Consider the following 144,179-nt stretch of genomic DNA (forward strand, 5'->3'; position numbering starts at 1 on the left):
GGGATCCGAGGACTCTACAGGTTCAGGAAAGCAGAGGGACCCGAGGACTCTACAGGCTCAGGAAGGATCTCGCTGCTTGGCACAGGATTCTAACTGGGCTCTTCAGCTACGGATTCTGCTGCAGGCCCCACATGCTTGTAACTGCAGCTGTTGCCATGGGCATTCAAGATGCTGGGACTGTACTGACCTGCTCTGCAGCACTGGGGAACCAGCATGCGGAAGCCGAGGCCTAGCACTGCATCCTGACCACCCATGGAAAGCAGGGTGCTCCACTCGTGCACCAACGGGAAATGCTCTGCTGCATTCTTAGCAAATTCCTCTTTGCTGGCAATGAGTGTGAGGCACAAAGGACTGGGTGTTTTATGGAAATATAAAAGGGGCAGGAGACCTCTCAAGAGCGGAGGAGACGAGGACAGAACAGAATAAGCTCTACCAGCATCCCATGTGAATAGCAAAATATTTATTACCAAAGACAGAAAGATTGGGGAAAGATACACCGGACTACTGCAAAGTTTTGGACTGGCATCATGGTGTGCTGTGTCACTCTTCAGGGCGCGTCTAAGTGAGACCAGTAGGGACCGTGGTCACACAACTCAAAGGCTCTGAGCTCTGGGAGGTGGAGTCCATCTGCTTTCCTCCATGATCCTGGCAGGTCCCTGGAAGCAGCTTTTGGTCAACCCAAAGACGCTGTAAGAACACTGTCCAAACTTGGGGGTAAAAGACCCCTCGGTATGTGCTGTAGCTGATTCACTGGACACACACTGTCTCGGGATAGAGCTTGTTCTAAGAGAAAAGAAAACAGCCTGAGAACTTGCCTTTCCCGGGTAACTCAGTACTCTGGGGGTACACCTGGACTTTTGGAGCCTTTGACTCCAGTGTAATCTTCAGAAGCTTTGTTTCTCGGATGCGCAGACTCTGTGCTACCACAGGGTACCACGGCCCATTACACAGGCAATCTGAGTCTGCCTCCTCCAGGGTTCTTTCAGGTTCCTAATGTTTTTATATTCAAGGTTTCCAACTAAGCCAAGCTATCAGTCACTGGACAAACGGGCCTTTCTAGGTGGACAGAGACAGCCTCTTTCTCCTCACACAACACACAAACATGTAGTCGCCCCAAACCCAGTTTTGTAGTGCATATGATTAGAAAAAAGTGGGAATAAATTACCTGGAATAGTAACCTTAATCTATGATTTCAATTTGGTACTTTGGCCTAGCATTGGATATAAATACAATAAATAAATTATAATAGTTGTTCTTTTCTGATAGGCAACACTAGCTGGCCCAGATATAAAGTCCCCTGCTGCATGAACAGGGCATGTCTCACTTAGGATTTCTTTGCAAACTCATGCATTTGAGTTTAAGCCCAGAGTGCATGAAACGTTATATATATATATGTATATAGGAAATCAAGGATTTTGTATTTGATCCAGGAATGATGCTTTCACTGCACTGGGGCTGGAATGCAGTGGAAAATCTTTAATAGAAAGACAATCTATTGCAGCATAGTGGGGCAGCTATAAAAAGTTGCCTGCCCAAGGTTTTCTGGAATGTTAACAGACAACAGGATTCTCTATTTGGCAGTCGGTTCTCTGGCAGGTTTCAGATTGGTCATGGGCCAGGGATCTAGCCTCAGATCTTCATAGAATTAAAGCAGAAAGCCGAGACATTAAAAACAGTGTACAGAACCTGCAATCCTAGACTTTTTAAAAAATGTGTGGCTTTCTTCCCATGATAAGCATCAGAAATGCCTTTAGATATAGATAGCTGGATAAAAACTACTAGACATTCAATCTGTAAACAAAAATTCTAAATTACTTAACAAATGAACACAAGCATGAACCTAATACCAAGATGAAAGTGCTTTGGAAGCATCATTTTGGAGTCTTTTTATGGTTTCTGCTGATCTCGCTTTAACCTGCGTCCCATGATAAATCACCATATCAAATAATTAAATTAAATCACCCAGATGAGCCTCTAACTGATCCTTCTATTAACTCAAGCCAACTGATATGCGGCCTTTTCTTCATTTTAATTATTCTGTCCACTTCCTGCAATAAAGGGGAAGAAAAAGGCTTATTATACAGTATCAGGCAGCTGTGAAGCTCCAAGAAACATCGTGATCTAATAGTCTTTTGGTCGTAGCAGGACCAATCTTTGCACTGCAGGTCCAAACTTTGCCCCAACGATACTACATCTCTGGGCCAATTGCATCCCTGCTGGGAGCCCACATTGGGGTCCCACAGAGGCACCCATCGCCTGGATGGAGCTGCTTCTCCCCTGCAGCCCTGGCCCTCCCTGGCCTCCTTTTGCTTTACGTGGATTCCCTGTGCACAGCTCAGGCCATTCACACAGAATGGAATAAAACTTTATTCTTTTTAGATTCCACACAGAAACAAGATGCTGAGAAAGCTCTTGCCATCTCTGACAGAGAAGCAGAGCTACTGTTTCATGAATGACAACACAATTAAAGCTAAAATAATATAAAAATAATTTGAAAAATCCCTTTTACTGTACACTCCCAAAATAAAGCAAGAAAGATAAAAGTTTCTGCTAGCCAGAAAATGTATTCCTATTCATTTAGGCTTTAGGGTTCACTGAACTCCACCTGTGTGTGTGTATGTGTGGTTACTCGTGTGTAATCTATGCAGTGTAGTAGCCCCTAATCTTTTCACCTAGTTGCCTAATCATTAAGCTACTTAACCAATTATAATACTATTATATCACATTGAACAACTTTACATAATTGCTTCTTTGAAATACTAGTAACATTGACACATTTATTTGGCTTGTAGAGGCCTGAAATATTATAGATAATATAATCTAGCATTTTTTTAAAAGAATATGGCTCTTAATAAATTGATTTTCTGAGTTCCAGAGCAAAAGTCCCTTTTAAAAATTTTTCTTGACGCTCACTTGAAGCAGGAAAGATGTCTTCATATTTGGCCAAAGATAGGATGGATGTTTGATAGCGTTTAAAACTTGAAGGATTCATCTATGGTCGACAGGGACGTAGGTGGGTTGCAGTCTCCCCCCCGAAGCCACCAGAGGGCGCTCTGGACACCGCAGCATTGTGTGGGGAGTCCAGGCAGATGTTGGGGAAACGGTGTCTTTACCGACCCTGGCAGAGCTCCTAACCCCCCCCCCCCCCCCCGCAAGCTTTTAAACTCGGACCACAAAGCTTCATCCGGAGGCGGAACCCTGTTTGAAGTGACGGAAGGGCACAAAATGCCCCAGCTGTGTCCTGGAGGTCTCCGTCCTCTTGCAGCCAGAGCACGGCGAGCTTGCAGCAGGGAGTGGGGCTCCACGGCAGGCCACTGAGGTGCTCTCACCTTCTCCTTTCTGCAGTTGCTCTTGCATTCGAGTCTGGGGCGAGGAAATGCCTCCTGCCTCTTCAGAGTGGAGACCGTGGGCATACCCTGGCATGGGTCTGGGCGCCCCAGAAAAGCACTGAACCCTTGTGGTTTTGGCAAACTCACCAGCCCGCGGCTGTGCAGTGAAGGGGGAAGCATCCATCTCTTTTCTAGTGGAAATAAAAAATGATTAAGACATCTTTCATGGAGCTACAGTAGCTAACCTTTCTGCAAAAGGCATGAATTTCTGCAAAAGCATTATTGTTCTAGATACAGACCCTGTGTCTCTCGTGTTACTACCTTTTCTGGCTCCAGTTTTGTGTTGGAAAGGGTTAGAAAGGATTGTGTGTGTGTGCGCGCGTGCATATGTGTGCACGCTCAAGGGTGCTCGCAGAGCTAGGAATGCGACACAGGTACCTTTTCCCGCCAGCGAGCCCTAACTGCCTGCGCCTGCTCTCTCTGCATCTCTGGGCCGAGGATCACTGTGTCATCATTGAGTGGGCAGGTGAGGGACGGGGTGGGGTCTTCCAGCAGTGGAGCTTTGAGATGGAGATGCACGCAGCAAGTCCTCACCCGTGAAGGATCATAAACTTAGTGGGTAAGTCAGCCTAACTATCCTAAGCTGCCTGGGGTTCGTGTCTGCTCGTGTGTTGCTGTGTGGTGTGGTGTTGTAGCTGCACCATGTGGGATTCCTTGTGCCATTTTCTTTTGTCTGTTAGTTTTCGTGGTGACCCTGAGCTGTGGCTTGCTCCTCAGTTCCGACACTATTCGGCCTTGGCCGTCTTCCTCATTTTGCCAATGTAGGCCTCGAAGAAGAAACGGCAGAAGAGCACAAGGTAGCTGAGGTACATGAGCGAGGACCAGAAGATGTTCTGGAAGTGAGAGTGACATTGGTCCTGCTGCATCCAGTAGAAGACCAGGTAGTTGATGACACAGCCCATCAGCATCTGTGTGATCTGGGAGAGCGTGATGAACATGGCGCACTTGCGGGACACGCGGAAGCCCGCGGCCCGCAGCGCGTAGTAGGAGTACATGACCGCGTGCACGCCGTAGTTCATGGTCATGAACCAGCCGCCCCCGGCCACCATGTCCTTGTAGGAGTACCAGGAGTACAGCAGCACAGTGATGTGGTGGTACCAGTGCAGGAAGATCAGCTTCTGCTTCCGCAGGATGATGAAGATCGTGTCTCCTGCAAGACAGGGACGGGAGAAGGCAGGTGAGTCCCGGCCACCTGGCTGGGGCTGAGAGCACACGGAGGCCATGTACTGCTGTCTCCCGCTCTCCGACCTCAGGCCTGCTGCCTGTCCTCGTAACGCTCTAGGTGTCTCAGCTACAAAATGGGGATGATTAACAGTGGCGTGGGCGGCCGAGGGGTCATCAGGCTCATCAGTGTGCAATGGTCACCCTCGTTAAGCCAGCAGGACACACTACTTTTGAGATACTTTCAACTCAGCTGTACACCCCAGGGAGTATCACGGGAAGGGGACAGGGGACATGTCTCAGGTCACTGACCAGTCGAGAGAAACAGACTAAGCTAATGGGAACCTCATGCCTATAACCCCAGTTACTCAGAAGGCTGAAGCAGGAAGATCACAAATCTAAGGCTAGCTTGGGCAATGCAGGGAGAACCTGTCCCCAAATAAAATGAAATCAAATAAACTAGCCTGGGAAATTAGCTAAGCACCCAGTATCAAATGAAAACAAGTTTGAAAAACAAGTTGGAACATAAACTCCAGCAAAAGGATTTTAAGACTTTTCTTGAGTTTAGAACCATAATTTTCCTTCGGCCCGTGACAAAGTGTACCCCTCATATCACAGTCTGTGCAACATCCATAAAAGTTGAAGCTCTTAAAGTTAGGGAACAAGCAAGTGAAATACAAACAGAAGATGGGTGGAGGGACAAGACCGGACGGGACGGGCTGGGACAAATGATCCTGGACACGCATTTGCTGAGAAGAGAGGAATCAAGTGAGGAGAAACAGAAAATGTCAAAGTGTAAAAATGCTCTCCAGGATCTACCAAAAATTTTCCTAACAATTAACAGTTTGTGAGGAACCCGACTGGTGCATCTGAGGTCGGGAATTTTTTTTTTTTTTTTTTTTGGTCTTTTTCTTTTTTAATCGGTACCGGGGATCGAACTCATGACCACCCACTTGCAAGGCAAGGTGCTTATGACGCTGAGCTAAATCCCCAGCCCTCCTGAGGTTGGGAATTTACAGACTAAAAACAAGCATTATGCTCAGGCAGGACGAGGTCCACACCTCAAGGATTTTTCTATTCCTTGATTCTGAAAAATACATAATGCAGCACATTTATGTAAAAATGGATGTAGAGCAAACCCAGGAACCAGCTCACCCAAGTCCATGAATGAGGAAGACAGACAGGGCTGAGATGCTGCTCCGTGGTCCGGAAAGGGCTTTACACCACAGGTCAGGGCTGCTTTCTTGCTATCGACTGTTATCAGACATGGGCAAAGTCCATGGGTGCTTCCCGTGAACTCATGCTTGATCTCCACTTGTGTAAGAAAACCAGAAGGTCCTTATTCTTACTCTGATGTTTGTTTAAGCTCAAAGGGAGTGGCACTTATTTCCATCTCACTTCGAGGAGGGCCTCAAATGCTTGACCCTAGGAACGCTCAGATCCTACTGGGTCCTGGAAAGATCACCGAGGTTCCGATGCCAAGCACAGAATGACTCCTGGCCTCCCTTTCTGTTCATTATTATTGGTTTAGTTCCCTATTGTATTATTAAACATTATTACTTGATATTTGTTTAGAACTGAATAGCAATAGGTGTTATAGTTCTGTATCTATTCTAAAACTTACACTGAAATCCTCTTGTCTGGCACGGAGTGCCTGGTTTTTATCTGTCTGTGACTCAGCAGGCTGATGAGGATGCTGATGGTCACCTTTGCTGTACGTCATGGCCCCCCAATTGCTATCAGGAGGCCTGGGGTACACTTCTCAGTGTCAAACTGTGCTACTTAGGTCTTGCCTAGCAGAGACCCACTGTTCTCAAGTAATTACTGCTCAGGGGCTCCCTTCTCTTTATAAGCTATCATCTTGGACAACTTGGACAATCATCCCAGCCTAACTATGTTCACAGTGGAAAGAAGTGGACATCAAACACATTTTATGTTACAATCAACTGCAGTCATTCACAATTGAAAAGATCTGAGTCTCTGAGTATCAACTAAAACATAAACCCAATACAACATTTGAACACGGTGCAACAAAAGTTATTTGCTGTACAGTAATAAGCACTTCATCCTAACTCTTTAGATTTAATTTAACTCCATCACCACTCTTATAGTTAAAATTTCACAGTCTGCAGAGTGATGAAGAAAGCTTTTGTGGACTAGGCAGGGAACCCAGGATTCTGGAGCTGAGGACTGCTTTGTGCTCCTCCTGCCTGGGTGTGGAACTGGCATGTCCCGGCCTGGACCCAAAACATCCGAGGTGATTCTATGGCTCTGTGGAGTGCCGTGGACTGGAAGGAAAGGATGATCTGTGAAATCCTGAAGACAGGACTGACCTGAATCCACTTAGTGTTTCTCACAACACCATGCTGGCTGGTAACTAGGAGAAGGAAGACACTCAGCAGCCCCACTCCAAAGCCATGCGAAGGTCACTATCCTCAAGGCTGTGGGCCCAGAGAAACTTCTAGAAGGCCAGCCAAGAGTGCTCATGGTCTCTGCCCTGCAGCTGAGCGCATCAGTTCCCACCAGCTACACATTAGATTTCCTCTGCAGACACCACGTAACATCGCACTGTCCTGAGCCACAGCAGGCAACACTTGGCATTTATTTACTGGCTTGCCAGAAGCTAGAGGCCCAGAAACGCAAACGATCCAGAGGACTGTGTATCTGATGTTGGTCAACCAATCCTGCCAGGCCGAGTGGCCAGCCGGCCCTGGGGAACACATTCCAGCCAAGCACAAAGCATAAGGCTCTGGACTTTCAAAGGTCTGGCCATGGCACCTGGCTTAGCTTTCCCTCCTCCTGGTTCAGGATCTCTTCGTCACGCTCACTCTGGTCTGGCTCCTGTCCATCCAGGGTCAAGTGTGGCGTCTTCACATGACAGTGCCCCTCCTGAGGGCCACCTGCTGTGGTATGTGGGCCGATTAGCATCTGCAGGGCGTCCTCTGGCCCAGGGCACTCATAGCCACCATGAGCCACGAAGGGCCTACGCTGAGTGTGTGGCTTATCACAGACAGCTGCCCCTGCATGGTCAGCTGAGTGCTGCTGAGTCGGTTTCAGAAACAATGACAGGGCTCCCCCGAGCAAGGACCTAGCTCTGAGCTCACAAACGCAAATCTCAGCAGCTTTAAATGTCACCGTGGCAGCAGCCACCAAGGACCTGACACACAGAGCACAGCAGCTGGGCTCTTCTCTCCCTGGTTCCAGGAGAAAGTGACCCTAAAATTCACTGAAACAAGCTTGCTGTTTTCTGCGGAAATAGAGAATGCTTTTTGCTATCAGTAAGAGCTTAGTAAAGGAAAAAAGCGGGGAGCTGACAGGTTGAGATGCATAGTTTCTTTTGGGGGAGATGTAGAAGTCCTGCAGACGGACAGTGTGATGGTCACACAGCAACGTAAATACGTGTACTTGACTGCTGTTTAAAGAAGAAGAGTTTAGTGTGACTGTAGCTGTGATTCTGGCAGGGAATGGCACAGTTTCATCACTAACTCTGTGTAGGAGGATTTGTTCCCTTTGTCTTGTAAAATCTTTTCTTTCTGGTATTCTATAAGGGAGTCCAGCATCTCAAAATATTGAAAGGCAGAACCTGGGACTTAAAATTAAGCTCTAAGTAATTCAAATGGTTAAGAGTTTGTAAAATTAAATGGCAGGAACTGGGAAGGAATTTAACCCCCAAATGCACACGAGGGCACCTGGGGACAGGTGTGAGGGACGGGGCCCAGTGGCCGCCTCAGAGACCCCCTTCCCTGGACCTCACAGCAGTCAGCTCAGTGGGTCCTTGGCAAGGCTGCTGTTGATCAAGCTCCCAAGTTACCTTAAATTAAAAGAAGGTATAAGACACAAAACCACCTCTGTAAAGAATCCAGAAGTGTATGAAGACAATGTCAAGGTCAGGGCATTTCCCCTGCAGTCTTCCAGCCCCAGTGCCAGGACTGGGAAAGCACAGGATGCAGGATCAATGCATGGACTTCTCCTGGGAGGGAAGTTTGTGCCCACTCAGGCCATGAGTGGCTGCGAGCCACAGACTGGGGCTCAGGGAGGAGACAGCCCGGTCCGCTGTCTGCAGAGGGAGTGCGACCTGCTGATTGGCGTGGTGGGGCCAAGCTGCTCCAGGGCGAGGCGGATGCCAGTTCCCAGGAATTCCAGCTCTGTGTGCCCTTCTATTGTGCCTCTGAGAGGATTTGCGCTGGAAATCAGAAGAGCAGAGGGCAGAGGTGTGGCCATGGGGCTGAAGGACCTGACCTCTGTGGATAGCACAGGTGGCTCTCGGATAGAAGGGACCACTTTTAATCTCAAGTCGCCCAAAAAGAACTGGGCAAACACAGGGCACAGAATTCATTCAGAGAAAAGTCCTCGCCAGGACCAAAGGCTGTGGTGGGTGCTTTCCCAGGGGCTTAAGAGGAAGAAGTGAGATGCTGCATCTGACTTTGCACAAACTCTGCTGAAAGCAGTAAGAGGCAGACAAACCAGGACTCGCATGCCTTCAGGAAGCCGCAGCCAGTCCAGGATTACAGAGATGTGTGTGTTTTGGTGGGGTGGCGGTGGCGGTCCTGTCTGTATAAGGCTCTTATTATACAGCATAAAAGAAAACCAGGGGACATAGTTCTAAACTTGAAGCCTCAATTTTAGTAATGCAGGAACTTAATGAAAGTGTCACAAAACCCCAGGAATAAAGTATATAAAAGCTCATATTCTCTTAGACAAACTTTGAGAATGAGTGCTTTGCTTCAGAAACCTCATATACCTAGGTTTCTTTTAAAAGGTCACTATAGAGGAAATATACCTGGCAAGACAATCTCTTACTTTATCTACAAGTGACAAAACAGTTATGACAATATCCTCAGAGAATGGAATAATCCCTAAAAGCTTCCAGGGACTGTGCATGGAGGTCCAAGTTTGAAAATTATTTCTCTAGCCTAAGACTTTGCCCTTACTCATCTCAAAAACAAATATAAAAATCAGCTTCCAGAAGCCTGTTTCAACATATTCACATCAGAAAATGCTTTCAGGTAAGGGAGCCATTCTATTCTAGCTCTGTTAACTGTCTGGCCGATGGCAGATGCTTAACAGAAATATATAAATTTACTGAGTAAATGAATGAATCTACATTAATGCCTTTTTATATTAATGTGTTCAAAGATGGCATGTATGATGCCCACACACAATAGTCACCTAGCTACTGTGGACAGTACAAAGGGTTTCTCTCTGGACCTCTTCCCTTCTTAAGAAAGGCTTAGAGGCTGGGGATACGGCTCAGTGGGATAGTGCCTGCCTGGCAAGCATAAGGTCCTGAGTTTGATTCCTGGCACAAAAAAAAAAAAAAAAAAATCAAACAAAAAGCAAAGCAAAACAAAACAAAAAAAGGGGGCTTATATCTCTGAATGTACAGGCTAGCCTTGAACCCATGATGATCCTCCTGCTTCAGCTTCTCAAGTTCTGGGATTATAGGTCTGTGCCACAGTGCTCAGCCTGGAAAGGCTTAAGGTCAAGTTTTCTACTGCTGTCCTGCTCTTGCCTTTGACCTGGGTGACAACTGCCAGCTACTAGTAGACAGGCAGGCCACTGAGCCACACGCCGGTGGATTCCTGTGATGACACAGGAATATGAAAAACCCTAGAAATCTACACATATGTTCAGTTAGAATTTCCTGTTGGGCCAGGGATTTAGCTCGGTGGCTTAAGTGCTTGCCTGTCAAGTGCTAGGACATGAGTTCAATCCCTGGTACCAAAAACAAAAAAACAAAAAGCTAACAACAACAAAAAAAGAATTTCCTGTTCAACTTTTAGAAGGTGAACTACATTCCCTTTCCCTGGGGCCAGCATCATCCATGATTAAAATCAGACAGCACAGAGACTCACAATTAGCATTTGATAAGGAGAACACATGGACACCCAAATGGAAGTTCAATTTGCTAATCGGAACCTCAACTCGAAAGATGAAAGCACACTGAACTGTGGGCTGAAGTAGCAGGGCCGCTCACCAACATCAGCTCAGCAGTTAGAGAAGCTGAGAGCCTGCTGTGCGTGTTTCCTAGCTCCCCACCCCCACCCGTTGCATGTGGAGCAGTGCTTGGAAGCCGGCCGTCCTGTGTAAGCTCATCAGCTGTTAATTAATACACACAATGCAGTTGCATGAAAGGGCGGGAGATAGAAAGAGAAAGGACAAATTCGAAGTCTGCTCATTCGGACTAATCTTCCTTCGACCAACAGAGGGAGACTTTCAGACTGATGCCTTGCATAGGTTTAAATAAACACCGCAGATGTGAGGGTGTAAGAGAGGCTGGCTGGGGGCTGGGGGACACTCACCTAGTTCTGGCGCTTTGCTTAGCACAAATGCGTAAGCCCAGAATTTGCTGACGGGCCCGTTGTAAAAACTCTGGTCACAGACCGACTGCTTCAGGCCTTTGGTCATCAGAATGTACAACATGTAAGCACCAGTTCGAAGAGCACCGAATATACTTCATGTGAAAAAAGAAGATAACAATGGTTAGGGAAATCATTTCACTTCTGACACTCACCATACTTTGAGAAGCAGCTAGAAATCGACGCACAACAATCACAGTGATTTGCGTTTAGCTGACAGCATCTTTGCATGCTGGGTAAACGAGAGGAAACCCAGCTATCCGTGCCTGGTTCTGAAGACCATGCAGGACCCACTCACTCTTCACGGAGCATGACACAGCCGGAGCAGGATCCTCCAGGAGCTATGACCTTCATGGTCCCCTGAATGGCTCTTCCTCGGGGAGCTCCATGCAGTCAGGCAAGCTCTGAGCCCCAGGGGCTCCCCTCCCTGGCAATCCGTTACCTTCCATAAGCCCGCTGTTACTTTGCATCTGGATTGGTCACTTGGGCCCTGCAGCTGGACCCAAGCTACTATTCCAGGTGGCCCCTCTCAACGGCTGTGCCCTGTCTGGAAGAAGCCAGCAGGAGGGTCCCCCAGGCTGAGCTATGTGCCCTCTCCCAAAGGGACCCCCTTGAGGAAGCCCTAAGCTCCCCAGAACCACAGGCCACCACCTCCCAATGCTGCCCTTCAGTACACTGGCCTCCACGGAGGCCGGGGGTGCACAGAGGGTGCCCACAAGGGGCAAGACTATCGGAAGTATGAGGAACTCCTCCGGAAGCAAATTTTACACTGCATATGATTTTTCTCCCCAGTCTCCTGTTAGACAATAAGAACATTCTGGAATGCACTGGCTCAGTAATACAAAGAAAGGGAGAAATGACTCAGTGACTGGCACAAGCAGATTCCATCACAGAGAGGACCCCAGAAGTGTGAACCCCAAGAACGCAGGCCACAGTCAGCCCTGGAAGGGGAGTGCCCCAGCCTGGCCTCCGCCTGTCATTTCTAGGCGTGATTTTAGGAATCAATTGAGTAAACCACTGTGGAACTAAGTGACAGCCTTACCCCACTGGGAAATGGAGCTTTCTTTTGCTATCCCATGAGGAAACACAGACGCATTCGTTTACTTAAAATATCTTACGAGTTTCTCTGGAATAAATCACTGCACTAGCTTGACCTGTCCACGAAATGTGTCCACCACTAGAACAACTGGGCAACTTGGCACAGAATCGAAGTGATGAAGTTCAGTGCTTGCTACCGTCAGTCGAACCAAGTCTTTACCCACAGCTTCTCTAAAACCGTCAAGTCTGCAGTTTTAGAAATAGTGTTGCTCTGCTCTACACACAAGACTATTGTTACCTTACGGTGGGTCCTTTAATACTTCAGTGGTTCACCCCACCCTGCAGAATGGAACCCCTAACTCCTTAACTCAACCTGAGAGGCTCTGGAGAACCTATAAATTCACCTCATGTCCACAGTCACTTGTGGCCTTCTGCTGGCTGTGGGCCAGTCATTTCAGACCTTTCAGATATTTTCAGGTTTCTTCCTCAGGGCCTTCGAAATGCAATTTTCTGTGAGTGGGGAGCTTTCTTTGTTCTACAATTCACTCCAAGGCTGGCTCCTTTTCACTTTCTTATCTAAAATAAACATCTTCTCCTAGAGGACTGCTATGGTTCAGCTCTTGAGTGGGCCCCACAGGCCATGTGATGAAGGCTTAGTCACCAGGCCTCAGATGCTCCTGGGAAGTGGTGGAACCTTTGAGGAGCGGGTCTGCTGGAGGCGGGATCACCGAGGGAACTGTTGCGTGCTGGGACTGTTTCCTTCTTTCTCTGCTTCCCAGCCACTGTGATGAGGATGAATGGAGCATCTCCATGTACACCATGCATGACGTTCTGGGCCACGACGGGCCCAAAGAAACAAGGCCAAGAAGCTATGAGCCAAAATAAATAGTTCTTCCTTGTAAGTTGATTTACCACAGGTATTTGTCACAGAGACACAAATCTGGCTAACCTGTGGAATGACCTAAGCCTCTGCAATCCCTCAGTGGTTCTAACTTGGGGACAGGGGCTGGGATTTCACTGGGAAAGCAGAATAATGGAGATCACTGATTCCTCCTCAAAGTTTTCTGTTCTGTCTTTTCCTGTTGGGATGATGGTTAAATTTTAATGTGGAAAGTTGTCCAAATCACCAAACCAAGCAGAGTTGGTTGCCTGTCTAAGAGCTGAGGGCCTCTCCCATTCTTTACACTGACAGAGTCCTAAGGTTCTTACAACTTGATTCCATGGAAAGCCATCGTACCTCTAGTTCATGAGTAAATCTTAACTATCTAGGCCAGTTTAGTATCCTATTCTCCTTAGCAGTTACTTCTTAGGGTGGGCACATGACCAATTCTGGCTAATGTGATATGTGAGGGCTGCTGGGGTTGTTTTGAAGTCCTGTATTGCTTTCACTGGTTTTTTTTGATTGGTTTTATTCTGTTCTGTTTTGTTTGATTTTATCATGTCTGATGTTATGGGCACCTATATTGAAAATAACAAAAGGCATTATGGTAGCCATTGTTGATTTTCTATCATTTTGGTTTGAAGTCCTGTATTGCTTTCACTCTTTTGATTGGTTTTTTTCTCTTAAAAAACAAAACAAAATTTTTAGACCTTAAAGAAATAAAAGATGACCAACAGCGTCCGAGCTGATGAGTGAACCCATCTCCAGTCACCTCACCTCAACCCCATTTGCTTCGGAGGTAATAAATCCTCTTCACTACATGAGCTGATTGGAATTTTGCTTTCCATTATGTGTAGACACATAAAGCATCCTGGCAGACATAACACAGGAGATCTAATTTTCAGTAGAAGTCAGGTGAACGCTAGTTAAGATTTTGTGCCAGAATTCACTGCATCGGGTCCTAGACTGAGCCAGTGGATGACTTGACCCCAGTTAGATGCTTTTCATATACAGCAGGGACAACGTTAGTGACTCATGAAAGCCAAAAATAAGTAAAGCTGCAAATGAAACACCTTCAGAGCACACTGACCTCTGCTCACTAGCCCCAGATCTCTGATTTTCCTCACTTATCACGTATACCTTCGGAAGCCCCTTCTCCATTGGTGCCAGCTCACCACATCCAGAAACAGCTGCGCCCAGGCTCCTCACTAGCCCCGGCGCCAGCCTGCAAGCTCTGCCTGCAGTGACTCTGAAGACCGTTCCCTTGCAATAGTCCTTTCCCTTCCATCCTCTGGGCCTCAACAGCCACTGTAGCTTACCCAGTTTCCAATCTATTCACAAGGCATTTTACCTTTTCAACTGTTACTTGTCTGTTGGCATTTTTTAAGTGCCAACTGACAAAAGTCAATATCCTACTTCTAACCAATGCAATGGTCCTGGATGGTATCCGAGGAAATAGCCTTCAAATAAGGAGGAATTCGGGATCCACCAGTTGGAGGGTGAGGGAGGCCCGCTCAGAGCACTGTGGCACTGAAGGTCTTGAGGTCAGGGTCCCCACGACAGTGCTAGCAGCAAGTACACAGCATATATTACTACTGTCCCGTATCTGGACACAGCTCATCCCCTGGGCCCAGAACAATAAGGCTGACTCAGCAGCAGGACAGTGGCACTTTTCAGGGGTCCTGTCAGTGCCAGCCGTCGGGCCCATGTGTTTGCGGCCAAAGGCGCATTGTTGTGGTGTCACAGTGCGACTGCAGGGGCAGGGGATGACCGTGATCTGTGGGAAGCCACTGTGTCTGCCCCTGGCACATGGCAGCCACTGCACAGCTTGGAACCAGGCGGCTTAGATTATAGCAAAATCACTATGACATATTACCGAAATATATAGGGTGTAATCAACATATACAGCTGAATATTTAAAAAAGATTTTTTAAAAGGCTTTTGAGACAGGATTTCGCTACAGAATTCAGGCTGGCTTTGAATTCACTTTGTAGCCCAGCCTGACCTCAAACACAGCCATCCTCCTGCCTCATCCTCCTGAGTGCTGGAATATGGGCATGCATCACCATACCCACCTGAATATATTTAAATTTTAAAAAAACTACTGCAGTAGAGAGACACAGTGCTGTAATTTCCCTCAAAATATTTCTCATGGAGTCACACACACTTATCATCCTTGTCACTTTCTGCAGCAGCTCTGGAAATCCCCTTCCTGAGTGTCTTTAGGAGATGAAATCAAAACCACAGTCCATGCTGCTGCCCGTGCCATCCAGACATTGGAAGACATGGAGCTGGGTCCTCATGCACCGTGCTCACGGGATCTGACACCATGTGACTTCTGGCTGTTCCCCAAAGTCAAAATAACCACAGAAAGCCAGTGTTTTGAATGGACTCAGGACATCAAGGAAGTCACAACGGGGCAACTAGATATTCATGAAAGAGGACCCCAAAGCTACTATAGAAAGCAGCAAGAGGGATGCGATGATCGAGTTCAAACTGGGGGAGGTATTTTGAAGGAGATTAATGCAGCGTGTCTTCTCCAGTAATCAGTTTCTTAAAATTTGAATACTTACCATTATCTTTTAATTATATCTCATATATCAAGACGAAGAAGCTTCTCTTCCCTGAGTCACCTTTTGAGGCTGTAAGCAGCCAGCAAGTACGCAGCTCCCCCTGGACCCCAGTGATGATCCTGGAAGACACTGCTCTTCCATCTCAACACGCCTTCTGGGCCAAGTTCTCAACCGCCCAGGCCACTTCTGCGGGGTCAGAGCTGCCAAGGGAGGCCTCTGTGTGTGGGGGTGCCAACTCCTGGCTCAGTCACTTATGAGTTTTATCATTGGGCAAGGCAAGTCTTTTTCTCATCTGAAATAAGGGTAACATCTAACTTGCAAATCAGTTCCATGACTTTTATAAGCAAGATGAGCACGGCATTTAGTTAGTGGCAAGCCTCTGGTACACAGGTGCTCACAGATGTTTTTATTGTATTATTTTTACTCTTTAGTACCATTTGTTCCTGTTGTTACTTATTTGGTCTGTCCTTTAATGGGGAAAGTCACTTTTGCCTCCACTCATTCATTCTGGGAGGCAACAGACAGAGGCTGATTATCCCCAGAGGAGAGCACTTCCTCACTTCCAGATGGTGGTTTATTCCCAGGGGGCAGACAGAGCCAGTGCGGCTGGGAGGCACAGCCGCACCTACACCATCCTCTCACGCACTCGGGAGCATCGCTGGTCTTTCTAGAAGGCCACATGCATGGACACTGTGGTCGAGGTCAAGGACTGGTCCCTGAGTCCTGTGGAAGCCTCTGCACACCTGGCTGGCTCTGCACAGGTCCTATGTCCCCATCCCAGCTTCTGGCTATGCAATGTGAGCTTGCCAGAGAGTCTCTGGAACCAGTACATCCCACAGCATTACTTGCAGAGCAGCTGCTGGCGTAGAAAAGCAACTGACTCACCAGTCTGGCCTCTCCTGATCAGATAGCAAAGCTCTTTCCAGTTCTACAGCCTCAGACTAGCTGGGCTGCCGCATTTAGAATGGGCAGGTGCCCACTGCGGCAAACACGCCTTTTTTTAGCTGTGTGGTCGCACTCGTGTACTTTGTTGTTCTGAAGACATGCACCACTTCCCTTGCCTGGGTTCCATCTGGGCGGAAACAGCCACACAACAGCAGGTGCTCTGTGGACAGGGCAGCTGTTTCTGTTCTCCTTGGTCACACAGGTCTCACGCAGCTTGGAGGTGGGGAGCTGGAGCCTCAGTGAGCCATGTGTTGCTGTTTGGGGCTAGAAACTGGGAGAACCCTGCTTCCTGCCATTGGCCGTGGATGGGAGGGCCCCAGGAGTGCCAGGGATATGTGCTGGACAGCTTGTGGGGAGGGCAGAAAACCTCCTGTTGTGTTCTACAGATACACACCTCTCTATACTGACTGTTTTCAAATGAGTCTGCATGAGGCTGATAATTTTTTAACAAATATTTCAGTAGGTGTCTGGCCAAGGATACTCTGAGCACTCATGATGGTCCCAAGTACATGGCTTTCCTAGCAATGCTTTAAAGCGAAGCTAAGACACAGCACTAAACCCTGAGCAGCTCTTGGATGACAAACCGGCACCAGGACTGGGGAAGAAAAGACCGGTTCATTTACCAAATCAAAACCCATTTCAGAGACACCCACTGTGTGCCAGATGCTACCAGTATCACTTGGGAGGGCATCTGCAGCCTACTGCAGGTGACGAGGAACCTGAAAGGCCACAACCAGACAGTGTAACAGCCATGATCAGCGGTGCGGACCAGGCTGAGGGTGCATGTGGGCGGGGTTCTCCTTCAGTACATGCATAAGGAGACGGTGGAACCTTCAGGATAAAAATGTAGAAGGCGCGTTTGTATCTTCAGGATGTATTTCATTTTTTTCTTTCATAGCTGTTAAGTGCAGGGATCCTTTTTAAAGACAGGAAACACTTGGCTAAGTATTGTTAACCTGAGCTCTAACGACAGGCCTGGCCATTTATCTGTTGGAGAAAAGACCGAACCGCTTATCTCCTAGCCTTCCAATTTTACTGAGAACTGCAGAATTCTGCTCTAAGGAGAATTCTGCTTTAATCATCAGTAGGTCCAATTCCATCCACATGAACACTAGGAGTCGATCAAATCCACTTCTACGTCACCCCGCCCTGGCCCTCGGCATAAATGTGAGATGCGCTGGAATCCGAACAAGGCTCCGGAGAACCTCTGACCCTGAGATACCAACCGTGCTCACCCTGCTAACGCCACAGCCCAACATGCATCTCACTTCTAGGACAGGGGAATGAAAATGTTTTATGTCGCTTCTACCTACAATCGCAAGAAAAAAAAGGGCGTGAGAGGCTGTTAGCTGTCAACACGGGGCAACCGCTGAGCCTACAGCAGCAGTGCCAACACATGCAGTGGAGGAGGCTGGAAGCTCGTACCCGGCTGCAAGTGATGCCTGTGGACTTGGCCAGCAACGCGGGGTCGCAGCACCTTCCCATCTGCACCGGTCTCCACTGATGACGCGCAAGCCCTCTCCATCCCATGCTGACGTCCTCCGCAGGGAACGTGCACTTAGCTTGGTCTCGTGTTTGGACTCAACAACACACCAAGTCACCAAAGTATGGTATTTTTTGGTTCAATAAGACAATAGTCAAGTCAGTCAGATAATACACTTCCTTACTTCTCCACTCAGTTCCTGCACTACAGTTTGGCACTGCCTTTTCCTAATCACCTAGTTAAAAATACACACAGCTGGGTATGTAGTCCATGCCTGTAACTGCAGCATTCAGGAGGCTGAGGCAGGAGGACCACTGCAAGGTCAAGACCAGCCTGGCCCAAAGTCAGCCTGTACTGCATGGTAAGACCCTGTCTCAAAAAACAAACAAACAAACAAACAAACAAACAAACGCAACACCACACACACACACACACACACACACGGATCTAGTAATTCTACTGGTGGAACATAACAACCCTATTTGCAGAACTACTAAGCTGTGCTGTTTGTAGTACCAAGAAGATGGTACTACACTCAGTGCCCACTGACATGACAGAAGGTAAATAAATAACAAATACAGTACAGTGTACTCGGTAGATGCGCAGTAGCCGTTTACATAGCAAAACTCCAAGAGATATGATTAAGCAAAAAGTACATGCAGCAGACAATCCAGGTGTCGTGGTTTATGTGTGTGGCCCCCAGGCCTCATGAGTTTGCAAGGTGTATTTGTGATGGTTCATTGTTGATGGTGTCAGTGCTCCACCCACCTAGGGGTGGAGCCAGGATGTGATGTAATGGCAGGAAGAAGGTGTGTTTTTCTTTTTGCTGGTTCGAGCTTGCTGCTTGCAGCCGCCATGAATGGTGGTCCAGCCATGCCCGCCTGTCTTGGAGCCAACTAAGTGTGGACTGAAACCTCCAAAAACTGTAAGAAATAAACCTTTCCTTTCTCAACTTGGGCATCAGGTATTTTGTCTCAGCGACAATCATAAAGTAACTAAGACACCAGGTGATATGGTCCAATTTATACACATTTTAAAAAGATTTGTATATGTACACTACAACTGTTATAAACTATTCATGAAAATGGAAGATTTTATCGATTGTTATTTTGTTTTGGCATAGTAATGTATTTTTCTAGCAACTGTCAGGAAAATAATTTAAAACCCTCATTTCTAGTATTTATAACATCTCATATTTTAAGTAATTGATAGCAAATCATCTTCAGAATTCTTTATTAAAAAAAATTTAAAGATTGGTGTCTTAGATTGTGCTGTTGGAGCTGCCTCAGATTCCTTAATAGATTCCAAATGTTTCCTTTCTCGGAAGCTGCACAGTGCAGGGCAGTGAACAAGGTCGGGGACAGACACTTTCCATAGACAGCACAGGGCAGCAGATCACCTAATTTTTCATCACGTCTTGTGAAGACACAGAAGAGGATTTCCAGAACTGCTTCAGAAAGTGGCAAGAAATATGGCTTGAATGTGTTGGAAGCGAGGGAGAGAATTTTGACAGGGATTAAGGGCCATGCGTCGTTTAGTGTAATACTTTTTAAAAATTTAAATATTCACTATGTGCCTCCTTCACTCAACTAACGATGAATTGCCATTTAACACACTCCCCGGGAGGCTGGCCCAGGCCCCAGGAAACTCAACTTCCAACTTCATACGCCAAGAACAATGTGTCGACTTCTGTACTTTCATAATGGGAACAAAGAGATAAAGAACAGCCATTAGCGACTCTAATTAAGTAGGGCAGAAAATTGAAATGAGAATTCTATGAACTAAAAAGAACCCGAGATAAATGTAGACATAGTAAAGATTAACACGGAAACCAAAATACTCACTAGGATCACAGAAGTGGTTAGTCATCCTGTTTCTACAGAAACCGCTGCTCCTCCACCAAGACCTTAACTCCTCGGGAGTTCTGCCGGGAATTACGGGGACAGTAACAATCCCAGTGCCCGCAGTAAGAGCTTTGCTCCATTACCTCCACATCCCGGGCCTGACCCACCTTCAAAGCTGCACGAGGAAATCAAACTCCTCCCCGTCCCCAGGGATGATTAATGACAATTTCATCAGTAGAGTACTTGCATCATGATATATAACATTATGTATATAAATGTATCCTGCAACCTAATTCAACCAACCAGGGGAATGTAAAACGGGAGGAAGAAAAAAATTCTGCCCCATTCTACAGCCTTAAATGTGGGGACTAAATGTCTTTCATGAACCCAGCTCTAAACTTCTGTGAGGTCGTCTTATGATACAAGAGGGGAAAGAAGAATAAATCATTAAATTTCTGCTAAGTGTAAATGCTACTTGGAAATAAGGCCCATGTGATGTTGTGAGTCAACTTTTTGTCACTGTGATCACATACTTGAGAAAACACCTTAAAGGCACAGGGCTTTACTTTGGGGCTCACATTCCAGGTTTCAGCCCGTGGTTGGCTGGCCCTATTGCTCTGAGGCCGATGGCGAGGCAGGACCCTGGAGGAAGGGCAGATCGGAGGAAAGGTGCTCACATCCTGGCAGCCAGGAAGCGGAGAGACAAGGGGGAAAGAGCCACAAAGAAATGGGCCAGGGACGAGACACGGTCCCCAGAGCCATTCCCCATGACTCACCCCCTTCGGCTAGGCCTCACCTCCCAATAGCCTGCTTAGTTATGAACTCATCATGCACTAATCCACTGATGAGGTTAGCACCCCAATGATCCCCTCACTTCCCCCAAACCCACCAGGTGGCCTCTGGGGGAGGGTACTTTAGATCCAAACTGTACCACATAACTTATTGCTCAATGAGCTAGGTTTGCTCCCCAATCCATGTTGTTATTTTAACAGGCACCTGTGTACTATGGTCTGTAACTCAGTGCACTTGCTGGCACGCATGGTGGGGTGCCTGTCTCCTACTCCATCTCCCCATACACGGCTCCCTCCTGGGGCAGCTGTGAAATGCCTCCATATGGGGCACTGCCCCGCCACAGCAGGTGCTAAGCTCATCTACCTCATGACCATGGCAGACAGGGCTTACATTGTGACTGTCACACCTTTTACTCTTAGCTTTCTCTCCTAGGATCTTGTCCAGTGTCTTCTGTCACTGCAAAGTCCTTGAGACACGTGGTGTCCCCAGAAGGCTGGTTACCCAAGTACCACTCTGTAATCCCACAGAGATAAGATTCCTTTCTAAGACTTCTTTCTAAATCTTATCTCCTTGTTGATTTTTTCATAAAGATGGGAAGTTACAGGAATGTACACAGGGGTGTTTTCAAAAGGACTCTTGGGCCTGAAACACTTAACAAACTTGTTGGCAACTGCTGGATCCTGCACATCAGAAACACAGCAGCTCTCAGGTGAGACAGATTCACCATCATAGACTGGACAGATGCATGGACAAGCTTGGCTGAGGCCTGAGTGCTGACAGCTATGACCAGCTGGCATGCCGGGCTCAGCAGCTGCCCGGCATCCCTCATGGCTGCTGTGCCCAGGATCCAAGCAACCTTCTCCAGCAGCTCCTAGCCTCCCTTTCCGGATTTTCTTAGACTTGGAAGCAGCCTGATTATTTTCACTCTATTAAACCTCAAAATCCCAATCACAGCCTTCCTTGCACCATCCCGTGGAATGATGGACTCATGGCTCCACTTTAATTACAAAACAATTTTGAAAATTCCAACACAGATGAGCTCATTTTATTGTATGTGTACATGATGAATCTAACTGAAGGAGAACTCACTCTGTGTGCTGTGTACTTGTAAGATCCAGGAACACATTGCCCTGTTACCCACTCAGCCTATTTTGCTGCTTAGACTTCAGTGACACGGTCTGGGTAATTCTGCAGGTGAGACATTTACACATACCAGCTCTCTTGGTAAGGAACCAGGCATCTCTCACACCAATCCCTCAGACTGCAGCTTGGTATATGCCTCATGCTAGAAGTAGGCAAATTTTTTCCCATGAAGATGTGTTTTTTAACCTTCAGGTAGAAAAAGCTTCCACTGTCATTAGGTGAGCTTGCACAAATTGTCTGGAGTGTCTCTGGGAAAAGTGAATTGTTCCTGTGGCATACCCTGGGAGAAGACCCACCCAGTGCTCCTGAGCTGTGACGAACAGTCAGCAGGAGAACAGAAAGGTTCCCATACCCAGGGAGCCACTTGCTCCATGGACCCCGAGAATTATCCAAATGGCCTCGTCACACACAGCACACTCTCCAGACTTTAAGAAGTTTTCCCAGGTAGTGTCATCTGCCACTTCCTTAGAAGACAGGCACATGAGGAAATCGTGAATTCTTTCCACCTCTCAATGACTTCCCAGGCCTCCCAGCTAGGAGGACAGGCTCGTGGCCAGGCACCCCTCTGTTTTGGAGAGGAGCCACCTTCTGCTGGACGTTTGAGAGGGGAGCGGAGACACGCCACCCCCAGTGGTGGCCGGTTTGTGTACCTTGCTTTTTAGCCTTACCCTTTTCCCTTGCCTTGTTCTTGGCTCAAAAGTCAGACTTTCATCTCCAGCTCTGCAGAAAATTTCTCTAATTCCTCAACTGGATGTTTAAGCCTAGACAAATTCAACTGGAAAAGGAAATGATTATAATCTGTTCTTCAGATCACGTGTTTTAAGTTATTCACTAATTCAGCCAATATCTCAGAAAGTTTTACATATGCTGGGCAGCACTTTAGGTGAAGAAGGAGAAACCTGAAATCCTGGGACCTGGAAAGGTCTAGAAAGGACGTGGGTAGGACGTTAAGCACTGGGCATCAGCAGTAAGCTTGACAGGAGTGGCTTTCTCGGAGTAACATTTCTAAGTAGAGACACACAGCATGTCAAGGCATGCAGTATACCAGATGGTGATAAGGGCGACAGGCACCTGTGGGTGACATGTGGCAGGCTGTTTTGTTAAGACAGTAGATAGATGCACATTTATTTTATGCATACAGAGACAGAAAGGACACAGTTACATGGTGATATTGCATTTCCTCTCCACAGCTGGCCCTGGCTTTCCCTTGGCTCCCTAGGTGAAACTGGGGCTGAAGTGGCGGCCTGTCTACTAAAAGACCTCGGTCCCCTGTGTCATCTAACATTTTTTAGCCACAAGTTTTGTGCACCAAAGGATGCAATCAGCCTTGGAATGGGAGAAGATATTCACAAATCATCTATCTGACAAGAGTTAACAGCCAGACCATATAAAGAATGCTCACAGCATAAAAAAAACCAAACCAAACCAAAACAAAACAAAAACCAACAACTGACTAAAAATAAGCAATGGACTTGAGTACACGCTTCTCTAGAAATGATATCTAAGTGATCAAAAAGCATGTGAAAAGATGCCCAACTGTAATCATCATTGGAGAAATGCAAATGACAATAATGAAATATTCCTAGAATGTTTACCACTAAAGAAACAGAAAACAAGCAGTGATGGTTGAGATGTGCAGAATCTGGACTCCTTTGCACTGCCAGTGGGAGAGTAAGGTGCTACAGGGGCTACAGAAAGCCGTCCAACAATGCTAATTAAAATTAACAGAAAGATCACTCTGTGATTCAGCAATCAATTCCACTTATGGGTGTGCAGTTTATCCAAAAGAACCAAACACAGGCTTGTGGAGGAGTCTGCACTCTGTCCCAGCAGCACCACTCACGACAGCCAGGGGTAGAAGCAACCCAAAGGCTCGTTCACGGATGAATGAACGGATCAAACGCGGTGCACACACATGGCAGGACGTTATTCAGCCTTGAAAAGGAAGTTCTGACACACGGAAGCACAGATGGACCCTGAGGACATTACCTTAAGTGAAACAAGCCAGTAGCAGAAGGACAAAGATGCATGAATTAGTCATTGCGTTATGGAGAAGAGTCAGGCTCACAGGTACGCAGCGTGGACCAGCGGTTGTCAGCAGTGACAAGGTGTAGAGAGCTGTCCTAATGGGCATGGAGTGCGAGCCTGGCAGGATGTGAGAGCTCTTAACACTGTTTACCACAGAATGTAAATACACTTCACACGGCTGGACTGTGCACACAAAGGGGCCGGGACGGAGCCAGGGACCTTCACACTCAATTACATCCCCAATCCTTTTTGTTTTGAGACTGGGTCTTACTAATTCACTAAGTTGCCCAAGCTTGTAGTTCTCCTGCCTCGGCCTGCTAAGGTGCTGGGATTACAAGTGTGCATCATGACACCTGCTGAGACGGTGCATTTTATGTATCTATTTTTTACTGTCACCATAAACATCACCGGAAGTGGATCCAAGATGTGCCCAAGCCCAAATCGCTGTGCTCTGAAGAGTCACTTTTACAATGCCCATTAAGTGGGCTTCCAGAGTTAATGACTTTTTAAAATTATTTTTTAAAAATTTTATATTAAAGAGAAGAAAACCAAACAAAATAAAACAGAATAAAGTCAATGAGAACAGAACAATGAAAGTGATACAAGACTTCAAAACAAGATAAAAGGAAATCAACAATGGCTACCAAATGCCTGTTATCTTCAAAATAGCCGCCATCAGACACAATAAAATCAAACAAAACAAAACAGAATAATACCAAGCCAAACAAAATAACAAAAGTGTTACAGGTCTTCAAAACCAGGTTAATGACTTTTAAGACACTTGAAACACAGACAAATCAAAAGAGTCCAAATATAGGTGACAGGAGCCTTTGCTAAACATCTAAAATGACTTCTGGAAATAAATCAAATGATGAGCTACCACAATGAAGATACCAAAATACAATCCAGTCACAACTGTAACAGGTTAGAGGTGTGGCCCAGAAGTGCTGTCAGAGATGGTGCCATACGTCAAGCAGGTTACCAGCATCACATGCGTACAGCCAGCACCCTGGTTGGACATCTCTGGAGAAAGCCCCGACAGTGACTTGACTCTATGAAGTGGATCAACAGATCCACTTCATGGATGGATAAGCAACGATGCATTGTCAGGTGTGATGGCACACACCGCTCAGGATGCTGAGGCAGGAAGATCACTGAGTTTGAGGCCAGCTACAAAGTGAGTTCCAGGGCAACCTCAACTGTGTAATGAAACCCTGTCTCAACAAGACAAAAACAAAAAAACAAAAGAAAAAAAAAAACCAGAAATGAATTCCAAGCTCCTCCCTAGCAAGTGCAAGATTAGGAGTCTGATCCACATTGTCCCCCCTAAAAAAGGAATGAATTTATAGAGTGCTATTGAAGACAAAGAAACATTCATGTAAATATCCTGGGGAAGAAAAATGCACGACCATCCCAAGAGCATGCAAATGAGACCGGACCTGTCCTGCAGGATTTACTGTCTGTAATGTACTGCATGGGATAAGCTGTACCGAGCTTTTATTATGAGTATAGGTTCAGCCATTATCCACAAATGCTTTCAATAACATCGCACAATCTCCAAGGACCCCATGAGGCGCTCACCGGGTAAATAAGTATCTAGTCCAGCTCCTCTTACCTGAAACACTGACAAGAATCAAGCGTCCAAGAGGAACAACCTTCTAGAAAATTCTCATTCCCTTAGATCGTCTCTATCTGGATTTATTCTATTAGAGAAGCTTACTCCATGCCTGCTCTTCAGTATTAATGACTAAGAAAAGAGACTCTTTCCGCCACGCTGTTCAGGGAGGAGGCTCACAGGAACTGGACAGTGCAGGCAGCAGCTAGGGCCATGATGCTACCGCATCAGCTGCCAGGGGCTGGGCAGGGAGGCCAGCTCAGAAGAGGGGGCGGTGACGATTGGCGAGAGCCCATGACTGGTAAGTGAGCAGCTGGCAGACCTGCCACGACCCAGACAAGAGCTGGCAGTGCTGGGCAGAAGCAGATGCAGCTTAACTGGGCCACAGCCAGGGTCGCAGAGCCTCGATGGCTTGCAGGGCTACAAAGCGGTGACAACCGTGCAGAGACTCCTCTCCACCTAACACAGAAACCCCACTCCACCCAGCTGGTCTGCTACGCACATCTCCCCCAGGGAGCTAAAGTCATCACACGTGGTGACTCGGCCCCTCCCGCAGAGGCGTGGGTGGAGACTCGCGTGAACCACGCACACGCAACACTGCTCCGCCAGGCTTTTAAAACAAACAGCAAACTCCCAAGAAAAATAGTAATATTAATAGTGAACACCAATGTGATCCAGCCATGGGTGGGGCACTGTCAGCACTTTGTGAGGCTGAGGCAGGAGGATCACAAGATTGAGTACTGCCTGGGCAACTTAGCAAAATGCTGTCTCAAAGAATTTTTGTTTAAAAAAGTATGTGTGTGAATGTGTGTGTGTGGTGGGGGCTGGAAATATAATTCTGTGATAAAGTACTGATGGGAACAATATCCCCCAATTCCTTTTATTCTAACGGTGCTATCCAGGCAGTGGTGGTATTTAGGCACTGATATGATTTCAGTGGTAATGACGAATGAACTGCCATATAAGACAAAATGTCAGTAATTAATATATACAATTATGGGCAATATAAAGAACATCTATTCTTGTTATTACATAAGTAGATAGTTTTATTTGGTTGTTATTTTGGTGTTGCTGCAGGAACTCAGGGTCTTTGCACAGGGCTTCATTCATTCATTCATTCATTCAAAAAAAGGTATTGCTAAATTTAAATTGCTTGGGCTCAAACTTGCAATTCTTCTGCCTCAGCCTCCTGCCATGCTGGGATTATAGGTGTGTGCCACACTACACCAGTCTCTGAGAGGACAAACCCATCTCAAAGAGAACATTTTGTCTGTTTTGGGAGACAGGGTCTCACTAGGCATTCCAAGGTGGGCTTAAACTCCCAGCGATCCACCTGCCTCAGCCTCCTGTGTGCTGAGTCAAATAGGAGCGCACCAAGACTTCCTGAAACTGCTATGGGGGTGTGAACAGCAAAGAGGAGAGGGAATAAAGGTCACCAGCCTTGGCCTCATGGGTGGACCCTGTCCTCAGGTGCTAAGATAAAGAGCATTTAATTATTAACTTCTTTTTGAGGCAGGGTTTCACTATGCAGTTCAGTCTGGCCTTAACGCACTTTGTAGCCCAGGTTGATAAACTTGCACGATTTTCCTGCCTCAGCCTTCAAGTGCTGGGATTCCAGGTGTGCGCCACCACGCTGGGCCCCAGTTTATTTTCTCCTGATTAACTGATCTGCAGTGAGGAGTTGGCTAAGCCATTTCACTTCAGACCTTTCCGAGGGGGTCTGGCCCAAGGCTGATGGGAGACAGGGCCTCGGGCACAGGGCACCCGTGTATCAGGGAGGCAGACGAGGAAACAGGCTGGGCTGGGCCCTCCAGCAGGCAAGGGGGAGGGGCAGGCACAGACCAGGAAGCAAACCTGGAGCCAGCTTCCTCCTGCAGGAGATGTTATCTCAGGTGAGCCATCCAGGTGAGAGGTCGGAGTGCAGGACGCCAAGCAGGCACCCTGAGGACCTTGGTCCCAGGTTCCACCACCGTAGTTTGAAGGGGAATCCTGACCTGGGGCAGAAAGCACAGCTTGGGAAATCCACAAGGTTTCCCTTCCTTTCAAAACCATAAAAACTGGTCTATTCCAAGCTACGCACAAAGTCCTCTGGACTAGCCTGGTTCGAGGCAGCAGGGCCTGGGTCCCTAGGCCACCTGCTCATACCTCCAAGAGCCTGCCCTTCCATCTGTAAAATGGGCCCACAGAAGCATTTACAATGAGCTTGAATCTTGACATTTTGAAATGCCACCGCGTATGGTGTCATAAGGCTGTCCTTGCATGTAAAAGTTAAAAGAATATGAACAGCCTGACTCTGAGCATTACAGAGGAACCACAAGACCTCAGAGCTAGCATCCTAACTGCTCTGTGACTGCCACCCAGAGCCACATGCTCGTGAGAAACAGTACCCACCATGAGTATGGCAGCCTTCCATTCTGGGACACGGTTTGGGGACTTGGGTAGCAGTGGGGCTGTTCTTTGCTCAGTGATCAGCTTGTCATGAGCCACACACACAGGGCGCGTGCGGACTGGGTGACAGGGTGGCAGGGCAGAGACGGCTACTGTCAGAATGAAGCACTTTAAAGTGGAAAAGCACATACAAGACCTGAAAAAAGTGGGTGTCCACGTGTTGGGCTCAAAATAACGTTTGAAAAGACAAAACACAGATAAAGATGACAGGTCTTGCAAGCACAGATCTACTTGACATCTACTCCCTCAGGAAAGCCGAAGAGCGTGTTACACATGTTCTGAATTATGTGGTTATTTTGAAACATTCAAGGAATTGGTCCCTGTAATAAAAGATGACCATTCTACCCTGGGATTTTCTTTGTAGAACCGCCTTTCAAATGGTGAGAGAACCAGGTAAAGGCCTGGTGGACCAGCCACCTATACTAGGTGTGGACATTCAGAAGAAAACCTAAACTATTTCTCTCCCGAAGAGAAGGCTGGCATTTGGGACAGGAAGTGTGTCCCCTGCATGTGGAGGGCTTCATCCTGTCTCTGCTCCTGCCACAGGCTTGGATAAGTGACCCACACACCTCTGGGTCCATGGGTCCAATCTTTCTTTTCCTTTATTTTGTGGGGCTTTGAGCAGACTGCTTCTAAGCAGATTTCCCTGGACTCTGCATTCCACTCATGAAAGCAAAGCCGCCTCTTGGGAGACCATGAACTCTTGTTTAGAAAGCTCTGCATCAAATCGCTGCTCATGCACCTTGACTGGGCTGTGTCCTGACACAGTGACCTGAAAGGCCTTGGCCGCTTCTCGAGGTAATGATGCTCCCTTCTGGACCCGCTCCAAGGCAGGGAACAATAAAAGGCCTCGGGAAAGTTTCTAGGCCGAGGCTCCCACACAGCCAGCCATGAGAACCCAACCTGAGCCTCCTAGGCCACCTGTCCCGTGCCCACAAAGCGACTGAGGCCGTGTTTGTGTTTTTAGGTTAAAATGCAACAACTTAAAGCTTCTAGTGGATGAGGGAGATCTTAAAAAAAAATAGCCCTTATTTTCTGACTGGTTCTCAGTACCAAGTATTCACAATCAAAGGGATTTCTGGTAGCTTTGTTTCATCAAAAAAGTGCTCATTTCATTCTTAACAATTAGAGTCAATTTGTTTTGTTTTCCTTTTTTCATATAACCTGCCCTTTGGAAGAAAGTTTGTGAATAAGTACATGACTTTATGAACTCTTGAATCTGCTTTAAATTTTAAACCCACTTAGGAATTCTAGACTATCTCCTTGGGCACACCATGCTGTGAGTTCCCCACCATGGTCCCTGGGTGTGGCCCAGCCAAGGAAACAAGATGACAGATGGCCAGGATGCGGAAACTCTGACCTTGGGACTGGAAATCTCCAGGTCTCGAGGGTATTCCCAGCAAAAGCTTCCGGTGGAAATGCAAAGGCACTCAGAGGGTTCTGTGGGGTGTGAATTTTAGGGGTCAGAATGAGGAGCACTGCCTCCATCAGAGCGCTGGGAAAAGCACTCTCATGGGCCTGCCAGGAGTTTAACATCAATCCTCACCACTGAAGTTAGCTAAACCTTGGCTAACAGCTTCTTTTCCCACTAAAAAGATCTGAAGTATTTTTCATTTGGGTTTTTCACTATTTACCTCCCTTCTAGCAAATGTTGGTTTGATAACTATCTCAGGTGACTGCCATACATTTAATTCAATATAAAATGCAGAAACTGGCAAATTTAACCGGGAATAGAAGTCTCCTTCCCATGGGTAAGTATGGAATGGTGGTTTACGAAAACACACATTTAGCTGGCTACAACTGTATGTTGACTGCTTATGAACCCCAAAGTGAAACGCAGTTTCAGAAATGTGGACTGCAGCCAGACTTCTGAATTTTCTAATTGAAATTCACCTATTGATCTCATTCTTTTTTAGAGATGCAAGTAGAAAACAAGACATGCGCCATGAGCACTGTGGATTGAATATATGAGATCTTTATCCAATGAGAACTTTTGAACAGGTGGGCCAATTTCCTTCTTTATCAAAGTAGCTCATTATTTTAAACATATCACTGTCAAATCCCACAGCAAGATAAACCAGGCATGGTTGGGCATGCCTATATTTCTGGCAGTTTGCATGACTGAGGCAAGAGGATTATAAATTCAAACCTATCCACTGTGAGAGTGTCTAAAATAAATAAATAGTTAAATAAATACAATGACTAGGACTGCAGCTCATTACAAAGACTCTTGGTCCAATCCCCAGTACTGCCACTACCCACATCCCAGCAAGCCCCACAAGTTATTATAAATGTCAACGAAGCAATGTTCCTATCCAGAAAGACCTCAGGGCTCCCTGATTAGCACAGCAGGATGGAGATGAAGATGAACACGACGAGGAAGAGGATGGTACTATTAACAGTGGTAATATGGAAAGGTATTCAGGTATTTAGAGAGCATGCAGTTAAGCTCTGCAGTTAAGGTTATCAACCTTGGGGTACAGAACAGGCTTTAGGGGTTATTGCCTGGATTTTATTGTAAAGAAGTTTCTAGAACTTCTCTAAGCCTAGAGTTTCTCATTTCTAACAGGAGAGCAAAGTGCATACCTTAAGTCAGCTTTTAAAGTTATATAAGACAAAATACTTAAGCGCTTACGATGTCCCAGGCACCTGTGAACAATGTGCATTTCTGGTGCGAGCTTTCTAAGGTTAAATGCAAGGATTCTGCCCGAAGCCCTGCCCTTGTCTTGTGCGTTGAGGTGGGAGTTTAGACAGCACGAGAAGTGACATTTTCCCTGCAGCCTCCTTTTGCACAGGAAGGGTTACCATCACTGGAGTACTATTTCTCAACTACCTAGCAACCTTCGACAGAGCAGAAATGGAGTCAAGAGTAGAGCATCTTCTGCTCTCACTCCTGCTGACCGTAACTCTTAAAAGATGCAATGTGAGCTCACCACCAGCAGCACCCCACATGTATGGTGCCACATGCAGCTTCTGAGGTGTATTGTCTACCCAGTCACTCACTGAACAGGGCGTCGCTACGGGTCACATTTGGAGCTGCGCTGACACGCAAGACGTTGACAAGGGTCCTCCCCACAGAGCCAGCAGGACTGGCTGGCCCTTTCAGAAACTCTAAAGAAAAGCTGACTTTCATATGTCAGAACTGACTTCAGATCAGTCTTCATTTGCAGGCTTATCTTGTGTGCAGAAATGTGAAGGAAGAAATCCTGAGCATCTCACAAAGGGAGAATAGGAAAATAAAACATTCAGTGGGTCAGGCAAGGCTGGGAAGAAAGATGTAGCTACTGCACGTCTGTCTCTACTGTTAATGCTTCACACCGAGTCCTATTCCATGAGTTGAAGGACCTGTGTCTTTAGGACGCAACACAAACACAAACACACACAGGTGTAACTCCGCTGGCTGAAGAACACTCAGGAGCAACCTCTTCCCGCTCGGGCATGATGGAAAATGGGCTTGGAATCTCAGCAGAAAGGTGCACAGTGAAGTTACGATGAGGCCTCTGCAGCCAGGCTGCCACGAGACTCAAAAAGTCCTCGTGCAGTGGTGCCAAACCTGTGGCACACGTGCCACAGTGTGCTGTCTATGTCACCGAAAGCCCTAAAAATTTTGCCATCACTGCACTAGAGTTTCTGGCCTATTAAAGGTCGAAATTAGGGTTTTTTCTCAGTTTTTCTTTCCTAAACTCTATAACCTTGTCCTGGACAGTTACGTATCTATTTATTTTTAGTTCATTAGGCTAGCATAAACTCCAACTAGAAGCTGTCCCCTGGAAGAAGTCACATCCTTAGCTCTAGCCCGACAGGACTCTGCATAGCTAATGATTCCTTACGTTTTCAAATCCTAAGCAAGTCTGTTAAGCTGTATTAAAGATTTCTCTTCCAGCTCTGGGTTAGCACAAATACCTGGAATCAATGAGCATTCTCTTTCAGCTTCTTTAATCACCTTGTACATCCACTGTTAAACTGCTAATACCTACTTCTCAGGACAAACAGACAAAATGAAAACAAAGAAACCACAAAACAACCACCCCAAAAACACAAAAGCCATTTTTCTATCGACCGCCGTAGAAATGAAATGAAAGGAATAAGAGAAAATCATGACTTTATTACACTGTTAGGAAACTGCAGTGTACACACAACAATCTAGTATTACGCTTCCCATCAATCATGTTAATTACACAGCTTTGATTCTAAATCCCAGGATTCTGAAATCTACAAGCACATCTCCACCAACAAGGAATGCGATGGTGAGTGTTTGGACAGGCAGCCTTTGGCAAGCACATTTTGGGTGTAAGTCATAATCAGAAGGGATCCAGCAGCCTGCACCACTCTGTCTTTTGCACAAGTGGTAGGGAGTCCCCAAGACAGCCGGCTGCAAGCAAATTCAACAAATCCACCTCCCAGTGGCACTGCTGAAAGAGGTGCAGGTTTCAAAAGGAGAAAACCCAGAGATCCCAAGGTCACCCAGGAAACTCAATATCCAGACCACCTGCCAATGCCCAGCATCAACAGCAACAGACACAGAGAGTGGAGCCTTTCACTGAAATGGTGGACAGTAAAAACGGAAAGCTTTCCCGGAGGAGCGATCAGTAATTTCAAGACGGGGTTGTAAAGGCCCGCAGGCATTTCCTCTCAGGGTATCTAGGGCGAGTCTCACTGTTAGATCAGCAGCAGGTAACCACCGTGTGGGCGGCCAGTACGCTGATGGTGACCCCCATCCCTCTCTCTTCCGCTGCCTTCCCCCTACAACAACCCCTAGATTCGAGGAAGCGCCTCTCACGTCCAGGTGCTTTTCTGCTCTCTAAAGGGAATCTCTGGGTCACAGCCTTCTTGTCCCTGTCTCTCCTGACAAGCTGCTGCTGTGGCTACCCGAGCTCAGCAGTGTAAGTTAGCATCTCTCATGCAATCAGAAAAACGATGGACTTAAGGACTCAAATTCTAGCAGTGAAACACATCCACCATACCACAGTGAACTCTACCAATCAGAACAATCCTTAAGGATTTATGAGGTAATGCAGAATCTGCGTAAACACTACAATCTGTAACTAAACCTTAATTCAAAATAACCATTCAATGCTGAAGGTGTTACTGCACGTATATTCTACATTTCCGTGCAGTATCTTCTAGGAGCCTCTCGTTTACTTTTCAACCAACGGTATGCCAGCTACCTCAATACTAATTTATTTAGGTAAAGTGATTCAAATCATCTTATATGTCAGTGGTTCAAGTTGTTTTAGCATTTGTAATACAAAGGTATTGTAGTAGAAGGCATGTCTTTGTCCAACCTTAAGTGAATTAACTGCATGACTGAAAATTATAATAAAGTTTAAGTTACTGGGAGGGGCACACACCAAAAAAATTAAAAAATATCTACGGATAATGACAATAATAACTTCTTGTATATGCTTCACAAAAAATCTGCACTTTTATAACTAGAGAGGAAATTCTATGGCTTGAAAACCTAGCTACCAAGTAGCATTTGCAGTGGTCAATCAGACAGCTTTTGCAATGCTCCCAGCAGCCGGGCAGATAATGAGCTCTCAGGAGAGGCACCTAGGTTCCCAGACAGGCCAGGACACGATGATAGCCAGCACGGGGAGGCCACACACCCACAGCCCACAGCCCACAGCCCACGGCCATTCTGGCAAAGCAGGCTGTGGCTCCCTTTCTCTGTCTGCAAACCCTTTCACAGCAGCCTCAGGTCCTGGCTCATCCCGGGACATCTTGATGAAAAGCAGAAACATTGTCTGTATTTCCTCTTTGAGAAAGAAATACACACAGTTGTTAGTAAGTGTCTGCTTTTTTCTTTGTGCTTCCTCCTGTTTTAAAAGAGAAATATGTGCTGACTTGGACTCCCGACACAGCAGGAAATCAGACATGAACATCCCTGCCCTGGTGGGGCTCAGAGTCCAAGGGAGGGGACAGAACAGGGACAAGATAAGATAGCACATTGGGTGGCTCGGGAAGCCAAGGCTGATGAAGATCTGAGGAGGCTGGGGCTGGGCAGGGCCACAGTGAGCTGAGAAAGATAGGCACAAAGGTCCTGGGAGACTCATGGTAGCAAGTTTAAGGGACAGCAAGGAGGTCAGAGTGACTCAGGGAGGTCAAGCAGGAGCGAAGGCCAGGCCGTGTGGCCCCGCAGCTGCTGGAAAGCTCCTGACCTTACCTGGCATTCATCCCTTCCTGATGCATCTCTGTACCCACAGAGAAAGCCTGACAGTACCAGATGAAGGGTGGGCTCAGCTGTGTCAGGGGCGGCTGACACAAGAAATGCAGAGCAAGTAAGTGAAATGATGCATGCCTGTCATCCAGCACCATGGGAGGATGAGGCAGGAGGACTGCAGGTTTGAGTCCAGTCTGGCAAATTATTGTGATTATCTCAAAATAAAGCATTAAAAAATAAAAAGGTTTGGAGGTGTGGCTTTGGAGGTGAACCTGAGTTCAAACCCTAGTATGCCCCTTATGGTGCTGGGTGGTGGTGGCAAATCTACCGCCCGTGGGCCGCAGCGGCTGTTTGTAATAATGAAACCTCTGATGGCCTCACCAGCACTGCTCCAGGGTCTGGTCAGTGGGGAGCAGGAGGATGTTTGTGGGAAGACAAGCCCTGGGCTGCAGTGATCAGAGAAGCCGCTACAGAGGAATTCTGTGAGGTCTAAGGTGTGAAAGGGAAAACATGGAAAAGATCAGAGACACAGACAGGAAACGAGGAAGGGGCTTCTCCTGCTGGGTCAGAAGGACAGGCCATGTGGAAGGTGGGTCAGGAGAGATGCTGGGCTTCGACGGCTATGCTGAGCTCTTCGCTACTGGCAGAGTTCTGATGAATGCTTAAGCAGGGAAACTCATGGGATAGAGGTGGCGTGCAGGTATGATATACTGTTCATTCGCCTTGGTTACGTTAACTTGGTGGGGAGGAACACGGGCGTCTCACAGTGAGTGCCTGGAGTGTCCACAGAAGTGGAGAGGCACTGACCACACTCTAAGAGGCCACGGAGGAAGTGACCCAGCCTGGGAACTGGTGGGAAGTGTTACTCGCATATCCAGAATGACTTCAAAGACACTCTCTAGGATGTGATGAATTTTGGTAAAAGGATCTTGACTTTAAAGGATCCCACTTGGTCGTCTTAAGTCTGAGTGTACCCTGTTGGAAATGGGGCAAGCAGGAAAGCAAATTTCGTGCAAGCCCAACAGTATAGATAAAGACTGGTCGGGGCTGGGGATTTAGCTCAGCGGCATAAGCGCCTGCCTTGCAAGCAGGCAGTCGGTGAGTTCAATCCCCGGTACCGATAAAAAAGGAAAAAGACAAAAAAAAAAAAAAAAAAAACCAAAACACTGGTCATTGGTAAGTTGGCAAATGATCTTGACAGTCTTTCTTTTCTGTCCCAAACAGAATGCCACACTAGCATTTAAACCAAGACATTGGTGAGTATGAATGTGGAGTGACTGCTAGTTACCCAGAGACCCCGAGCAGGATTGAGGCTGTCCTTTGGTCAGCAGGGACAGACATGTTCCTAAGCTCCAGGTTTTACTCCCAAAGCATGGAAAGCTGCAGCTTCTTATTTCTGCTGTTGCTTTGGCTTTTCAAGAGCAGTGAAGTGGTTATGGTTTTAGAGCAGGTGGATGAAGTCCAGGCAAAGATCCATGTTTAGACATCTCACAAACAAAGAGAATGCTGTTTGGAGAAACGGCCGATCCAGTTCTGGACAAAGAACAGCCAATGTGTTTGGCCGGCAATATCTTATCAGACAACAAAGCAAATCAAGCTGCCGGGGGAAAGACAACAGCAAAGGACTAAAAATACATTGAAACCAAATGCATCTCAAAACCACTGACACATTAAAAAATAAATGTGTGAATTCATAAAATTTAAGAAAACATACCTTACAGTTCACACAAAAACTATACTGAGCAATAGTGAGCAAATAGATGTTTCTGCTACAGGGCTCCCAGGTAATGGAAATGCACAGATCCTAGGAGTTTCAGGAAAAATCCTTTTTCTCCTTGACCATTTTAACAAACCTTAATGAACAACAAGCCTATAACAATACATCCATTTGCGCTTAGTGGTAGTAGAGTAGAATAGAAACAAATAGAAATGGATGCTCATAAATGCTAAAACAAGGGGTATTTCTGACTCCACCCACCACCCAGCTCTGGGTGTCAACCTGCCACTTTGATAAGCAAATCACAAACAGGACAGGTGCCTCTGCTGTGCTGTAGGTAAATTCCGGCACCCGCTTGGATGCCAGCTGTGTGCTGATCAGTGTTGTGATAGCCTGCATCACCAAATATGGCAAGCCCAGAAATGCTCCATGAAGAGCCCAGAGGACCGAGTCTGCACGCTGGGGACACGCCCCCTGCAGACACCAGCCTTCTCCCGACAGCCTCTGTGCGGCGTGTCTGCAGAGGCCAAGCTAGAAATGGCCACACCGCATGCCCGCAGGGCAGTTTGGGAAAAGGACAGAAGATGCTTCGGATGCGGAGCAAAGCTCTTAGGTCCAGCAAGGTTGATGTGAGCAGACGGCTGGTTGTGTCTGAACGCCATCTTCAGACTGAGCACGGGACAGAGCTGGCCCAGGGCATCTGAACCCCACTCTCCACGCACATCAGTGGTTCTCATTCAGCCCTGCACTTATATTCATGCGACACAAATGGAGGAGTTGGTGCACTGCTTCCAGCCCTAAAGGTGGGATCCGACCCCCCAAGTGAACAGATTGGCCAGGAACAGAGGCGGCCAAGAACTCTGGAGACAGGAGACTGTGTGCATCCGGGCCAAGGGACTCGGTGAAGGCTTTCTCTCTGGACATAACTTTATGTCCACAATACATTCAATAATCAACACAGAAAATAAATGCTCACGTACACGCTCTTTCAGCAAGTAGGATGGATGGACGGATTTTTGCTGAGAAAATAATCGGAACCTACCTGAAGACTGCGAGGGTCAGAGACCAGAGCACTAGCGGCTTCCTCAGTTCAAACTTCGCCCGTTTGTTCATTAGGTGCCGACCACCAAATATAAAGGCAGCATACAGAGCGGAAAACAGGAACGACTTCTTCCTAGGAACAGACAAGCAAGCAACACCTCATGAAGCAGGAGCCCTTCAGCAGCCTGTTTTTATTCTCGAGGAACTTTTCTATCAGCTCCCTTCTTTGTAAGCAGTGGAAATACGTTCTGGGGCCTCTCCCTCTTATGAGAGCAACTTTGGTCCTCCCAGCGACATGGAGCATGGAGTTTGGATGGAGTCCCTTGGGTCTCGGGTTAGGGTTGGGGGCAGGGGGCAGGGTTGGTCACTTGAGCCACTGGCCAACGCAGGAAGTCAAATGTGCGCAGAGAGAGATTTTTCTCATTAAAATCTGCAACAATACAGCATGGAGATCATGGAATTCACTATTTCACTGGAAGAATTAATTTCTTAATAAAAGTTGTCATTGTCAGCTACACAATAGGAAAAACACAGAACCATCTGCAGTCCGCTTGCCTGGAAACTAACTTGAATTTATCCAAATCTCTGTCCTACCTGCCTGTCTACAGAAAGCGCAGGGGATAAAGTAAGCTGTGGGCCATTCAGCAGGCCAGGAACCATGTTCAGTCAGTACTACAGACACCGCTGTGAGGCTATGATACACGGAGACCAGTGTGAAGCCAGGAATGCTAGGCACATCTGCAGTCCCAGCACTCTGGGAGGCTGAGGCAGGAGGATAAAACTTCAAGCCCAATTGGGCCACTTAGCAACACCCGGTCTCAAGATAAAAACTAAAAAAGGGCTACGGGTGTAGTTCAATGCTAAGGCCCTGGGTTTGACTCTTATCTGCAAAAAACAAGTTACTGACACATACTGAAATACTTGTGAGCGAAACCGTATCTTAAGAGTTGCTTTGAAATACTGTAGGAAACAAAACTACTAAAGTATTACAGGTGGAGAGATGAAACAAGATTGACGAGAGATGAGGAAACAGAGGCTAATTATTCTGTCTTGTACACCCATGCACACCCTTAAAAACATTCCACCAGGCATGATGACGATCCCCTGTAACACCAGCACTCAGGAGGCTGAAGCAGGAAGATGCCACAAGTTCAAGGTCAGCCTGGGCTACACAGTGAGCTCAAGGCCAGCCTGCACTGCATAGTGAGACCCTGTCAAAAAAATAAAAAAATAGAAAACCAACCCCACAGTGTTTTATGGATGAATTCACTGCACAAGATAACATCATAACGAGTGATGATTCAAACCAGTGACTGAGGCAACATCTTAGATGCCCATGGATAGGATCACCATGTTCTGACTCGCAGAGCTGGGCTGTTAGGCTTTGATGGGACCAGTAAGTCAGGAATAGATAAGCCAGACAGTGAGGCTCCTCGATCCCCATGAACCTGCTGATTTATACGGCATCACATAAAATTCAGCAATGGTACTGGAAATGCCAAGGAGAAAAACAAAAGAACACATTTCTACAGAAATGTAGCTCAGCAGCCATGGAGATCTTGCAAATAACTGAAACATTTGTAAAGACTTCCTGAGATGGCAATGCTTCGCTTAAAATGGGTTTTTCCCTACTCAGGTAGATCAGCAGGGGATGGGTTGCAGAGCAAGTCAAGAGACTTAACACCAAGCGCAAGAGTTACTAACTTAAAGAGTAGTACTTGTAAAGTGATGTGTGTTTTATTTCTCTAGCCACAGCATGTGTTCTGGAGTCACAAGGGACCTTATTGTCCATACAAGCGACATTCCTGCTTAAACAAATGCAAGCGACCTACTTAAACCCCGACCTACTTAAACCTCACCTAGCGAGGGGACCCTCCCAGGACTCAACTGATCAACAAAAGTCGCCGAGGCTGGCCAACGCTCCTCCCGGACACGCAGGGCCAGGCACACAGTGGGTGTTTAACAACCTGTGGAACAAGCAGTGGCTCCTGCTATCAAATTATCAAATGAGGGAAAATAATTTTGCGCCTGGGACTGTAGATGCCTAACAAGCCCAGAGAAGGGGCAGTTAGTGACACGGACCGCACTCACAGTGACTAAGACATTTTGGAAAATATTAAGGTACATTTTCTTCCTCCAAAAGAAGTAAACTATTTCGACACTTCAGAGAGACGTGGAAATGTGAGCAGGCTTTATGAGAACGCTATTGAACATCTCAGGAAGAAACTATGTTGGGCTCTAAATATATTATTCACTGCTTTTATGTCTCTTCTAGAATCTGCAAGGGCATGGCATTAAATTACTAATGCCTGGGCTCGTGCAGTGTAATATATGAAACACAGCTGTTACATGCGCATACACAAAAAGCTCACGGTCAGTAGGGACCTACTGAAACAACCTACGAAGTTAATGTAGGCAGTAGTCATAGGAAATAGCGTAACTTTTCCCCAGCAGTAAAAGTAGTTAAGTGACCACAATCACAGGGCTCTACTTACTGAGTAATTTCTGTAGGTGAACATCCCACTAAAAGGCTTTGTTGTTTAATCCTCCTAATACTTCGCCATGCAGGTCAAGTATTATCTTTTATTTCACAGATAAAGGACCAGGCTTTGTGGCTGAGGGCCCCAGATGGTCCAGCTCGCTAGCGGCAGCCTCCAGGTGGGTGTGTCGCTTTAGGAGCATATGCACTCCCGCGCCCTGTGTGCCAGCATCCCTGTCCCCTGTGAGCGAGAAAGGCCTCCACCTTCCTGCTTCAACCGCTCATGTTTTCTAGGCCTGGGACACTTGTGTTCAAACCCATCATCTCTTTGAGAACACTAACAACACTTCCTCATCATCCTTCTCTTATTCGGTATAATTCAGACGTGGGTTACATTGCTTGAGTTGCATTACTTGAAGATCTGCAGCAATGTAGTGAAATGAACATCCTCATACCATCTCATCATTGTGACATATACCAAAAAAATGTCAAAAATGTGTCTCTAGACCACAAAAACTTTTCCTGTGTTTTTTCTCCAATTTCCTCATTTGTAGAGTAACAACTGGTCATCACATAACCGCTAACTTTCCTCTGAGGAGCGTTCTTTCCTACGTGTTCTTAAAGCTCTCTTTAAAAAACTATCAATTCCACAACAAAGACAACTAAGATAAATGATGGCCCTGAATTTGAGAATTATAAGGGACCTTGGAGGAGAGCTTAAACTCTCAGCTTTGTAGGGACAGAATGAGGAGCATGGTGACATTAGTGGTCACCACTGGTCACACAGCTATATGTGGACACTGCTCATGACCCTGACATCCTGGCTAGGACTCAGCAGATAAACTCATTCATGACCCAGCCCAAGCCTAGTCCCAGGGAGCCAGTAAAGAGGGTGATGGACATTTATTAAAGTTGTTCTTCGTATACTGCGTAAATCTTCCACTGGGGCAAAATCCAAATAATTCTCTGGATTAGTTTAGAATTAAATTCAGGCTTTCTCTCTAAGAGTGGTCACCTAACAAAGCATTGGCTCTTATCTCTTCAACTGAGTAATTAAAAATGTACTGAGACTGGGCGGCAGCTCAGTGGGACTAAGCAGCTTCTCATGGTGTGGTCCTGGGTTCCATCCCCGATACCACAGAAACATCAAGTACGTCTATGGTCCAAATGCATGATTATTTTTCCATTTTGCTTAGATGATACGATTTTCTTCAGCAAACTGGACAATTTAAATGAGTTAAAACTGCCTTCCCTTCCGATAAAGGTTCAATTACAGTCAAGATGAGTAATGACTAGAGCTCACTTATTTAGTATTTAATGTGAACAGATTTTTTCCTTACTGCTTCCACGTTCATCTAATAATACTCTGTCCTCTGGCTGGCACCCAGAGCTGGGAATGATGGTGATACTACAGTTTTATTACCAGATGATCAGTAATTTCTATCTGGCAAGGATTCATCTTGCTTAATAAACCTTAAATGTACGATACATAGCACAATCTTTAACTATGTGTATGTAACGAGCACTTATCAGGATGGTGATTGTGGAGTTGATTACTAGTAACCAACCAAATAAAGAGAACACAAATGAAATGCTAATGTGTTTTGAGTTTGTTGTGCCTGTATTTTTTTTTCCTTCTTTGATTTGTGTCGTTGGCAAGGAACATGGGAGAATCTGTAAATCAGCCTATGAATAATAAATAAATAATGGTTTTGTCCACAGAGATCTGATTTCTCTATTATACTGCTTTGTTTCAAAACATTCCTGGGAGGTTTTTTTTTTTTTTTTTTTTTTTTTTTAAAACAAGAAGAACTGAACAAGCCCCTGTTTATGGTTTGTATTTATAGCTCTACCAAGGATACTTCTGAAAGATCCTCAATTTGTGGGAGGTCCTCGGAAACCAGCACTTGCATCAAGATCTTGACAGCTGTCTTGCACGTCAAGATCTTTTTCTTCAAGAGGCAAATCAGTTCCTTTGCTGAGGAAGAAACTGTGTGGGCAGTGTTTCAACACAGGACGGTGGCTAATGGAAATCCGCCAAGACACCGCATTCCCCGCTTGCTTGTTCAGCGGCCTTGCGCCCATCCGTGGCATGCGGCCGGGAGATCACCCAGCAGCCAGGGAGCAGAGCAAAGAGGCCTCCTCGGGCCCTGCTCCAGCTGCTCTGCATTGCTGAGGTTGCCTCTTTCTAGATTTTAAGTCTGGCAACAACTCAAAGTTAGGAGTCTGAGAGAAGCCGTCCACAGCTTCTCGTCTGTGTGACATTCAACGGAGGTCCGTGGTGGTTCTCATTTTTAAACATCCAGAGGAAGGGTTTGTGTTTTCTTTTACTTTTGTGGTCTGAGGCATTTATAAATCCAGGGGCTGGAGATGCCAGGTGAGTGTCCTGCGAGTGACCCAGAGCCCAGTGACCTCCTCCTCTTAATTCACATTTATTTTGAGACTGGACCTCGCTAAGATGACCAGGCTGGCCTTGAACTTGCTGTCCTCCTGCAGCAGCTTCCTGAGTAGCTGGGATTACAGATGTGTACATCCATCCATCCATCCATCCATCCAGCTAGAGGGTGAAATTTTCCTTCTTCTTCCTCCTCCTCTCCCTCCCTCCCACTGTTCCTCTTTCTTTAGGAAACAGGGTCTTGCTATGTAGCTCAGGTTGGCCTGCAATTCTCAGTTCTCCTGCCTCAACCCCCTAAAAACTGCAATTTACAAGCACGGCCCGCACCCTGTTGAAGTAACGTTTTCTTGAGAGGGACCCTGAGGTTGTGCTCTTGGGTTTCCAGACAGAGCTGGATTCTGTCACCTTCTGGAAGATTTCTCAAACTTTCAAAACCCGGCATTTTCCCACATAAAAAGTAATGAGAAAGTTCAGCAGATTTTATTTATAACTTATCCCTAAAAATGAACTTTATAAAGCCCAGAAATTGTGACAAAAAACAATGGAAATATGTCCCTAATTAACATAAATGAATAGGGACTTTAAAATTGTGAGACAAAGCCATAAATGAAGAAAAGCATGTTATCTTTAATCTGTTCTTAGACCAGGAACCTAGAAGTGTGATTTCTGAGCTTCTCTGAGTTGCAAACACCTCTCTCATTCACTTCCCCCTCAGACGCTAATTCAGAGATCACAGGTTCTCCTGAGCTATTTTTAAGAAAAGGTGAGAACTGTTCTTCTGTAATCCCATTTTTCTCTCCCTGAAGTAGGCCAGGGCAAAGGAGAGCTGTGCTGACTGAGAAACAGGGCCACAGACCTTCCCACTGACCCCTCTCCTCCTTGGTTACAGCAGCTGCTCCGTACCTGTGAACCCCCATTTTTTGTACCTGGCCACCTCTTAAAAACCTTTACCAACATTTTTCATCAACTATTGAACATCTAACGAAACAAAGACAATTAACTGCATACCTCCCAATTTAAGTATTAAAGAGATGGCTTAAATTTTTAGATGTGAGGTTTTCGTTACTGTTTTTTCTTTTTAAAAGTTTTTGAGAGCATTTTCTCCACTTTGCCCAAAGATCCTTTCAGTTATGACGAGAAAGCTGAATTCATTGAGGTTTTTCTGTCTCTGCTCAACTAGAGTGATGGGAAAGCTTACGTGATAAAAACCCCAGCTACGGGGAGAGTAAGAGCAGATGAGGGGATAGATAACGACGGATCAAAACTCACAGGCAGGACAGAATGCTGCCAGGAGAACACACTCTGCAGAAGAGCAGACTTGCAGGCGGACTCCAAGGCTGTGGACGGCTGGACAGACAGCTGGACAGACGCAAGTGTGAGTGAGCAAGGCAGAAAGCAGAGAGAAGCAGCTTCAGACTGGGTGTGGCAGAAACTGCAGGTGTAGGCTGGGGCAGCCGCCGGCTGTATCTGTGTCTGGGGACCAGTAATCAGTCCCGACTAATAATTAAAATGCAGTGCTGAAATGTATGCCTTAATTTGCTTTGCCTTTTCCTCCTCTTTCTCCTCCTCCTTAACGATGAGTCTGCAACGACACTGGCGTGTGCTTCTGAGGAGCAAGAATTACTGCAGTGCCTCCGAAAACACAGACCCACAGGAATCGCAGGGTGCGGGGGAGGTTTTTGAGGAGGGGAGAATAGCAGAACGGAAACAGAACACGTCTCAGGAGGAGCCTGGCCTGTGTTATTTCTTCTCTAAAGGGCGGACGTGGCTGAGTCGGACTCCAGATCTCTGAGCAGCCTGGGCCACCAGCATCTGCTGCTGGACAAAGCCGTTCGGGATGACCCTACCTCTCCCAGAAATCCTGCTCCTTCTGGAGAACAGCCAGCAACCTGGTGGGCCAAGCATGGCCATTGGGTCAGTGACCCCAGGAGCCTTGACACAGAAACAACCATCCTGGTCCTTGAGCCCTGCATTTTTGTTTCCGTAGATATGGTTTAGTAAAAGGAACCAGGAAGAGATCTTCTAAGTCAGAACCAAAGACTTTACAGGCTTCCAAATCAAAGAAAGAACTGTATTCCCTTCTTCCTCTCATGAAGCTCGTGGTGCAACATCTCCCGAGGATGAGCAAAGCTCGGCACGCTACCATCCCTGCGTTAAAAACTCAGCAAGAAACGAAACCCAACCGAAAACCTCACCTGTTGTCTTAGATAGACAAATTTCCCACCTGAAAGCTAACTAACCACGAGCTCTGCGCTGAGAAAAATAACTTATGATCTCTGTTTTCTCCGTAGTCTCAAGTGCTGGTTGCCAGTGCGGGTTAGAATTCCCAAGGGTCCCCTAGAACGTACCAAATAAAACTTGCCAGACTAAAGCATTAAACTCCGGTGCCTATTTAAAACAGAAAGTTCTGAATAAGATAGGCAGCAGGCAGAAACAAAAGCCAGAAAGTATTGCAGCGGCAACGCACTCCCATGGCGTTAATTTCCTTACATAAATGCCCTTTGTTCCAGAAATAGAAAGCTATCATCTGAATTTCTAGTGTGATAATCCTCACTTGTTAAGATTTTTAAAAAATACTATACCAGTGTGTCATACAAAGAGTCTTTTATTTAAGGGCAGTTGAATGACTCTTGTCTCTAGGTAAAAATTTACCTTTCACAGTCTTAAAATCTATTACATAATATAAACCAGGCATTAGTGATTTATTGTCCTAAAATTGAAATTCTGGGGCCTGAAGTCGCACAAAATGCAACTATGGGTTTGCAGCACAGCTGCAGGCTAGTTGACTTCTTTTTTTAAATCTTTGTATCCGTATCACCAGCCTGCAGATAATTTAAGTACCAAATTACGCGATTAGGGGTGGACGTTAGAGATCTTTCAAATCAATTTTGAACTTTTTAAACCTTTTCTGGGCTGATGCTCACCTAGTTTCTGCTGAATGCAGAAATAATGCTGAAATAAGACCTGGAACCCCCTAGGTCACAGTAGTGTCATGAATGAGGCTTCTTCAAAAGACTTGAATTCTGAAGCCATTCATCTTTCCCCTACGGATAAACAACAGCCCTTAACAGACAGGCCCTACCCTAGGGTCCAATGTAAGTTCTCTCCTTATCCTCACGCTAAGGAAGCCTCCAATGTTTTATAGACACACAGATAACAGATTTATTTCAAGCTGGAGACTAAACCCAGAAAAAAGAGAAGACTATATAAGGAAATGATATTCGTGATGGAATAGAATCTGGATTTCAGGTTTACAGGATTAAGTACAATTCAGACACCAACTTTCCTTTGATTTAAATAAAAACCAAGAAAAAATACCAGTCGCACAGGTAACTATGTAAACAAGCATAAATATACCCATACTAGTTCTAAGCTCGAGGGCAAAACATTTAATTTGAAAGATGACCCAATTCTGCTACAATTTATGACCACTTTGTATTTATGCAGGGTTTTCCTTTACACTTACTGCCTCGTAGACAATAGTAAATAGATAATGGTAAAGACCTCAGAGGACAGAGAAACACACCATTTTCTATTTTCCTATTAAGTATTACATGAGTAAACATATACTCGTCACTTTTGTTCAGTTCTTCTGAACTTGCTGAGTCATCAGAACATTAAACCCAGTAACAACTTCCTGACGCTAAGTACTCACTCGACTACTGCTATGGCTTATTATCAAGAAAAACATTTTTGAAAATAGAACCATATGCAAAACAAAACTAATTGTGCCTTTATGGTCCGAGACATTTCAAATCCTACTGGGTCACTGTAAAGGTGTCAGTGATACTAGATTGCTTATGATTCTGATACTGGCCTTTTGTGAGCTCACAAATTTAAAACTGCAGTAAACAAAACAATGTTGCCCCAATGTGTAGTAAACAAGACTTTTCCTGAAAGCAAATTATTTTGATATTTCAACTTGAAAATGGAGAGCAGTGATGTTGAAACAATAACCTGAACAATTTTACAGAAATCGTGAGTGGAGCATGCAGGTCATAAGTTTCTCAAGTCACACAAATCACTCTTGAACTGTGCGGAGGTCCTGGTGTCCCCCAAAGCAGCATGCAAACAGTAACAGTACCAAGTGGCCCTGTGCATGCCTTCTAAATGAGATTTCTAAAAGAAAATGAAACAAAAAAATGCACTGGGTAGATGGCTCTTTTTCCTCCCTGACTTATTTATGGCAACAAGAAAGGGACTCTTTATATTTTATATGTTTATTATTAGACGGCAGTAAGAAAAAGTTAATCGTGTCCATTTGGTGACTTTTTGCACTAACACTCTTGGTAGTCATGACACTGCTACTGTGTGCGGTTCGCTCCTTCCACAAAATGCCATCTCCTCACAATCACCAGTGTTTATTGTAGATCAGTTTTCAAGTGAGTGAGGATGACCTGAGCCCAGCCCCACCCACCCTGAGGGAGACACTTGGCCTGCAAGCTCTGCCTTGGTGGTGACATGTGACAACAAACCTTATCACCAGGCTAATGCCGGACCTATCTTAGATTTGGGAAACTGGCATCATTTCTCAGACATCAGCAGATGAATTCAAAGTGCTCTTATGAGTTGGATGAGGACATGGCATGATCATCAGCTCACCCGGAGGAGTTGTGTGCCAGGAGCCCGCCCTCAGCCCTACGCCTGCCTTGGCACTGGCAAACTCCGCTGTCCCCAGGCAAGTGCTCTGGCCACCTAACCTGAAGCAACGCCTTCAACCCTGGACTGCCAACAGCAGGTACCCTTAGGTAACTCGGACGCTTTGCCTCTGACCTCCCATAGGTCTGTGCAGGGTGGGGCGGGAGGGCGCTGCCAAAGGAATCCGGGCCACAAGTCCAGAGCAGCTGAGATTGTGAAAGGATTTCTATTGGTCACTACTCCTGGCAATGTCCTCGTGGAACTCCCTTTGGCTGCTGGGGCAGAGGACAGAGCACGATCTAAGCCCAGCGTTTCAGCCAGCCTGGCACTCTACCCACCCAGCCGTGGGGGACATGGCAGAGTGGGATTAGCAGCTCCAGTGGGGAGTTTTAATGCCAAGAGCAGCCTATGAACCCCCAAAGGTTAACTTCCACTTGGACAGTAAAGTCTTTCCCTTACACACATTTTTAGTTTGATCCATTTTGAGATGTAGCTACAGAATTCTCTGCCAGTATTTGGCATGGGCAAAACTAGGAGCAAAAGCATATCTGCCTGAATGCTTAGAGGGCTCGGGGTTAAGAATTCATATCTGAAACTGTGTGACAAGGACACAAAAGCAGAACTTTATCATACGGCACCCAAATAACATGACCCTATGTCGGACTCTATGGATGAATTATCCTGGGCAAATTCACAGAAGCCGGTTGTCTTCATCCTGGGTTCACTGAAGCTTGCATGACACACAGTGCATCAAGGAAGTACCTGGTCTGCCCCCCAGAAAGAAACTGCACACAGCTGACAGCACAGACAGAAAAATAATCCTATATTCTTTTTCAATTCCAACAATCCTTTGCTTCTCTAAGACATTTTATTTTCAAAGACTAAGAAATGAGGTAAATTCTAGGTATTTTGAAAAAAAATTTTTTTCACCCTGGGGTTTTGAGTCTTGAAACACTACTTACTCAGCAAGTATAATCTGAGCACTTACTGTATGTCAGCTGTGGTCCAGGCTCTGGGAATAAATACATCGATGAGTGAAAAACAAAAGCCTGTCCTTGTGGAGGTTCCACGCTCAAAACAGGAAATTAGGGCCCCAATTAGGAAATTAAACAATGCTATAAGATTATAAATGAGTACTATGGAAAAGAAGAAAAAAATGAGGCAGCGCAGGGAGAAAGTGGAGTGGAGTGTTAAGGAAGGGCAGACGGTAATTCTAAACAAGGGGCACATCGAGAAGGAGGACTTGAGCAAGGCTGGAAGAAGAGAGGGACATTGTGTGAGAGAGACAGAAAGGGCCAGGACAAGAACTATCTTCAAAGGCAAAATCACCAAGCTCTGCAGATTTTGTCTTTGGAAAATTCAATCTGCTGACAATCACTTGAGCATGTGTCCATGTGTATTTGGGTAGTAATTCAGCAACTCCTCATGGAAATGTAGCTATGTCTGCACGGTCAGAGAGGTCATCCCGGAATGGGTGTGAAAGAGGTCAGGCTACAGTAAAGACTTGTAATTTTTTATAAGTAAACAAAACCTTTTTAAAGGTAGAATTATAAATCTGAGATATCATTAAATCTCAGAACTTAGAATCTGATCTTACCTCTTGTGAATTAAGTGTGACAGTCTGTGTACAGACAATGAGGAGACAGTACAGTATGGTCTTGGTTTAAAATGCATTTACCGCAGCTTGACACTGGCGATGAATTTATTTAACCTGCCTTCCTAAAGAATAAGTGTATTGTTCTTTCAGAACTTTTCTTCCTGCAAACTCAGGCCTGAACATACAAAATCAATGGCGGACTCTTCCAGAAATGGCCAGGATTATTTCTCAATTAGACAAAGGTTCAATTTTGTACATTCACATTAATTCAGCTTCACTGGAAATCTGTTTTTAGGTACAAGCTGAAAGGAAGCATAATGATTCCTGACAAGGGCAAAGAAATAAGTCTTCAGTTTCTTCATGTGTCAGCAGGGGAGTACAGGACACAAGTGACCTCTGAATGTATATTCCAGAAATGTGCATGTTTGGGGCAAAGCCTAATGCTACACCAGAGATCAGGACTTTTGAAAAGCAGCATATGAAAATAAATGAATAAAACATGTATTTTAATCTCAATAAGTGACTTTTGAGAAACATATACACTTCAGCAACTGCCTGCTTTCTTTTTTGAAAAATAAAGCCTGTTACTTTAGGGCTTAAGATAAAGTTTTTAATTTTCAGCTGAGTAATAACATGATGCAAATTATTACATGGCCCCAAGTTTTAAGAACCACCAAGTAGTTATATAAACTTTCCAAGACAAGGAATAGTTATTTTTTAAATGCTTTGGGTCTTCAAAAACTCAAAGCATTTAACAAACTCTGTATGTCCTCACATGTTATAAAAATATCTTCACATCCTTATAGAACTCAAAGGGACCACATGCTCTCCAACTGAAAGGTCAAGATTATATTAATATATAAAAGGATGAATAAATTAATTTTTTATTCATCTGGTAAAAAGATACACTGGGTGGTTGGTTTCTGGATGCTTTTTAATTTTTATTACTGTTTACATGGGTTATGAATTTTAAAAGAGGATATTTCTATTACTTTTATAATTCAAAAAGTATCTATAAGTCTTAATCAGAGTGAGAGAAAGCAGAGAGAGAGATTAAGAGTTAATGGTTAGAGACTGAGACAAATACATCTGGGCGCAATGAGTCCAAAAAAGGTGGACCCCAGACGGAAGGGTTAGGTGACTCAGACAGCAAAGTTTGGAACTCTCAGACAGGAATCTTCCCCTATTCATGGGAGGAAAGGGTCAACCAAAACCAAAGTGTACTGAACGTATATCGTGTTTTTTTCCTAGAATGGATACTTACGATAAAGTTTAATTCATAAATTAGGCACAGTATGTGATTAAGGGCCACAATAAAACAGAACAATTGCTACAACATTTTGTAATGAATGAAATGCTGGCACCACTACTTTTTCTCTTTGAGGCTGTTATTTAGTAAAATAAGGGTTGAGCACCACCACTAGGATTCTGTGTGCTGTAATATCTGAAAGGTCCCTCAAAAGTCCCATGTGTGTAGGTGGGGCTTCTGGGTGGTGACTGGATCAGGAGTGCGCTGTGCTGGGCTGTAGATCGGTCCACTGGGGAACCCAGGTGGGAACAGTGGTGTAACCTGGAGGGGTCTGCTGGCCCCCAGCTTGCCCCCCTCGGGGCTTCTCTCCTTGCTGCTTGTGCCTCGGAGCCAGCCAACCTCTGAAACGAGGAGCCTAGACACAGCCCCTTCCTTCCTATCAGTCACTCCTATCAGCAACAGGCATGTGACTGAGATAGCAGCCCAGAAAGCCAAGACAGCTACCAAGTGACTCGGGGCGATCCACATCTTTTTGAGCAGCAAAGAAGGCTCAACGTGAACCTCATCATGCAACCCGGAAGAGTCTGCAGTTTAAAACTTACGGCTTGCTTCAGAAATTTTCCATTAATGTATTTAGACTGCGGCTGACAGCAGATAACTGAAATGCTAGGTATCTGAAGCCATGGACACTGAATCCAGGGATAGGGGGACACTGTAAGGACGGACCAGCACCTCACTTGGGCACCCCTCAGTGACCTTCTGGCCTCCTGAGGAGGTACATACCTGGAGACTGAGGGCAAACAGACGCTGATTTCTTTCAGATTCCACCTTGTTTTTGGGTGATACTGAATGAGCTGAAGAGGACCTGGAGGTGCTGGTCCTGGAACATCTCAAAGCCTGTTCTCATCTTCTAACCAGGCACCTTTTCTAGCTTAAGTGCAAATATGGTCCTTTCACCTTGTCTCCTCCTAGGGGGCAGATTTCGAGGGGATTTAGCTCAGTGACATAAGCCCCCTGCCTGGCAAACATGAGGTTGTGAGTTCCATCCCCCAAACAAAACAAAATTAAAAAAAAAAGAATGCAGATTTCCACCCTCTTGTGGTGGTGCAAGCCTGTAATCCTAGCACTAGGGAGGCTGAGGCAGGAGGATCACCATGAGTTTGAGGCCAGCGCAGGACTGTCGCAAGTTTGAGACCTGCCTGGGCTACGAAGTGAGCCCAAGGCCAGCCTGAGCTGCATAGCGAGATCCTGCCTCAAAAAGACAAAAAGACTAACAAGACCTGTAATCCTGGTACTCTGGAGGATGAAAGGAGGAAGTTCACAAGTTCAATCCAGCCTTATGATGACTTAGTGACTTATGAAAACACGTCTCAAAATTTAAAAAATTAAATAAGGTTGGAGATGTAGCTCAATGCAAAGGCCCCAGGCTCATCTGGTCCTCAGGATCAGAGCAAAACAAAAACAAACCTTTAAACACTTGTGAAGGACAGAAAAAGAAAACACAGACTGTCTCCTGCTCTCTGCCTTAAAAGAGTGTGGCAGGTGCAGTATCACCACATCACACCTATAAAAAAGGGAAACTGTCTCCCCAAGCTCCTCATCACCTCATAAATGCATGAATCTAACGAAAACACTGCATGGATACACGGATCTGAGACTCCTTACCCTTTTTCAGCAGCAAACTGAAACTGAGGAGTAACATTTATTTTTCTGGTGGACCGAGGGAAAAGCAAGGGCAGATAAAAAAAACCTGCAGAAGGCTTTGTAGCCTGAGCTGGTGGGGTCCTGGGAGGTCCCAGAAGCCTCTGCGGGATGAGAAGGAGCCACAGAGAAAGCCAGAACAGAGCAGTGGCAAAGCAGAGGCAAGGGACGGTGCCCCGAGGTGAGGACAGGAACCTCAGTGCGCCCGATTCCCAGAGCTAGGGGGAGTGTGGAGAAGGAGACCCAGGAATAAGGCAGAGCGAGGTGCTCCTGGTCCCCTGGCCTATGTTCAGTTTCCTCTTTCTCCTAAGAGCAAGGAGGAGCCCCAGAAGGCTGAATGAAGTCAGCTTCAGACTGGTGATGAGACTCAGAGACCGAGGCAAGTCCTGGCATGGTGGATCCCAGCAGGGCCTGGACCGAGGACAGCACAGCTGCTTCACCCAGTGAGCCCCTGAGCCTGCACCCCACCTGCACCCCGTGAGGGGCCACCAGAGCAGCTGTCCACACTGCGTGGGCAAGGGGTGCCAGGTGCTTTCTGTAAAACGAGCACTGTTTCTATAAAACAGGCACACAGTGAAGGGCAGGATTTCCTCTTCAAGGTGCTCACTGCCTTCTGAAAAACCTGCACTCCACTTGTGCCAGCCCCCCCCCCAACATCAGCTTCCCAACCAAGCAAAGGTCCTAGGTTTCTGCAGCCACAGAGATGGCGCATCCAGAACTCACTTTGGAAGTGCCAGGGGACAAGGCCTGGAGGTCAGGGAGCATGTGATGGTCACCGAGACCTTGCACCCATGGAGCCTCACAGGTTACAGCAACTTCTCCACGTGCATGCAGGCTGACCCCACTTCACATGCCAGATTCACTCCAGGAAACGTATGCAAGTATCTTTCACAACAATTGTAGCTTGAAAACGGTGGTGGGAGCTTTAATATTTACGAGAAAGTTAGTGACTGCGACCATCGAACACTGCTGGTATGTGACTTACTTTCCCGAGTGACACACATCCGTGCTGATGGCTCATCTTCCTGCCAATGGAAAGGATGAGGTGTCCCTGACCTTGGGAGAACATAACTCATGTGGCCTGCCAGATGTCCTCGGATGGGGGACTGAGCTCCCCAGTCACAGAACCCCTTCCTCTGCCACCTCCAAACTGACTGGACTAGGAAGAGCCACGTAATGGGGCTTTGACAATGATTAAGTAGAAGGGGCCAGGTGGGGCACTTGAGGAAACCTTTCTAAAATGTACTAACTTGGCAGACAGAACCTTTTGAAGTTTCAGTCCTCTGCATCCTAGTCACAGACCTGCTGGCTGGCAGCACCTTGCAGTCAAGAGACGACCCATGTGAGAAGGAAAGATGATGTCAAAGATGAAAAGAGTGGGGCTGGGGATTTAGCTCAGCGGCATAAGCACCTGCCTTGCAAGCAAGTGGTCATGAGTTCGATCCCCAGTACCGATAAAAAGAGGGGAAAAAAAAAAAAAAGAAAGAAACGAATCCAGTTCTTGACCCCCACCACTGAGCTGCTTCATCAGCTCCAGACCGTGTTGCTTGGATTTCTGTTGAGTGAAATAAGGAAACCTCACATGTAATTAAGGTTCTACCTTTTGGTTTCTACAGCATTTCCAGCCTAACATCTTACTCACTACCCCCTTGAAGCTTTTTTGAGTAGAAAGCATTTAGTCCTGTTGCTGCTGATGGTCTGCAGAATTCTTTGGTGGTTCCACAGCTAGGCAAGCATCAAGAAGCCAGTCCCTTCAAAACATAAATCCCTGAGCAGTAGCACCTGTGTAACCTCCTCTTGATGTGTGGGAGACAGCAGGAAAACAAAGCAAAAACTTCCCCACGCACTGCCATGGCATTTTGGTATAACTGTTCTCGTTTAGTCAAACATGACTGCTCAAGTATTGAAAATGATGGAGCAGAACCATCACAGTGGCCCAAGGAAAAGGACTACCTAGGAAAATCAGAGGACAAAACACCCTTTGCATATTTCAGGCAAATTGAAATAACAGAGTCAGGAGCAAGATGCAAACCAACGGAAAAGTCAGCCCTCCCTCACCCAGCCGGGGGGTACAGGCAGAGTGCACTGCAAGTAGAATCTGTCACCAAGGCTGGAGGCTTATTCAGGGCAGCAGCGCGTCTGGCAGGCTCCTCTATATTATGACTACGTCAGAGATCAAAGACGCAATCGGCAGTTGTGTACGCACAGAGGCTGGCAAACTTAAGTGTTCAAACAATCAGTGAGTCTAACACAGCAGAGATCAGTGCACCTGTCTGACTCAGCTCCTCTACAGAAGTGGGATGCCACAGTGTTTTATTTTGGGGGTTGGTTTCTGGTTTGGTTTTGTTTAAATGGAAGAGAGGGCTGAAAGCGTAGCTCAGCAGTAGAGGGCTTGCCCAATATGCCCAAGTCCCTGGATTCAATTACCACAACAAAGAAAACAAAAGCTCCATCATTTCCTGTGAAGGAAGCACCCTAACTCACCAATGCCCACGCATCACTATGTGCAGACGCTACACCCTGGACAGGAAACTGAAAGCAACGTGTTGCTTCACAAACATCACACACAGCGCTGCCCCAATCCCTGCCAAGTACTGGCTGTTTCCCTCTAAATTACACTGAGGGAAGCTGGGTGCAGACACAGCTAATTTAACTGCTTATTCACTGAAACACTTATTGAATAGCTAAATGCTCAATGTTTACATGGACTCATCAAAATTACCCAGGGAGTCTGTTTTTTCAAAACAAAATAAATTCTGATTCTCACTAAGTAGGGTGGCCTTGAAGTCACTGAATAGCCCAAATTGTTCTCAAACTCGCAGCAATCGTCCTGCCTCAGCCTCCCCAACTGCTAGGATTATGAGTATGCACCATGGCATACAGCTTGAGCATTTGAATATTAACAGCTAAAAAAGCCTGAAGGTCTCGCTTAGGGGAACAATGCTGGAAACCCACGCCTGAAAGTGCTTTTTCCACAGAAAGGAGTCAGCAACCTTGGGACCTGGCCCCCGGTCTGAATCTCCCCTCTGGAGAATTCCTGGACCCCCGCCCCCCCAGCGGCACTGTGACAACTATGACACACTGAAGAGCACGACCTGCCTGATAAAGATCCATGTGGGGAAGCCAGCCCTAGGCTACGGTAGACTGCCAAGGACCAAGTCAAGGACCAAGCCGCAGGAGGTGCAGTGAAGCTGCAGGAAAGGCACTGCGGCCCCCGAATACTGCAAGAGTTAATGTGAGAAATAAGGCATCGAGGGGCAGAGGAAGAAAGGAGACCTCGCTCTTAAGTCCTGCCGCGGATGCCCGTGCAAAGCCTAGCCCGGCCAGGCCAGTCCTCATGGCGCATGCAAGGCCAGCTCTGCGTGAGTCTGCAAACCACCTTGTGCTGAGCAGCAGCGACACTGCCAAACCTGCGTGTTAGGGGAAAGGATGCCGGCCACACTACCCTAGAAATTTGATGCTGACACTGGGGTCTTCACACCAACTCCACCTCCAGTGTGGGTGCACCAATCCCACTTGGGTCTCGTTCACCCCCCCGCCCCCCGTGCCTCCAAAGCCAAGGTCTGCACCCTGGTATGGGGGGGGGGGGCACAAACTACAGCTGAATGGGCAAATCTGAGAGGTGCCAAAAACCCAGGAAAGGAAGCTCAGTAATGACTTTTTTTTTGGTCTTTCTGAGACAGGGTCTCACTAGGCAGTTCAGGCTGGCCTTGAGGCCACTTTGTATCCCAGGCTGGCCTCACAGCAGTCCTCCTGCCTCAGCCTCAGCCTACCACCAAGTGCAGGGATTACAGGTGCTTCATCACGCCTGGCCTAAGACACTAAAATCTAACACTGGAAAATCTCAAGTGGGAAGGTGGAAAGAAGCCAGCTCCTCGCCTGGTTTCTCTCCTCTTACATCCTTGGACCAGGGCGGCCAGGAGGGAGAAGGAAGCAGCCTCTGTCCCTACACCCTGGGCTGCCCTGGGCCAGGCCCCACAGATAATTTCACAGTGAGAGATCACACTGAGGATGAATACTGGGCCAAGATAGAACTAGGAGAGAGACAGAAGGCCCGATAACCTCGTAGAGGTCTGCAGAGGATTCACCTCTGCCTCAGTATCACATCAAGAAAAACAAATCTTCTATCAGACATTGGCCGTTAAACTCAGATATGGCTGGAAGGTTGAAGATTAAATCTGGATTTAATGAGAAAAAGCTCCTGAGCACATTAATCATGGAGACCCCACACAATAAGCTGAAACGGACCTGCCTGGCAAACTTTCTGTACTATTATCCTCTGCCTTAGGATTCTAGACATGTGAAGTTCTAGGCGTTACCTTAGTCTCAATTTTCTGGACACGTTTCTAAATTCTCGTTTCACTTTCTGATGTGTAAATGTACCCAGGGTTACCCCTAGCACCAGGAAGCATATAAGCCAAATACCGCATGGATCATAAAGTGTTAACGGCCACACTTTGGAGTGAAATTCCCACAACTATGGGTCTGTCTTGAGTAAAATGCCCTCTGTATAATAAATGCCATGTTTAAAACTTTAGAAATCCATCGATGAAATAAAGAAAGCACATCTTCCTCTCAGGAGACTAACCCACTGCAGAGTTCTGAAAGAAAACTAACCAGAGGCTAAGGATGGTAGTGTAGGGAGTGCTCTTCACATGGAGGAGGAGGTCTCTGTAGAGATGGTAAGCTGGCATCATGCAAAGTTAGTGAGAGCCCAGCTGGGAGGATGCAGTGGAGAGCGCTCCCAGGAGAAGGAGCAGCATCCTGGACAACCTGGAAACCAGGGTTCGGTCGGATGAGGAGCTGAGAAAGGGTCCTCGTGTGGGTGCAGCATGCAGAAGGGGACAGGTCAGGAGGTAAGAATGGAGTCTGGAAAGTCTGAGCTGTGACCACTATCAAACTAAAAAAAGTATACCCATCCTTTAAATAAAGGGCGCGTTAAGTTAAATTATATGTAAGTACAGTTTCTCCCACAGCCACTGAGGGATGGATACAGACATGTGACCGAAATATACTCAGAACATTTAGACTTTAAAAATTGGTATAGTAGAAGACACATTGCCATGAATCGCCCTCGAAACACCACCCTTGGTTGGAACACATACAAATACTTCTTGGCCTGGCTGCTTTCTGAAGCAGTTCTGCAAGTCCTCTTTCATACACGTTTTTAAGAGGTGAGATAAAAAACATGGTGAATGTTGCTGCTGCCGCCACCAGTGTGCTTGTGTCCAGCTTATCCACCGGGTCTGGCACCAGCTCTTCTGGCCCGAAGTCAGAGGGACCGTTCGGAAGGTCAACGTTTGTTAAGGACAGGGAGGCGGCCAGGACAGCTCAAATCAACTCAGGAAGGAGGACTCCAGAGCTGCTGCACAGAGTGGCGAGGAAAATCGGTGAAGTGTCTTGCAGTGAGGGAGGATTTCTGAGAGGGATTAATCCTGTTATGCCTGGTGTTCCATTTTTGGAATGCCTACCACAACAGAACATACTAAAATGTTTTCTCTTCAAATTCTTGTTCCTTGAATTTTTCTAGGTAACAGGAATTTCACGCAAGAAATTCAAAACATGGAAATCTCCGGCATTTGACAATGTCTTTTACTGTGATAAATCTTTTAGAAACAAACATTCACCATATTTTTCAGTCATAGCTCATATCTTTAGTATGAAGAAAAAATATTTAAAGGATATTAAATATATCTCCCAGAATTGGGAAGTAGGACAAGTTTACTTCAGATTTTAGGATGCAATTAAGAGTGACTCACATTTTGGTGGGTGTGTACTTCTTAAATTAACGAACAAAATAAGGAAAAGTCTTTTTCTTCTATACAAGCTGATTTTAAGCAGAATTTCAGCTGTTTAAATTTAGGAAACTTAAAAAAAAAATTCAAATCCAAGAATGTTCCTTGAAATGGAGCCCAACACGGTTTTATATGAGTGAGCACTGGATGAATTTCCTTGCACTTGGGCTCCAGTCTGTCAATATTTTACTTTGCGGAGATGGCCAGACACGTGGAGATGCAGGCAGTCACTGTGCCTCCGAGACATTCCTTCCCTTTTTCAGATCTACTTTTATTTCTGTAGCGGTGTTGCCAGTTCAAGATGATCTTTTTTTGCTTACACAAACTTTTTACAAGACTAACTACACACATCAAAAAAATTTCCTCTTGCTTGGACTTTCCCCATCTATGCCTATTTTGTCTTTTCTCAGTTGGGCAGCAAAGGGACTGCTGCAGAGGGGGCACTTTTCTTCCAATCAGAAGAATGCTTGGACTTCTAATTTTTAAACAGAAGTGAGCTTTGTTTGTCAAAGTTTTTCAGAACTTTAACCTAACTGGATCCCCTTTTCCCAAGGATCTGTTACAATTTATACCCAGATAGCTCCAAGGCTCAGGCACTCATAGCTGTGGCTTTTGGAACTTGAGTTTACAGTTAAACGTGATATGGAGAGGAGATGGTCCCTGCAGGTGTGATCTAGAAAGGTCTTTCTCCCTCTTCCTCCCTTGACCCCTCTCTCTGCTTTCTCTCCATGCCGTGAGCCGTTCCTCCTTTGCCATGCCTGCCTGCCTGCCTTGGTGCCAGCTACGGATTGAAACCTCTACAAATTGTGAGCCAAGATAAACTTCTCATTCTTCAAACGGTGGGTGTCAGGTATTGTGTTTCTGGGACAAGAACGTAACTAAGACAGTGTCTAACATAACTCAATTACTTCTACCAACTAAGTCTTTCTAGCAAAGAATCTGAGACTTACCCATGCCGTTAAAGTGTTTTGAAATCAATGGTTCGATTAGCCACTGTCCTTCCTATACATGTCTCTGGCTTCCCTTCAGGGCTGGATGTGTCCCGGGCCTTGGCACTTCTGACTACTCCTGCTCCAGGGGAAGACTTGTGGCTTCCAGCACCTTTGGCAGTGCTGGCCGGGACTGAGTCACTGTTCATTCATTTGCTAAGGTGATTACCAGTGTCTTAGTGGCTGCTGGCTTTACAATCCTTTACTTCTGTGTCACTTCTTAGACAGACAAGGGCAGGATCTTTCTGTAAGCCTCAAATCTGAATTTGTATTTCACAGAAAGATGGCAATTTGGGTGTGGGGGGTTATTGTTTCCTGTTTTCACTAGGAAAAAAAAGCCAGGGGAGGCCAGTACTTCATCTGCTTCTGCAGGCACAGTGACAGTATCCATTCTATAACACTCCCTACTTCCTAGAACAAAGTGGTGGAAAAGAACGCACATTGGCTCTCAGGCTCGATTTCTTCTTAATTTTTTGAATGACTCAAAGTCTCATTGCTTGGAAAAAATATAAATCACATGGAACTTAAAGGAAGACAGGTTTATTCTGGCTCATGGTTACCGTCCACGGCCAGCTGGCTGTGGGGAAGAAATGGCCCAGCAGAGGAAAGCCGCCCCCATCACAGCGGTCAGGAAGCCAAGAACGAAGCGAGGAGTTAGGCAAAGACCCCAGAGACTGCCTCGCTGGACCAGACCCTGCCTCCTAACACAAGTCAGCTATCTCACTCCCATGGGCCAACAGCCTTCCAAAAGCCTTGTCCATGTGTACATGAGGTCTTTGAGGGACATTCTCCACATTCAGTATAAATTCTGCCCCTGATATCCAAAAATCTCATGCACATCTCTTTGTGCAAGCAAAATGCATTTAGTCCTTCTCTAAGAGTCACTAAAGCCTTAACAGCTCCAGTAATGCCGAAAAGTCCCAGTCCAGGGTCTCCTCTGAGACTCAAGGCAAACTTTTAGCCGTTAGGCTCTGTGAAAATTAAAATGAAAGTTAAATACAGCTTACACACAATGGAATAAACCAAAGGGAAGACTAGAGCCACAGAAAGAAATCAGATCAAAGCAAGCCTGAAACCCTGCAGGGCAAACATTGAATCCCACAGTTCCATACCCAGTACTCAGGGCAAGATATAATCCCCAAATGGTGTGGGCAGCCTCTATCTTGAGCTGGCTTTGCTCATTGCCTGTGACTTTGCTTAAAGAATGTTCTATGTTTCTGGCTTCTCCAAAAGCCTAGGTCTCCACTGCATTTTTGGAGGTTCACTACCTGGCATTGCAGGGCTTATGAAACCTGGGTAGAGGCTTTCTTGACTTCACAACTTTTGCATTCTGCATTTCCATAAAACCAACACTACAAGGATGACACTAAGATCTGCCACCAGCTCCAGCAGTGCCTGGGTCCCCTTGGATCATAGCTACAGAGGTCTCTGAGTGTCTGGATGCTGAGCACTGTGAAATGAATCCCAGGAAACCAAGTTCTTAGCCAGTTCTTTTGAAGATGGGTGCACTGGGGCTCTCTTCTCAAAACAATCTCATTTTCATACCTTTTAGCTGTAAAGGGTGAGCTTAATCCCCAGGATATGCTCAAGTCATCTTCCTATTGACATGCTGGAAAATCCTTGACTTCTTTTTAATTCTACCTTTTTTAGCAAACAAGCTCGCTCCTCTTTGCAACTTAGCAGGCTCTTCCTTTCTGGCAAAACTGAAAATTTTCAAATGGGTTTTTGGCTGATTTTCAATACAAAGAGCACTAAAAGTCATACCAGTATCCCTGCCACAGGCTGAATGTTGAGCTGTCTTGATATTTCATCTGCTCTTAGATTAGTTGGTGAACCACCCTTAATCTCAAGTCTCCTGCAAAGCCTCATGACATAAGCAAGATAGCACATATCAGAGCACACACACAGTCAGAGTCCAACTGCCCACAGAGTCCTTGTCCCCAGCTGAAACTTCCTGACCCTGGTCCTTGCCATCGGCATTTTTTAAATCAGCGTTCTGACTTTCCAAACTATGACCCCAATCTTCTATCAAGCTTAGCTTATAGTATTCTAGGGCTCTTCCACCTGGCATTTCTAAACCTTTCCAAACTCCTTCCAGGAGCCAGTTCTCAAAGCACCTAAGCCTGAGTCACATCAGCCAACTCTCAGTACCAAAATACGTTGTAGTCACTTTCTCTTCTTAAGATACAATATCTGACATCCATGACTTAAAGAAGACGACATTTATTTTGGCTCACTCTTACAATTCCATCATCTGCTGGCTCCAAGACAGAAAGAGCACAGGAGTCTAATGGCAGAAGGCTGCTCATGTCATGGTGGTCCAGAAGCTGAGAGACTAGGGGGGAGCCGGAGTAGAAGATGCACCCTTTTTGCCAGGCCTCCGCCCTAGTGACCAGCTCCTCCAGTGAGGGCCCACTGCCTCACACCACATTCAGCCACAGCCAGCTCCTGATCCAGTGACCTTCCAAACGTCTTGTCTCTTCATACATGAGCCTTTTGGGGGACATTCTGTATGTGAAGCAAAACAAATGGTTTTCTGCCTTCAACTCTAAGCACTTTTTAATTGTAACCCAGAGGTTTTTTTTTTTTTTTTTTTTTTTTTATGAGTTCTTGCAGTTATGAAGAGAAATTTAAAGTCTGAGAAAAGCCTGAGCAATATTAAGCTTTTCTTTATAACCCAAATGTCTTCAACGACTAGTTTTTAACTACAATCAAAGGTGATTTTTAAAATGAAAATACTGAAGTCCCCAAAAAGTACCTAAAGTTGAACAAAACCTGAACAATATTGTGTGTATCTTTTTGTTAACCACAAAGACAGTCTTCTGGATACAACACTATAAAAATACCAGAAGCAACAGAAAACTCTTCCAGAATGATGGTCTAATACTCTTATGCTTCTTAGATAACATCTTCTATTGTAAGCTACATAGATAATAGGTGAATAATAACAATAACTTCAAAGTAGGCAATAACATCTCTTTCTTGGTTCCGGGAAGAACACAAACAAAACCTGAGTTCTCTTGCTAAAGTAAGACACTGGGATCTAGTTGAAAATCTTTTAAGTTACTCTGCACAAGCTATCAACCAACACCACATTCCCTCACTCTCAATTTACAAACTGTTAAACAGTTATTTCTCATGTCCTATTTCTAGTATTAAAATGTCTTTCAATCATTCTTATAACTCCTGCTTTTGGAAAATTATTCCTCTGAATCCATTCACCTGGGACCCAAAGACAGAGCTCACTCTTGGAGTCCAAAGCTGCTCGGCAAAACTCAGAGATCACAGGAGGGTGATCATTCCAATGAATGGTTCCACACAGCGCAATGCACTTCAGTGCTCAGATGACTTTGATCCAATATGATCCTGGAGTGTAAACTCAGCACTGTGTAACTAACATAGCAGACACTAGCTGACAAGAGGTTAGGGGGCCACAGATGCCTATGATGATGCTGGTGTACAGAAACCTTGTGTGCTGCTGCCAGTCACGTAACAGTGCAGATTGACCACCATGCAGAGTACGTGACACCTAGTAACAATAATATGCAACGATCTTACTGGCTTTACTCTACTTGGACTAATATTTTACAGTGCACAAATCATGACCCAAAAAAGTGGCAGAAGTTTAAGTTTATAAATCATTATTACAGTAAAGGACACATTATTATTCATTTGGCCTCAAAACAAACTCGCTTTGAACACAGTTATTCCCTCATTCTCGCCGCTTTCTGCAGTAGTTCTTGCAGTTCTCCTTCACGAGTGTCTTTAGTTGCTCAGTCCTGCCTGCCCTGCTGTTCTGAATCAATTCAAAATATTCAACTTTCTCAGACATTCGGCTTTGGGGAAGAGTCAGAAGTTGCACGGGGGCAGATCTTGGGAATAAAGTGGAAGAGAACACACCATAACGTTTTTACGAGCCTGCCTTTCCACGAGATGGCATGTCCCAGCACCATTCGCTGCAGTGTTTATCAGACCTCATAAAGACACTCAGGAAAGAGGACTCCGGAGCTGCTGCAGGAAGAGGCAGGAACAAGGGACCAGAACCCTTGTGGTGCGCAGGGTATTTTGATGCCAATCAGTGACAATGTGTCCTTCTGTAATATTGCCCCCTCCCTCGGATTTCAATCACCTCTCATATTCCTCTAACTTATAAAAAGTTTACTATGTGACATTTACATGTGTCACTCGGGCACCGCATCACACATCTCGATGGAATCAAGAGGCGATGTGGGGTGACTGCCTGCATGGACTCAGTCAGGGATGCCCACAGGTACTGACTGCCTGACTACGCCTGACCTCACACTGAGACAATGTGTGACTACAGGATGACATGACGGCTGCCTCCCAGGGAACCTGATTTGTTTGCACCAAGGCTTTGGATACTAGTTTCCTAAAAATCTGCCTCTGTATCATGCAGACTCAGGACACTGCAGGAAGGACACCCTCAGGCCGTAGATGACATCAGAAAGAGTAATTCACTGAGTGAAGAAGCTTGGGGAAGGGTGGATCAAAGATCAGAGGCTCAGGAGGAAAGGTTTAAGGGAGCCCGCTGATGACCGATGACCCGGTGTTTAACAGTAGGCCATTAGTATTTTATCAGTATAATAAAATATTCTTGGAATTGTGCACTAGGTTTTACAATTTAAAAAACAAAAACAACGAAACTTGCCTGGAGGAGGAGTATGGGCATGAAACAGGACGCCTTCCATAGAAGGGGTCAGGCCCTGTCCACCAGGGCCACAACCTGCCTCAATTCCTCCTGAGCTGCTCCTCCTTCTCCAACAAAACACTCAGGCAGTGGCAAGCTCAACAGCCAGCTGCTGGTGACCCTGCAGCAGCAGCCCTGGGGAGTCTTGGTAGGGCCCCTACACGGCAGGACTGTCCCCTATCCCGCCCATCCACTCCTTGCTAGTGGCACTAAGATCTCTCAGGAGCTTGTATCAAATGCCTCTGCCCTTCGTGTCCCCCAGCCCAGTCCAGCAGAGGTGGCAACCTGATCAGCAAAAAGGAAGCCTGATCAGAGCAGCACTCTGCTTCCTGTTCTGTTCCTGATGGGACGGTTCCTTTTTTTATTCCGATGCAATGTTTACTGATTGTAAACTGGGCAGCTCTTCTAACAGAGAGGGTTTTACACTGGAAAAGGACATTTCCTGATGGAATTCCCCCAAATGGTAATTCCGTCAATGGCTACACTGTGAATGCTAGAACTGCACATTTGTTACATGCATGATGTTTTTTCCAAAGAAAATCTGTTAGCATTTGAGGTGTTTCTGCTTAATTTATCTTACTGTAAAAAACATGACAGTTTGGAAGTTGTCCCGTTGGCTTTGCAGGTCAGCAGCTGGCATGGAGCCGCAGGTGACGGTGTGAGCACAGTCCCCTTCACTGTCCACCACGTCTTCCTGTGCCTTTGCTTTGCAGTGTGATACCAGGGCTTCAGAATGAACAGAAAGGTTTTGATTTCCAAGTGTATGTTTTAAGAGTATTAATGCACTTCTAATTTTTACTCTATAGAGTTTTTTTTAAGGACTTTTTTTCCCCACTACTACAAAGCTTTTTAAAAGTCCTGCGGCACAAAGAGTACTCAGCAAACCTTTCCTGGTGCCTGTCACCCACAGAATTACTGTCCTGCTGTTCTGGCCGCATGGGATCAGCCCTGTCATGGCCGCCACAAACAGGGACCCATCTGTGAGGGTCTGGCTGTAACGCAGGTGGCCCCATGGCGCTTCCCATCTTACTGGCAGCTCTGCCAAATGTCACCTTTTCTGGGATCTTTGCCAGCCCAGGAACTTCTCCCTGGACATCCCGCCCTTCGCTGATGTGTAGAACCACCCCAAGATGAGAGACAATTTGTTTTTTGTCCACCTAAGGAATTTCTGGCAAATCTATTTTGGTGAACTGATTAATGTACTAATTGGAGGTCCAAAGCTCCAACAGTAAGATCAAACTCTTGTCCCCCTTGATAGTGAAATCAGTTCTTTAGGTAAATGACATCATTACTGACCTCACCTAGTCTTACTGTTTAGTACGCTTGGCTAGGAGGGCACGCTGACATTTTGCTTCAATCATCATCAATCCTACAATAAACTAACCCTTCAATACAATTAATTAATTGTGGTTTTTACTTTGAAAAGATATTATACCAAGTGTGCATTTTAAAAGTTTGCTTATAACTTTTTAAAAGTTATAAGCTTTTAAGCAAGGATCGTCCACTCCTCTATGTGTTCCCCTCCTAATCCTCTTAGGAAATACAGAGTATTTGCTAACAAGTAAAAGCTAATAACATAACAATCTACCATATAGGAACTGTAGGTAGAATACAATACATGTTGACATTTAATTTCTTATGTATAATTTTGGTGTTTTTTTTTTTCTTGGAGATAGGGTCTCATTGTACAGTCCAGGCAGTCTTGTTGATTCTCCTGCTTGAATGCTGGGATTATAGGTGTGCATTACCATGCATTTAATTTCTTACAAAATTGTAAAAGAACATGAAACTGCTGGCCCCACAGCTGACAGGAAAAACAGCTTGTCTGCCACTGCTAGGTACAAAAGCCAGCCATAGCTCCCCGATGTCAGCTTCAACATGCAGAAGAAAGACTTCTGAGCTCTGCTGCTGTTGCTTCTGTTTATCTTTAGAATAAACTTCTTCCCTTAACAGATCCCTTGAAGATTTTGGATGCACAATTCAGATCTTCCTATTATTTATAATTCAATTTCTTAATAATTCTTTTTTCCACTACCTTAGGATGCTGAGCTACTCAAAGGTGGCGGCAACCTGCGAGTGTCAGGCCATTCTGTGCTACACAGAACCTACCTAAAAAATAAGTAAATTTAAAAAGAATCCTATTTCTGCACAGAAAAAAGCAGTTACATTTCACAGGATTCCTCAAAACATTCTTATGTACACTGACATTTGAGCAATACTATATTAGAAAATTAGTTTTCAATCAAGAAAATACTAACAAGAAGGACATAAGTCAATTTCATGACATAAGAAGGGTGGTTTTGAGGGAAATTTGAACCAAGGAACTGACAGCAATTTCAATGCCCAAGTGCTGAATGAGTTCTATAGGGGCATTCTCTACGCCACCAAGCTACTACTGACACTTATCTGTCGCCTTCTAGCACAGATGAAATAACACACAGGTGTAGGTGGTTCTCTGCACTTTGATGTAATCAATAATCCTTATGCAGATACTTTTATAAGAAACAGAGAGACAGGGAATGTTTCAAGTACTGGAAAGGACACCTTCCACTGCAAGTCAATAACCTTGGTCCAATACTTACAGCATATTTATGTAACATACCATTATACTGGCATTCACGTCACACTGGCTTCATCTATTCTGTTTTTTTGGATGGAGTACGCTCACATTCTACAAAAATACAGTTCTCCTTAGAGAATGTGCCCAGTCGTCAGTGTGCCCACGAGCCTTCAGAAGGGAGATGACTCAGCGATCACCCGTGGCCTCCTCCTCCCAACTCCCACGCACCTAATCTGCACAAAGGATCAGAAACTTATTCTACCCAGCTGGACACAGTGTGTCCAGCTTGGGTGTCACCATCACCAATAAAAACACAACTTATAATGAACTGTTTCAACAGACTCTCCTTGCTGTGATGAACTGAACTGAACTGAACTGATTCCAAATGGAACAACTGTAATCACTATCAAAGGGATGTGTGCCAAAAAAGACACCATGAAAGACAGAAATTCTCTTCCTTGAAAGGACAGGTTGTAAAGGCCACCATGCATGGGCTGTTGGACCCTCCATCTTTTCAGTCATGCAGTCCTCTCTCCTGCTTAGATCGGTATCACCTCCCAGAAGTGTCTCCAGCGGCCGAGAAGGCTTACACTGAGCATGCCACTATGCAGAAGGGTCCACACCAGCTGGACAAGGAGGTGTGGAAGTGGCTCACGGCACAAAGGAACGGTCCGATGCAGGCAGTCGACAGGCAGGCGGAGGTGGAGGGAAGCGAGGGGCAGGCAGGCCACGTAGGGTGACCGGTCCAGTGAAGATGGAACCACAGTGGCCTCCCAGCTCCAGGGCCAGCAGGAGGAGTACAGAAGGAAAACCAAACCAGCCTGCAAAGGGGGCCAAGCCACGATGGATCCCAGCCCAGCCTCCACTGCTCTGGTGACAGATCCCAGAACAGAAACATCTAGGCAGAAGGGACGCAAACCAGAAGCCCCTGCTCAGGAAGTAAGACTGGACTTCACCAAGACTGGGAGTCAGACTCGGTGCTTGAAAAGAGGCGACAGACTGTCCTTATCTAGGTGGTCACAACTTACCACGAAAGGCTGGGACGCAGCTGAGGGGAAAAGCATGTTAGGGGCCTGGATCCAATGCCAGGCATCAAAAAAGAAAAACCGATCAGTACAAGGATGAGACACCAAAAAGATAATTATTACACACAGAGTCAGGTTTTAAGAGTAAAACAGAGGTGAATTTCAATTCTAACTGACCCATTTTCTGGCCTTGGCCCAGGGACAATCATTTTTTTAATCTGCGAAGTGGAGATGATATTTTATTATGACATACGATGTATGAAGAAGTAATGAAAGGGAAAACGGCCAATAAAATACCCATTTTTCTTGCACGGGTTCGTAAAATAGTTTGAAGGAATTGCTGTTTTTCCTGCTAACTGCTGTCCACACAGAAGAATCCACGTAGTAAACAAAAGTACACATAGTAAACAAAAGTACATGGTAAACAACTTGATGGTTTTAAATGTTTTCTTGAATTCTAAGGTTTTTTTTTTTTTTTAGAACGAGCACATCATGAAACTAGAACAGTCACTGACATGTTATGGAAAACAGAAATCTAAATGGAAACTGTTCTCTCACTTGTTCAGGACATTTCATACTATTTAGAAATAACCCTCAGGTGCCTTTGGTGGGCAGACCAAGTGGACCCCGACACCCTGGGGCCAGGCAGCCCTGGGCGCGTGGGTGCACACACGCCGTGGGCAGGTGGAGCAATCTGAGAGGTGGCAACGTGGAAGCATCTGAAGCAGCAGAGGGGCCAGGAGTGGGCGCTGGGAGCCCCACCAGCAGAAGACCAGGCCCAGCCCCACACCCGGAGGCCAAGGTGGGCCCCACACCCAGCTCAATCCCCATGGCAGACTGGGCTGCAGAGCACGGCACATTCCTGGGGTCTGACAGGGACACTGTCACAGAACTGAGAACAGCAGAGGGATTTTACTGCTGTTATTCACCCTCATTTGCCAGACTGGTTGTCCTTTTCCTGTGTGGTTGTATTTTGTCTTTTGTTTAGTAGTCATTCTAAAATTAGGAACAAGACAAGGATGTCCACCACTATCACCCACTCCCATTCAATATACTGCTGGAAACTTTAGCCAGAGCAATCCAACAAGAGAAAGAAATAAAGGTATAAGGATAGGAAAGGAAGAAGTTAAATCATCATTTTTTGCAGATGATATGATACTCTACCTAGAAGACCCCAAAATTCTACCAAGACTTCAAAATTTAATCACCAAATTCTGTAGCGTAGCTGATACAAAGTCAACACTCAAAAACCAATCACAAACAACAAACTCCCCAAGACAGAAATTAGGGAAACCACATCCTTCACAACACATGCAAAACAAACAAAAAAACAAACAAACAAAAAACTCAAAACTCCTCAGTATAATAAATATGCACATTATTGTATGTTACACTTTTTTTTGACACAAGGTGTTGCTATGTAGCTCAGGCCGGCCTCAAACTTGAGGTGATCTCCTGCCTCAGCCCACCCACCCCAGTGCTTAGATTATAGGTTTGCACCAACACACTCAGCCTGGAGGCTACAACTCTGTATGGCAAAGAAAATCTCCAACCTATCACCACCTAATACCAACAGCCAACTTCTGAAACATCAACCTCTCAATAATTAACAAAAGTAAAGACAAATGGTTTAGAAATCCTCCAATTTGTATTTTAAAAATATTTTACATTCCAAAAGTAGAATCCTTTAACATGATTCTTGACATTACTGAAACTCTTTTGGACCCTCTGGCACTGGGATCCTTTCACTTCCCTGGTTTAGTTTGACTGGTGATAATATTTATTGATTTTTAAAATTTTATTTTAAAGCTTTTATGATCTGATTTTAAAATTAAAACTTTGATCTTCATGGACAAATGTCTCCATCTCTGAAACACACTGTGTTCCACAAGACTGGAAGATGCCACAGCCCTGTAGCACCAGATACATTAATAAATCACTAATAAAGTCAGTATTTGGGTGTGACCCGTAGGATGGGGCATGGGCGTGTCAGGTTCATATGTATTTATTTACCAATATGCCCTGTAATTAGTCCAGTCATAACGCCAAGATCTGAATTAGTGACCCAGTGAGGGGCAGCTGTCAAAGCCATCTTGGGTGCACTCTGAAGTGAGAAACCTCACATCGCACGTCTATCTCCTCTGTCACATACTAGCCGTAGATTCTGGGGCAAACTACCTAATCTTTTGCCATTTTGATTTCCTCGTGATCCTAAGTTTCTTGTTCCCTCGGATCCCTGTGCAGACTAACGTAGACATCCAAATGTGCAAGACACACTCAGTCAGCACTCGGTGAACACCCATCTCCTGAGAGGTCAGCAATAAGAAGTTGGCATCTGAAAATGTCAACCTCTTTAAGCCTCAAGCAGGTGAAAAGCCCGCATATAATGGAGAGCCTTACCTAATACTCAGTAAGAAGAGAACGCACAGGGGAACATTCAGCAGCAAACAGCTGGCTCCCTGGGAGGCCTCTACAGCCCCAGATTCCTCCTCAGCTCTGACCACTGATGGGGCTGCACCGCAAGAAACAGCTTCCGGAGCGCCACGAAGTCCCGCCTGGGCACCCCGATGCCCATGGCCAATGCCCACGGCCAAGCCCTCGTGCAGAGAATTAGCCGAATGCCTCTCAGCTGGGCAACTGCGGAGCAAAGAGCCCTGGGCCCGCGGCTTCCAGGGAGCCCGGGAATCCTCTCCTGCAGGCAGCTCGCCCTGCGCACTCCGCTGCCCTTTCCACGCGCGCTTCACTATCACTGCTGTTCAAAACAGAGCAAAGATCTCAGCAAAAGCCGTGGTGTCTTCGGCCACGCGTGCGCGCCTTACAGAGCACAAGGGACTCCAGTGACAGCATACTGCAGCTTGTACTGCACGTTGGCTGGGCTGCAGTGGACACGCCCAGTGTGCACGCACAGAGGGCGGGGCCACAAGGCCACCCCCATGCACGCATGTGTGCTTGTGTGTGAGCGCATGTGCACGTGTGCATGTGCACGTGTGTCACAGGCTAAATAACGAAACCGGAAAGCCCTTTCCAGCACTGTCCTAGAAACCTCATTTTAAAGCCAACATCTGCTTCTCCCTAATGCCCGGCTTGACACAGCTCGGGACATTTCCCCTTGCGAGGAGGTCAGGGTCTGTGGGGTGGAGGAGTCCCGGGGTGGCCTGGGAAGGGCTCTGTGGGCAGGTTAGGAGTGCGGGAAGGGGAGGGATTCATCGCAGCACACTCCAGGAAGGCCCGAGGCTGTGTCCCTCTGGAGGTCTAGGTCCCTCACTCTCCCGCTGCACACACTGATCTCAAAGCAGTGATCACCCACCTACCTTTTACTAGTGGGATAATTTAACGGACAGTTACAGACTGCAGAATAAAAGCTAATCAGTAATGGGACTGTCAGGGTGAGAAATCCACCAACACCGAATCCACAAGGTTGGCCAGGTGAAGAGTGCCACATAAAGAAAATAGGAAATGCTCCTTTAAGAAAAGAAAATAGGAAATGCTCCTTTAAGAGTCCGGTGTGGTGGTGCACAGTAATCCCAGCACTCAGGAGGTTGAGGCAGGAGGATCAGAGTTCAAGGTCAGCCTGGGCTACCTAGCAAGGCCCTGTTTCAAAAAACTGGAAAACAAACAAACCAATACACAAACACACCAACTTGTTTAAGATTCATAGACTGTTGGCACATTTCCTCTGTGTAAACCTTACCCTTAAAAGCATTCTTCTGGGCATCCTGAAAATTAAGTCTTTTAAACCTCATGTCCCCAAGTAAATAAGGAAGGGAACGAACATTATGTTAAAAGTTTGAGTAGTTTTGCAGGTTTCAACAAAGCTTTAAAGAGATGCATTGCACTTTTCAGCCATTCTTGAAACAACTCCAGGCTGGAATAAAGCAAGAGCTGTTTCTGACTCGGGAATTTCTCGGTGCAAACCTAAGCAGCTTATAAGGCTTAGGTCACACCAACCCTGCTCACCCTTTCCCTCCTTGGCAAGGAAACAGACACAGTTTGCTCTCCTGGATTTTATACCAAGGCGTGGACTTTGTCTGTTACATACAGCAAGTCTTCTTTTACATAAGGAAGTTAGGAACTTTTACAGGCACTAGCTTTGGGTCACTGGTTACTAACGTCTAAATGTCACGCTTAACATGGGACTCCACAAGTTACTTAGTAACCTGTCCTTGTTGTGAAGCTCAGACTCTGGATTTCTCATCAGTTGCTAGCGCTTTCTGCACCGTCCTGGCTGGACTGAGAAGATGGTTCAGGGCTACACAGATGGGAAGCAGCAATGCTGTGCCCCAGAGCGAAACCAGTGTCACCCCATGGCCCTGATCAAATCTCCTTACATGGCTCATGTCTGTAATCCCAGCACTCGGGAGGCTGAGGCAGGGGGCTTGTTGTGAGTTCGATCAGCCTAGGGTACAAAGTGACCTTAAGGCCAGTCTGAACTGCAGAGTGAGACCCTGTCTCAAAAAAGACAAAAAAAAAAAAAATCTCCTTACATTTGATCAGTTTTTTGGTATAACTACAGGTTAAATGCTCTAAAAGTGATTATCCTTAGAGAGTAAGTATAGGAAACTTTCCTAATCTATTGCAAAACCTTTTTATTGTTTACAAGTCAGAAAAAAATGCTAACTGTTCAATCTATCAAAGGTAATTAAAAAAGATTCTATCACAAGTTGAATACTTTATGAAACCAAATTATTCATTAATAGTTTGCCACACTTTTCAGGATTTAACTATACAACTGAACATTGCTGGAATATTTATTTTTACTCCAACAAAATTAAAATTCTATTCCTCCCCGACATTGAGAAAGACAAAAGATACCTTCTTCATGTATCTTTCTCTGGAAGCACAGGTCATGCTCCAATGGCTACAGGTTCTGGGAATATTTAAAATGACCAGAATAGCCTGAGGAGCTAGGCAGATAAGTTCTAGCATCTTCTGTCAGTTCTCATGCAGTCTCATAAGAGAATACTGGTGATTGTAAAAGCTTCTCCCAGCGAATTACAGGGTAGAAGGCACAACTCACATTAGGAACCCCTGTCCTAAATGGAAAAAGCTGTACCCCAAAACACAAGCACAGGCATTAAAACAAAACCTGGTGACAAACATGCCATCAGGAAGTGAGCCCCGGGGGGCAGAGCTGCAAGTTTCTTTGAATGCCTGCTTAAGAGGATAAAAATGTCCCAATACAAAAGGGAAGATGTGAGAAACCCGGAAGCTGCTGGAAAAGTGAGATTCCAGCAGAGCTGCCAGGAAGCCAGGATTGCATGGAACTCACCAGGGCTGATAAAATCTAAATATGCTGTGAGTTAGAACCTTGTCTGCGTTGGATGGTGCAGGGCTTAGTTGGTGGGTGACCTAGAACTGGGGGTGTGGCTCCCCCTGAGGGTCTACACCAGGAGGCAAGGGTAGGAAAAAAGCCCCCCTACACCAGAGGCTCCCCCGGGATGGGGGACAGCAGGGCGGGCCAGCTGTGGTAAGCAGCTTGCTTTGGTTGCTACTTCCTTGGCCAGTAAAATAAACACAGTCACTGAAGGGCTGTCTTGCAACAACAGATCAGAAGCCAAATAAATTTTTACAAATTTCCACTGAAAGCACAAAATCCCAAGGAAAAAATGTTTTCCACAGTCACCCACAGCTGCCTGTCTGCGTGGCTAAAATGCGTGGCAAGTAGTCTTTTCCCGGCCACCTCATCCAAGGTAACAACTGGTGGCCCTGAGGCTCCGCAGCAAGGGCAGGCCCAGCTGAAGTCGCGGCCAGCGGGGCTCAGGCATCTTGTCCTCCTGCCCCATCTGTCAGACCATGCAGCCCTCTCCTTCCCTCCACAACGGGCTGCCAAGGTGAAGAGAAACCGAAGGAGAGTGCGGTATGAAAGAAAACACCACTTGAGGTAGGTCAGGTGACAAATCTTACTAGGCAGCTGTGGAGAGCTAGAGATGGAAGGGATGACTGTTCTGTGAAAGGCTGGAGAGACGGCTCCTTCCTTAAGGAAAAAACCCAGCGACTCCATGTGCAGTTACTGAGCATCCAGCACCCGAGGGGATGGAACCTGCTGCAGAAGATTCAGCAGCACCTGCCCCCAAGGGTGCTGCACATGGCAGAGAGGCCTCAGCGATGCTCCGCTTCATTAGAAAACAGATTTTCAGGAGGGGAAGACGGGCAGGAGGTCGGCACTGCACATTCCGCACCACAAATCTTTTTCTTTGCAAAGGAAGGATTAATCAAATACAGTTAAATAGTAATTAAATATTGCCACATCAAGCAGAAACATAAAGGTAAGCTAGAGTTCACTGATGCAGTATACTAGAAACTCCCAGGTCAGTTTTCATGTTTTAACATAGTTTAAGAAAATTATTTTCTCTGGCCGTGCACAGAGGGGCACATCTGTAATTGCAGCACTCAGAGGCTGAGGCAAGAGGATCGTTGTGAGTTTGAGACCATCCTGGGCTACAAAGTGAGCTCAAGGCCAGCCTGAACTGCATGGCAAGCCCCTGTCTCAAAAGGCATAAAGAAAATTATTTTCTTACACTTAGTTACAATTTAGTGCATTTAACATACATAACTGCATAATTTACTTATAAAAATTGAATCACACTGTGCCACTCTACTCCACCTTATTATAAAAGGGCCCACCTTTCCATGGCAGTGCACATTCCCGCATCTCCACAGGAAGCAGCATGCCAGGGTACCACTCACGAAATTCAATGAGCATCCCCAAAATTCTTCAACTAAAGGTGGCTTTTTTGTGGGGGCCAGGGGAGTTTGTGGCCACTAACAGGATCAACCAACACAATCCCTTTACACACACGAGGTTTACTGAACAGGAACACAACTCCTCGGAAGACAAAAACACGCCTGTTAACATTTCTTTGTATCCCAGAGTGAGATGAGTTAGTCAAGAAACAGGGAAAAATATAACAATTCTCCTCCAACATATATGAGGATGCTGGGTGACCTACTAACAGCCATCTCGAAATCCTGTTCTCAGGTTTTATAGTGAACTTGCCGTACAACGGCCTTACTATTTATTTCACTCACTCAGGGATATTCTGTGGTTTGCACACAATTTTATTTCCAATTTATTTCCTAAAACTGAAACAATAATTGTAAACCTGCGAACATGACATTAGTACTGGGACACTAAACACTTTTTTATTTTTATTTTTTAAATTTTTAAAATAGTTTTGTCTTTTTGAGATGGTCTCACTATGCGGTTCTGGCTGGCCTTGAGCTCATTTTGTAACCCAGGCTGGTCTCGAACTCACAGCAGTCCTACCTCAGCCTCCCAAGTGCTGGGATTACAGAAATGCACCACCACGCCCAGCCCTTTGAGCACTTTTAAAAAAGATTTTTCCTCTATATTTCGTTGGCACATGTTTCTCAAGTGCCTACCCCACGTCTAGCTATCAGAGTAATTCAGGGTGGGGAAAAAGAGACAAAATCCATTATGACATCTATTTAGAAGGTTGTTGGTCACTGACACATGTGAGGGCAAGAAAAATAATGATTTTGTGACTTACGTTACTTAGCTTAATTGTATTAAGTAGAAAAAATGTTTTAATTTAAATTGTGAATTTAAGATTTTTTACTACAAAAATAACATGGATGTAATTTTTTAAAAAGCAATATAAGGAAGTATAAAACTAAAAGCCCAGTTTCCTTCATTTTCCCAATTCCAAGTGTTAGATTTTTTTACATATATGTGTTTATATTAACAGATCGTATACTTTTAAATTTCAAACGTTAGATACAACTGTGATTCTTGACATCTTTTCCTTACAGTGATGCATTTTTTGGAAATTTTTCCATGTTAACACATGAAAATTTGGCATTTTTAACACTAAAAGAGAGAATAAAAATCACCTCCAAACATCTCCAAAATGCACAGAAATTCACACTCCCCCCACAGCATTTCTCCTTCAAATGCTGAAATTGCTCAAAATTGTGATCTCTCATGATCTAAAAAAAAAAAGTGCTATTGCACTATTTTACTTCTATAGTTGAGTACATTTAAACATTTTTTTATATGTCTACAAAAAGAAATGCCTGAGAAATGTTCTCTTTACTGCAAACCTGTTCATGACTGTATTACTGTATTAGTTATCATTTTCTTATGGATTTGTAGGACTTCAAAATTAAGGACTGTGGTACCTAAAAAAAAAATAACACTGGGGAAAAATGTTAAGGTCTTTAAAAACATTCAGTAAGTGTGGGTGCAGTGGCGCACACCAGTAATCCCAGTACTCGAGAGGCTGAGGCAGGAGGATTGTTGCAAGTTCCAAGACTAGCCTGGCCTGCCACAGGCTTGGCATCAAGGACTGCAGTCTCCTTGGAGAATTTTGGCAGTGCCTATAAAAATGTGTACCCAGACATGTGTAAAGATTGTCCTGGGCAGCTTAGTTTGTAGAGTACAGATTGTTGCAAGTTCCAAGACTAGCCTGGGCTGCAAAGTGAGCTCAAGACCAGCCTGAACTGCACAGTGTGACCCTTTCTCAAAAAGAAAAAACACAAACAAACAAATAAAAGCAGTATATAAAGATATGAGGGTTTTTCATTTACACACACACACACTCTGCTATGTACACACAACCTTGACTTTTATTACTAACAGTGTATCTTAAAGAGCTTTCCAAAATAGCACCTGAAACTTGACATGATTGTTTTACTATGGTTACACGGTATTCCTCATCTCTATCCGTGTTGAGATTACCTCGAATCCTGTACTCTACAAACTAAGCTGCCCAGGACAATCTTTACACATGTCTGGGTACACATTTTTACAGGCACTGCCAAAATTCTCCAAGGAGACTGCAGCACTTGACGCCAAGTCTGTGATTGTCTCTTCTCCTATCTCCTCCTCACGCAGACACTGATCACATTTCAGAGATCTTTCCACATGAGAAACAAACAAACCAGCTCCACAATTTTGTTTATTTATTTTTTACCTTTGAGACAAGGTCTCCCTATGTAGCTCAGGCTGTTCTCAAACTCCTGGTATCCTTCTGCCTCAGCCTCCGGAGTTCTGGGATCACAGTGTGCACTACCACACCCAGGGAGATGCTCAGCTCTTCTTAGCCTCGCTCCTTCTTGTCCCCTCATTCATCTTCCTGTCGCCCAGGGCCTTTGCAGGTACACTGCTACTAGATAGCTGCTGCCCACTGGCTCTCATCTCAAAACCCACGCAGCTCACCCTCACCGTCTTGTAGTCTTTGTTCAAGTATCTTCCTTTGCAGTCTTGCAAAGCCACACCTTCCTTCTAACAGCTCTCCCTCGCTCCCTCCTTTGGGGCCAACTTCTCAGTAGCGTGACTTGCCATCAGACAAAGTACACACACAGACTACAAACATGAACGCTGTGTGTTTTATTCATAGACGGTCCATGTCTTGCTACTGAAATGTAAGTCATGAAGTCTGGGATTAAATCATCTGCTCAACTGTGCCATTTATAAGCATCCACGAACTTCAGAGTTACTAAAGTTTCAGACAGTTCCAATTTTTGAAATTATCCTCTTTAGGTTACTGTAACAAATACCGCAAACATACATGTTGCTCACATGTAGCTATATATGCATTCATTGTTTTGAAGCACACGGCTTTCGTATTTTACCGTGAGAAAGTCCTTCCCGTGAGGTGCTGACCACAATCAGTGGTGAAAAACGAGACAGGTCAACAGGGAACACAGAAGGAAGGAAAGCGAGTATCTCACTGACTCCTTTAGGATTTCACTGCTACTTTTCTCTGTAATGAGTCTTGTCCTTGTGGGTTCCTCCCTCAAGGATGGATCAGTACTGAAGAACAGAGTATAAGTCTTTATCGTGTACAGGTGGCAATGGTGCCACGGGGAAGACTATACAGAGGCAATGTGAAAAGATCCTTTAACATTTCCAGAATAAAAAAAAAAAAAAAACATTTCCAGAATCACATAAGGATTATCAGGCACAAGCCAGCCCTTGTCAACTGCACAAACCCGTCTCCTTAACACTATTTAATCCCCCCAAAAAACTCCAAGTTCTTAATTCCACCTAATGTAATAACTGTTCTGCGAACAATTACAAATGTAATGATCCTTTTCCCCAAAGTCTCAACAGTTCTAGGATTTTTCAAAGTCCAAATTCAAGTCTCTGCTGAGACTCAAGACAAACTCTTAGCTGTGAATCTTTGTACAACCGAAAACAAGTTACGAAACACCAAGATACAAAAATGGCACAAGAGAAGCAGTCTCATTCCACGGGATAGCAAAGAATCGGATTAACGCAAGAACAAAACCAGCAGGGCAAACATTAAATTCTGTATCTCTTTGTCCAATATCCACGGCACACGCTGGGAAAATGGGAATTTTAAGGGTAGAGGTAGCCCCGCCCCATGGCCTTGCTGGTTGCAACCCACACAGCTTCCCCGCAAGGCTGGCTCCACTCACAGCCTGCAACTTTCCTCTGTGGATGCTCCTGGCATCTCCGATTTCCTGGGGTCTGCACTGTATCGTCACCTTCATTCCCACCGCGTGATGCACTGCCCTCTCTGGGGCACCTTTACAGGACACCCCGCACCTCTTCTCAAATTGTGGAGGAAGCCTCCATAACCCCACAACTCTTTCATGCTGCATGTCAGTGACAGATAGACAACACCAAAGTCTGCTGTCAGCGGAAGCAGGAGCCAGGATCCCTTGGACTATGGCTAGTGTCCTCTGGGTCTCTAGTTGGCTGAGCAGTGAAATGAATTCTCCAGACAGTCTTTCTCAAGCAAAGACATTTCCTCTAATGAAAAGTTGACACTTTTTGCACCCATAAGCATGCCACGGTAAGGTCTTGCTGATTGGGAAGGCATATTTCTTCTTGTCCTTGAATGAAGTCCTTGGGTTCTTTTTAATGGTGCTAATCTCTGTAGCAGCCACACATCCTCCTTGGCCCAACTTTATACATGTTTCCTTGTGGGCCAAAATTTACACTTTTTATATTTTTCTGCTATGCATGTCATGCAGGATTCTCAGGATAAATTTGGCTAAAGGCCACCAGCAGTACCCATCCCACAGCCTGCATGTTGTCTTAAAATTTCTTCCTCCAGATTAATTAGCTACCACCTTTAAGTCTCTTGCAACGATTCAAGTGTTCCACACATGTGCTGTAGTCCAACTGCAAATACAGCCCTTGTTCTCAGCCAAAACTCCCTCAGCCTGACCTGTACTATCCACACTCCTCTCAGCAACCAAGCCTTCTGAGCCCTTACCAGAATTACTCATCAAGCTTTTGTTTACACAAGTCTCGGGATTCACTAATCCATTTCTCTGAACCTTTCCAAATTCATAAGCCAGTTCTAAAGGCTTTAAAATTACATGGTCAGACACAAGTCACAGCACGACCACACTTCTCTGATATCAATTTTCTGTATTAGCAGCTTTGCTTTCACTGACACACAATACCTTACACCCACGACTTGATGGAGAAGAGGCTTAATGTACCCCACAGCTTCTGGAGATCGAGCACAGGGTTGGCAGGCTCCAAGGCAGAAACACGATGGCAGAGAGACACAGTGGAGCCAAGCTGCTTAGCTCATGGTGACCAGGAAGCAGAGCAGCGGGACCGCACAGGAGAGTTAAGAGGTGAAGACCCAGGCTCGGTACTGAAGCCACACAGCCACCACCCACACAGCCACGCCTTGCATGCTCCACTCTACTCAAGCGGTTTTTTAATCCAGGGAAGCTGACACATCAGGATTCACAGTCACGATCGGCTTTCAAGACCGTCCCAAGGAGCATTGTGAAGGTACTAAGACAACCAAATATGAAAATTCTCTCTTAACTTTAGTCAGACTCAGTAACAAATGGGGATATTTCTGGGGAATAAAACTGCTGGATATTTCTGGGGAATATAACAAAACATAGATTTTTTTTTTTTAAATAAAGATGTTTTCAGCGACTGTAGATTGTCTTTTCTTCCCCCAAAATTAAAGTTTGCTATTTTCTTCCTGTTTCCCTGGTGCAAATATAACACAGGAAATCCTGAAAAGCTTTATTCTGGTGCTAAAGACAAGCATCTACTGGTAGTTTCTCTGGCTCTTTTAACATACTATAATTTCTATCGTCTCGGCTACCTCATCAAAGCATTTCTCCGGGGAGGGCTGAGGTGGAGAGAAGAGGAAGTGGGCATCTGTGACATCTTCACGGAAGACCTGTGGTTGCTGCGGCACCTGGCCAAGCGCAACTGCTTTGTCACAGTGACAACTCCAACACAACAAAGGCTTCACCACTGGTGGACACTGCAGTCATACAAAAACACAAGCTCAGTAGCTACTGCATCAATAACACATTCCAAGGTCCCGTGTTGGCTAGCTTTCTGTCACTACAATGCAAACAAAATATACAAATCAGAAAAGGTGTAATTTGGTTCGCAGTTTTCAGCAGTTTCAGTCTGACAGGCAGGCCTGGCTGCTTTGGGCACATCGTGACAGAAACGCCTGGTGGGCTAGTACTGCACAAACCCACGGCTGGGAAATAAGAGAAATCGAAGGCAGCTGGCTTCCCACACTTCCCTCCCCAAGTCCAGTCCCAGGGACTGAAGACCTCTGCAAAGCTCTGGCCCTCCAGAGCTTTGGGTTCCCAAACGGGACGCAGGCCCAAACACAGTCTGCTGGTTACTGAGCTTCTACTGTACAGCAGGCACTCGCTATACACAGTTTAATCACATTGTCTCAACCTCACCAAGCAGTTACTGCAACCCACATTCGAGCTCAGACCCCCGAGTCACCAGGAGTAAGGCATTCACTTGGAAGTGGCAGACCTGGGATGTGAACTAAATGTTCTTTGTCCAAGACCATGCAAGGAAACCCTGGCTTCCTGTGAATGAATCAAAACTAATCATTTAGATGAAAATAGTACAGAACCAAGCTGACATTACACGAACACCAAACTACCAGGCATGACTCAAATAGGCAATCAATATCTGACGGCTAGTTCTGAAATGAAACAGAAGCTTATACCAGTGCACAACCAGGCTTCATCCGGCATGGGTTCTGAATGTGCTGTGTCTCGTTTGGGTTTTTCTTTGCCCTGATGTCCCGAGAGGTGGCGTGTTCTGCTCTTCGTCATCTCAGAATCTCTCAGGGAGGCTCTTGCTAATTTATTTTCATTTTTCTCTCAGGGAGGCTCTTGCTAATTTATTTTCATTGCTGTATAATTTATTTCATTATACAGCAGTTACCAACACGTATCCTTATCCTGTTAACATGTTGAATATCTCTGCCCTAGTGCCACATTTGGTCCCTGACAGGGCCCTCATACCTAGAACACTCCCTGGGAAAGACCAGGCCTTCAATAAACATTGTTGCGTAAACAAAATTCTCCAAATAGTTACTGGACTGACTATACCTTGGAGCATATTGACTTGGGTAAGAGTCAAGATGTACCATGGAGTATAAAAAAGCAATCATCTATATTATGCTAATCCTATCTGACTTTGTGAGGAAAAATCCATTGGTGTCAAACAAAAAGCATAAACTAAAATTAGGAGTTGCAGAGATAAAGGGCAATACCATTTAGGCTTAGAATGTTTTATGAAGGTGTGGTAGATCAACTAATGGTCAACTTGTGACACCCAGCAGAACTGAGTCAGTGCGGTGCTGGTGTGGAAGGCCTATTGAGGACTGGTGCCAACAGCATAAAGCAGAACTAGAGGGGAAGATGGTGATTATCCAAGAGAAGCTTATTACACTGATTTTCCTGATATGAACTTGGCTGTGGTTATCGGAAGTGTTCCGGTCCCTGTTGTCATTGAAGACGGCTGTGTTTCTCTTCAGGGGAGCTCTGGTCCCTACCCTGAGCCTCACTTCTGAGCTGCAGGGGGATCCTGGGCCTGCTGGCACAGCTCCTTCGTCCCACTGGTGCAGACTTTCTAGCTTTCACCACTGACCTTTCAGCCTTCTTAGTGCAGATCTTGGTACCAACTGGCAAGAGACATTGTCGTGGGCTCTAGGCCTCTGGCTGGATGCATGGAGGTCACTGCCATGGGGTCCAGGTCCTCGGCTGGATTCTTCGGATCTTTAGTGCGTGGATAGCTTTCTGGCACTTTTCTGCATTTGATTCTTTGGGTAAATATTATAAAATAATCTCATAAATTATATACCACGTATTAAATCTATTCCTCTGTAAACCCTGACTACAACAGAAAGTGACAGCATTAAGTTGGGCTTTAAAAGTAAGTTTCAAATATAGGAAAAGAACAGATATTCCAGGTGACCTTATAGTGCTTCCTAGGCCACACTCAGAGTAAAGGGAGAACTCTTTAAGAATGTAATGGCAAACTGAGGTCATACCACAAGGCATCTTCCATTTTAGGCTGAGAAAGATGAGTCAATACATAGTGGATTTGGCATCAGTGAAAACTTTCTAGGCATGCTGGCACCGTGGCATTTCTGAATGGCTAACAAGTTAAAAAACATGGTTTACTACAACTCTGTTGTATGCTTAAAACAAAGAGTTACGATTTTGATCTAGAATGCCCCCACAACGCTCATATGCTCAAGGCTGGGCTTTTGGATGGTGATGGAGTCATGAGGTGCTACAGTCATCAGAGGATTGACACAATCCATACCTAAATATGCAGTAGAGGGCACTGAGAGCTGGGCCTGGAAAGAAGTGCAAGAGATGGGTCACTGGGCACATGACCTGGGCTCTCTCTTCCTTCTCTGTCTCTTGACTGCCATGATGCAAGTAGCTTTCACCCGCCAGACCCTCCTGTCACGTCCTTCCTGCTAGGGAGCCAGATGACCATGGACTGAATCCTCGAAAAACTGTGAACCAAAATAAACCTCTTTCTTTAAGTTATGAATGTTGAGTATTTTTGTCCCAGCATTGAGAAACTAAGACACAAGGCAACGCTCAAACAGCTGCTTACATTTATACCAATACAATTCCCCTTTATTTAAAGAAGAAGGGTCATGAAGTGTTTGACACTGAGTCCTTAACATACCTTAAGTAGTTCAATTCACAGCTCAATTTAATCATCCCAATTTCATTTTTAGAAGTGGAGGACAGACAGTATATTCAAGTTCATCCAACTACTGGTGGCAAACGTGAAATTGGTTGAATCCAAGGTCCCAGACTGAGCCTCTGCTTCCCTGAGGACAAGTTCAGGAAGAGGCTGTTGCCCTCTTAGACAAAAGGAAAACACGGCACATGTGGATGAGAATTACATGCAAGGCACGAAGTAAATACTTTCCCCTGACTCGGCCTTCACCACAGGTCTGCCACTGGATGCCCAGGGGAGGCACCAAAGCAAACAGGGTAGAGGCCAGCACAGAGGCAGGCCACTTGTCTCTGATGCAAAGATTCTTAAAATGTGATGCTGTAGTTGACCTCTGTGTATCCTTAACCTCTCCCCAAATCCGGCACTGGGGGTTAAACCCAGGGCCTTCCCACCATCCCCGGCCTGCTTTTTAAATTTTTCTTTTATTCTGAGACAGGGTCCTGCTAAATCATTGGGTTTGAACTTGCATTCCTCCTGCTTCAGCTTCCCAGGGCTCTGGAATTACAAATTTGTCATCATGCCTGGCTTGTCCATAATCTTTTATAATACCCGCCCAAATTATGGTAAACACATGAGCTTGTGGGACAGGTTTGTTTGACCTTTACTCTACAAAAAGAGAATTGGCTCTGACTAGCCGGATGGGAATCAGTCTGCTGGATGTGTGCACAGGGCAGTAAAGTCAGGGTGGCAGGCCGCCCTATTATTACGGAGTGAAAAATCAGATCGAGGTAACAGGAGTGGAAGCTGTACCAGGGAATCTTCAGAGAGTGCCATTTCTTAGGCTAAACAGTTAATAATGGCTGTTTTTGGAAAGCTCATCCTAAATATTATTTGGTGCATAGTGAGACCCTGTCTCAAACAAAGAAATAGGAACTAAATATCATTCGGGTGTGTGGAAGAAGCCACTTAGACCATCCGGTTCCTTCCTGATTCATGTGTCTCCCTTCTGTCTATCAAAGCTACTGCAATTCCTGAGACCGGATCCCAAAAGTCAATCTACATTCCCCACGACCGTGCCAGGTAACCCTCGCCATCAGGGGTGACTCTCCTCTCAGGTACTAAGTGCTTATCATCTTGCCTGTCAGCAGCCTTGTGAGAAACAGGATGGGGCTTCGGGAGCTGTGCAGGGTACTCCAGTTATTTCTCCTTAACTCCCATGGCAGGGAAGCCTGGGCTGTGGTCTCAAGTCAATCACACACTTCCTGGGGGGCAGAGGTGAGATGACCACCCCTCAGACTCAGGCTCCTCAACCCTTATTCATGGTCCCCAAAAAAGATCTGGCTCTCCACAACCCTAGTAGGGCTTCCAGGAGGATTTATGAAATAAGCAATATCAAAATCACCAGGTTAATAACAGTGTTTTAAAATCATTTACCAGTGTACTGGAGACAATCAGAGACTAATTCCTAAAGACAATCCTGTACCCTTTGGTCCACCAGAGAAGGTGGAAACCTGTTAGTTTTTCTAAATTCCCAATAGTTTATTGGGCCCTGGTCCTGTTTTCCATCTTTTGGGCCTCTGGTTTTGTGGGGAACAGAGCTCTAGGGTTCCTGTTTATCAATAAAATCCCTGCTCAGAGCTGATCTTCAGGAAACACACCAATTGTAATTTGCGTTCCCCTGGACACTGTAAATTCCAGCCTGGCACCAGCTCAGACAAGTACATTCTTGACTTTCCACATGGGCTGTTTTAAGTCTCTGGGTAAGGACCTTGGTTTGGCCTTAACTCGGTCCTCAAAAAAGATCTGGCTCTTAAAATAATAATCAGACATCACCTTTCTGTTCAGATAACAAGCAATCTCTCAAGTTCTTGTATTTCTCTGCCAGTCTCCAAATCTCTGGGTGGCCTTTCTGGTTGCTAGGACAGAGGAAGGCATGGCCATCTCCACTGTGACTGCCAGGGCCCCACACATTCCGTTTTGTTAATTCGGCAATAAGATCTCTTAATAGACTCTTTCTAAAATCTCTCACAGCACAGTGATTTTCCTTGAGCTACTGCAATGCCTGTATTGCAGCAGTTGAGTATTTGCTCTGCTGGATGGCATCCTGCTTGTAGTTTGCATAAACATTAGGCTCCTGAATGGATCTTAATTCAAATAAGCTGAATTACTGTCAGAGGCTTTGCCTGCCAGAGAGGAAGGGCACTACCCCTGTCTTCTTGCCTGAGTCCAGCACCAGGGCAGGCTGGCTCTGATCACCTGATCCTACATAGACCCCCGGGGCAGAAGGCCTGCAGCAGCTGAAGGCCCCAGAGCTGCATTCTCTTCAGTAGCAAATGTATCAGGTTTCCTAGAATCAAAACTTAATCCCATCTTCAAAAGATAATCACAATTAGAATGCTGTTACACATGTAACTAGCCCTGCAAAAGGGAATTTTAAAAGTTAAGATTTTTCTTCTCTTTCAGAGACCAGAGGTTTCTCCAAACTTCCTGAGCCCTAGGGCATAAGGGGTTACACCCAACTCCCCTTAGCCCAGATAAATGCACTGATCTGCAGAAGCAGCCCAGTTTTCCTTTCCAGCAAGAAAGGGCTAAAATGAGCTAAAAATGGCAGACAGTTCTAAGTGTGGAGATCTGCATTATCTCTCTGTCCTCCCATTTCCTTTACTAGATTAAAAAACCCTTGCCCACCTGTATATGGGGAGATGATGACTGGAGGCGAATGGATCCCTGCATCCCCTTGGAGGTAGATTTGAATAAATCCTTTTTACCTTTTACCAAAACATGTAGCTTTCTTTGATTTGGCGAGCAGTGAACAAAGAATCCCAGTGTATGAACCTATTGCCAATATCACACACTGCACAAGTTTGGTGTGCACCCAGTGTAAGTACCTAATCTTATGTTAACTATTACATTTATGTGGTTTATAAATTGATCTTTATTGTACATGCTTTTAAATGTTTTTCTGATTAACAATACGTGGTATACATTTGTCAAAATGTATTTTTCTATAATAAAAACTGTAATGGTTACACTTAAGGGTGAATTAAAAGATTTTTTTTTTTTTTGATGGGGGAAGCAGAAAGGATACTTTTCATTAACGTATTTTTAACAACTGATTTTGGTCAACAGTATACAAGTATGTTCTTTTTAAAGTATGTAGAAATTTTTTTTATTCCAAAGAACAGAATACTTACTTTTCTGAGTTTAAAGTTGTTCTAATAGTTTTACAAAACCTTTTGAGGCCTCGAGTAGTAGAGAAGTATCTAGCAAATTAAGCAATTTTAAAAATATTTTTAATATAAATTTTAGACTTAGTTGGAAGGCCTGGTTTTTGGGACATGTTTGTTAACATTAGTATTTTAGCAGAAACTTTGTTTTCATATCCCTTTAATAAGCAGAAACAGAATTTAAGAACACAAAAGAAATTACTGAAAGAAAAAAATTACCACTCTGCAAGAGTAAAGCGGCCTTTCCACCATATTTTTACTTGTGTGGCCATTGTATTGCTATTAATTAATGGAGTTAAAATCCAACTCAATAGATTCAACCAGAAGTTTTAAAAACAGTGCTAGCTCAGATTTCCACTGACCTGGGATGGAGAGTTCCTCACATTAGTCAGCACCCTATACTACCTTTTAAAAACACTGTTTTTGAAAACAGTACCTGTGACTTTCCTGCTAGATTTAGAGGTCACAAGCCAATATGGGAGAGAGCGTATAGACAGCACAGTAGTGGACAACACCATTTGTGTTTAAAGTCTAATTAGGCCAGGTACCAGCTGCATGGCCTTCCAAGTTGCTTAACCTCACTGTGACCTGGCCAATCATAAAGTCTCCTAAAATGGAGGACTAAGCTGATGTTCTTGATAATTAGTTAATATTCTTAGTGCACATCCAACAGCAGTCTCTGAGTGAACACTATTCAGAATTTCCAACAAACTTTAACCTCCATATTTTTAAAGCAAAGAATTGGGAATTTATCTAAGTTCCTTCATTCTCTCTGGATTCTCTTTGAGGGGAAAAAAATAACAAAAGTTGGGGTTTTTTTTTTTTTACCCAATTCTTATCTCTTTTTACAAAAAATAATTTAATCTCTAGGTTTCAAGACATGCTTGTGATTTAAATTTGAAAAGGCAAACTCTCCATTACAAAAAGAAAACTGACTTCTCAGTGTTCTGTGAAATACTGTTTTAGGTGAGTGCAACTGTTATAATTTGGATTATCTAGCACAGGGTAAAGATTTGAACTCTGTTTTCTGTTCTGTATTTTGCTATGCTGGGGATCAAACTCAGGGCTTCCCTCCCACATTCCAGGCAAGCATCCTACCACTGAGCTACAACTCCAGCCCACGACACTTTAACTTTGGCTATTCTAATCAATTCTCATTCTTGACAAGTCAACTGCTTGTTCAACTTTATGCATAGCTCCCAAATCAAAACTCACAGCCCCTCTGCAGTTTATTGTCGTTATTTGCAGAGCAGTGAAAACGTCCAACTGCAAAATGAATGCATTCCTGGCTGAGGTCAAATGAGCTGGTCGCTCTCCACCTTCTTGCTTCTTCTCTCACACTGTGAACAGGTGCCTGTTTTGCTAACCACCAAATTTCTCCATTTGCATGTCTAGTGTCTAAATCTTCACTATTCAAAATGGCCTGCGTCCTGCTGTAACCGTGGAAGACCATGCCGTGTCTGATGGATGCATGTTGCACAAGCATCACAGGCCAAGAGCCAAGGTGCTGTAGACTAGGAGCTCACAGTTCATGGCTCAGTACTGTGTAAATAAGTGTGTCTAACACAGGCACACACAAAACAAGATTCTATATGCAACACCTGTGGAACATGTTGTCACCAAAGACTTGCAGGAAACTACTTGGTAACCACCCCTGGTAGCAATGGTTCATTCAGTTTCTGCTAATCTGGTGTTTCCATCAATTTTCTGACCTTTTATGATTGGTATTCATTTGAGGTGCCTAATGCTTACATGCATTGTGAGGAGTTGGTTTGTGTACATAACACATCTTCATCCTTTTTTTTAACCCTTCCTTCCCCTTCCCGCCCTTCCTCTCTTGGTCCCGGCGTCCCTTTGCAAAATCTCTATCTCCCTTGCAGTTAGGAAATGAGGTCAAGTAATGGGAAAGACCTGCATCACTCACAAGATGCACATGTGTGCTCCAGGCTTGGGGAGCTGGATTAGACCCTGGGGAGGACAGGCCTTCTGGGACTCGATCCATACAGCTACTGGTTGTTCAGCTGAATGAACATGTCTCTTCTTGAAAAATGGGATCTGAGTGTGCTCACAAAAATTAAGTTCTTTCACTAGCCCTGACCACAAAAAATTTGTGCTGATTTCATCATGGATTCTGCAAAACTGTTTCCAAGTACTGTCACAGTGAGACAACAGACATATCTCCCGGAACACAGGACCTTTTCAGGGGAGTCTTACATCGCTTAAGCAAGGGGAAACCCAGGAAAACTAATACTGCCCAGGTCTGCAGGGTCTGCTGCTTTTCAAGCCTAAAGGACAAAAGGAAAAGCAGACTTCAGAGCGACACCAATTGCTCTGAAGGCACACATGGGTGACACCGAGACGCACTGCTGCACCAGGTAATCAGACAGGTGTCTAAGACCCCAGGCACCAGGTGCACTGCTGTGCTCACGCATGACCTAGTCCTCAGACCCTCTGAGCATCCACGCTGCACCTGATTGCTTTATGACCAGGAGCCCCAAGTACCAATGTGGGGACAAGGGCTACGGACTGCAGGCCGGGGAAAGCAGGCTGATCCACAGCAGTAGGCGGACTTCTCCTGATTCAAACAGCAGGATGACCCTGCCCCAAATTCTGTCAGTGTCTCAAACATCACCTAGGTTTCTCCCATCATAGGAGCACCCTTGTCAGCAGCATTTCAAAAGACACCAGACCATGGTGTTCAACTACATTTGACCTGACAGGACTGGATCTTACATCACAATTCCGGATCTGCAGGATGCTGCGGGCAATATCATTATTCCTGTTACTAAGTAGCATGTGTCACTCAGCCGTGGCTGCACTCTGCCGAAACAACTTCCAGAACTTTAAAAAATGTCTTAACTCACTGACCCTTCAGCTAGACACTTTGGCAAAAGTAAGGTAAAAGAGCTCTGCCTTCATGCAAATTTTTATTCTTTATTATTTGACAGTGACAGGGATGGAACCTAAGACTTTGCACATACTAGGCAAGTGTTCTACCACTAAACTATATCCCCAGGCCATCAAAATTTTTAAAAAGATTTCAAATGTTGATATATAAAACTGTTCAGCTTTTTGGAATATTAATTTTTTTTTTTTTTTTTTTTTTGGTCTTCTTGAGACAGGGTCTTGCTATGCAGTTCAGGATGGCCTTGTATTCACAATGTAGCCCAGGCTGGCCTCAAACGCACGGTGATCCTCCTGCCTGGGCCTCCTGAGCACTGGGATTACAGGCATGAGCCACCTTGCCCAGCAACGATGTTCAATGTTAATGACAGAACTAAAACATTTAAAGCTTGACGAAAGCTTTAAATCAGTACAACTTTACCAGTCAGTAACATTTTCTCAAGGGGAAAAGAAGATTCAACACAGACATGGCTCTTAAAAGTATTAATAGCAGGGAAAAATATCTATTCTACATTTTAAAATGTCAGATTACAGAAAATATAGTCTGAACACTGTGGTGATATCTTTGTTAGAAAGATGAGCATATGGATGGGTAGAAAATTTGAAAAGATTTCTACCAAAATGTTACCATTTATCTCCAAATTACACTTACTGTCTTCTTTCTTGCTTACTTGTGTCTCCTAAATTTTCTATGAACGGTTCTCCGGGTCTGTTCAGAGCACAGGCCGATTCATTCTGTAACTGCCAGAAATTTATTCCTTCTCAAAATATTTCTGGGGCAGTACACATCTTTGCTTCATGAAAATGAACTGCACAACTCCTCTGTGTGAAGACTCATGAAGAAGATTCTATGCATAACCCCACGATTTTAGTCCGACAGGTGCCTGAAATCCCACTGATAAACCAAAACTATGTTTCTGAAAGTCAGATACAAATAAATCATCAAACCCAGCTGAACTCAAAAGGACATGGAATGTTGTTTTCAATTTCACACAAAGACACACACATTTAAACTAGTTACTAAGACACTGGCAAGCTAAGAACGCTCTGACCTCAGAGCAATGAAAACAGTTTATAACTTTACACCGCCACTTTGGAAAACTATTACGCCCCACACCACCTGGATCTTAGATATTAACAAAGTATGCAGAGCTGCCCTAGTGACCTAAAGAAGCAGTTTAGATTTTACTGCAGAGATGATAAACTGCCAGCATGAAAAATCCACACTTTCCACTGCAGAACTGAGGCCCAGGGCTCTATGTGTCATTTCCACCAAGTGGTGGGACAGGCGGACAGTGTGCTGACCTCGGTCCTCTGCGACTGACGTTTCTCTTCCTCGTCTACACCAAGGATCCTCAGAAACATGGTAAAGTCTTATAGTTCAGCCTCAGTTAGTTTGTTCTATTTGCGTTTCCATATGGGTGCGTTATTTCATCCATGCAATTCAAGTGAAACAAACAAATTTAGACTTCCCTGAATCACCCATATGAAATAACATCCAAATCTAACCCCCAACAGTAGTTAGTATGTTCATCTCACTGTGACTGAAAAACTAAAGGTGAGGATCAACATTTGCCAAACTGAAAAAAATGTACTTTTTTAAAATATTAAGTATAAATTTGTTACTGCAGATTGTCAAACTATGTGTGAATTTCTTATGCTTTATTCTGGGGCAGTTAATTTGAAAAGTAACTTAGTAAAAGTTAAACATAATCTAAGAAGATGCTTCCCTTTAAAAATTACTTGAGAAAAGAGAATATACCTTTTCCTCTGATGTCATAGAAGAAAGTTATAAATATTTAGCAGGTTAAATTATTAAGCACTATAAGAAAAAGTATCTTTCAAGGAAATAGTATTTTAATACTCTACAAGAAAAATCAAGCCTAATATACCTAAATTAATGATGTTAATTGTGAACATACCATTTGTTAGCATGTCAATTATGCTAATACTATCTTTCCTTTTTCTTTTTTTATTTGTTTGAGATAGGGCCTCACTATGTAGCCCAAGCTGGCCTTGAATGCAGTGATCCTCCTGCCTCACCCTCCCAAGTGCTATGTCTATAGGCATGCACCACCACACCCAGGATATTTTTCTCTTGTACTTATTTTCTATGAATAATAAGCCTATAATTATGCAATATTTTATTATTTTCTAATATAGTTTGTCTTTTTTGATCCAGAAATAATACTTAAATTATTTACAACTGAAGAAGAGAATTTTACCTAACTGTAGAGACAGGATGACCTAGAAGATTATCACGAATTATTCAGAGGCATCTGAAGATGGGGTCTACCATGATCTGAGCTTGGTCTTCTCATCTCCTTCCCCCCTCCTGCATCCTGGGTTTCGATCATGGATGATGGCAGGAAAAGATAAGTTTAGCTTGGTCTAGGCCTAGAGCCTGTGGAACCTGGTTAACTGCAGGGCAACTAAACCCTAAACAAAAGAGAAAACCTGCTTTGCACATGCACAGACGCGATCCTCCCCTGGGCCCAAGGCAGGCCCCAGAAGAAGCAAGGGTCTAAGGCGTTGTCCAGAGCTCACGCGACCACTCCACAAAACGATGCTGTGCAAGTCCTGCCACCCTGACCCCCCAGTCAGACACCCCAGCTCTCTGAACATAGAGCTGGGCTTGGGCCACCGCACTGAGCAACACCTGATGCAGCCCTGGGCACTGGCAGTGCCCACCCAGGTGCCGTGCACATTCCGGTATACATGTGGCATCTGCTGCCAGTGCCACCAGGTCCCTGAGCCCATTACCTGCTCTATTTTCTCTCCCTGGGGGCAGGTTTGTGTTTAATCTTTAGTCTCTATTAGATTAGACGGCTGGTGCCCCCAGGGAACCTCTGCCCTGCTGGACACATCCTTGAGCCCGTGTAGGAGTCAGAATGCTCTTGTCACCCTCTTTTATGGAATATGACCCCTTCGAACTCAAGTCATCCTCCCAGAGAAAGAGGACGATGCTGAGGGTCACATCAATGGTCTGGCTCCACCTCACTGTGAGAAGGCATCTTTGTCTGGAATAAGAATGCAGAGTTCCCCATCCACACGGATGGCCACTACATTTCATGACAACACTCATTTGGATGGCAATTTTTGAACACCTTAAGTTTTTAAAAATATTGTTACTGCTCACTAGATACTGTCCATGCACCTTTGTAACCTGACACTTACATTTATTATAAACATAACGAGCCGTAATCGTTAATGAAAACAAGACCCTAGCAGAGGGAAAAATAATAACCAACACTGCACCACCTTTCCACAACTACTTACTACAACTTTGTCATTATTTTCTAGTTTTTTTCCCCTTTGTGCATATAAATCTACCCTCATTCAGTACATTTTCAGGGAAATCCCTTGTTTAAGTTGCATTGCTTTTTCATGAGAGTAGATAGTTTGAGCATCCAGAAAAGAACTTGGTCTCCAACACCAGGCAAGAGTGTAGTAAATCAGTCAAGCTATATTAACGTCCTCTCTTCTTGCAAGTCAGACTAGGGAAGGAAGTGCTTTTCCTTATTCTGCACGCTGGCCGGGCTTCTCTGACTCTGGAGGAGCACAGAGAGGTATGGGACAGTGGGATTCCTCAGACAGTGAGCAAAGAGTTATCTCTTCCCACTAAGTGACTGGAGGCTTGGTTTCATAGTGGGTAATAATTTCCACACTGAGAACAGCCTTCAGGCCCTGACCACAGGCAGGCAGGGTGCAGGGTCTCAGGGACCCTCACAGGTGGCCAAGGAGGGGGGCCCACTGTGTCCTCTGCAGCCCTGCAGAGTCCTGGGCATCGGCCCTGCAAGGACAGCACAGTGCAGATAGTGAAGAGCAGCCCCAGGTCCTGGGGGTGTGGATCCCCCAGCCAAGTGTACCCCAATTGCCTGGCCACTTTCACCCCATGTGTCCCTCTGGCAGTGGAAAGAGACCTGGGTGAGGCCAAGGACCCACAGCCTACAGCCCTCCCACTTGGAGCAGGCCCCAGTGTTTATGTGATGGGTGTCGAGGGCCTGGGGTCCCAGCACCAAGGCTGAAGCAGAACAGTTGCAGGTGGGACCCCAGCTTGTGCAACTCAGCAACACCCTGTGCACGGAAAGAGACAGCATGGGGTGGTGGTGTGAGGGGCGGAGTGCAGCACAGAGGCCCTTGGTTCAAGCTCAGTACCATCGAAAGGAAAAAGTATTTTAGAAAACAGATGCACAAACTGCAAGTGCAGACACGTGGGATTGTCCCAATGCACAGAACCTGAACCCTGAGCCCCACCATAGAGCAGGGCGGCAGCAGAGCTTTGCTCATCTGAATGCAGCAGTGCTGCGTCAGGAAGCTCTCATAAACAGGAGTGGTCTCCTAGGGGGCAATCATGGGTATCTGTTGTGAGTCAAAGCAAACTATTTCTCAGTAGTACCAGTGTAGATTACCAGGAGGTTGCAAATAATGTTTGAAGAATGATTCAGAAAAGGCCTACACAGCTGAAGAGTCACTTTCAAACACATCATCAGTGGTCACAGGACGGCAGAGTAAAACACGAGTTTAGAATGGGGGTCCCAGAAATTTAGGGACCATGTGGAGAGGACAGAGGAAACTTTCCAACCTTCATAGCCGCCCTGGGTAGAATCAACGAGCTAGATAGAAGTCCTCTGCTTCCTTCGGAACCAGGTGACCAAGTAGGAATTGGGCACTGCTCCACCAGGCACTAAAACTACAAAGCTCAAGTGGTTAAAATACCGGGTCAGAAAAAGGCAGGCGGCCACCCTGCAGATGAAGAGGGACTGGGGGGCAGATGGCTTGTGACCTAAGGATTCCTAGCCTGAAGGCTGAGTCAGGAAAAAACCAACAGACAGGTTCCACTTTCCGGACATCAACCTAGCTATAGGTATCATAATCTTTGAAAGAGGATTCCCCTCGATGTGTAATTTATACTCATCCAAAGGAAATCACCTGGCACTGGTTACACACAGAAAGTTCTCAAGTCTATAAAAAACTTGGAAAAAAGACTGAAGTCAATGTGGTCAAACACCAGTGGTTTCTTCTAAGAATTAAAGATGTCTTCTTGTCATGTTTTCATTTCTTTCACCACAGTAAATGCCTTGCGTTACCCTCAGGAAAAGAATTTAAAACTGAGAAATCAAACAAAAGGTCCTCCTCAAACTCCTCCCCTCACACTAGTAACCAACCTCCAAGAACAGGGAAACTCCCCAGTCTATGCAGCTCTTTCTGTCAACAGTATGGTGGGGCTGTTGCTAGTGACAGCTAATATCTGGCTGGGAGAGCCTGCAGCGACAGACGGGGAACTCAGAGCCTCCAGTGTTCGGTCCTGATGACGTGCTGGGTGAGCATCAAAGACGTGGGGGACAGCATTTCACAGGCAGGAGCTTTGCAAGAAACAGTCCAAGTCCATGGGTCATGGCTTGTTTGAGATGAGACCGGGACTGTTTCACGGTAAAACATCATCAACAGTGTCAGGACCCTTTACCAACAGACATCGAACAAGTGAAGTTCAGAAAGTCCTGGGAATGGAACATGGGGGGCATTCTATCACTTTTGTGTTTGGGATAGATTCTCACAAAGTTGCACAGCTGGGACTTGAACTTGCCATCCTCCTGCCTCAGCCTATCTAAGAGCTAAGCCACACTCCACCGCACCCAACTAGATTAGAGTATTTACACAGTTTAATGTTTGTTCTACCCAATAAAACAAACCCCGGCATTGTTATTATTCTGGCTCGAAGTGTTCAGTATCTATTCAGGGTAAATTAGACAAGAAACACTAAGACCAAGGACTAACACCGCAAGAATGCTCTAGAGTGGCCAATTTTTCAAGAGCACCAATTGCCTGCTTGGCTATTTATTAATATTCAAAAGCAGGGATGACCAGGTCCCATGCAATCCCTGCCCCACTGAGGCCTTGGGCAGGAGTCCAGCCCTCCTGTCTCTGCTGCTGATGCCACCCAAAGAACAGACTTCAGAGCAGTGGCTGGCTGCGGGGATCTAACAGTTCACACACCGAAAGCATTTTTGAAAAGGCTAGCAATCAGCCAGCAGCCACATAAGTACCAAGTATTAGTACTATCATTCCACAATGCAGAAAAAAAAATTGACTCTAAGTTATACCAAAAAGTCATAAACTTGAAAGGAATCTGTAGAAGTTGATACTTAGGGTACTTTTTGTTATAAAATAGCTTTTATTGAGGTTCTACCCTTTTATTACAATAATAACCACTGCTGGCCCAGTTTTTAAATGTTTAAAAGGCACCCCTAGACTTTGATAAAAGTCTCAAATGTTTGGAAAAAAGTTTCCGGAGGAAATGTCTTCAACACACCTTTTTTTTTCTCATTGAGCCTCAGAAAACAAGCTCATGAAATTCTCTACTTCAAAGCACTCAGCGCCAGGGAACTTACTGTGCCTATAAAAGCCAATCATCCCAGTTAGGATAGGCCTTAGCAGCTTAAACCTTTTATACATTTTACTTAACACGATGCTCTGACTGGAAGCAGTTAAGCAACTCGGCCTGAAAGACAAGAAAACTTGAGTGTTTCAGCCAATGTTCAGCTTATATTGGAGTTTCTTTTTAATTCAGTAATGCCTGAGGTAAGTGGTAAATAAATGGTGAATCTTTGTAGCTTTAAAACACATATTAAAATGATGTTTATTTTTTAAAAAATAAATGGTAATAGTCAACTTTATTAGGATCCATTTTGAGGCAAACTTTTTAAAAAGTATAGTCAGTTTAGCAAGAATCATTTTTCCCTCCTTTTTGAGACAGACTTTCACTATGCAGTTCAGGTTGGCCCTGAATTCACTTTGTAGCGCAGGCTGGCCTCGAACTTGCAACAGTTTTCTTGTGTCAGCCTTGCCAGTGCTGAGCCACCATGGCTGGCCTAGCAAAAAGATTTAGTGGCAACAAAATACAGACAAGAAGTAAGTGGGTACTGTAATCTCAACTACTCAATAGGCTGAGGTGGGAAAGTGGTGGGTCTGAGGCCAGCCTGGACATTTAGCAAAGATCTCATCTAAAAAGAGAGAGAAAAAAACAAGACAGGGTTTTTGACAACTATCAGTTTTCATTATTAAGTCACTGTTAATATGTTTGTGTGTGTGTAAACCTAACCCACGTAATTGCCTGCACTGTACAAAGACAAATGGCAAACATGCCTTTCATTGATCTTTTCAGGGTCTTCAAACAATCAACCTCTCCCCAGCAAGAATCAACAGTCAGTACAAGACTTCAGCCTCAAAACTTTAAGAGTCATTTCTCACAAACTAGCTTCAAGGTTAGGTGCTAGTAAAAGTAATTGGTAAACCAAAGCATCTGAAATCTATTTCTAAAACAAAGGAGCCATGTTTTTGTTTCTCTTAAAACATGTGACCATAAACCTTGTATACAAAATACATTATGTAAAAATACTTTCCCTAACATCCTGCAGTTAGGATCTTCTCCATAAAAGCTTTAGAAAGAAAAACAAAACCCTAATCTATGAAACCCTAAAGATAACACAACAGGGTGTTAGGAAACCAGGGGTGATTATCCAGCACAACTGTTTGCAATCAGCATGTGTAACTTACTTCAGCAAAGTCATCTAATTTATCTCAGCAAAGTGTAAGCCTTTTTCACTTGTACATTTCTTTTGTACAAAGGCTTAAAGATAAATTTCAAGAAGCTCGTAGTGAGAGACTGATTAAAAATAAAAGGTTTTCTAGAAGAACCTAAAAAGTAGAAGTAGACGTCACGTCTCACACCTATAATCCCAGCTCTCCAGGAAGCTGAGGCTGGAGGAAGGCTGCAAATTCAAGGGCAGCCTGGGTTACAGAGCAAAACCCGTCTCAAAAAAAGACATCAGTCCAATAGAGACCAGGGCGGGGCAAAACTGGCTGAGGAAGGAGTGACCAGTTAATTACTAGATCCCAGACACAGTGCAGCACATAAATTGGCTTGAGGGTACCTTGGAGATCTGGACAGTAGACAAGGTCACAGACACCAAGATGAGCTTGCTATGATGGCTTTCTCGGACAGCCGGCCCCACTCTCTCCAGGGTGTCCTTCTATCTTGCCTTTTTTCCTTTTATTTGACCCAAGCTCAACTCTGCAAAGCCAGTTTCTTGCTCTCTCCTCACTTTTAACTTTTCTAAATAAATTCTGCTGCTGCTTTTTTGCTTGTTTCATTCAATTCACTAGAAAAATCTGGACTCCAGGCGAGGTGAGCAACTCAGAAGCTGCTAACACTGAACCGGCCAGCCACTTTGAGAAGAGTTGTCCAAAAGTGTTTTGATGGAGTCATCCGGGTGAATCAAAAGCCACGCACTCGAGCACCCACTCCAAAAAAGGTTAAGTACAGTATCAGAACAATTTTTGGATAACTGGCTTCAAAAAATAATACATGGACCTAAAATATTACAAATCATTAATGCAAAGGTAAATTCTTGAACTGCTGTAACAGTGCCACTCGGCTTCATTTCACTGGGGGAATTTTATATCTTAAGTATTTCTCAGTCTAAGTCCCTTTCACAGCTTCTCATCTGAGCTGAAAGAGCTTCTTGGAGGACGTTCCTAAAGCCACTCATGCATATGCAAAGAGGCACCTCTGAAGTCAAAGTCTAATGTTATGCTCTGACATTTTTACAATCACCAACACAAAAGTCTCAAGCACTGTGCTAGAGACCACAACATTTAACATGCGATTTAACAAGAGGTCTTATGTTACCAAAACAAACAAACAAAACCCACCATATACCAACTAATGCAAGCATACAAACGGATAATATAGGCACAAAATGATTTACAACAGGCTTTCATCCTTGGGAAACCTAAACAAGGGTTGCATGAAGAGACATCATTTCTTGAAAGATACATAACAATTCAAAGTTCCCACCCAACTTTTTAGTATGTTGAGGCCCCTAACATAGATCACATTTAGCACAGTATTTTTGCCACTTTTTTTTCTTTTCGTCTTTTTGAGACAGTCTTGTTTTGCAGTTCAGGCTGGCCTTGAGCGCTGATCCTCCTGCCTCACCCTCTGGAGGGCTGCGATTACAGGCTACAGGCGTGTGCCACCACACCCATCTCTACTTTCTTACTTTACCCTACCACACGTGACACCTACATCTCATCCCTTTCTAAAATTTACCGAATGACGCTTAAATTCCTCATGCTTAAGACTTTTCATTTCTACACTGACTATAATCTGACTCTGCAAAGTAAGTGGTAACAAGGGATGCAACGAGCCTCATGGGGACACAGTACAGTCCTCGGCCCTGACCCAAATCACACTGGCTGTAATGTAACTGCCTGAACCCTGAGCTAGTGTATGCAGGAGACTGCACTCTTCCAGCTCTTCTCACTGATGCATGCAGCAGGTCACCAGAAGGAGGGAGCGACTCAAAGCAGTTCTTAGGACAGCCTAATGCTGTGCCTGTGCGAACGCTGCCGCCCTGATGCTGCGATGTTTTCAGTAAACACTAATTTGGGGTCTACACGGCTCTGCATGTTCGTTCATCCTGAAATTGTACATCTTGTTACTTGCTAAACCTCACCCAGAAGAAAAAAATACACGTATCTGCAACTCTTTGGTAGAAACAATTTTGCAAATAAAAAGGTTTCCTCCACAGGCCAGTTTTTCTAGAAATTCCTGTCTCATAACTCCATAACACAGCATCAAAATATAAAAACAATAAAACCCTTATAACCATCCCCGTGGGAGGAGAGGAAAGAAAAAGTCAGAAAAATCGACAAAAGCCTTGAAAGACTGGAGGAGGACGAGGCCAGCAGAACAAGTGGGAGGGAGAGGAAGGGGGAGGGCAGCGAAGGGGAGGGAGGAGGGTTTCCTGAGGTCCGGGCAAGCCCTGCGTGACGTCACGGCGCACACAGAATGTGACAGCAGTCAGCACAGGCCTCCCGCCTTCCTATTGGTGGGTTCCGTGTCAGCCGACATCAGAACATAATTCTTACTGGCCAGACAATTACAGCAGCCAGCGTCCGCTGTTGCTGCTCTCTGGCTGCTTCGGCTGTAAGCAGAGCCTGTTTCTCCCGGCTCGGTGAGTTTTTCCAAGCCTTTCCAAGCAGTGCTTACAGCAGTCAGATGTTAGTGAGAGTAACAAACTCTGTAAAATTACAAGGACGTTTTGGGGTAAATCGGAACCCAGAAGGCTGTTTAGAGCATAGGGCAGGTACTTCCCTCCACATTTACCTGACCATACGACCCAGGACGCTTTTAACTGGCAATGTTGTTTCAAGATGTCTCAGAATGATTCTCCAGGGGAAAATACCTCTCTGAGCATTTCAGTCGCTATTCTATGATATATGCAACTATTTGCTACAAAAGTAAACAAGCCTATTTCATGTCTAGGCCAATGAGTATCAGGTTAAACATTAAAGCAGCAACAATATAATTCATAAATGTGTCTCAGTCCGACCCTTTGGAGTTCATACAAACACCACTACAAAAAACATTTAAATAATTAAGACTGTTTCATGAGTATGTGCAGCATGGGGTAGGTTTAAACCCTCTCAAGTCGCCAAAACCCTGGGTTTTTATGATAAAACCCAGGGTTTTGGCGACTTTATGGCGAATTTATGATAAATTCATAACCCCAATTAGCAAGCTTTGTTTGAAGATATGTGAACTAGATTTTTAAAAACAGCTACAAATAAATCTTCAAAACAGCAGCTGCCCAGCTTCCTTCAGAAGCTACTGTATTTCAAATACAGTAAATGAGAACTGGGAAAGGTGTCTTTTTTTAAAGCGCTTTCCCTGCTCCTCTCCAAGAGAGTAAGCCTTGAGTATGGCGCTCCCTTCTCCTGTTTGCAAAGGAAATGAAAGGCAGAGCCTCATTTTTTTTTTTTTTTTTGGTCTACACCTGGCTCAACTGGGGAGTAGGGAGAGTTCTACAACCGGGCCTCTGGGATGCTGGGTGAAGTGCGCCAGGGAAGAATAAGAACTGCAGACTCCTCTGAATGATATGCATTTTCAGAAGAACATAAAGTCCAGGAAGAGCAGAAGGGAGGAAGGGAAAACCAGGTCCAAAGCACAGGGATAGGCCGAGGCGGGTAAACCCGGGATCCTGGCATTCACAGATGGGGCTAGCCATACAAGGGGCGCCAGCAGCACTCCACCGGGTGCCCTGAAGAACCAGTAGTGCCAGGCACAAGGTCTGGGCCCTCGCCCTTGACAGATGGTGGTCTGCGGAGCGCGCGGCCAGGTCTGTGCATCTTCCAGTACAGAGCTAAAATTCAGGAAGATGCAGTGGGAAGCTTGGGAGCTGCAGAGGTGATGTTCATGCACTCTTGCCATCTGCTGTCCCAGGAGGGCCAGGGCCCGCTGGCTCCGCCAGAACTTACTGAGTGAATGGAGAGACTGCCAGGCAAGAATCCCGGGCAGCCCTGGGAAGTGGCTTTAGAGACAAGGTAGCAATAAACAGGAGACAGGAGAACCGACCGCGGAGGGCCGACAGTGAAAGCACTGAGCCGGCAAGGCGCGCGGAAGCCGCTCCGGAAAGGCAGGTCCTACCAGGACGCAGCGGCGAGCCTCGGGCGCGCGCAAGGTTCAGGGGTGGAAGATGGATGGGTGGGCGCTCACCGGGCGACAACGGCCGCTGGGGTCACAGCCACGCCGGGGGCCAGGGTCGCCCCTCCGCGGGAGGACAAGATGCATAGGCAGGGATCTCAGCGAGCGGTACGGCCCAGAAGGTAGGCTTCCCAAAGGCCGCGCCTCTCCCATGCCTCCTTCATGCAACGCGACTGTAGCCGCTTCGGGTGCCCCGGCTCCAGGTACCAACCCTGCCCCGCCCGGCCGGCGAGCCCTCCCGGGTCCCCAGAAGCCCGGCCCGGCCCGCGCCGCCCCAGGCAGGTTCCGCCTGAATGCGGCCGCCAAGGGCCATGCGCCCCCAGCCTCCGGCTAGGGAACCACAGAGGGCGCGCGCGGGTCGGGCGGGGGCGCCTCGGGACGAGGGTCATGGCCGCCAGGGCGCAGGAGGCTGAACCCTCAGTCGGGCCGGATCCGCAGCAACCCTCCACCACGCCGCCTGCGGGGGTGTGCCCCGCGCCCCGCCCAGGCCCCAGGCTGCCCGGTCCCGCTCCGGAAAGGCTGGGCTGGCGTTTCAGAGGCGCAGACCCGAGGTGCAAGGCAGAGAGCGCCCCCCCCCCCGCCGGCCACAGCCTGGCCACAAGGAAGAGGCCGGTGGGTACTGCACCGCCTCAGTGCACCTCGCAAGGTGACACCAACCGCCTCCTGACACCGGCCGCCTCCAGAAACTCCTGTGGGGGGTTTTCTACAGGACTGGCGGAGGGAGGGGGCTCCGTCCACCGGAGGCTTCCCAGACCCAGAGAATAAGTTTTCCTGGGGAGGAGCCCCCCACGGGTTCTGCACGCTGAGATGTTTCCTGGTGTGTGCGCCCTGACTCCAGACAGCGCGAGCGGGAAAGTGAGCGCGTCAGTAAGGCGCCTCCGCGCAACAGAAACTTGATCGCGGCATGGCTCGCTCGCTCGGTTCATTCATTTTCAGCCCAGGCTGTACGATCCCTTCCTTCACGTCCCTGGCTCCAGGTCCGGGGTACCGGAAGGGGAAAGCACGGGGAGAGGGGTCCTAGGAAGGAGCCCCAGGCAGGGGCTGGACGCAGCGGAGGGCGGGGGGCTGGGGCCGCTGCAAGGAGAAAGCAAGGACGCGAGGGAGCCGGGGTTAGCAGCGGGGAGCGAGCCGGGTCCGCCCGCCACGGCCGGGCGGACACCCAACACTGGATGGAGCCTGGGGCGGCACGCGCGGTGTGGACCCAGGTATCTCCCACCCGGGCCGGCCGCGCTCATCACCCGGCGCACGCCGCTCTGTTACGTAAGGCGAGGAAACGCGTAGGGGCCGCGGCGCCCACCTGCACCGGGCCCCGGGCCCCCAGGTCCCGCGCCGTCCACGCCCAGCCCGGGATCGCAGCGCGCGGCATCGCCTTACCAGTTCTCCTGCATCCACTGGATGGCTTCATTTTCGTTGAACTGCTTTTCAAATTCGTATTCTTGTAAGGTCAACACTGACATGTTCATTGGGGCTGATCTTCGGAGTCGCTACGTGTTCTCTACACAAAATAAAATAATCGGTAAAGCGCCGGCCGGGGAGGGCTCTCCCGCCTGCGCGCCCACCCACCCCGGGCCGCCGGCCGCCTCAGCCACATCCAGGGGGCAGCATGCCTTGCTCGGCCGCGCGGGCTCCCGGCGTCCGCAGCCAGCGGGGAGGAGACGACGCCTTGCGGTCTTAGCGCCCGCACGTTCGTCCATCACGCTTTCTACTCGTCTGCAGGGAAATCTCCTCCCCCTCGTGCGATCGGGAGCGTTAACCCTTTGCGACGGAGGGCGCGCCCGAGCACGCGCGCTCCCCGCCCGGGGGCTGGCGGCGGAGGAGGAGGGCCGGCAGGAGGAGGAGGAGGAGGAGGCCCGGGGTCGCCGCGCCCCTTCCCGACCTCGTGGCCTCCCAATGGGGTTCCGGCAGCGCGGAGACGACGGGGACCGGGGGGCCCTGCCGGCTCCCGCTCGCACCAGCACCCCCGGGCCGGCCAGCGCGGGGACCGCACCGAGGGGCGCGCGGCCGGGGGACTCACGTGAGCGGCGCCCGGGCCCGCAGACCTCCGCGAGCGCGCGCGGCCCTGGGATGCTGGGCGGACGCCGTGGGCAGCGCGGCGAGCCCGGGGGCCGGAAGTGGAAGCGAGGCGGCGAGCGGGTTTAGGTGGCTGCGGACCGGCCAGCTGGGGGCAGGGGGTAATTAGCTCGCGGAGACAAAGGAGGACGGTGGCTTCGCGCACAGAACTGGATCGACTGGTCCAATGTAAAAACTGTTTGCATGCATGAATAATCGCGCTCTATCTGCTGCGCGGGTTGGTTGAGCCCAGGAGCTTGCGAGGAGAGGACTGGGTGCAGTGTTGACCCCTGCCGAACCCCAGCGTCCCCGCAAGGTCGTTTTAACCTTGGCCTCCCCATGCACCCTGCTTCTGGACAGAATAGTGCTCTCTACGTCACCCTCCCGTTCACTCATTTCCTCCAAGAGTTAGGGAAAACGAAATGTGTGACATAGAGATACTCGATAATCCAACGTTGAGATGTCCTTGTTAATTTTTAAACAATCAGCGATCTATGCCCTCAGAATTAAACGCAGCGGCTGGGTGGGGAGGTGGCCTGGCAGTCGCCTACCCTGCGTGCGAGAGGCAGTGGATTCAGTCCTGCGGACCACAAATAATAGTCATTATTATTAAGTGAAATGAAATTAAACAAAACGAGATGCCCGTTATACAGGGCCAGGAAGAAAACCTCCGTTGTGCATCTCCCACCTGCCAGGTAGTCAGAAGAGCGATGACTGACTCTGGACTCAGAGTGGGAACAGAGAAAAATATCTGCGTAAAGAAGGAAAACAAAGTACATTAAATAAAGAGTTCAAAGAAACGCAGTGCAGTATGCCATCTGTCAAAGGGCTGAGGTGGTAATTAGCAGGTTAATATGCAGGTTGATGCTCTGAAGATTCCAGAGACTGCTGCTGCTGGTCCAGCCAGCTGCTTCGCCCAAGTTGCTTCCCTAAGTTGCTGGGGACTTCGGAGGGGCGAGGCCGGCAGTGTGGGCAGTCCCGCTTGCTCAGAAGCCTGAGAAGTTTTGCTTAATGCCTTGACCTGTTAGGATATCCGTAAATTGTGAGGCGAACAAATGCTTGTTTAAATAAATGAAACCACTAGGGAGGTGAGCCAGGAACAAAGATGGCCTTTCCTACACTGTCTTAGTTCCTGGCTCACCCCCCTGGTGGTCTCATTGATGGTCTTTCTTTTGTCTATAAAGGATTCGGTTTTAAATCCGCTATTCTAAATAACATATTTCCAAGAAGTTCGAGAAATCTGCATTTGGTTACTGTTTTTCTTATTCAAATAATCACTGCAAATGCCTGCTTATTTTCTCAAAATGGGTTTGGAGTTATGTCAAAAACAAATTTTGTGGAGTGGGAAGTACATGCACCTCTAAACCCAGCACATGGGAGGCTGAAGCAGGAGGATCACTGTGAGTTTCAGGCTGGTCTAAACTACATAGCAAGACCCTGTCTCAAAAACAAAAGTGAAAAACAAATTTTAAAACCTGGCATGGGGGGAGGGGGAGCACACCTATAATCCCAGCTCCCTAGAAGCAGAGGCAGGAGGATCAGCACCAGTTGTGAGATCCCATCTCAAATGAATAAAGAAAGGAATGTCAGTGCTTATATCCAACTTTCTGATTTGTTGTTATATATATGTAAGGAAAAATCACTCTAAAGTGGGCGGTGCGTCCCTTTTCCTTGACCCACGTGGAGGTCAGTATGAAAAGGCGTGCAGAGGGGGCGCTGTTGAGCTCTGAAACTGCTGGCTGTCTGGCAAGCACTTTGGCAGCCCTGAGGTCATTTGAAGTGGATAGCGCTCAACCCTTGGAGAGCACCTACTCATCTGAGCTCCTGGGAAGCAGGGGAGGGCGCAAGGACACAGCTTCTGCTGCCTGGAGGCCCACATTGCAGAGGGAGGAAAGATCATTAAAATTAGCAGGCCTTGAAACCTAGGGGTGTTCCTGTCAACCTGGCAGGCCTCTATGAAGGAGTGACTTTGGGTTGGCACCTCTCTTGCGGAATGGAAAGTAAGTGTAAAGGTCCTGAGGTAAAGGGTTTGCAGGGACAAAGGGATCCCAGGTCATAAGTGGTAGGTAGTGAGGCCAAAGAGTTGGAGGAAGGGGTCACCTTAGCCCAGGTACTCCAAGCTGAGGTCTTTGCATTTTATTCCAATTGCAGTGCTGGGGAAGTGGGGATCAAAGGCTTCTGAGAAAGATGTGCCCATAAAATCCAGTGATTCCACTGCTAGGAACTAACTCTGTTCTACTTGCAAAAACATTTCTAGATTGAATGCACGTGTAGGACTGCACATGCAGTCCTATCCGTAGTAGAATTCTGGTTAAACAGTGGCACGCCCTGATCACGGAACCTGAGTTCATGTTTTACAGCGGCTCTGTGAGCTACAGAGTTTCCTGGTAATTTTAAAAAGCATGGCCCTGGACATTGCATTTAGTGTTACGTTGGGAAAAATATCTACATTTTCCTTTTTATTTCCTGAAAAGACAATCAAGGCTGTGTTGGTGATGTATATATTCGGGGAAAGATCTGGCAGCAATCTAAGGAGAGCTTTTGACTATTCACGCTGTTGGTTTTTTTTTTTTTTTTAAGTAGGAAATTTTATTGAAGGAATGGGTCCTGAGAGACAGGAGGGGTCCAGAATGGGTTAACACTATGCTGTTTGCTTTCCTGCAGTATTTTAATTTTCTTACCAGGAGCTTATCTTTCACTTAAAAAAAAAGTCAATAGGAGTTAGCTGAAGCTGTAGATAACAGAACACTTCTTAACTTAAAGTTGGCCAGATTTAAAAGTGTAAATGTAGCATAATATTAGAAGTAAAAAATTTTAAATGGTGATTCTCATAGGCTTATTTTAAATTACAAGTCATGCACTAAGGTTAGTGAGATTGAAAGGGAATGTGAGGGGAGAGACCAGTTGCACCAGTAAGAATTTTTATGAAAAGACTTTGTGTGTGTGTGTGTGTGTGTGTGTGTGTGTGTTTCTAAGCCAGAACCAGAGAGGTAGCTAATAAGTACTCTAAATAGCCAGGCTCAAAAAGTAGCAGTTAATTCATGTTCAGTACCAAAAGATTTGAAACGAAGCCTTAGGAGAAGGAGCATTTTAAAAGACAGAAAGATTTACTACAAAGATGACTCAGGACTGAAAAAGTGCAGATTTTCATGCTGGTCCTATTACAGGGCTAGCTAGTGACCTTAGGGAAAGTAAATTAATCTTTTAATTCCCTTTCTGTCTGTAAAGTAACAGTGAGCAGTAACTGGGTGAACTTGATACCAGCTCAGCATGTCTTTAGCATGCAAATATGTCCAAAAGCACATCCCTTGTTTCAGGGCCTTCTAACCTGCCTTTCTAGACCTCTGTCCTAGGCTGGCTCCCCCAGCCTGGGCCACTTGACAGCTGTGAGTGTCAAAAGCTTTGCTTACTTTGATTCAGTTCTTGGATCGGACCCTGTGCTTGGAACACTCTGGTCTCCCAAATCAACCCCATTTCTGCCTATTAAGTGCAGTTCACTCTTTGGGTCTCATCAAACTTTTGCTGTCCTCCCCACTAACTGGAAGCCTTGTCTGCACACTTTCTGTGGGCACTAATCCCTCTGTGTGGGCTCTCAGCTCATCCAGATTACAAAATCTCTCCAGCACAGGGATAATGACATGCAGATTAGATGAGTCTCCTGGGGCTACCATGACAAATGACCCTAAAAGAACAACAAAGAGAGTCTCTCCACAAACAGGGAGCTCTGCTGAGGGCCGGCAGGGTATATGGCACACGCATGTTATGGTATACTATAGGTGTGTTTGGAAGACAAGGGTTATCAAAGATAAAGTGGAAAGGTTTCCATAAATTGTTTTGAAGCCATCATCTGTGGTTCCAAGCGTCGTTAGCATCCTCCCGAAGTTGGACAGACAGTTGCTGGGCAGGGGTCCTCACAGACGTAGTTTTTGTGTAAGGCTGCTTTTGACAGAATCTCTTATCACAGTCCTCATGATCTGACATGGATGCCTAAGATCCTACTTTGGCAAATTCCTGGCTTTATTTATTTTTATAAGCCATAGCAAAAGAGACCCCATTGTGAGACTGAAGATTTCTCACCACAGTGTTGACACCATCAAGGTGATAATAAGTATTTCTTATCCGATCACGCTGGATGGTACAGGTCATGTCTAAATATCTGTGGGCATGGTTTCTTCCAGCAGCTTTTCAGACAACATTTGCCTTTCTTTTCCTCGAAAACAACTCATGTCAGCCTCTCCACCTCCCCATCGCTTATTTCCCTGCATGTCTATCTTCAACCTTCTCCTACCCCTGACCAACTCATGCTCACTGGATTGAGGGTTTGCCCTAATCTACAACTGTCTCAGCTCAATCCTTACTTTAGTGACATGGATAAGAACACTTCTTCCAAATAAGGTCATATTCTGAGGTTCCAGATGGAGATGAATTTTCTGGGGGGAAAATTCTACTCGATATGCTGACCTTGGTCCTTCAGCTACCTTCCTACCCAATCACTTCTGATGACCTGTTATTCTGCTGTTTTGTAGATCTGAAGCTGACGCACACTGGTGTTCAGTAACCTGCCCCAAATTCTCAGCTCTTCAGTTGTAAAGTTAGAATCTGAACCTGGCTATATTCGACTCAGGCTCCTAACCACTCGACTGCACTCCCTGTCTTCTCCTTCAGCTTAAAGAGTGTCCCTGTTAAGCCCAGAGATGGTTTCCTTAGCTTAGAGCGTGGAACTGGGTGGATCCAGTTAACACTGTTCACTATTTTTCCTCTTTCATCTGTACCTCTCAGTCTCAGGGAGCGACTAGGATGAGTGTGTAGATGTTCGTAAAGAGATTTTCTTTATTAATTTACATAGGGGTGGAAAATATGTCTCTGTTACCCTGGAACACTTTTTTGTTGTTGTTGTTTTGTTTTGTTTTTTGGTACCGGGGATCAAACCTACAACCTTGTGCTTGCCAGGCAGGCGCTGTGCCACTGAGCTATATACCCAGCTACCCTGGATGAGTTTTTGCGTCTGATTCTCATTTTAAAGTAGGCTTTTTAGAGACTACCACAATCTTGCTAGAAAATATTTTCAATACCCAATACAATGATGTCCCAAAGAAGTGCAAATAAATAAGAATTGTGCATTTTTCCAATATATGAATGAAAAAAGATCTACATAGATTCCCATATCACACTATCCACTGGTAAAGAAAATAGATATTAACAGAAATAATAATGGTATCATTAATTTAGTATCTGCTATAGGCCAAGCATTATGTTAAGACTTTACACATACTGTCTCATTTCATCGTTATAAATACTTCATGAGGCAAGCCTTATTGCTTCCATTTTATAATCAAGGAGCAGAGACTGCAAATTTTTAAAGATCCTGTCCAATTTACTAACAGGTCAGTTTAGATTTCTAATCCTGGTCTGTTTGACTTCAACGGTGGAACTTCACATCATAGTTCTGAATAGCCCAATGGCCAACATGCACTCAGTAACAAGTGACTTTTTATAGTTTCTTAACTATAACAGCACCGTTCTACATAGAAGCTATCATTGCATACATTTATAAAGATTGTTGCTCTCCCAGTCTTTGACAAGCAGAGATAGCAATTGCCTTGCAACATGCGCAGAACTTCTAGGCTCAATTTGGAAAGTCTTGATGTAAAGTAGAATCCCTGACCAATATAGCTGATACAGAGCCAAACTATGCTACCTACAGTATGTGGGATGTCTTGGTTACTTATCTTGTTGCTGAGAAAAAAATACCTAACATCCACAAGTTAAGGGAGGAAAGGTTTGATAGACTCACAATTTGTAGAAGTTTCAGTTCATAATCGGCTGGCTCCAAGGCATGGCAGAGGGACATCACAAAGAAGAAACATTTAATGGTGGGCAGAAAACAGCAAACCAGGCTATATACAGGCTAAAAGGGTCAGGGTAGGGCCAAATCAATCAGTGGACTGATTCAGTAATCACATCACACTCTAGATTGAGCCACCTCTGAAAAAGCCCCACCTATGACCACATGAGGCTTTGGGGGGACATCTAGACCCTAACCATAACGCAGGGTATTATTGTTTTAGGTACACAAAGAACACTTGATCCCTTTTCTTAAAAGACTGGGATTCAGACTCCTACTTATTTTGCGCCTAGGAGTTCTAACCCAAATTCCTGCAACTTCCGTGCTTGCATAGATCTTTGTATAGCTGTAGAGATTAATAAACTGGAACAATAAGACAAAGCAAACTCAAGTGTGAATCCAATTTTTTTGTACTTTAATTCAGGGGATCTATATACTGTGAAAACACAGCCCCCTAAATTAGGCTTTTGTCATGTGTCTCCTTTGGCAACACCAAGGTAGCATTATTTCTGGGCCAAAGGCATATGTGGCAAGGAAAGGTCACTTTGGAACACAGCTGTAAGCTGCAGTTCATCCTAGTCCTATGTACAGAGGTTTGCAATACGGGGCTCACCTCTGACTTTAAGCCGCTGAGCTTTGCTAGCCACTTCTTCACAGATTTAAAAACAAAAATTGATACCCTATTTTTAAAAGGGAAAGTGCTTTTTTGTTTTTAGCATTGCAAATTAAAATCTCATGCACAAACGAATAATTGCACCGAAAAAGAAATATCGCCATTCAATTCTTCAACATTTCCACTTTAGACCTTTCTGAAAAGGTGGGTTCTAGGGAAAAAAAAGATTATTTCTGGGTTATAATTTTACCTACTAACTCTGACTTTGGATAAGTTGACTGAACACACTTGCTGTGGTTTAGACATGGTTTAAATGTGTCTCCCACAGGTTTCTATGTAGGTAACTCGGTCCTCAGTTTGGAGATACAGAGAGTTGGTGGAAGCTTTAAAAGGCAGACCTCGTGCAGTATAATTGGGCCAAAGGAACCCCACTGTGAAGGCATCATAATGGGCGCATGTGAGTCAGTTATACAGTGGGTTGTTATCCAGTGAGGCCACCCCCTCCCATGTCCTTGACCCCTTTTGCAAGCAGCTGTGTCCATTTCTGCTTCATCAAGTTGAGGCACAGCCAAGTGGACCCCACCAGAGGCCAAACAGACAGGGCTGACTTATCTTGAACTTTTAGCCTCTACATTATTCAGTTTTCCATTTTTGTGACAAAAAAATTTGAGAAAAATCAACTATTGCCTTAAAGGAAGTAAGATTTATTTTGTCTCATAATGACAGAGGCTTCAGGGTGTGGTTGGCTGGCTCCATTTCTATGGGTCTGTGAGGGGCCAGAGCATCACAGTGGACAGTATACAGCAGAGTAGGCGGCTCACTTTGTGGTGGCCAGGAAGCCAAAGGAAGAGAGGAGGAAAGAAGCAGCCAGAGACAAGATGTGTCTGACCTCCTTCTTGCAACCAGGTCCCACCTCCTAAATCTTCAATGCTATCAAATCATGAGTCCACCAATGGCCTTGCTCACTAATGAGGTCAGAGCCTTAGTGATCCCACTCACCTTCCTGGAGGTCCCACCTTTGAACACTGCTGCTCAGGGGACCAACTTCCAGCACACAAGCCATGGGGATATTTTTAAGAAATGCAACATGGAAAACCAGATCCAAATGTCTGCTGTCTACAAGAAACCCATTCTGGCATAGGAGCATGAATAGACTGAGAAGGAAGAATGGATAAAGACATCCCATGTAAAAAGTAAGCAGGAGATAGAAGAAGTAGCTTTATTAAATTGGAGAAATGGGCTTCCAGTCAAAAACTTACAAGAGACAAAAGTGGCCAGTATTTAATTTAAAAAAGTAAATTCAGCAAGATGACATAACAATTATAAGTACATGTACACCCAACATCAGAACACCTAAATATAGAAAGCAAATATTAATGGGCATGAAGGAAGAAATAGATAGCAAAGCAATAAGATCAGAGGACTTTAGTACACTACTTTCAAAAATGGAGACATCATCCAGACAGAAAATAAACCAGGAAATCCATGACTTGAATTATACTTTAGACCAAAAGGATCTAATGAGTCCAACAGCATATACACAATACCCAATACCATATATATATATATATATATAGTGGGGGCCAGGTGGTGTTGAATACACACACACACATATATATAAATATATATATATCTAATATATATATATATTAGAATACAGATTATCCTCTAGAACATTCTTAAAGATAGAATACATGTTAGGCCACGAAACAATCTTACCAAATCCAAGAAAGGTTGAATCATATCCCGTGTTGTTTCTGATCACAGTGATAAGAAACTAGAATTCAGTAGCAGTAAAATCTGGAAAAATTCACAAATATTTTCAGCCCTCAGTTGCACCCTGTGTTAAGATGGTGCTATGGCATTAGGTGATGGTGGATTTTCAGTTTTGCTGTTTTGCATTTTGTGTGTCCCCTGAAGGTCCATGGTTAATGACTTGGTCCCAAGAGAGGCAATATTGATTTTTCAGTGATGGCTATTCTTCCTGGTGAGAGATGGAGTACAGAATGTATTTTACATGACATATGGAATGTTCTTCATGATCTCCCCATGCTGGTTCCTAAAGTGAGGGTCAATGAATTTCTGCATGAGGAAGTCATATATCTTGTATTCTCTTTCTAAAATGGATTAAACTGAAAGAAAAGTAACAATAATATATTTTGATAACGTCTGACGTTTGCAAATTAAACCACATACTAACGAATAACATGAATCGGAGAAGAAATCAGAATAAAAATAGAACAATTGAATACTTATCCTAAAATTTGGTAGACTCTCTCAGAGGCAGGCTGGGAAGGGGGATCTTCGGGTCCTCCAAAGGAATTCCAAGGTCTGCTCCCTTGAGAAGGTGAGTATCTTCTGCTCTGCCACAGCCCCAAAGCAAGGGGGTAGCGAATCATTGGCTCCACAACTGTAAGCCAGAATGAACCTTCTGTTTTTATAAGTTGATCACCTCACCTGTCTGTTGTTGTGGCCAAAAGCTGACTGATGTAAGATCCACTATAACATTGAAAAACGATCATTGTATATGCAGTTAGCTACTAATGGAGATGTCATTCTGTCGCACGTGACTGGAGATAAGGCATCTGGTACTTTATCCATGCTCGAGGGACAGTTGCTCCTATCACTACATCGTGTACATGTCTTCTCAAGTGCTGTGTGTTTCCAATTAGAAGTTGCTCCCCCCACATTTATTCTGCAGACTGAATTCCTCCAAGGCTCAGCTCAAATGTCACCTAGTCTACATTAGCATTTAAAATTTTTTGATTTATTTAGCAAACATGTCTGTGGTGCCTCCTGTGTTCCTCGTGCCAGCCTAGGCACTCTTACAAATAACATCTGAGTTCCCGAGAGGAAGGTGCTGGCCTAGTTTCTATAGATGAGAACACTGAAACCCAGAGAGGTGCGTATTTCACCTAGCCCACCCAGCTAGGAAGTGGCAGATGCAGGCTGTTTATTGGGAGGGAGAATTTATGAGAGGAATCCTCTCTCCTCTCTTCTTCAATTTTTTTTGAGACAGGCTGGCTTTGAACTTTTTTAAAATGCAGTTCAGCTGGCTGACTTTGAATTCAGTATGTATCCCATGCTAGCTTTGAACTCTCAGCTATCTTCCTGCCTCAGCCTCCTGGGTGCTGTGATGGCAGGAAGTGGTTCTCTCTCCTATTCTTTTTTTTTTTCATAATGGGTTTAAATTCTTTTTTAAATGTATTTTTATAATTATTTAAAGAGAAATAAACAAAAAAAACATGGAGAAAAAAGAGTAGAAATAATACAGAATTACAGAAAAATGAACAATAAGAAATCACGAGTCGATAAGTTACATATTGTCATCTTAGAAATAGTTGTTCAGGTTACAAAATTAAAGCATACAAAGGGACATTCAAATAGTGACACTGCCAACAGTTCTGCTCAATGATCAACAAAAACTTAGTAATATGGTTATCAGTCCTACACACTTGTTTTTATAATAAAGAGTATTAAACATATCAAAACAGAACAAAACAGTTCATAAGGTAACAATTTAAAGAAATACAGATTTCAAAACAAGTCCACTGGAGATCTTCACTGTCTATCTTATTGTCTCTAGTTTTCTTCCAAATAGTTGTCCCCATCTTCTCCCACATTGAATGCATGCTGCATATTATATAACTAATCAAGTCATTACAGGATGATGAAGGTTTTTTAGGTCCTCAAGATCTGACATTGGGGAAGTCAATAATGACTACCATAATGTCTCTCATTCTCTTCGTAGTAGCTGTCCTTATCTTTAGGTATGCTGAAACTGAACTTAAGAGACTAGACTAACATCACTCTGAACAGTGAACAATAATATTGGTAGATTTTACATCATAATGTTACTGAATTAGCATTGCGTTTCTTAGTGTCTCTTCTTCTTCAGAGTATCTGTTCATTACATCGTGCATTATATAATGTTCCTGTAAATAGTTTAAAAAATTCTTCCCATGTGTGAATTTCTACATGTATATCTATCCTCTCTATATTATAGGGAAAAACAGATCATAACAAGACAACAAAACAGTTTCCTAGAAAAACATGCAATGAAAAAGACACATAAGACCACAATATTAGATAATCTACCATAGTTACTATGCTTTCTCTTGTTTTTTTCAATAGACTTGTCCACATCATCAGGCTTAATATAGTTAAGCATAGTATTACATAGCTATTTTTATAAAAACACAACTTTGAAGACATTGTAGGACTTGAAAGTGGTTAATAATCAAAACTGGTATGGATATCTTTTATATCTTGTCATCTTCAGAGTAGTTGCCTCTACTCTTAGACTTGATACTATCAAGCATACCAAATTCCAATAAAATCAGCCAAGGCAAAACCGCAGTCTAACAAACCAGATTCAAAAAAGATCAGTCAGAGTAAGACAATGTAAGTAATACAGGGTTTCAGTTTAAGTTAATAGGAAATTAAGGATAGTTACCATGGTATAACCTGCTATTTTGGGGTTAGAAGTCTGTGCCCTCAAATCTGATATGAGTGGACAGACCGGAACAAAATAAAATCAAACTAAACAGAGCGATAAGACTACTGTGACTTTTAAATCCTGATACACTATTAACAGTGACCTCTGCCTTCCTTTTTTAGGCTATTTTTCACCTTTCCCCATCTCAGGATGCTTTGTATATTTTGGGTCCCACTAGCCCCTTTAGTTATTAGATTAGGGGGCCAGCCCGCTGTCTATCTGAGTGTTGCTGAATCTTTCTACCCCTGAGCTTGACCTTGAGCTGTACTCCTTTACTCACTAAAGTCATAGGGTTTTCCTTCCTTCCAGCAGTGTAGTTCTACACTGCCCAAAAGTGTCGTAGCTTTCCAATCTATCTGCAGCTGCTGGATGAGTTGTCCCTATTTCTCTCTGGTTTCCTGTCACATGTAGCTTTGTTTTCTCATCTTTGACCTTCAGTTTATTTACCCTCCTTCGGGTTGAGTGTATTTCCCATTCAGAGTATCTCAAGGCAGCCTGCCTCCTAATCTACTCTGCCTTTGTTTTAATTTTAGTGTATCAAGGCTATCTATATTAAACATTATAGCTTACCGTCTCTGCCTCATGTCTGCTACTCCACTTTACTGCTATAATTTGTCCACCTTACCCCCTCTTTCCACTGTCTGCCCCATTCATTGAGGCCTCTCTGCCACTGTTGCTGGAATCCTGGCATCCCTTCCTCTCTCTCTCTGGAATGTCCTTCAGCATTCTTTGTAGGGTTGGGTTGGTGGCCATGAACTCCCACAGTTCTTCCTTGTCTTGGAAACATCTTATTTCTCCATTAATCTTGAGAGAGAGTTTTTCTGGGTATATCAGTCTTGGTTGCAAATTATTTTCTTTCAGGGTTTGGATAATTTCTCCCCAGGTTCTTCTCAATTTGAGAGTTTGTGTTGATAAGTCTGTTGTTATTTTGATAATTTTTCCGTTGTAGGTAATCTGCTTCTTTTCCCTGGCTGCTTTTAGTATTCTCTTCTTGTGGTGTATTTCTGGAATCTTGATTATTATATGTCTGGGTGTAGATCTGTTTTGGTTGTAGGTGGCTGGAGTTCTGTATGCCTCATTTATCTGGATATCATTTCTTTTTCCTATGCTTGGGAAGTTTTCCTTTAATATATCTGTGAATATTCTTTTTAGTTCATTTTTGGTTACTCCTCTTCCTCACTCACATGCTTTATTCTTAAGTTACGTATCCTTTGTCGTCTTCTAGCCTTTGAATTGTTTCTTTCTTGTTCCTCATTATTTTTAAGAGGTCATTTCTTTTGATCATATATCATAAATCTCTCTTCAAAGTTTCAAAAGGCTAACTTTAGTTTCTGTCAAGGCATTTTGCCAGTTTTCAATGGAGTTTTTAGTTTCCTGGCAATCTCTTTGGATCTGTTTCATGTATTCTAGGTATGTTTAAATTCTTCATCAGAGGTTTCTCTTTCTTTTCTGATTTCCTCCATTGTTCCATCTGTGTTCTCTTGGGAGGGGCTTATCATTTCTTTAATTAGTTTCTATATCTTGCCTCACTCGGATCAGAAGTACAGTTTTAAATTCATCTGTGAGATCATGAAGTTATTTCTTTATGTCCACTGATGCTGTGTCTAGTATTGGATGGTTACTATGCTGGTTCTCTTCTGTATTTACTTCTCCTAGGCTTATTTTCCCAGGTTCAACAGGTGGAGGTTTTTTAATTTCTATCTCTTGTCATGTTTCTGGTTTCTTTCAGATTGGTGTGTCCTGGGGGTCTCTGGCCCTCTCCGTATTGCTTAGGGTCTTTCTGAAGCATGCTGAGTGGAATTTTACTGCCCTCCACAATTTGCTGTTGTCTGAGGTACACGCAGGGATGCAGGGATGGTGTAGGCTAGCCTCGAGTCTCTGAGCCAGTCAATCCGCAAGTTAGGCTATACTTTGTGGACGTCACAGAGTCATGACAATTTTGTACCTCCTTAGTGGGTCCCAACCAGAGGTGTAACTCAGCCCCAGCAGACCCTGCCAGTTCTCTCTGCACCAGGGGTGGCTGTCTGATGTCACAGCAGTGCCAGGCTCTGCTTAACTCCAACCTGTCCTCCACCAGACCTGTCTGTGCCAGGGGCGACTATCTCACATCACCGTAGCGCTGGGCCCTGCCCAATTCCAAGATGTCCTCCAGTCGGTGACAGCAGCCGCAGGACCCAATCCTTACCACTTACCAGGAATCAATGCAGATCTCTCTATTTGGTCCACTGCACACTGCGCCGCACGTCTTCACTGCATTCCCAGCACAGTGATCAGCTTCGGAGCCCAGAAGCTTCTTGCAGTCTCTTCCAGCACTGCCAGGTGGCTCTGGCTGCTTCGTAGGGCCCCAGGTCCCAGTTGCCATCTTTCACCGAGAGCCATTATAGCTCTTCTTCTTAGATCCACTGCTCACTGTGCCACATCCTCCTGTTAACGGGTTTAAATTCTAGCAATAAATTAACTCACTATAGACAACTTAGCAGCATCAATTCAGAAAATAACCATTGCGTAGCTTGAGGGTCTCCTAGGGTATTGCCTATACATGCTGTATCTTGTAGAAGTCACAGAAAACTGCCCATTCAGCTAGGTTTCTCTCCACAGCATGTGAGGGGTAAGCACTTTGGCGCCATGACACTCTCTCCTCTTCTTTTCAAAACAAAACAACATCTTTATTAATGTTATATTATTTTACAATAAAATTAGGGATTTATACTTTTTAGAGCTTGCAGAATGTGGGCTTATAGAACTCCTGTGTCTGGTAACCTCGAGTGGCCTCTCAGACCTGAAGAGTGACAGGTGCCAGCTGCTCTCCAGAGCCACAGCGGAATGCTCCCAGTGCACACCTCAGGTCTCAGCTTCTCTGAGTTGCCAGCATCAGCAAGATCCTGGATGAGACTTTGCATGCTCCTACAAGAGCAAACTCCTGTCCCAAAAGCTGCTTCCCGGAGCCCACAGGCCTGGGGGAATCTATTGTCCCTGGCACTCACTGGTCCCCTTACCAAACTGATCCACCCTGGCCTCACAGTCACTGCAGAGGAGGAGACAGAGGAACTCAGCCCTGGCTCAGAGTGTCTTTTCTTGAATGAGATCTCATCTTGCTAACTTTGTCAGCACAAGAAGACTTCTAATCTTTACCCAGGAATATTAACAGAACCGTGACCACAGGGCTGGCATGAAAGTTAAACAGCCCACGCAGGGCACCAGAGGAGACCCTGAGAGCTATTACTCTGTGAGCTGTCACTTCCATGGCAGTCTGAAGAAATCCTATCAAAAAGGACACTCAGCAGAGCAGAGGCTGAAGCCAAAGACTGATGTGCTCACCACGCCTCCCTAACAGGACATCTGAGCCAGGGGCCCCTCATGTCCTTGGCATGTCCACTTCTGGTCCTCACCGCACACTCTGTTTCCTAAACCTTCTATGCCATCTGCCACCTCCTCAACACACGGCTGCCTGACTCCCTGGTGTCACTGTGTCATAGCTGGACCAGCTGTCTGCTGTGGCTTCCAGGGGTCCCTCACATCTAAGGGCAAGAAACTTCTTTCTGAAGGCTAGGCATGGAGAATGGGAACTTAGCGGGGCGAGGGAGAGGACAGGGGCTTGGGAGGAGCCTGGTGGTGAGAGTGGGCTCTGGGGCAAGGGTGAGCACCCCACTCTCTCTCTACTGGCATCCTGCTGCCCTCGCCAGAGGGCTATGTAAAGAGAAATCCTTTGCCCAATGTGGCCCCTGGCACTTGAACCTCCCATATTCCAGAGACTGAGAGAGAAATCACCACTCTCTCTGAACCACCCAGTGGATGGTGTCCCGTGACAGCAGCACTGGAACGAGGCTTTGAAGAGCATCTTCAGCCCCTCGCCTTGGGTCTGACATAAATGCACAAGGAATGGCAGCAGCAAGGAATGAGTGGAATGGCCCTGTTGGGGGCAGATAATCATCGTATTGTTCTTCCTGTCTGAGAGCGGGTCTGTGGCACTGAAAGACTTGTTGGTCCTCATGCTTTCTGCATTCCAAACCCTGTGATTAGGACACAGGCAGCTGTCCTGAGGAGAGCTGTGACACTGCCAAACCTAGGAGCTGTAGGTAGCTATGTAGCCACAGGTAGCTACGGGTCCTGGTGGGGAAGCTTTGCTCAAGAAATTATGCCTCATGCGGATCTCTGAGGAAGATGGCTATGGCTAAGCAACGGAGGAAGAGGGAAATAGAGTGACAGAGGATCCTGGCTCTTCAGCAAAAGGTTTCCCTGAAGGGAGAAGTGGGAAGCAGTTACCGGAAGAGGAGAGGCAGAAACAGGAAATGGCCACTGCCAAGTAGCAAGAAATTAGGGTATTTTCCAAAGTTTTAACTAGTGATGTTACACATGTTATGAACTCAACCCTTCACACACTTAGATCTCTTCCCACACTTTGGAAATTTGTTCTCTTTGTGTTACCTCAAGTATTTTCAGGCCATGTGACAACTGCTTACATTTAATTTCCTACTTACTGGGTTACCTCCAGTAGTTTTCTGTCTTCCACATTCTTTTTTTTTTTTTTGGTCTTTTTGAGACAGGGTCTCACTGTGCAGTTCAGGCTGGCTTTGAGCTCACTTTGTAGCCCAGGCTGGTCTCAAACTCACAACAATCCTTCTGCCTCAGCCTCCTGAGTTCTGGGATTATAGGCATTTGCCACCACACCCAGCTTGTCCTCCACATTCTGAGAGAATCCACAATGAATGATTACTACTCTAAACAACATGACAACCACAAACTGTGAAATTATCTCTTCCAAAGCTATTTTTTGAGGTAAACATACAGCATGTTTGAAAAATATGGTACATGTTTAAAGTATTTTTTAACAATTTATTACAGTGAAAGAGACATTAATTACCCTCAAAACTCCCCTCTTAACTTTGAACATGCTCCTCCCCCCCCCCCATTCTCTGCCCATTCTAGTGCAGTTCTGGAGTTTCTTTAGTGAGTGTCTTTAGTTGCATTGTCTTGGTTGCCTTAATGCCCTGAATAGATTCAAATGTTGCCCTTTCACGGTCAATTTGACTTTGGGGAGGAACCAGGAGATATGTTCCAGGTCCGGTGAACCGGTGAATGAGGACATGGTGTCCTGTTTTTAGGAGCCTGCCTTTGTGTAGGACAGAACTGGGCAGCAGCATTCAGTGTATTTATCACACGTAGTAAGAGATGCGGGAAAGAGGACTTCAGAAATACTTCAGAAACTGACAAGAGCTGGGCACGGTGGCCCATGCTTGTACTCTCAGCACTCAGGAGACTGAGGCAGGAGAATCACAAGTTCGAAGCCAGCCTGAATTAGGCTGAGCTCCTGTCTCAAAAAAGAAAAAAGAATGATGATATACAGTGCTTTCTCCCTGCTGGACTGACTTCATGAGAGGAGCTGTTAGAACCTGGGGACGCTCAGTCACAATGATGGTGATGGCTGGTGACCCCAGAGGCCTCTGCAGAGAGACGGCAGTGGAAGGGAACAGCAGACCTGGAGAACTGCACTGGCTGGTAGTGCAGAGTGCAGAGGACTCAGTCCTCTCATGGGAGAGAGCCATTAGCTGGGAGCCATTTCAGCATCGAGCTGGATAAGCCCAGAACCAGAACTGCTGCCAGCTTCCTTCAGCAGCACCTACCTGGGCGCAGACTTGTGGAAACTGCCTGGACTGTGGCAGCCCAGTGAGTCTGGTCTCGGGGCAGCCTGCTGACATTATCTACTACTCTGCCAGAAAGCAAAGGCTGGCTTGTGGGGACACAGTGGCACAATTTGGGGCTCAGTCTCCACAGGCCGTCCACTAGTGAACCCAGAGAGGATCCTGGAAGTGGACTATTTGGTTTTCTTTTTATTTTTTTCTTGTTTGTTTTGTTTTATTTGTTTCTCTTTCTGTTCCTTATTTTTTAATGAGTACGAGAGTGGTTCCTAACCTCTTGGTGGGTGTGGCTCTGTTCTGTCCTACCTTTTATCTCTCTCAGCTCTCTTTTCCTTCAGTCTTCTGCACCAGTTTCCCCAAATTGGCGGGACCCACCTTTGTCCTCCAACCTTACTTGTAATCTCTCTTCTTCCACTTCTCTAATTTTTCCTTAATCCATTTTAATTTTAACCCTGAGAGCAAAAGTGACACATTACAGACTTACATATTGCATATAATTATCTGGTTTCTTTTACATTTTGTTATATAACCACAAATCTAGTTCATATGGTTAAAAGTTGCAAATTAAGGGTTAGCTCAGTTTTTTGTTTTCTAGGCTGTGTTTGATGCTATTGGTGTCACTACAGCCAAAATTGACATAATTGTGCTAAACAGCTGTTGGTCTTGATAGTCCATGACTGAGATTAACTAAGGGTCACAGAAAATACTATAGCACCAGGGACCAGGCAAAATGACCAGCAACTTCTCATCTCTAACAAACTGAAGAGGTAAGTTTTCCAGCAGACTCAAAACCCAAAATCCAGCTACACCCAGAAGATAGCTCAGGCAAGTAGTCATCACCGAGGGGTCCATGACAAAGAATATCTGAGGAAATTTATGACCACCAAACAAGCGCTCCAAATGTTCCGAAGGGCATTCCAGAAAGACATAATAAAGACTACAGCTCCATGATCCCCAACAGAAAGAATCCACCAGGCAAGGTAAGAAATTAAACAGAGAGAGGAAAAAAGGGATCCAACAACAGGAAAATAACATGACAAAGATAATGCAATATATATCCCTTTTAACCATCAATGTTAGTGGTCTCAATTCACCAGTCAAATGACACTGACTGGCACAATGGATCAAGAAGCAAGATCCAACAATAGGCTGCATACAAGAAACACATTTAATTCCAAAAGAAATTCATAGCCTGAAAGTCAAAGCATGAAAACAATACTTCTTATGACAGGAACCCAGAATAAAACAGGGGTAGCTATTCTATTTGCAGACAAAGCGAGTTTCAAATCAACACTGATTAAGAGAGATAAAGGTCACTACATCCTGGTAAAGGGAATGATCCCAGAGGAAGAGATGATAATAATAAATATATGTACAATAGATACCAGTGCTCCCGATTATATAAAAGATTTACTAACAGACATGAAAAATCAAATGAGCCCTAATACAATTGTATTGGGAGACCGCAATACCCCTTGTCACAAAAAGACAGATCAACTAGACCAAAAAATCAATGATGAAATATTACAACTAAAGCAAACTTTTGAGCGAATGGATTTAGTAAGTGTTTATAGAGTGTTCCATCTCACATCAGAAAACACATTCTTCTCAGCTGCACATAGCACATTCTCCAAAATATACTGGCTCACAGAACATGCTTAAGTAAATGCAAAGGAACTGAAGTTATCCCGTGCATACTATCAGAATACAGTGCAATGAAACTGGAAACTCATGCCAAAGAAAGCCACAAGAACTTCAACAACACATAGAAATTAAATAGCACCATACTGAACAACTACTGGGTCACAGATGAAATTAAAGAAGTGGGGCCAGGGATTTAGCTCAGTGGCATAAGCGCCTGTGTGGCAAGTGCAAGGTCATGAGTCCAGTCTCCGGTACTGCAAAAAAAAAAAAAAAAAAAAAAAAAAGAAATTAAAGAAGAAATTAGACGGTTTTTACAGTTGAATGATAATGACAATTCAACATACTAGATAGAACTTGTGGAACACAATAAAAGCAGCCTTAAGAGGGAAATTTATAGCAGTAAATACCCATATCAGGAAAACAGAGCAAGTACATGTAAACAACTTAATGTTGAACCTCAAATTGCTAGCAAAAGAAGAGCAAGATAAACCAAAAGCTCATACAAGGGAGGAAATTATAAAGATCAAAGCAGAAATTCACACAATGGAGACTAAAAAAATACAGAATCAATGAATTGAAGAGTTGGTTCTTTGAAAGATTAAATAAAATTGACAAACCCTTAGCCAACCTTATCTAAAAAAGGGAAGAAGAGACTCAAGTCCATGCAATTAGGAATGAAAAGGGCAAAATCACAACAGACCCTGCAGAAATCAAGAATGATGGTACGAGTGTGTTTGAAAAAGGGGCAATCTTTTGGGGAGATTCAGGACAATGTACCTTTTTACCCTAATAAATGTTTTAGCGAGGTGTGGTGGCACAAGCCTGTAATCCTAGCACTGGGAAGTTGAGGCAGGAGGACTGCTGGGAGTTCAAGGTCAGCCTGGGCTGCCCAGTGAGATCCTGAGATCCTGTCTTAAGAATAAGAAATTTTTAAAACTGTAAGCAGTCACCAGGTATTCTGATCATACTTTGTAAATGCAGGTGTTCTGCACACAGTGCAAACAGAACTCAGCTGGAAAGCTCAGTTGATGGTGAGGACTCTGTCCCTGTGAGCCCCACACTCAGAGCTTGGCAAGTAGAGGTCAGGCTGTGGACACTATGGTGGCCAGCTGCTAAGGTCCTCCTCCCCTCTTCCGTTATCCGGGGAGACCATAGAACGATTGCACTGTGGGGGCTCTTCCTGGCTGCCTTGTCCGGGGTCCACAGTTCTCAGTGAAGAAACTCAGGCCCATTAAGAAGTGAGGCTTTGAATGCAAGTGTTAATTTTACAAATCAGCTCAATGAGGCCGAGGGACTCCCAGGGAGAATTGAGCCATGACTGCACCGTGTCTCTGTGAGGGGCTTGCTAGCAGCAAAGAGCTTTGAACTAGTGAACTGGGTGAAGCAGACCTTCCTCTCCAGGGTGCAGGCACTGCATTCACTCTGAGTGGTCCAGGGGAGATGCTCATTTTCCTCTGTGACTTGGTCCGGAATGTCCAACAGCTCTCAGATTTTTCAGCTATTCCTGGGTCAGGCTGACAGGAGACACACTGTGGGACTTTGCTTCCATAATCACATGAGCCACAACCTTCCGTGCCAGCCTGGGCTACCTGGTACGTTCAGATCCACCCCGATCCATCTAGTGAGACTCTGCCTCAGAGAAACGAAGAAACAAAAAAAGACCAAAAAACAACAAAACAAAACAAAAAGAGCAAGCCACAGCTGTAATTGTAGCCCTCTGGATGACTGAGGCTGGAGGAACTCAAATTCAAGCCTAGCTGAGCAACTTAGTAATTTAGGGAGAGGAGAACAAAGTAAGATGTAAAAACTGGCTGGGTCATAGCTCAGTGCAAAAGCTCTGGTCAATCTTTGTAGTGCAGGGAAAAAAAAAAAGTTTGTATTTCCAGTACAAAACGGTGGGAAGGGAAGTAGGGGACAGGAGGACCCCGGGCAGGGCTCCTCTGCACAAGAGGGGTCCAGTTGTCCTCCAGGGGCGCTCAGATCTTACTAGCAGCCATGAGCACTCTATCGCACCCTCAGATCCAAGTCTCCTTCAGTTTCATTCTCATCCCAGGCAGGGGTGCGCGGTGCTGCCCGCGCGTGGCGCTGCCCGCGCGTGGCATGTGCAAGAAGACTCGTGACATGGGGCAGGGCTTCACGTCCAGGTCTCCACCTCAGCCGCCTCCTTTCCAGGGAGCCCTTGGGTGCTGGGTGCCAGGACCCGGGGCAGCTCCCTTCCGGGACCTCGATGGGCCTCGGCCACTGATGCAGGCCAAAGCTTTGCCCAGGCCGGGACTGCAGGGAGAAGGTCGCCCCTCACCGCGTGGAGAGCTTGGGTTGCATCCTGGCTTTTGAGCATTGACACCTTCTCCAGTTACATTTCCTAGCGTATTTTTTTCTGTAGCAGTGGGACTTGAATTCAGGGCCTTCCCACTGAGCTCTGGTCCCAGCCCTTTGTTTATTTTTTTATTTTGTGACTGGGTCTTACTAAATTGCTAAATTGCCCAGGCTGGGCTCAAATTTCCAATCTCCCTGCTTCAATCTCCCCAAATAAATTTTGTTGCTTATATTTGAGGTTTACGATGTGTTGTTCTGAGACACATTCAGAGAGGAAAGTGATTAAAGAAACAGACTAACGTATCTGTTATCTCACATATCTGTCTGTTTTGGTGACAAAAGCAGATAAAATCTGCTTGCTTGCCAGAATTCTTTAACGCAATCTAGTATCGTGCATCGCGACCCTCACGGGGTTGCACGTTGGATTTGCGCGTACGGGGCCGCTGCTGTGCGCCTCACCCTCAGCCCAGGATGCGCCCTCCTACCGTGGCCTCCAGGGCTTCGCTCTCTCACCTCTGCATTTGTGCTGTTTATTGTTTTGCACTATGCAAATGAGGACAGTTGTGTCGTATTTTTCTTTCTGAGTTTGGTTTGCTTCAATGGCACAATAGCCTCCAGGTCCACCCCTGTTTTGACAAAAGGCAGAACATCCTTTCCCAAGGCAGAACAAGGCATCCATGTGTCCGCCCTCAGCCCTGGAAGTCCCAGAAGGACGTTCAGGGACAGTCCCAGGACACCCAAACCTTGACTCATAGGTAAACAGGCGCAGTGTCAACACGGGAACCACATGCTACAACAGAATACGTAACTATCCCTGTGAGATATTTGAATCATTCTGTAGTGCAACCCAGATGATAATTGATTGTCATCTCTGTAGATTACACCAGAGAACACAGAATAGAAAGTAATCATTATATAATTGGCTGATCTACTGTATTGTTTAGAGAACCATGACCGGAATATTATGTACATTACAAAATATGTTCTGGAAGCAGTTTTTGGGAAAAAAAAAAAAAAAAAAAAGCATTTTCAATCTGTGCTTGCTTGAATCTGAGAAGGTAAAATCCTAGATGAGGCCGTGGGGTGCCATGAGGTTACACAAGCTGGAGAGAAGTTAAATATAAGAGGCAGATGCAGGCTTGTGGTTCCAATGGGGCTACAGTTCCTACGCCTATGCTGGGAAATTTCCACTTCTCTCCAGTGATAGGTGTGGGAGGCAGAAGAGCAGAAGTAAGTTAGAAAGTAGACCAAAAGCCAAATGCTGTGCTCTGGGGTTCTGCCATGTCGCTGGCCCTTGAAACTGTTTCAGTTGTGTCATGTTGCATTGTATTCCATTATACTCTGTTACACTGTTTTTTGAGGGTCTTGCCAGATTTCCCAGGCTGTTTCAAGCTTGTACCCTTCTTGCCTCAGCCTCCCTGTGGCTGGGATGACAGGCCTATGCCACCATTCCTAACAGAAGCCAAATCCTGAAGGATCTGTATTATTTAGATTTTAAGAAATTTGAGCTTCATTTTTCATTTTTGTACCAGGGATCGAACTCACAGCCTTGCCCTTGCCAGGCAGGTGCTTAAGCCACTGAGCTAAATCCTGGCCCTCAACTTTGTTGGTTAAACAATGAAATGCTAATGAGAAGAAAACAATGAAATGCTAATGAGAAGAAAGCTGTTTTGCATTCTTGAGCAATTATAGGGACTGAGAATATATTGTGAAAAAAGGATTCTTTTTAAACAACAAGCTGGCTTGACTCAACAAGTCCATTATGATTAGATATGTATAAAAAGATGTATAAAATAAAAATTTATAAATGAATACTCAGTGTCATTCATAGTAGCCAAAAAGTAGAAATGCCCCAATATATCAGCAAACAGGAAACAAAATATAATGGAATAGTATTCAGCCAGGAAAATGAATGAATCATAAACACATGCCGTCATGTAAACAAATCTGAAAGTGTGCCAAGTCTCACAACCCGGTCACCAAACTTATTTTTGTCCAGAATGGGCAAATCTATACAGACATAGTTAGATGAGGGTTTCCTAGGGCTGGCTTAGAGCTAAGTGATATGAGGTTCCTTTGGTGGGTGAGGGACATCCTATTACTGCACGTGCCAAGGGCTACTCAGCTCCGTGAAGAGGTTAAAGACCCCTGAATTGTACATTTAGTGGGTGAATTGTAAGCTGTAGAAGCATAATTATGCAGAGACTGGACCTGAAAAATTTCTGAGCTAAAAAGAGCTCAAACTCTGCTTAACCTTGCTTAAACTGCGAGTACACAGGAAAGCTGAGGGATTTCTGCTGCACGTTTGTTTAAGACAAGATCTTGCTCTGTAGTCCAGGCTGCCCTTGAACTCAGACTCATAGCGATTCTCCTGCCTCAGCCTTCCAAGTGCTAGGATTACAGGTGTGTGCCATACTTCATCTAGGCCAATCACCAGTGGCTGACAAACATGTGATTCTGGCTAAACCAAGGCACACAATGTGGTAACGGCAGCCAATCAAATAACTTCTTTATTTTGCACATGGAGTTTCCTTGTGAATTCCCTCTGACACTTTGTCCTTGGAACCCATTAAAGCCCTGTGGTCTGATGTTACCCGGCTCTGGGCTGTTGCTTTCCCAAATGAACTCTTTAAATCCAGTTGTACCTCCTTTGGCTGTTTTGTTTTTAACTGTTCAGTGTCACAGCAACAGGATCTGGGCAAGATCCCCAGCCACGCGGCCAGGCCCAGGTTCCCACCACTCCAGCCCCGAGTTTTGAAATCTGTATCCTGAGCTCTCGGTTTTTCTGAGGCATTTGGTTTCCAGTTGGATCCAAGATATTTGACAGGAAGCAGCCCAGCTGAGTGTCATTGAGGACGGGACCTGCATGTCTATCACCCTCTACGGGCTGGCATTCCTCTGTGCCTTTTCTAAGACTCCAGACCCAGAGCTGTGCCTCTTCAGAGAAATGGGCACCACTGCTTAAGTGACATAGACGTGATGGTCAGAATGCAGAAGCTCTATCTGAGATGAGTTTTTCCCTCACAGGCACAGTAAGTGAAAAGAGGAGACAAAGGAGTCGGAAGAGATCGCGAATATCAAAATCCACGAGGTACTTTTTCATCTCTTCTTCCTTTTCCAGGCACAGGGATTAAACCGAGGTTCTTCACAGGCAGATACATCTGCAGCCCATTTTTATTTTGCTACAGGGTCTCGCTGAATTGTCCAAGCTGGGTTCGATGCCAGCAAGCCTTCCACCTCCTGGAGCCCTGGACAACACACGTGGGCCACCATGCCTGGCTGAGATACAGTTTTCTGATTGCTAACCAGAGTCTTCCAAAAAACAGAGTAACTCAAACTATAACCTCCTAAAAGAATCTATACAGTTACACTAACACAAATGATTCAGAATCTACGAACCTCTGTCTTGCTTTTTTTTCATCTGAATCTATTCACCACCTTCCTTTAAAGAGAAGATCCTCAAGTGGACCAGGAGTGTCTTTGAGAGCTAAATTGAACTCTTGTCTTCTGTACAACTCTGAACTGGTAAAAGCGACCACCCAACACTTTGAAAATCAGCTGACTGTGTCGCTCAGTTTGTGCTTTGTTTCAACTTCCTGTCCCCCCGCCATGATGCCCCCTAACTGTCCAGTGCGTCTCTGACTCCTCAGGGGTGGTAACCGAGTGTGTCGCTGTACCTTGGGTTTGCTGTGCCTCTTGCCGAAGGATGCCCCTATAGCAGGGGGAAGAGGGATAGCTTTAAAGCAGAACTAAAATGGCGATGGCCTGAAACATTCCTCAGGTTGCAAAGCCGAGGAGGCTTTTCCTTAATCTGGGCAGAAAAGTGAAATTTGAAGCTGGCTCATGCTGGCCAATGCTTACGTACGTAGAGATGACACTGAACCTCAGCTGGTCATCAGCAGCCAACCGACATGCAATGTGTGTGAGATGAGAAACCAGAAAAGGCTGGTCCTAACTGCAGCATGGTGGGAATTTCTTCCTCTTTCTTCTGTGTTGGTCATGGGGGGTGCTTTTTGGAAATGGCTGGATCTAGAGTATGTGACACTGTGTGTGGCTGGCATCAATTCAGTAGGCTTATAGCCTGATAGAATAAAAAGGCAGCTTCTGCTGTCATTCTGCTGCCTCCTGCCTGCCTGCCTGCCATGGACTGTTGCTCCTCCGCAATGCCCCTCTGCCTTGGAGCCAGCCGACTGTGTACTGAAACCTTGACAAATTATGACCTGTGACCTGAAATACGAAGCTGTGACCTGAAGTAGATCTTTCTTCCTTTAATTTGAGGGTATTGGATATTTTGTCTCAGCAATGAGAAAAATATCTACGATGTTACATAAGGGCACAGGCCCCTTCTTTGGATGGCTGTAATAGGATATAATTTTGGCAGAAGAAAGGTTTACTTATCAAGCAGAAGGCCTCCTCATTTAGGCCAACTGCCAAATAGAACTGCAAATGCAGATTTCCTTTGCTGAATGCTTACAGAGTGAGGGATTCTAAACAGCTCATATGTGGTGTAACATTATTGTAACTCTCCTGACCACTTTGTGGGGTTATCTTCATTTTATAGATGAAAAAAGCGATATTTGAAGAAGCTATTGACTTACCCAGAGATATAACTTAGCAAAACATGATATTCAGGATTCTAACTTAAGTCCATTACAATCAAAAGACTATGACATTGTGCATGCTGAGTCTGTCTTCTCATTTACTTATTTCCCCCTTTCATTATTCACTGAGAATCTTCCAAGTGGGAAATCTATTTGAGATGATGCTTATTCATCTATAATCAGTTTGATTTGCTGTAGCTGGGTAATTTGTTATTAAATAATGTGGTTGTCAAAAACATTTTATCATGAATTCCTAGCAGTAAAAAAAGAAAATTGTGAGCACCCCCTCAGATGTGTCTCTTGTTTGAAAACTATATACATATGGGGGCTGGGGATTTAGCTCAGCGGCATAAGCGCCTGCCTTGCAAGCAGGCAGTCGTGAGTTCGATCCCTGGTACTGATAAAAACGAAAAAGACAAAAAAAAAAAAAAACTATATACATGTACTGTGGTGTATGTTTATTTCAGAACAATTAAAAATTAGAAGAAAATATATGGAAAAAGAAGGAAATGTAAATGACAATTTAAAACATTTCAATAGTTTCTTCATGCATTCCAATTCTGCTTTAGAAATTATCAAGCCAGAGTATGAAACTCCTAATATTTGTACTCTGTTCTTGAAGAATTCATGCTCCAACTGGTAGATCCTCTGAGGCTGATACATAATCTGGAAGGAAAGATCTAGGGCTGTCCAGGGGAATTAAGAAAGGCTTTTGAAACAGGTGACCTTTGTACTGATCTTAAAGGGTGACTAAGAGTGGTGTCAACTGGAAATGAGTAGGTTTGTTTCATGCAGAAAGATTAAAGGCTTTTTGTGTGTAGGAGAACAATGAAAATTAGTGGCTGACTAAAATGCTGGGCACTCGGAGAAATGCAGCTAGTGAGGCTGTTTGGAGTAAGATAATGCCGTGCCAGGGTCTTCAACTTTATGCTTGAGGTAATAGGAAGCCATTACTATCAAGTGAAGAGAGTTGGAAAACTCCTTCCACAATAGGGGAGCAGATAATAGAGGAAGAAACTCAGGAAGTGGCAAGAGTGTCCTCTTGCCAGAAGAACTGGACGCAGGAACTGCAACTGACACTTCAGGCAAGCGTGGGCATGAGGAAGAGGGAGAAACTGAGGAAGAGCCCAGGTGTATTGGTCAGCTGTCCTGACAAATATCAGAACAAAATACCTGACCCTTGCAATTCAAAGGAGGAGAGGTGTGTTTGACTCACAGATTCCAGGGGTTCGATTCAGGATCAGTTGGCTCCAAAACAGAAACAGCACAATGGAAGGGACAGGCAAAAGGAAGTTGCTCACATAATAGCATCCAGGAAACAGAGGAGGGAGGAGCTGGGTAAAGAATACAGCTTCAAACCAGCAGCAGCTCCAGAGATCCACGCCATGTTGGAACTTAGGATCCTGGGAAGCCAAGCAAGCACCTCCCCTCCCTGGTAAGCGGTGGTGGTGTGGCAGACTGCGGCCCTTCCAGGAGGAGAACCACCAGCGACTCCTGAGATCCGTGCCATATTGGAACTTAGGACGCTGGGCAACCAAACAACCAGCCTGCCTCCCTGCTAAGCAATAGTGAACCTACTGGTGCGCGGCCTAGAGTCAAACATCCCACTTCCCCTACCCCCCTTCTGCTGTCCCCCACATTAGCAAATGGGAACCAGAAATCTGAGCATCTCCTGGGAGGTTGACCATAGCAAATAAGGGGATTTCCCTCTACCATCTCTTTGAAGCAAATATTTTTATTACTGTTTTGCTCTATTCTGATTAATGGTACTGCTCTATTCAATATTCTGTTTTGATAAGTTCTATAATGTTCTGTATTTCATCTCATTTTGATATACATGATTGAAAGAACAACTATTATAAGGATAACGAAATATATTGTGATACCTATTACTGTTATCCCGGTAACCTGCTGTGACGTTCTGTACCAATTTCACTGTACGATCTTAGTTGGCTTTATTCTGTCTTGTTCTGTTGTATTTTACCACTTTCAAAATAAAATTAAAAAAAAAGAATACAGCTTCAGCTCAGGAATATACCTTTATAGGCCAAGTCCTGCAGTAAACACTTCCAACCAGGCCTCACCTCCTGATAGCACATTTAGCAAACAAACTCATTAATGGGGGAGTCCACTGGTGAGTGCTGTGACCTGTCACCCAATCACATCATTGTGTATGAGGCTTTGGTGGGGGGGCCATTTTAGATCTAAACCATAGCCTCGGCTTCTGCCTTGGGCCTGGAGTGCAGAGTCACTCTAGTGGATGAGATGGGGGTCTGGGGAGAATCAGGCTTTGGGGTGCAGCATGATACAGAGGAGAAAGCATGGCCTCTAGAGCCTAAGCAGCCTAGGTTTGGAAACTTACTGAACCGCTGGCTGTTGCATGAGGTTTTAAGTCACATGCCTTTGCTCTGAACTACACTTTTCTCAATACAACAGGGAATTTGGAATATGGAATTTGCAGGATTGATGAGGTTAAACAAGATTTTATTGGTTTGATCATTTACCCACCTCTACTTGGCATCTAATGCTGGTTCCCTGAGCCCTGGAGGTACACAAGAGGGTCAGTGATGATTTAGAAGAAATTATCCTGAAATTAGCAGATCACATCTGCCTGTGTTTCCATATTTTGAACAAAAAGCAATGTTCTCAACCAAGCTTCACCTGAGAGAAGCCACAGGTGGTTAAAACCTCAGACAAAAAGGAAAACTAATAAACGACTGAAGCTCTCTGATGATTTCTTGCTTTTGTCTCACAACCTGGCGAGTGAAACAATTTCAGTGATGGTCGTTCACTATCATAGGAATGGAACCTGGGAGAGGAACACTTAGAGCTCTGCTAGGGACTTGGTAGATTAGGGATCAGAGGACTGCATTTATGGCTTGCTAGAGACCTGAGTATAAAATCAGAAGCATTATGTTCTCTTCCAATCAACTCCCTACACACAGTGCAGGCAGACATTGAGGAACATGGGCTGAGATGCAGGTACTTAGGGAGGTCCAAGAGACAGAAGGAAAATGAGAGGGAGTGAGGGAGAGAGACAAAGACAGAGACAGAGACACAAAGAGACAGAGAGAGAGGGAGGAAGAGAATAAACTAATTTATATACTAGAAAACAGACTTCGTTTGCCTGAGAAAACAATAAATTAGTGGACTTTCAGGAAGATGATGGCGCAGTAAACTATTGGGGACCACAAATTCACAATGACTAATTTTGCATATTTCCCTGTGGGATAAAAGGAAGGATTAGGATTATTGGTTCTACCTATCTGAGATTTCCCATTGACTCTTCTAAGCATAAGATGATCTATGCCTTCTTGAGTCTTTTCAAGATTAATACTCCAGGTCAAGGTACTTCTAAGTGTAAGGTTATCTATGCCCTCTTGAGTCTGTATACCTCTAATAAATAGTGGCTGCTTTGTGAGTGGAGAAGTCTGATCCAAAGACATTTATTTTCCAGCCATTGTTGGGATAACATACTTGTTTCTGTTTTTTATTTTGCTCGCCACATTCTTGAGACAGACAATGGGGATTCTTGGCTGGATTCCCAACATTGACAATCAGGAACCCTGGTTGGGTTCTTAATATTTGGTGCCAAACACGACCAGAATGCACAGCCTTCAAGCCACAACAACCACTGTCAAGGTACTGACAAAACACTGGACCTTGCATGACCAAGTTAAAGGTAAGAGGAGTATTTTACTAATTAGCTCAGATGCAATTAGCAAACAGAAATCGGTTGTAGGAGGCTTCTTGTCAAAAGTAACTATGAGGCAATCATATTCTTTATCTGCTTAAGAGAAAGAACTTAGCCAGTTGATTATGAAGCTGTTAAATGATACAGACATCAAAACATATTCGTAGGAAAGAAGTCAGCATCTCCCAAGAATCAGCCATGCTGTGACTTGGAGGACCAAACAAGAAATCAACTAGCCAGCCTTCCTGGTAAGCTGAGCAAGTGGTGTGGGTTCCAGGAAAGTCAGATAGCACCTTCCATGAGCCTACTAAACACTGTGCATGTCCTGTGTGCCCTCTCCCCAAAGCAACGGGATGGTTCAGAGGACAGGCTGAGTTGATAGAAGATACATAAAGCAGCTAAGTGCTTATATTGTTTGGTTGATTTTGCAGGCCTGAGGCCAGCAATCTGAGCATCTCTTGGGAGGATGACAGTATGCAATATAGCAAATATGGAGGATTTCTTTCAGTCTTATATTTGAATTCAAATATTATTTTCACTGTTTTGTTCTGATTGTTTTGCTTTATTCAATATTTTGTTTTGATTGGTTTTATTGTGTTTTGTTTGGGGTTTGATTTTGCTATGCCTGATGGAATGGACAACTATTGTGAAGATAACAAGATATACTATGGTAGCTATTGTTGTTTTGCTGGTATTCTGCTTTGAAGTTCTGTGCCAATTTTTAAAAAAATTAAAAAATAAAAAAAATTAAAAAATAAAAAAGCATATATTTAGATTATTCAATCATATACCTAAATTCTATCCTTTCTTCTCCAGCAGGCACACTTGATATGAGAGTTTCGAATAAAATAAGTGAGAGTTTTTATGTAGCTATAATCCAAGACAAAAAAATTCACCCCAAAATGATGGCTACATATAACTAGGTGAAAGTTGCCCTCTCATCATTGCAATATAACCTAGAAATTAAAGCAGACCAACAGCCAGTTACCATTACAAAATCCACTCTACCTGTGCAAGCAAAATGATTATGAATGAGCCAGATAAAATGGAAAAGAGACCTGATGTAAGCATAATGAAAAAGCCAGGTCACCATGATAATAGGACTCCCAATGGGTTGCTAGAGACAAATGAAACTTGTTTAAAAATATGAATAATCAAATATATTACCTTGGCAAGGTAATTTGTAATGAAATCTGAAACTTTTCCAACTTATCCACACACTCATTCGTTCTCTGCACCCCATTTGGAAAACAATGCTTCTGCTGCTATGTTTCCTACCCCCTCTCCCATACCAAGGACTCAGATCAGAAATGATTCTCCTCCTTCCCCTCACCCAAGGAAGCCAAAGTGCAGTGAAATGAGACTATATTCATAGGCAGTATGCTTGCTAATCACAGAAGAAACAGATTTGGGAGATCTAGCTCGTAAATGCAGCATGCACATAGCATTACCTTTTACTCTTGAAAGAATTGAGGCAGAGCATGCTTGATAATGGAGTTTGGGGTCCATATACACTTGGTTCCTTAGATAACATAATTCAAGGCTTCCTAATGGTGTCACGTGATGTAACCTATGTTGTTCACACAGGTCTATCATCAGTGCAAGTCCTACATTTTGAATAACATTTAAAGACACTCAATTTAGAACAAACTCAGAATAATCAAGACATTGAGGATAAAAACTTACAAGCTATTATTTAGGAAATGTTATCTGGCATGGGCAGGTATGCTGATTCAAAGGTTCAACCACATACCCCACCTCTTCTTTTCACATAGTACTAAGAATCACTACAGCGTGGCTTTCTGTCCCAGAAGATGGTACATCCAATAAGTCATTTACCCAGATACTACCAAGTCCTACAGAAACTTACACCCAGTTTGTAGCTAGATTGCAAGAGGCAATAGACAGATTTCTCATGACAATGCAGCTAAAACACTCCTTCATCAGTTAGCGTATGAGAACATCAGTGAGGAGTGTAAATGAGTCTTAGCCTCAGGGCCTCTTCCTAAAGACGTATCTACTTACATACAAGCATGCCAAAATATTGGATCTACCCTTCTTATTTCTGCACTCATGGCATAGGCTGTATCATAACATCTTGCTCATGAGGCTGATCTTATCAAATGTTTTAATTGTGGCAATCAAGGACACACTCACCAACGCTGCCCAGAACCTCCCTCAGCTTTGCATACTAGTACTACACCAGGCTCAGATTTACCATGTAACCTGTGCCCACATTTCATGAAATGTTTCCACTGGGCAAAAGATTGTAGGTCTAGATTTTATAAGGATGGCACAACCCTGCTTCAAGGAAATGGAGAACCAGCCCTTCCCCAGGGCCAGGCATAAACCCAGGGGACAGTATCAAATGATGTCCTAATATCCTATGCACAGTCAAACCAGTTGAACCCGGTTCAAACCAAACAAACATCAGTTTCATTGCTGGGATGAGTACAACACATGATATTAAATCCCTCCTGCAAGGAACCACCCAGAGTGTAATATTAGATTTACCAGCAGCTTCCCATATTCATTTATTGGGGGGGGGGCGGGAATGGAGAAACCAGTTTTTATTCCCACTGGAATCTATGGGCCACTGCCAGAAAGGACTATGGGATTAGTTATCGGAAAATCAAGCTCAATTACTAAAGAACTTACTGCAATCCTTACTCTAATGTGATTGTCATTAAGAAATGTCAGTTGTGATGTGTTCCACTGACATATGAGTGATTGAATGTGGTGATCTGATTGCTCAGATTTTACTCTTTCCCACAATCAATTCATCTCCTTCCCTCTGCCCCTACAAAAGTCTCATAAAGATAAGCATCTGAGCAGGAAATTTTATTTTTTTCAGAGTATTACTGCTCATAGACCTACCTGCACTGTTAAATTAAATGGAAAATCCTTTACTGGATTGATGGATACAGGGAGCTGATGTCACTATAGTCAGTAGCCAATCTTGGTCATCTGCTTGGCTGACTAGACCTGTTTCCACAGCACTGATATGCTTAGGCTCCCCTCAATCTGTATCACAAAGTGCTATGCCACTTCCACATATTGGCCATGACGGGTAGACAGGCATTATAACACCATTTGTTGCATCTGTTCCCATCAATTGATAGGGCAGGGACCTTATGGAAGAGTGGAGCTCTGTTCTAGTTACTTGTGCCCCACAGAAGAGCATATCACCCACTAACAAGAGGAAGGCTAGGATGGAAAGTCAAGAAAACAAAGGTTTGAGTAAGAACTTACAAGGTTGTATACTTCCAGTTGAGCCTTTAATAAAACAAGGTAGATCTGGAATTGGATATGAGTCAAATTTATAGCAGGGGCCACTGGTACTTCTCCGTCTATTTCTGCACTGCCAAGTCAATGCAAAAGTACAGAGCCAAAATGGGTTCCTCCATGGCCCCTAACTCAGAAGTTGAAGATCTTATTGACATTAGTAGAAGAGCAGCTACGAGTAGGTCACCTCAAGCCATATGTTTAGTCCATGGAATATTCCTGTGTTTGTAATTCCAAAAAGATGAGACAAGTGGAGATTAATACAAGACTGGAGAGCTATAAATGCTTGCATGTTGCCAAATGGGGCATTGCCACCTGGTCTACCTGGTGTTACTGTTACCCACAGCACTGGCCTATGGTTGGTATTGATTTTAAAAACTGTTTTTTTTTAATATCCCACTTGCCCTTCAGGATTCCTCCCCCACCACACACACTTTTTTTTTGTATTTTCAGTACCTAGCATTGATTTTCATGAGCCACCAAATGTTTTTCAATGGACTGGGCTTCCACAGGGAATGGCAAATAGTGCCACATTGTGCCTTGTCTGTAGCACAAGCTTTGAAAAGATGTAGAACTCAATTCTCTCAAGTTTTATATTACCCACTATGTGGATGACATCTTACTTGCTATGTTCTCTAAATCTAATTTACTGATGCTATTTGAAGAAGTGAAGAGAGATATACTTGCTTTTGGCCCTTGTCTAGCACCTGCCAAAGTACAAATGATAAGTCCTTACAGTTATTTGGGTTCTATTATTTCAGAGAGGATAATTAAACCGTAAAAGATTCAGATAAGGACAGATAATCTATACACTTTGAATAATTTCCAAAAACTATTAGGACATATTAATTGCCTTAGGCCCAAATTAGGCATAGGAATCTATCAGTTACAAAGTTTATATACTATTCTTCAAGATGATAAAGATTTAAATTCTCCCCAGCAACTCACAGTAGTGGCCAGACAAGAACTGAAATTAGTTGAAAACTGTCTGCATTCTAGGCAATGTTTTAGAGTTGATGTTACTCAACCTCTTTATTCATGTTACAGACAACTTATTCTCCTACTGGACTGTTAGGATAGTGGATTATTTCTCCTATGGGGTGACTATTTTTGCCAAGTCAACCAGTAAAAACTCTCCAGCTATATGTAGCAAAAATAGTGATAATGGGAAGAAATAGAGCATGTCGGCTCTTTGGACATGATCTGGCTGTCACTGTAGCACCACTCGATGCTCAAGAGAGACAGACATTGCTCCAAACTACCCTATTCTGGAAGGTAGCATTTGCTCAGTTCCTAAGGACAATAGGTAATCACTACCCTAATGACCCTCTTTTACAATGCTTCCTTTGCACTTTCTCCGAAGGTCACTCTTTTCAAGCCATTGGCAAGGGCTCCTACTTACTTTACAGATGGTTCTTCTAAGAGGAAAGCAGCTATCTGGAACTGACCCTTTCCAGTGCTCCTTCTCTATGAAGAGGGATTCAGCACAGTGCTCAGAAATCCAGGCTACTCTGTATGTTTCAGAACAATTTACAGACCAACCCCTTAATATATTAAGTGATCCCTCTTACACAGTATATCTGACCCAGAAGACTGAAGCCACTTCTGTTTGTTCCACCATTGAGTTTACTTTACTACAACTATTTTTAAAGCTACAGAAAGCTTACCTAACAGAATGGCTCTCTTCTTTGTCTATCATATTAGAGCCCATTCTAATCTTCCAGGTCCATTATCATTGAAAAATCATAAAGCATATGCTCTTGTCAACCTGATTTCCATTTTTGACAGAGAAAAATAATCCGCTGAGTTTTCATCAAAATTCTAGAGCTTTGTGAAAGGAATTTAAAATTACCAGAACTCAAGTTCGACAGATAGTGATGTCGTGTCCTTCCTGGTAGCTCATTCCAATGCCTGTTCCTCAACAGGGCTGCAATCCTACAGGTCTTAGAACCAATCAGTTATGGCAAATGGATATTACCCACACAGCCTTTAACAAAGTATATTCATGTCACTATAGATACCTACTCAATATGATCCACCTGTCATTCAGGTGAACAATGTCAATAAACATGTCACACAGCATTGTGTGTCAGCATTTGCTGCATCATGAGCGCCACAGGAAATAAAAATTGATAATGGTCCTGACCATATTAGCAGGCATTTTCAGAGTTTTCTTAATAACTGGAATATAAAGTATGTTATAGGGATCCCTTATAATCCCCAAGTTCAACAAATAATTGAGCACTCATCCCAAATTTACTCCTGGAAGCAAGCATTATTTTGATTCCAAAACCAGAGAAGGATTCAACTAAAAGAATTACAGGCCAATCTTCCTAATGAGCATTGATGCAAAAAATCCTCAGTAAGATAGTGGCAATCAGACTGCAGCAAACCATCAAAAAGATTGTACACCATGATCAAGTAGAATTCATCCCAGGGATGCAGGGAGAGTTCAGCATATGTAAATCCATACACATAATACACCATATTAACAGAGCCAAGGACAAAAATCATATGATTACTGCAATCGATGCAGAAAAAGCCTTTGACAAAGTCCAGCACCCATTCATGATAAAAACCCTGCAGAAAATTGGAATAGATGGTCTTTATCTCAATCTGATAAAGGCCATCTATGACAAACCAACAGCTACCATCGTACTAAATGGACAAAAACTAAAAGCTTTCTCTCTAAAATCAGGAACAAGACAAGAATGTCCACTGTTTCCCCTCTTATTCAACATAGTCCTGGAAACATCAGCCAGAGTAGTTAGACAAGAGAAAGAAATAAAAGGAATAAAGATAGGAAAAGAAGTTAAACTATTGTATTTGCAGATGACATGATACTCTACTAAGAACACCTCAAAAACTCCACCAAAAGACTTATAGATGTAATAAGCAAATTCAGTAATGTAGCTGGTTACAAAGTCAACACTCAAAATCAATAGCCTTCTTGTACATGGATAACAAACTCATTGTGAGAGAAATCAGGGAAACAATACCTTCCACAATAGCATCCAAAAAAATCAAAATACCTAGGAATCAATTTAATGAAGAATGTAAAAGACCTCTACATTGAAAACTAAAGTACTCTGAAAAAGGAGATTGAAGGAGATATTACAAAATAAAGAGATATCCTGTGCTTTTGAGTAGGAAGAACCAGTATAGTGAAAATGGCCATACTTCCAAAACTGATATACAGATTCAATGTAATCCCAATAAAAATTACAACAGCATATCTCACAGAATTAGAGAAAACAATCCTAAAATTTATCTGGAACCAGAGGAGACCTAGCATGGCAAAGGCAATCCTAGGCAACAAAGACAAGACAAGAGGCATCACAATCCCTGACTTGAAATTATACTGTAAAGCTACTGTGATAAAAAAGACAGTGTGATACTGGCAAAAAAAGACACAAAGACACATAGATTAGAAGATACAGAAACAACTGCAGACACGCTAAACTACCTTATCTTTGACAAAGGTGCCAAGCAGATTCACTGGAAGAAAGATAACCTCTTTAATAAATGGTACAGAAAAACTGGTTCTACACATGCCAAAGATTAAAACTGGACCCATAGCTTTCACCATGTGCTAAGATAAATCAGAATGGATCAAAGATCTCAGTATTCAAACAGAAACATTAAATCTGCTGGAATACAGAGTAGGTAAAATTCTTTTTTTTTTTATTTAAGGAGAAAAGGAAAAAAAACAGTGAAAGGGTACAAGTTATACAGATTTACAGAAGAAAAAAATGAACAGTAGGAAATCATTAGTTAATGGATTACATATTGCCATCTTAGAAATAATTGTTCAAGTCACAAAATTAAAGCTTGTAGAGTGGACATTCCAACAATGATACTGCAAACAGTTCTGTTCAATGATCCAATAAAATTCTGTGATATCATTTTCTATCTTATACACTTAAATATACATGCAGTTATATAGTTTAGAGCACTTTCTTTTCCTCTCTTTTGTACAATGACTATTACACATTTTGGGTTTCATTGCTCCCACGGTTCTTATTGCTTTTTTGGAAGAGAGTAAAACCAAATGAGACATAACAGAGCAGAATCGGTCAAGTCAAAAGGGTGGACATAATAGATAATATAAAAACATAATACAAGGTGATCAACAATGGTTACCATAATGCCTCCCACTATCTCCAATAGAATTGCCTATATCATTAGTTATAATACAATTGAACAAAACAGTGAAGAACAAAACGGACAAAACCAAAACATTGGATACATTGTAGGTCTTCAAAAGTAGATAAAAGTCAACGAGAATGGGCGTTATAATGAATCTCATTATCTTCACAGCTGATGCCTAAACTTTCAAACCTGATACTATTCAGCAAAACAGAATAGGGGAACATCAGTCAAAAACAAGATGGTGAGAGTAATACAGGGCTTCAAATCGAGATAATAGAAAGTCAAAGTGGGTTACTATATTATATCCTGCTATTTTTTCCCTTTAATTAAATGGATAAAAATAAAAAGTAAATAATGGAGTGGAGATTGAGAAAAAAGAGGGCATAACAGCGAAACAGCGCAGATCAAAACATAACCATTTAAGCAGAATAGTGTTTCACCACCAGATAATTCCGACCCAAAAGTAGTTACCATATTGACTCTTTCCTTGAAGTCCTTGAGTACAATTTCGTATACTGTAGCATTAAGTATATCAAAACAATGTAAAACCATTTAAGAGAATGACAGCATTACAGAGTATTTAGAATCGACTAACAGAAAATGAACAATAGTTTCTGTATAATCTCCTTGTCTTTAAAAAGTTTTTGTTTATACTATCATACATAATAAAAATCCAATAAGATACAACCTGTTTAGACCATTGGAGACAGAAGAACAAAAGCTAGATGAGACTTCAAAACAAGATGATACTAAATCAGTATTACCTATTAAGATGTCATTTTCTCCAAAATAGCTGTTCCTATCATCCAATCTTCTCTGTCTCATTTCTGTTGAGCTCTTTTTCTGTCAGTAGCTGTCAGTTTGTCTTCTTCATTTTGTTCTCTGCTCCATTCGTTGTGGCCTCCCTGCCACTATTTCTGGGTTCTTTGTATTTTTCTTTTTTTAGAATATCCTGCAATACTTTCTGTAGGGTTGAATTGGTGGTTGCAAATTCCCCTAGTTCCTCTTTATCCTGGAAGCACCTTGTTTTTCCATCAGTTTCCAGGGACAGTTGTGCAGGATATCTCAATCTTGGCTGGAGATTATTATCTTTCAAAGCTTGAATTATTTCCCCCCATGCTCTTCATGATTTGATGGTTTGTGCAGAGAAATCTGCTGTAATTCTGATGGGTGTTCCCTTGTAAGTGGTCTGTTTCTTGTCTCTTACAGCTTTTAATATTCTGTTCTTGTATTGAATTTCTGGAATTTTTATTATTATATGCCTGGGTGTTTCTCTGTTAGGGTTGTAGGTAGTTGGGGTCCTGTATACCTCATACATCTGAGATTCTTTACCTTTTGCTAAATTAGGAAAATTCTCCTGGATTATTGCTGTGAGTAGCTTTTGTAGTTCACTTGTTTGTGTCCCTACTTCTTCTTTTATGTTCTTAATCCTTAAGTTATGGCTCCTCTTATCATCTTCTTGTCTTTGTATTATTGCTGTTTATTTCTTTGTTATTTTTAAGAAGTTTTTCATTTCATTCTCCCATATTACAAGTCTGCCCTTCACTTCAGATAGTCTGTCCTTAGTTTCTTTCAAGCTGTTATGCCAGTCTTGGATAGACTTCTTAATTTCTTGATAGTCCCTTTGAACCTGCTTCACGTACTCTATGCTTTCTCTGTTTTCTCCATCAAACAATTCTCCCCTCTTTTTCTGTTCTTCCATTCCACCATCTGTTTTTTCCTGGGTGGTGCTTAGCATTTCTCTAACTATTCTGCATACTTCTAGCTTCAGGTCATTGATAACTTCATTCCTGAATTGGTCTATGAGGCTCTCTATATGGCGCTTAATGTCTATTGGTGCGGTGTCCGCTATTGCCTGTTTCTCAGAATTGGGGGCCGAGGAGCCTTTCTTGTTGCTTCCCTTCCCCATATTCTCTGTTCCTTATATATATGCAAGCTTACAGAGGAGGCCCAGCTTCCCTGCCTGTCAGCCACCGCCTGATCAAATTGCGCTGGCTAGGTGTTCCCGCCCACCGCTGCGCACCAGGGAGTTACGGACTAGGCAGCCTACGCGGGAGTCAGTTGCCCCTCCGGGCCACCGTCAGGCTCTGGGATCTGGGTTAGGCCAGCCTACCAAGTCCGCCCGCAGTGTCACGCAGGCCAGGCACTTTTCACCAATCCCGTCCGAGAGGGGAATGTGTGGCTGGAGTCACCACCGCGCCCTGCTCTTACAGGACTGCCCGAGCCCAGAAAGTCCTCCGCTGGAGTCAAACTGTGGTAGAGTGTCAGTTTCTCTCACTCACCTCGCCACAAGTCAGTATACGCCTCCTTGTCCATCCTGTTTTCGACTCCGTTCGCAGACTCCCATTCCCAGAGCTTCTGTGCGTCTCTCCTTGCCGAGCCGCTGTGGAGGCAGCCAGCCGCCGAGCGGCGGGAAATCCAAACTGCGGTTTCCAATGGCGCGGGGTCCAGCCTCCACTCTGAGTCTTTTCTGTTCCTATTTTAGCGCCAAGACTGCATTCCACGTTGGTTTCTCTCAGCCCAGTTCGTTCCTGAGTCAGCAGAGCATATCTCTACCGGCTCATGTCTCCTTAGTCCGCATCATTCCTGACTTCTGAGCCGAGCCTTTCAGAGAGCCTCCGGTAGTTGCTGTTATCTGTCCGCCATGTTCTCCTGGAAGTCCAGGTAAAATTCTTGAAGATATTGATGTAGCCAAAGACTTTATGAACCAAATCTGGACTGCACAGGAACTATCACAAAGAATCAACAAATGGGACCTCACTCTACTGAAAAGCTTTTGCACAACAAGAGAAACTACCAACAGAGTAAAGAGACAACCAACAATGTGGGAGAAAATATTTGCCAGGAGTTCCCCAGACAAAGGCTTACTATCAAGAACATACAAAGAACAACAACAACAAAAAAATCAGTCTTCTCAGATTTAAATACCCACTCCAAAAGTGGGCATCTGAGATGTATACACAGTTCTCAGATGAAGAAATACAAACAGCAAATAAATATGTGAAAAATATTCAACATCACTGGTCATTTGAGAGATGCAAATAAAAACAACACTGAGATTCCAGCTCACTCAGGAAAGAATGGCTAATATCAAGAAATCAAGCAATAATAAATGCTGGCAGTCCTGTGGGGAGAAAGGAACCCTTTTCTACTGTTCATGAGAATGCAGACTGGTGCAACCACTGTGGAAATCAGTGTGGAGATTTCTCAAAAAACTAGGGTTGGAGGTCCCATTCAATCCAGCTATTTCCCTTCTGGATATCTTCCTAAAAGAATTAAAAGCATCATACCACAGCAGTATGTGTGCACCCATGTTTATAGCAGCATCGTTTATAATAGTCAGATCTTTAAAACAACCTAACTGCACACTGACTGAGGATTGGATAAAAAGGATGTGGCATTTTATATAATGGAGTAGTACTCAGGGATAAAGAATGATGAAACAGACATTTTTGTAGGTCAGATGTACCTTGAGAACATACTCACTACTGAAATAAAAAAGACACACATGTGTAAAAATCATATTATTTCATTAGTGTGACAAGTTGAAAGAAAAAACATATATATGTGTATAAAATAGTTAAGACAGTTATACTACTGACTTCTCTGAGTTCACTGAAGAGAAAGATTTGTGCTGGTCTTGTTCAATTGAATGCAGCTGTCTTGTGCTCTGGGTGAATAATTTGGGGATGACAATTTGCAATGTATGTACTGTTGTTGCCCCCTGATTGATGTACTTTGAAATTTCATTGCAGTTCTTTATTCCTCTTTTTCTTTTCATTCTTTTTATCTTTGAATAAAATGGAAAAATCCCAATAAATTAAAATGAGCATAATACTCTCAGTGGTATAAAAGAGGACATCAGAGAGGTGGCGCCTCCAATAGTAGTTACAAAAGGAGACCAGAAGTAAATATGTACATCACGGAAAACATAAAAGGTGAAGCCAAAACACTCACTGCTGGCCTGGACAGTGTAATGGACAATAAATTAGTCATGTGGTTCTTCAGGGAGGAAACCATTGGTCTTCTGTGGGTAGAGGAGAGGGATGATTGCCTGGTTTCAACAGGAAGATACTGGTGCCAACAAGGTCCCTACCTGGTGTTCTAGAATCTTTGACATCCCTGTTTCCTGCCTTCCTCTTCCTATAAGACCTGCTGCGAGAAACTCCAGTGCTTTCTAGGACTGCTGTTTAACAGTTTTGCTTCCTTGCCTTCATCTGGGCTGCTGGGCAAATTTCAGGCTCCTCCCTTCTCTGACCTTGAATTTACATTTTGGCATCATCTGGCTGCTGATTGCATGGACCAGGGTTACCAAGTCCTCATTACCAGGTCTTAAGCAGACTTTGACATTCTGCACAGGACCAGCTGACTTGTGAATATGCAGGCGGACTCTGGGGCGTGGGTGTGTGTGTGTGTGTGTGTGTGTGTGTGTGTGTCGGGCAGCAGAGAGGCTGGTTCTGACATCTGAGTCCTCATACTGATTTCCCATAGCTGCTTGGCAATTCACTATAAAGAGTGATTTAAAATAACAGAGATTTACCTTCACATAGATATAAAGACCAGAAGTCCATACTTAGTATTAAGGGAACAAAATCAAGGTGGCTGTGGGGCCACGCTGTCGCTCCACACCACAGGGACAAATCAGCTCTGGGTTCCTGCTCCACTCTGGGGGTGGCCAGCACTCTTGGCTGGTGGCCCCATCACTCCCATTTCCACCAGCGCCTCCGACACCCCTGCTCTTTCTTAACACTTTTTCTTTGGGGTTTCCAAGTTAAATCTTCCCCTGCCCCCTGCTGTAAGGATACAAGTGATTGTGTGTGGAGTCCACACAGGTGACCAGGACAGTCTCTCCTCCTCAGGTTCCTTAATTTAATCCCATCTGTGAGGACAATGCTGCCATATAAAATAATACTTCTAGGTTCCAGTGGTTCATGATATTTTGGTGTGGCCATATGTGAGAATGAATGAACTTGGAGGAAGCACAGGTATTGAAATAATTTCCTTTAAGATCTGATGAGCTAACACATGCCAGATTCCTTTTCCTCCAGCCCCGTTGTATGCAAACAGTTGGAAACCTGGCGTTGCATTGTCATGGTTCATGAATAAATGGAAACTCTGTGCTTCACCACTTTCACTGATATTCAAAGTTGCCAGGTAACACTACTTGCATTTTTCTTGCTTTAAATATATTACATTTGCTTAAAATAATTCATTTCCCAAAGGAAATGCTTGCTGGCACTTTGTGCTCTTGGACTGGACAAACACAAGGAACCGGGGCCAGAGGCAAAGTCTGGGATGGATGCTGGTGAGTGACTCGCCTTCACTCTGGTCTCCTTCTCAGATGCCTTTGTATAAATGCGAGGCTGCAAAGCTGGAGAGCTGTTGACCATTATGCTGTGTATCTAGAATCCGGGCGCAGATTAGGTTCTGTGTGTTGGATGCACTCGTGACACATTTGGAGGGAGGGAAGTGACAGGAAGCTTCTTCCTGCTCTTTGGTTCTTTCCTTACAGTGAACACGCATTTCTGTAGCAGTTGTCTGGGTCTGTTCCTCTATCTTCTGGATAATGAAATGCAGTCATGGCAGAGGAACGACATGGGTAGCAGTGACCTGACGCCAGCTAACCTGTCCATGTTTCAGAGCCCAGGTGTTGAGCAGCCAGGCCTGGTTGAGCCTCAGACAGCCCTGGCAGCAGATCCATTCTGTGATGCTCCAGAAATCAAGGAATCTTTCTCAGGGCTCTGCATGAGCTCTTCCAAAGTTTTTATAGCATCTAATTTCCTATATTCAATTTCTTTTTGCTTAAAATGGCTGTGGTGGAGGCTAGAGACATGGCTCGGTGGAAGAGCACTTTCCCATAGTGCGCATTGTCCCGGTTCAGTGTTCTCTGACACTCCACAAGGGACTTGGAGATGAAGTGAGGTCCATCTTGTTTCAGTGTTTGATCATCTTAGCTCCCAACTTCTAGGAAACTCATTTTATCCTCTTCCATAACATCTCCCTATTTTCTTGTCATTTACAAATCTTCAATTAGCAAATAATGTTCTGGGTTAACTGTGTGTATGTTAAAATTTAATGTGTGTCTAAAAGTTAACTCACTCTTAATATAATTTTAAAGGGTTTATTGGAGCAAACAACAGTTCATGATCCAGGCAACTTCAGACTTGAAGTGGCTTAGGAGCTCCCTAGCGGGAATGCTGGGGAAGGTCTCCGTAGGTCACAGAAGCAAAGCCGAACAAGCATCTGGTTGGTCACAATCACATAGCTGCCTTCCTTGGAAAACCTATCAAAAACTCCCTAGTTATGAGACACGGCCCAAAATATGATGAATACTTCCCTTACTTTGAAGATTCAAGATTTTAAGTGAACTTATTTCACTGTTTTGCTGCTTTCTGAAGCAGTTTGGGAAATCCTCTCTCAGGAGATCTTTAGGTGTGCTGTTGTAGCTGCCTCCTGTCCTGAAATGATTCAGATATTGACCTTTCATAGTCATTGTGACAGTGGGGAAGGCCAGCTGTTGCCCAGTGCCAGGTCTGGTGAAAGAGGAAGGTGAAAACACAGTAATGTTTTATGAGCTTGCCTTTCCAGTTGGATGTCTCTCCGCAGTGGCATTTTTTGGGTTTTTAGTTCTTCTACATTGTCTTCAGTTCTAAATATAATAGTTACTAGCCTGTGAGACACACGGAAGAATGTATGGCAGGAACTGTTCAATTCCTGCACAACAACAGTTTCTTGTAGAAATGTGCTATCCCAAACTCCTGGGTACATCCCAGAGCCAACCAAGTTCACACTGTGCCCTGCCTGCCACTCGCACCACCTCTGAGCTAAATAACTAAACACACCTCCTCAGACCACTTATTTCCAGATGAAGACAGCAGCTAGTTCACAATTCTGCCTCAGGTTATCCACCTATCTCGTGTACAGCCAGGAATGCTGCCAGCCCTTTCTCCAAAATCTCAGCAGTGCCAGAAGTTTTCAAAAGTTCCAAAGTGTCTTCTGAGTCAAGGTAAGCTCTCAGTTGGCCACAGCCCATACACCTACTCCCTTGTGCTGGCTTCTCTCACAGCTGGCAGTTTTCCTTCGCAGACATTCCATATTCCTGGGATCTCAAGACCTCCTGGGGTCTCCACTGTACCTTTGGCTTCCTTATCACGGCTCTGTGCACTGCCCTCTCAGGGGCTCCTGGCCCAACTTTCCAGCCTTTCCTCTGAAATCTCAGTGGAATCCTCCCTGACCCCACAATTCATGCATTCCGCAATCCACTAAAACTAGCATCACGTGGATGACACCAATGTCTACTGTCAGTGGTAACAAGAGAGAGGTCAAGGAATCCCAGTGGACCAACTCCCTAGAAGGCCATAGGGACTCTCTTAAATGAGGGCTAATGTTTCTATGTCCTTAAGCCTGAGATGGGTGGGTCATGCTGATTTTTGAGAGGCCTTTATTGCAGCTTTCTTCTTGG

At 44.8% G+C, this 144,179-nt stretch overlaps 1 protein-coding gene across 3 annotated transcripts; it reads right to left on the bottom strand.

The window, feature by feature from the left end:
- Window positions 1–440: 440 nt before the first annotated feature.
- Window positions 441–101,119, bottom strand: Elovl6 (ELOVL fatty acid elongase 6). Of its 3 annotated transcripts, none has more exons than XM_013150608.3 (5): window positions 100,399–101,119; window positions 99,759–99,879; window positions 36,621–36,752; window positions 10,853–11,004; window positions 441–4,539 (listed from the first exon to the last, which is right to left on the bottom strand). In XM_013150608.3, the coding sequence occupies exons 2-5, from the start codon at window positions 99,845–99,847 to the stop codon at window positions 4,115–4,117; spliced, it is 798 nt and encodes a 265-aa protein (XP_013006062.1). In that variant the 5' UTR covers window positions 99,848–99,879; window positions 100,399–101,119; the 3' UTR covers window positions 441–4,114. The 3 variants fall into 3 exon arrangements, with proteins under 3 accessions (XP_013006062.1, XP_013006063.1, XP_013006064.1); XM_013150609.3 differs by lacking the exon at window positions 100,399–101,119 and adding an exon at window positions 99,992–100,133; XM_013150610.3 differs by lacking the exons at window positions 99,759–99,879; window positions 100,399–101,119 and adding an exon at window positions 98,397–99,720.
- Window positions 101,120–144,179: the final 43,060 nt, after the last annotated feature.

This window comes from Cavia porcellus, unplaced genomic scaffold (assembly GCF_034190915.1).
Source record: "Cavia porcellus strain 051 isolate PalLab524CR breed Dunkin Hartley unplaced genomic scaffold, mCavPor4.1 scaffold_14, whole genome shotgun sequence".
NCBI classification, from domain to species: Eukaryota; Metazoa; Chordata; class Mammalia; order Rodentia; family Caviidae; genus Cavia; species Cavia porcellus.

Excerpts from the sequence above, each read along its gene's own strand:
- Elovl6 (XM_013150608.3), bottom strand. The coding sequence starts at position 99,847 with ATGAACATGTCAGTGTTGACCTTACAAGAATACGAATTTGAAAAGCAG. Across the intron at positions 36,753-99,758 it reads CAGTGGATGCAGGAGAACTG|GAAGAAGTCGTTCCTGTTTT; the intron begins GTAAGGCGATGC and ends GTCTGTTCCTAG. Across the intron at positions 4,540-10,852 it reads AAGCAAAGCGCCAGAACTAG|GAGACACGATCTTCATCATC; the intron begins GTGAGTGTCCCC and ends CCTGTCTTGCAG.